At 34.5% G+C, this 134,679-nt stretch overlaps 5 protein-coding genes across 7 annotated transcripts; 3 read left to right on the top strand and 2 right to left on the bottom strand.

Moving 5' to 3' along the window:
• Positions 1 to 17,603: 17,603 nt before the first annotated feature.
• Positions 17,604 to 91,077, bottom strand: LOC128854818 (uncharacterized). 3 transcript variants are annotated; one of them, XM_054089228.1, is made up of 7 exons: positions 90,986 to 91,077; positions 72,910 to 73,516; positions 23,436 to 23,551; positions 22,595 to 23,347; positions 20,638 to 20,716; positions 20,450 to 20,555; positions 17,604 to 18,304 (listed from the first exon to the last, which is right to left on the bottom strand). In XM_054089228.1, the coding sequence occupies exons 2-7, from the start codon at positions 73,007 to 73,009 to the stop codon at positions 18,235 to 18,237; spliced, it is 1,224 nt and encodes a 407-aa protein (XP_053945203.1). In that variant the 5' UTR covers positions 73,010 to 73,516; positions 90,986 to 91,077; the 3' UTR covers positions 17,604 to 18,234. The 3 variants fall into 3 exon arrangements, with proteins under 3 accessions (XP_053945203.1, XP_053945202.1, XP_053945204.1); XM_054089227.1 differs by lacking the exon at positions 90,986 to 91,077 and adding an exon at positions 75,095 to 75,340; XM_054089229.1 differs by lacking the exon at positions 90,986 to 91,077 and adding an exon at positions 75,095 to 75,336 and having other exon boundaries at positions 72,925 to 73,516.
• Positions 91,078 to 95,741: 4,664 nt separating this feature from the next.
• Positions 95,742 to 100,021, top strand: LOC128854817 (V-type proton ATPase subunit B). Its single transcript, XM_054089226.1, has 5 exons — positions 95,742 to 95,861; positions 95,936 to 96,087; positions 97,009 to 97,514; positions 97,586 to 98,341; positions 98,427 to 100,021. The coding sequence occupies exons 2-5, from the start codon at positions 96,009 to 96,011 to the stop codon at positions 98,562 to 98,564; spliced, it is 1,479 nt and encodes a 492-aa protein (XP_053945201.1). The 5' UTR covers positions 95,742 to 95,861; positions 95,936 to 96,008; the 3' UTR covers positions 98,565 to 100,021.
• A 5,316-nt stretch (positions 100,022 to 105,337) lies between these two features.
• Positions 105,338 to 110,309, bottom strand: LOC128854816 (cell death abnormality protein 1). The gene is made up of 6 exons (XM_054089224.1): positions 110,024 to 110,309; positions 109,745 to 109,881; positions 109,523 to 109,658; positions 109,311 to 109,454; positions 105,883 to 106,161; positions 105,338 to 105,813 (listed from the first exon to the last, which is right to left on the bottom strand). The coding sequence occupies exons 1-6, from the start codon at positions 110,106 to 110,108 to the stop codon at positions 105,596 to 105,598; spliced, it is 999 nt and encodes a 332-aa protein (XP_053945199.1). The 5' UTR covers positions 110,109 to 110,309; the 3' UTR covers positions 105,338 to 105,595.
• Positions 110,310 to 116,333: 6,024 nt separating this feature from the next.
• Positions 116,334 to 118,024, top strand: LOC128854815 (histone H1-III-like). The gene is made up of 2 exons (XM_054089223.1): positions 116,334 to 117,204; positions 117,267 to 118,024. Exons 1-2 carry the CDS (start codon positions 116,491 to 116,493, stop codon positions 117,849 to 117,851), a joined length of 1,299 nt encoding a protein of 432 aa, XP_053945198.1. The 5' UTR covers positions 116,334 to 116,490; the 3' UTR covers positions 117,852 to 118,024.
• A 3,584-nt stretch (positions 118,025 to 121,608) lies between these two features.
• LOC128858624 (heterochromatin protein 1-binding protein 3-like) lies at positions 121,609 to 123,358 on the top strand. The gene is made up of 2 exons (XM_054095046.1): positions 121,609 to 122,258; positions 122,326 to 123,358. Exons 1-2 carry the CDS (start codon positions 121,785 to 121,787, stop codon positions 123,037 to 123,039), a joined length of 1,188 nt encoding a protein of 395 aa, XP_053951021.1. The 5' UTR covers positions 121,609 to 121,784; the 3' UTR covers positions 123,040 to 123,358.
• Positions 123,359 to 134,679: the final 11,321 nt, after the last annotated feature.

Raw genomic sequence — 134,679 nt, 5'->3', positions numbered from 1 at the left:
GTTTGAATTATTGCTGCTGCAGATTTTCCTTCTCTAATAAATTAAATATTTAGTTCGAATCGTAGCAGTGTTTTTTTTTGTATGAATATTTTATCGAAGTGTCTGCTAAAGCACTGATTAAGGGGACAGATACCTGTAAAATTTGGAAAAAAAAATTTTATTTTTAATAAAATGTTAATATAATCTTTTAAGAATATGTCAAAAAATTTTTAGAATGTAAATTTAAGTATTTCTTATATTATAGATCGTCAACCGTGACGACTCTATTCTTTGCGTTCGAGCGCTGGGAGAGGTTTAGTTACTTTGTATTCAAACTTTAGACGCGTTTTTCTCAAAACTATATTTTTCGAATTGGCGTACACGATAACTCGAAAACTTATTGACCGATCTCCCTGAAAATTTACACACATCTTTTATATAGTATTACTTTCTATGTGAATTTACAAGTTTTCGAAAATTTTTCGAAGGAAAAATAGTAAGAAAATTCGCCCCAAAATTCATTTTTATAAGCATTTTATTCCGCGAATTTTTTTCCATTTTTTTAATTCATATAGAAATTATGACCTTAATAAACAAAAAAAATTTTGATTTTTTGGATTCAGGTCACTAACGCCGATGCTACAATGCCCGCCGATTGAGAAGCCCAGCTGCGACCTTCCTGGAAGAATTGAGTGTACATCCGCCATTTTAAATGATTAAAATAAAAAAAATAATGTTTGTATTATTTTAATGTATAAATAAACTGTATGCCAATTTTGAAAAAAATATATTGACTTCTTCATTTTAAATAATTTTAATGAAAATCAGGGAAAATATGGCCGTTTACAGGTATCTGTCCCCTTAATTAATTTAGCCAGAATAAATGCTACTTACCATTGTTATGATAGGTAAAATTATATACTTACATATTTATAAAGAAATATCTAAAATTAGCAAAATGAAAGAAAATAAGTGTCGCAGCGGAATGTTAATACATTTTGGTAATTTGTTTAACTTATCTGCTAAGATCTTTTCGCTTAGCATTTCAAATTGTGGTGCAATTACGCTTATCAATTACTTTAAGTGACATTTTACTAGTCAGTATGCAATTGAGTGACCTTCAGACGCAAAACTTTGCGCAACTTCGATAATTTGCTTAAGCAATCGGGCCCTGTAATGTCAACAGAACTAACTAATACTTTTGCCCCATGACTTTGAAGACATGAAAAGAGAAAAAAATTGAACACTGAGTAAGCAAATGTATGAAAAACAAAATAATTTTTTTTTATGCTCATTTGAAATCTCAATCTGCTTTATTGAGACAGCCTATGGATTTTTGTTGGGTTCCTTCACAAATTTTTATTAAAAGAACTTATAAAAAATGTATGTAAATATACGAATTTGCAAACAAGCAAAAAAAAAACAACTATTCAGAAAGTGTATAATCCTGTATAGCTTATGAGGCAGGTGGATGGTGATGTAAGAGCTAACTGTTGTTGTGGTTGTCGAACGAGTTAAATAAACACACTGAAATAAAATACAATCAAGTCACAGGTACAAAACAAAAACATAAAATGCGAAAACATTGCGAAAACAAGTCCAACACAAATAAACTTTTGATAAAAATAATTGATAAAAAAATATTTTAATGGAACGTACAATGAAAGAAAAACCGCAAACAAAACCAATGGTTCTGTGTGTATTATTGGCATACAAATTTGAGCGAAAACACGAATGACGCTTTGTAAATGAATAATGCATATACTTATATATATGGACGATTGTATACAGGCACTTATTTATGTATAAATGCACACACGTCAGCAAAATATGTCCCTTAATGTGCGGGAACTTGCGAAATAAAAGGAAGCTGATAACAAGTAAGGAAGCGCTAAGTTCGATTCGGAGTGAAATTCATATATCCGCGCGTATTTTAATAAAACTTAACTTATTCTAGCTGTTCATTTTGGGAATCAACCAAAGTCAGAGGCAATAAGAATTATAGCTTTAATTAATATATTAGTTTAGCCTTAACACATACAAAGTGGGCGATATTTTTATCAGATCTCAATAATAATGTAGGTGTTTGGAAGAGGAGCTTCCTATATGTGGCCACAAATGCAGTGATGTTGTACCACAAATGGAATGCACAAAGCTTGGGACAGTCTTGTTAAGTCGATATCGGGATACACACATTTTAACAAATGTGAACGCAACGTTGCCCATTTTTCTAATATTTACTTGCGTCGTATTTCTTTACTTTTCATTCGTATAAAATTTGACGTATTTTGCTTCGTTTATTACAGAGATATCCTGTTTTTTATTCTTGGCAAATTACAATTGTATCGGCGCGGTTGTTGACCGATTTCACCCATTTTTAATACCAAGCTTCCTTAGTTAATGAGTAATATTATATGTGTACCAAGTTTCAGTGAAATATATTAATTTTTGCTTCAGCTTTTGTGCGCATGAACGGGTAGAAGACGGGCATGACTAAATCGACACGCCTTATTATTTGACCATTTTGGTATGTACTTACATACTATACATATATAGCTCACAACGGACCCATTTCGTGGTCTAAGTGGCATCGCTATCTCTACATATGCGCGATGCGGCTGCCAAATCTAACCTAACCTACATATATACTATACACTCAGCGTTAAAATAAAGTGTACGCCTCATATTAACGAGTTTTGACTGTTTTCTTATTTATTTTCTAATTTTTTTCTTATAAAACTAATATATATTACTCTTTTATAAAACTATAGTTTATATTACAACAAAAACAATATAACGTAAAGTTTCAAACCTTAACAAAATTTGTAAAAAATCGTCGAACTTCCATCAAAATTTTAAGCTTTTTAATTTTAATTTCTGGCAGAATTTCAAATATGCAGCTTTGTAGTTTAGTTTAGTGTGTAAGTGAAATCAATAGCTCAAAGCAAACAATTATTTTACTATGAAAAAGGTTCACCAGCTGTCAAGGCTTATTCATTGGTCTAACAATAATTTTTGACTAAAAAATCTAAATTAATAGATAATAGGTTGTAGCCTAGACAGACGGTGGCGTTAAACGCAATTACTTACTTAATCTGGAATTATCTCAGGAAATAAGTGCAACTAATGCGGATCATCAACTCGACTTAATTCTCATAATTTAAGCGGATTTGGGGAATTTTCGCTGGCAATATTGCCGAAAAATGAGAGTTAATATTCATTGTGTATGAAATATAATGAAGCTTTCAAACAGAAGAATAAGAAAGACTGGATGAGGTGCTAATTTGCACTAACACGTTCGAAATTTCATTAATTGTTTTGATATTTCGAAGCAGATTGAGAAATTGCAGTTTAAGATTTTTTTAATTTATTTCTTAGTATCAGGGCAGCTAGTAGAGTAGAATGGGGTAAGATAGGTCATTTTTTTTTAAGAGCTCTTGCTACGGTGTTTTTGCATTGATTTTGAAAAATAAGCAAGATTTTGAAAGGTTATTTATCTGCTAACATTTTGGTTATACTGACTTATGTTTGGCTAAATATTTTGGAAGCTGCATTCAATAAGACAAAGGGTCTTTTTTTCGATATTTTCAAAATCGGGGGGCACGATAGGTCACTATATGTGAGGGGAAAAGAACAATATACATGGCTTGGAAATTAACGTTTTAACCTTTATTTATAGAGTATGAACACTGCACATGTTATAAAAGTTAGGAATTTTTCTTTAATTCATCACGCAAGCACGTAATGTTTCGAACGGAATTTTAAATTGTTTAGAGGCTGATCGAACACTAGCGCGATCTCGGACTGCCGCGACTGCGTTTTTTACGTCCTCTTCACTTCGTTTCGGCGTTTTTCGCACATAATTACGCACCATTTTGCTGCAAAAACAATTAAAATTTATTTTATTCCATTAAAAGTAGTGACCTACAATGCCCCCAGACGGCTGACCTATAGTGCCCCCAAGCACATGTTTTATGTTAGTGTCGATATTTTTTTAAAAAACAAAAATATCAAAAAACTGACACATTATTCGTGTTCAGCATTATTTTCTACGTAAAATAAAACTCACCTGAAAAATATTTACATACATTAAATGCACTGCACCGTAGAATAAAAAAAATGCTATGTCGGAGAAAAGCTCACAAAAAACTAAACGAGGCCAGAACTAGGATAACTAATCAATGGTGACGGCCGAAATGACAGTCGCGAACGTTGTTCCCCACCACGTATTCAATTCACATAAGACGAGTGATCTCTGCAAAAACAGTGCGACGAAAACCCCACCTACCTATTGTGCCCCCATACCTATCTTACCCCATTCTACTCTACCCGTATTATTTGCCTGCGGTACATCTTTTTCTGACAAAACTATCTAATAAGTCAATCAGTTGTTCACTAATCCGCGAAGTGACCGTCTAACACACTACATTTTTAATCAAAATTATTAACGCCGCCACATCTGCTGCTATCTGCTGAGGCTCACAGCCTGTTGTGATACCCGCATGGGGAACTTGTCCTGAAATCTTTCAAACCAATGTTAACTTTTCACAAATTTTAGAAGATCTCTGATTTCCATGTCGCTGATATCGTCCATCTCATTATCTAAAGCAACAAATATAAAGGGAATCCGAGAGTAAATCTTTCGAAAATATATATGCCCTCAGTTTTAGCAAAACCTTGAGCTAAATTTTTGAAAACAAAAGCAAAAGGTAATATTTAAATAAAATAATCAATATATTCATTTAATAAGTCCCATAATATCATGCGATACTGGATCAAGTTTATGTTTCTGTAAATACTCAACTAAATACGTAAGTAAAAACGTAAAAAATTACGCGATCCAAAACTTCATTCATAATGGTGAAACGCGATTCCTTAATTAAATACAAGCAAATAACTGCTATCTTTTACAAAGCGACACCTGAAAATAATTGCAGAAATTTAGGTGAAGGCGATTTTTATCACTGACAGGAGCTTAAACGAGTCAAAAAGACTTGAGATTGATTTAGAAAATTTTAAAGCGTCTTATGTTAACGGATATTTCGAAAATTGAAAACACTCAGATACAACATTAGTAAAGATGAGGAAGAGTAATTGGCCCAGAATACTGCGCTGAGGAATAGCAGAAAATGTCCCAAAAAACAAAGATTATCAACGGCAACCACACAGTTACGACATGAAAGGTACGACTTTATCCATTAGAAAAAATTGAAGTGAAACCTAAAACTAGCCATTTGAAGATTATAACTGAGTGATTGACTTTATGAAAGGCCAGAGAAAAGCCCGTAGAGACTGCACTGACTTGGAGCCTGTCATTGAAAGCAGACGTACAAAATTCTATGAATACAACAAGATTAGCGTTACGCATCACGGCAAAATATAACTTTCATTTAATATGATTGAGGTGGCGCAAAATAAATCCCCATATCAGATGATTTCCAATTTTTGCAAATGGCCTCGTACGTCAAACAAATTTGACACTTGTGAGCTGGATAGCTACAGTATACAAACAGATAGAAAAATAATAATAATTATTATTTTTTATTTAGTAAAAAAGTTATTCGAAAAGAAGATCGGCGATTAGTTTTACGCCACTTGTATGTATTGTATATAAAATACATATATTCAAACAATTTTGATGCCGTAGACTGTTTGGAAATAGTCCTGTGATTAGCAACATTTTATTACCAGCCATGAATATAGGAGTGATGGATGTGACTTTCGACGCACCTGTAAAATCCCCCAATTCTGACAGGTTATTAAAAATTAATAAAATAAGTTGCAGAGGAGGATACATTTCTTGAAGAAATAAGATGAAAGATAATGATACGCATGCGAAGAGCTTTTCATACCCTGAATTCTATCACAAACAGTATAGATATTTAGCAAAAAATTGCCAAAAAAATATACAGCGATGGACAGAATTCTTGAAAGTCCAAAAAGTTTGATAGAGTTTTATTTGAGAGCCTCTTTTAATTACAATAAACATAAAAACACTTTAACATAAAATAAAAAGATTACGAGGAAAAAGCGAAAAAACAGCATTAACAAAAGTTTGCATACAGTAGAAAAATAGCTTAGTTTACTGTGAAAACTGATCTTAGATATTGTCGCTTTTTAGTATCTATTTAGTTGGTTCACCGTTAGTATCAACTTCATGACGTGGTATCCAAGCAGCTCTGCAGATGTTATATGCTTTTCCCAGAAACCGAGTTTTGATTTTTTAAGACTTCTTTAATTTTGTGTCAAAACTTCAAGCAATTACAGGGAAATTTGTGATATATAGAATTTAAACTAAAATAATTTAGTAAGGGGAGCTTGAAACTAGTGAGGTTTTAAGCTGATTACTGATTTTTTCTCAGAAACCGAGTGTTTTTTTTTTGCTAAAATTTAACACTTGTCCAAATTTCAAGAAAATTAGAGGAAAACTTGTGGAACAGAAAAATTTCATACAGAAAAAATTTACTATAGTAAGTATGATGTGTTTAATTGCCTTGGTGCATAGCAAAGCAGCCAATCCTTAACAATCGTTATCTTGTTTATAGATCCAACTCGTACCAAGGTTCGAATTATCCACCGAAGATTTCAAATTATGTTCCAATTAAGATTTGCATTTATAACGATGCATGTTACCTGAATGCAATGAATGCTATTCTCCAGCTGCCGCAATAGCTCCCAAACCACTACATTGACGCTACCATGCTTGACAGTTGATACTAAATTCTACGAACTAAGTGCAGTACAGGGTCCGACACTTGAAGTGTAACCAACTTTAGACCGATCGCATCAGCTGTCTGTTAGTTGGCTAAATGACAGTCCATAGTATTGTTTCCAAGAGCGCGGAATTATTTTGCCGCGAGTAATGGATTTCAAGCGTAATAATGTGATTGCATTATACTTGGCTGGAAAATCACAACCAACGATGTTCGTGAGCTCGGGCACTTGAAAGTAAATAAAGTTTTTGTTTATCGCACCATTACTCGTTACAATGACTCTCGTAGCATCTTGAAACTTCATAGAGTTGGTCTTCAGAAGACTTCAACGTCACGTGAAATGGTTCAAAACGTGAAGAAGCGACTTGAGCGAAAACCCCGACGAAGTGCCAATCAAATAGCGAAGGAACTGAAAACATCTGACCGTAGCATCCTCCGCAAACTGAAGAATGGTCTCAAATTCAAGCCTTACAAGATCCAAAATGCCCATGATCTCACACCAAAAGAGCAAAGCATCAACAAGTCAAACTTGAGAGAGCGAAGGATTTGCTTTGCTTAGCCGGAAGCGGTCAATTTCCGAACATTGTATTTTCGGACGAGAAAATTTTTCAAATTGAGCAATTCGTAAACTTCCAAAACGATAGGGTTTATTTGACCGACCGTTCAAACGAGAATTTGAGTGATCGATTGGCCACCAGGAGGCAGCATCCCCATTGGTAAGTGGCTTGGCCGCTGTAACCGCAGATGTGTGCTCTCGATTCGTTTCTGGACCGTCTCAAGGCCATAGTCAAGGTAAAAGGTGATCATGTCGAGAAAAAGTAAACTTATTCTTAATTTTGTATTATTTTCACACATTTTTTAATTTTAATTGAATAAAAGTCATTTTTTTAATTGGTTACCCTTCGAGAACCCGGACCCTGTCCTTGCTCCTCCAAATTTTTTCTCTTCCATCGCTGCCAATTATATTTAACTTTTGAATAATCTATACACAAAACTTGTTGCCAGAAATCTATAGCCTTTTCTTTATGTGTTTTAGCGAACTCCAAGCGAAGTGTATGTTTTTTTTTGTTTTTGTCAGAAATTAGAGGCTTTTTGGATCTACTGTGGAAACTGCCGCACTTGCTACATATTCGTCTAATTTCAAGCATTAACTTTTGGATTTTTGCCCACTTATTTGAAAATTAAACTCATGTCGCTTCGAAATAGTTTCCGCGGCCGCCCAGTGCGCGGTTTATCTTCAGGAGAACCAATATTTCGAATGCGTTTTTTACAATGGCCTGTACTGTAGGTCGACTCAAGTTTAAAGTTTTTGAAAGTTCACCATATGAATTTTCTAGCTGTATAATCGAATTTCTTACGCCAACTGATATTTCTTTTCGTGGAGCCATTTTTGATGTATAATTGTCCAAATCACGATTGAATATTAGTAAAGCTAAAAGGAAAGAAAGAAACGGTAATTTACCTTATCACAACATATATTAGCATACCAGTGCTCGAGCTTCGACCTTGCGTTTTTCCCCAATAACTTTGTTAGTTTGTCTTAAAAAATACCTCTTTTTAGTATATTATAATTAGAAAAAGGTTTCACGAAAATCATGCGACATTTAAATAGAGTTCCATGCGAACTTGGACTCTCCTATCTTTTTTACTCCTTCATAGAGTTACATGTTTTTTACTACTTCAATTTCACTCAGTAAAAGATGCAATGTGACAGATTAAAATGACTGAATAATTTGGCAAATAAAATAGTTTGCGGCAGACGCACCACATGTTACAGCCAAAAACAAAATAAGCATCTGCATGTAATAAAAGTATACAGTTTATACTACAACACCCTTCGAGCGTCCACAAGCCTTCCCTTCAAGCCAGCCCACTTGTAGCCCACCTACATACATACATACTTGTATGTACGTGTGGACATGGTGTGCATGGAGGTGTGTATTTACATATATCTGGCATACGCATAAAAACAGAAGCACCTGAAAAAATGTTAACGACTGATTAAATTAAAATTTTAAATTTAATTTGATGCGCATGAAAATGCTAAAAATATGCGAAGTAAATAATAAAAAGAAAATATTTACACATTAATCGTCTGCATTACTGGAAGCATGCAAATACTAATTTTCGGATACAAAAAACTCAGAGTTATTGAATGCCTTATGTGTTTCTTTTTTTTTGGGAGTTTTTGGTTGCCTACAATACTTGTGTAATAAAACATGGCAAAAACCCCCAGGCACTTGCAATGAAATGACTAACAATTGAATGAAAAGTAAAACCTATTTATTCCATATTGTCCGAAAAATTTGTGGTATAAAAAAAAATTTATTTGAATTGCAAATTAAAAAGACAAAAGCACATCAGGCAGTAATTGAATTTTTGGAATATTTACGACAATATTAAATGAAAAAACTAGGACTGAACAAAACACGTATTGAATACTGGGTAAGAAGGAATTTCTATTGCATATCTGTTATAGAAAACTAATTAAAAAAGTCGTAATACTTTATTCGTGAAAAATTGCATTCGAATTTTGGACACTATTTATGAGCCGTAATGCTTTTGAGAACTAATGATTTTTTCTCACGAATCAGCCACAAAAAATGCACTGTTAAATTCTACTGTAGGAGTCTGAGGACAGAAATTTTATTTGAAGTCGTTTTATTCTTAAAAATTTTGATAAATTAATTGCACTTTAGAGAAAAATGTTAAAACTTTATTCACATTTGGAAAAAAAATCCGACTCTCTGAACTGGTACTGTCATCGGTAAAGTTATTCTGCGGGATATCCGCTGTTATAATTATCAAACTTCGTTGTGTTAAGCAACCATTTTTGATTAGTGAATAATTATTCTACTTATATCTATGGGCTACAGTACTGGCAAATAAAGCCACCGGCCTTCAAATCATCTTATAACAAACTTTTGATTACGAAAGAGGTTCCGGTGGTCTAAAATTAAAAAAAAAATCGATTTTTTTTGCTATTTCGAAAATGTAGGCTTTTAAGAATATATTGTTAAATTATCGTTTTAGCAGGTAGAGTCAGATTCGTCACGCGGTGGCATCAATGGTCGCATTTAAATGGTCAAAACTTTAAGCTCAATTATCTCAAAACTATTTTTTTCGGCCTGGTGTTGTAAAACAAACTATTCAACCGAATAGTCCGAAATTTTAATATGTTGTTCACAATATCAATGGCTATCGCCCGTACTTGAATCGTTTATTATTATTTTGATTATTTCGTATTTCTTTGATTAAAAAACTAAAAAAAAAAACCTTAAAACCTTTTTTTTGTATTCTAGTACGGGAAATAGCTACAGTCATGGTTGGTTGGTTGCTTAAAGTGATGATTCTTCCAGAATCCAACTAGCGCTTCCACTATAGTCATACTGATTAATAATTAAACACAGTCCAGGTCCACTTTTTCGGGAGGGTCAACTTCAGCGCCATTTTTTAAATTATTAAGATTAAAGAGAATTTTCTTTGTTCATTTTTGTATGCAAAAGAAGCTAAATAAAACGCCTAAAAAATTCTTGTAAATACCCTACATTTTCAAACTAATATATATACCGTCGGCATCCCTTAAGTCTGAAAATTAACGTCAGTATGTAAACTTAACTACAAAAGTTCGATAGCATTTTCTGTCACCATTTTTAGTGTTATTAAATTGCCTAAATTGGCCGCTACTGAGTTTTTGGCAAAGTACGCAATAGTAACGTAATAAAACAGTTTTGATGTTCACCATTATTTTTGCGCAAATGGTTTAGAACTGTTTTATGGGCGATACTACGACTACTTTATCGACATTATCGACAGTTTCTCTAACATCTAAAATGCCTGAACGGGATCGATGACACCAAAATTGAACGTAACTGTTGCTGTTACAGTATTGGCATCATAAACACCATTTACATTTCAGGGGCCTGTCTTGCATTTTTGCCTTTATCAAAGAAAACCTGTAAATGTAGCGAATTTTCTCTTAGTTTACTTCTATTGTTAACACCCTGTAACTCACAACTGAATGGAACAAACAAAAAACAGCAAACTAATTTTTTAGTGTGAAATGCCACCTTGACAACGAGTATAAACTTTTACTGACATCTACTATTTCTTTTACGACAAATTGAGATAAGAGTAATACCTTTTAAAAGGTAAAATCGGGCGAAAATATAGAATATTATGTCAAAGCTGAATATTATGTATATAAAAAAAAAGTTTAACCAAACAAATTAAACCCTTGTGACGCATGCATAATTTTCGCTAAACCTCAATATCATTTGAAATTAAAGTATCTGAAAATATTAAAACATGTAAAACTATCTTCAAATCAGCTTCATTTTAGAAGTTATTATAAAGGGTCTTTGAAAAGTGACGCCTAGATGTCAGTGGTGAATAATTCCTAACTTTTTTATGTCAACTTTGTCATTTGTCAAGTGGACACATATACAATTTTACACGATAAAACGCGGTACAATTATTGAAACTTATTATGAAAATGGTCGATCATTAAGCACAACATATCGCAAAATGCGTGATCTTTTTGGTGGAAATTACCGGCCGAATGAGTCGACAACTCAAAGGCTGGGGAAAAAATTTCAAGAAACTGTATTTGTTGAAGATAGAAAAAGGACTGGCTGACCAAAACCTGGACGTTCTGCTGAGAATATTGCTGCTGCTGCTGTAGTACAAAGTGTTGCTGAACAACCTTCACCATCGAATCGATATCTCGACGTTCTCAACAATTAGGCACTCATGAATCGACTGCTGGCGGATTTTACCTGTAGACGTGAACATTTAAATCATGGTTTTTCTTCACATTTAATTGTTACTATTGTTGAATAAAAATAGTGAAACCTTAAAGAATATACATTTTTACACGTTTTAATTGAAAACAACATCTAGGCGCGACTTTTGGAAGATCCTTTATATGTGGAAAGACATGTAAAACCTTTCGAAAACTAAAATAAAAAACATTCATTCAATTTAAATTTAATGGAATGATAAAACAAAATTATATTTATAAGGAATTCAGGTTTAACTGTTTTAACTATTTATAAGAGATTGACGTTTTCTCTTCATATTCGTCAATAGGTAGTTTTCGTATAATAAACCGAAATAAAGCGAAGCGTCTCCTAATCAGACTACGCAGGCTTTTGCTCAACGTTGCTGTTTGACCTCACTGTTGTGAGGCCTAAAATAAGGCACAAGTTTATAGTTGCCATTGATTGCGCACCGTTCGATATTCCTTTTCATTGCATTATTTTAAAACAGTTGCACAGCCTACAATTTGAAATTGGAATGAGAAAATGACAATTAATTTTAAAAGGATTAGGAATTGACATTTCAGTCGCAGAGAGAAATGTCGAAATTATTTTACCTTGTTGAATGTACATTGGACTCGAGTTCGGCGCAGCTTAATTGCTTGCCAAAATAAATAACTCAAAATTTTCCACATATGCACGGAACATCTATGTATACCAATACCATCATACAGAAATTGTAAATCGTTCCATTTCTTTGGACATCATCGATATTAAATTGACGTCGTCCAATTGTCTAGTCAAATTTTCTCAGTCACGCTTGGGACTACTAGGTAATACTTGTGGCAATCACGCAAGATATTCATAGCAGTTCAAAATAGAAGCAATAAAATCAATGAATGAACTTCTGCGTAAATACTCGTAGCTGAATGAATGAGAAGGAAACTAAATAATCGAAATTTGATAGCCAATAAAATGTGAGAACGATTTGTTGATTTGTCTGCGGGCCATTTACTTAAGCGCACATTTATTGCCAGTGACCTCTATTGATATTTATTTCATTAATAAAAGCACATAGGGAGGGGAGAGCGGTGCATTAACGTGTGATACATTGATAATCAACGTGCTAAGGTATTTACATCATGGCATGACTGCTGGCGATAGTGGCCACTGACAGTTAGATAATAGGGTGACAAATCTGCCAATCATTTAATGTGTGGCCCTCCATTAAATATTCGATCGATTAATGCGCAAAGCTACTTGTACAAATGATGGTCCATAAAGAGTTTTTTAATAAATAAAAAAAATAAACAAAAATCAATGCAGAAAAATCAATCAGGCAATTTTTTTAATAAAAAAAATTTTCAAAAAAATCGATACACGACTCTGTTTTTATATGGAGAAATTATGGTATATATCATGGAAAATATTTTAAGAATTCAACGGAATCTTCTAGAAACTTTGTACTTCCAATTTATTATACCAACTAATTCAATAAGCCACAAAATTGCACATCAAAATTTCTTCTAGAAATTCTAATTAAAATAGGGATGAAAAGTTTGTGGAGGTTTTCTAATTTTTGCATAAAGTTTGAAGCTTGGATTTCTACGGGTTTTATATGATAATATTGTATATATCTTATATATATAATATAAGAATACTAAAAATATATGCAAATAAATACATAAGCAATGAACTATAATAATAAAATAATAATACATATTAATAAATATAATAAAAAAATTATCACTACTCAAAAAACAAAAAAACTGTCAAAACTACATAATGTTGATGTGCTTGTAGGTATATACCTTCTCTGTACTTCGTACTGATCGCTCCATCCGCAAACTGGGTTTTGAGGGTTGTGCAAGAGCTATCCTCCCGAGCAGGCAAGATTGGAAAGTGGGGAGAGTAGGCACGGATATAGCTACCCTTGTTTTCACTAACGGATCCAAGATGGAGTCTGAATTAGGAGCAGGTGTTTTCTTTAAATCAGCCAATATTTCAGTCTCCTTTAAACTACCGGAAACAAGTACCGTTTATCAAGTAGAGGTCTTCGCTATACTGCAAACATGCAAAATGTTAGGGCTCGCTGTTGGGAGGGAGACGTTCATATATTTTCCGATAGTCAAGCTGCGATTAAGGCCCTATCGTCGCCGTATTGCAGCTCTCTTTTGGTAAACTTCTGTAAGGAGAAACTCAAACGTCTCGAACGTGCATGAAACATTTCCCTTATCAGGAATATAGAGAGAAATGAAATTGCGATGAGGATTTCCCTTCCCTAAATTTTTTCGCAGGCAGTGGTCCACATTACGGCACGTAAGTGCTACTTGAAGTGTACCTGGGGCACTCTTGCCATCTAACCTACCTACCCACATAATAAATAAATAAATAATTGGCGCGTACACTTCTGTTAGGTGTTTGGCCGAGCTCCTGCTCCTATTTGTGGTGTGCGTCTTGATGTTGTTCCACAAATGGAGGGACCTACAGTTTCAAGCCGGCTCCGAACGGCAGATATTTTTATGAGGAGCTTTTTCATGGCAGAAATACACTTTGCCATTGCCTGCCGAGGGGCGACCGCTATTAAAAAACATGTTTTTATTAATTTGGTGTTTCACCGAGATTCGAACCAACGAGCTCTCTGTGAATTCTGAATGGTAATCACGCACCAACCCATTCGACTACGGCTGCCGCCTACCCACATAAACAAGTAATATTAGCACAAAAATAAATTTTAAAAAACTCGCACATCAACAATTCTCTATGATCTCCAAAAACATTTGGCATCACTACCCAACTATCATAAATCATTACAAATATCAAATGAATATTCATTGATGTAGGTGAATTATTAACTATAAAATTCAACCGGTAATAAAAGTTCATAAATAGAAAAATGTGGATTGATGCCTAAACATATGGTCATTAAAATAGGTAACCCCTGAATTGTTTTGTAAAAGCTATTCACGTACTAACAATGAGAAGTGTTTTCGGTTATTATCTTGCATAAAAAACCACCGAAGTGGCATATTCCCCTCTATGAATGATATCATCACTTTTAGGAGTATGCCCTTTTAAATAAATTTGGTTATGAGGGGAATAGGTCCTACTTCAAACCAAGAGAAGCGTACCAAAATCTTTAAGTGGCCGTCACTGTGCTTGGCTGTTTTTTTTTTTTGTTAAACTCGAATTTAACTCTTGTCCTTTATAACGCATCATCTCTAAATAAATTTATTTTTTTTTCATCGCTCCAAAGTATGTTATACCATTTTTTCATGACTTGTGTGCTTAAGCAAAATTTTTCTCTTTCTTAAATTTGCTAGTTGGTTGCCTCATTCTTTTTTCATATTCGTCGCTATCACTTGAACTTAAATAGAAACACAAAGTACGTTTGTAAAGCCCGTGCAAAGTGAGAGAGATGGGATTGCTTGCGCGCATCGAGATTATGTTTAGTTAGTAGCATCTCTTGGAAGAACACCGACCAAGTTTCAGCCAGATTGGTATATTTCTTTGTGTTTGCCATTCATTTGAATCGAGAAAGTCGTATTCGTAAGTCGCTTCACATGGCTCCTATTCTTCAAACTTGGCTCCCTCGGACTACTATTTGTTCACCAATTTGAAGAAATGCTTGGCGGGAAAAATATATTATTCGAACGATGGCTATATTTCTGACCTTGACAAATTCTATTATTCGGAACGGATCAACAAACTAGAACAGCGTTGGGCGAAATATATAAGAATAAATGTAGAAAAATAAAAAAGGTTTACCTCAAGCTATTAAGTAGTTTTTATTTTTGCAGAAACTTTTCAAACAACCGTACGAGGCGTTAGGTTTTGCTTAATTTAAAATTATTTTTTGACAATTCAAGATTTATTGCGAATTAAAAATGCAATCCAAAGAGCAGAGGAACTTGAAACCTCTTTTGAATTAAAAATACGTCACGATTGTCGTAACACGTAATTTTGTTGCGTACGATTGCGGATACGTAAACGGATGTGACGATTCGAGCCAGATGGCACTGACGAAGTAACAAATGTTAACAGTAGATTGACAGCCTGTTAAATTTGTCGAAGATATACCACCTTTATCGAAAAGTTCTTCAGTGAATTCAAAATACAAGTTTATTCCTCAAGTGAAATTATCGCCTTCAAAGTACTCCCCATTAACTGTAACACATTTATACTTCCTTTCTACAATACCTACTTTCGGCTGTTAAAATGCGTTCCCCGTAGTGATATTTCTACTCGACCAAACAGAAAAAAGTTGCAGGGAGCCATATCAGGTGAATTCGATGGCTGTTGGGTGGTATTTCTTTCGTTCTTGTTCAAAAGCTCATCGATAATGATGACTCTGTGCGAAGGTGCGTTATCATGATGCATAATCCACGAAATTGTTTTTCCATACATCCTATTTTTGGCGAATTGCTTCACACAAGCGTTTCATAACACCCAAATAATAGTCCTCGTTAACTTATTAATTGCCCAGAGTTCTGGAAAAAAATCGTGGTGGCACTTTACTCTCTTAAAAACTTAAATCAAATACAAATACAAAATTCTTTTGATGAAAATACAACATTTTTCTGAAAAAATGGTTTCAAGTGAATGATTGAAAGTATTGTACATCGCTGGCTACTACTTTTTCCAATCTTTCTGTTAGAACTTGTTTACCGTCGTGGTAAAACTATTCATCTTTTGAGGCTATCCACGGATCAAGCCATTTTTTGATGTCTTCATATGAATGAAACTGCTGGTCAGCTAGACCATGTGCCATCGATCGGAACAGGTGATAATCAGACGGCGCAATATCTGGAGAATATGGCGGGTGGGGTAGGATTTCCCATTTCAGTGTTTCCAGGTAGGTTTTAACGGGTTTGGCAATGTGAGGCCGAACGTTGTTATGCTGTAGAATCCCTTTTTCATGCCTCTCCGCGTATTGCGGCCGCTTCTCGCGCAGTGCTCGGCCTAATCGCATCAATTGAAGTCGATACCGATCCCCAGTGATGGTTTCGCTTGGTTTCAAAAGTTCATAATAAATAACACCAACTTGGTCCCACTAAATACATAGCATAACCTTCGCAGCGTGAATATTCGGCCGAGGCGACGACGTAGAAGCATGACCGGGCAGTCCTCATGACTTTCATTTCTTTGGATTGCTGTAATGAATCCATTTTTCATCACCCGTCCCGATGCGATGAAGAAAACCCTTCCTTTCTTGCCGCTACAGCAGTTGTTCACAGGCGAAAAAAAGACGTTCAACATCCCTTGGCTTCAGCTCATAAAGAACCCAAGTCCCCTGTTTCTAAATCATTCCAAAGCATGCCATCATTTGGAAATGGATTGGCGGGCAACACCCAATACTGAAGCAAACTCTTCTTACGTTTGACACGGATCCTCAATGAGCAATGCCTCCAATTCAGCGTCTTCGAAGGCTTTTGGCCATCCTTTACGCGGACGGTCGTCAATATTAAAATCACCGCCTTTGAAGCGACGGAACCAATCTCGGCACGTAGTTTCACTTAAAGCAGCCTCTCCATAAACTTTTTGTGGCTCTCAATGCGCTTCAGCCGCCGTTTTTTTTTTTTTTTTTTTTGAATGAAAGAGGAAAACCAACACTTCCCGTAAATGACGATTATTCGCCACAAAATCAGAAATTTTCACAAAACCAAAAATATATAATATGATACCAAACCAAAATCACTAATGTGTCGAAGCCGTTTGCTTACCATATGTCTAAGCTTAGTTTATGACGTTTAGGTTATGTTAGAATCGACTCGCAAACACTGCTGGCGGCATCTATTGACAAACAGCGGAAACTTAGTTGCGCACCTAATAAATTACAACTTATTAATTCGTTGCGCTCTATTGCTCAGAAAACGAAATATAAATTCAGCGTGAAGTTGAAGAAATCGCCCCAAATATCCTGAAGGCCTCTGCTGGACAATTTAATAAACTCCACTTGCAGTATAAATCCTTTTTCGTTACACATAATTTCAGCAGCCCATTGAACGATACAAATAATATATTAACAATGTTTTTCGTACACTTAATTTTTTTTATTATTTCATTTATGAGTACAAATGTTTGCTTTTCGTATGTATGTATTTAATACAATCTGGACAATGAGACAAAGTAGTAAGGATCAAGCAAATACCGACCGAAGTCAAAATAACACATAATATGTATGTATGTAGTTGTAATTTGACATAATATTTACGCATATGTGGTCATGAGCGTTTTAGTATCTATATAAGAAGTGCTTATGAAAGTCTAACTAAGTGAATAGGGCGTATATGGCTCGTGGAAAAAATTCACAGCCGAGCATATTTGCATATGTATAGTATACGTACATATGTATTGTATACTTTGTGTAGATGTACAAATGTGTGTATAATAAGTATTGTATTAACTAGGGTAAAATAATAATTATTAAAACGATGTGTATAAATACAAATACAAATACAATTACAATTACAAATTGTGTTTAAAATATACAAATATTTAAGGAAAAATATACTAAATAAATTAAACTTAATAGCGAAGACAAAAACAACTGTACTGCATTTTCGTCACAACATCTTTCCAAACGATGCTGGTTTCTCCACAGAAAAACATACGACATTTGCGAGCATGCCTACTGCCTCTGGCTCCGCAACGAATTTACAACTGAAGTCAGTACCAACATTTATTCACCTAAAATAGTTATGGACTAATGTATGTACGTAAGTAAGTAGTAGCTATGAGCTATAAGCTAAGTTGTTTGTTTGTGTGTGTATTTGTGATCATCAGTGCGAATTTTGGTGGCCGTAGGTTTCCCGGAATCTCTTCTGTATCAACTGGTATGCGTTGTAGACCCTAGAAATGATTTGAAAAAGATAAAAAAGCTATGCGTTAGGCAACATGGTTAAAACATTAAATATGTTGTTGATGGGAAAGGTGGAAAGGATAGTTGCGAAAGCAGCAGCAATAACACTGTGCGACAGTGAAAATATACTTTTATAGAGACCTAGTACAACTTGTAGGTATAGTAAAACTAATGGAGAAATTTCCAATACACCCCCAAAATCTCATTTTATGGCCATAAAACCGTTTTTCAGTAGGTTGATGTGAACAATCACTCCTAACTTCGCCAATTTCCATCCGATTTCGAATTTGTTTTTTTAGTTCGAAAGAACAAAAACAAGCCTTTTTGACAGTGTGTTGACAATTTTTCTCAAATGACAACTGACGAGACTGTAGACGGAAGTATTTGGAATTTTTTTATTTTTTCTCTATTTTTTCAACTTTGACATAATTTTTACGATATTAACCGATATTGAGGATTTTTTTTAGTACTCTGCTGTTATAGTAAATTTAATTTTGCGTCGAATGAGCTATATTTGACTGTAATTGAATTAAAATTAATAGAGTTGTGTGGGTTTTAAGATTTTTTCTTTTTTTTTACTACGAGATTTGGTACGCGTTTCGAAACATGAAAATGATAACAAGTGTCATTATAAACACATAATATTTATTGGAGTATTGTGCAGTGCATCACTGTACGGTATGGTACGGTACGGTACGGTGCGGAACTGGTTCCAAATTTAAAAATGCATGGGAAACGGCCCTTTGGAGTTTAGTATGGTACGGTACATTTGTCATTCTCTTTATCAGTTTTGAATACTTCTCTGTAAGAAATTCGATCATCATCATTCATCTTAAGTCGTCATCAACTAAATTCCATTGTTTAAATCGAGAAGCGAGCGTTTCAGATTGTCTTCCCGATAGAAGTAAATCACGAGAAAGATCTTGAAAGTCGGAATTTGATACAATGTGTCGTTCTGAAGACTTAGAACCAGACGGAAAGTAGTCTTCATCATCAGGTTTATTGTTATCAGTTTGATCATCATCAGCAATAAGTTGAACTTCCTTCAGTTCATGACTTGCAGTTGAGTCAATCATATCGTCCAAGACTACGGGGTTCTTAGCAGTTGCAACATCAGCATACTTTATGTGCTTTCGAGTTTTATAATGATGACCGTTTACGTCCGTTTTACAAAAATAACAATCATCTGGTTTATGATAATGCCACATCATCGGAGAATATTGAGAAATTCGACTTTTCTGGCAACGTTTTGATTTATATCTCTTGAATTTCAATGAAACAAACAATAAAACTTTGACGTTTTAATAAGGTTAAATTATAATAACAAACTTCTTTCGTTAATCAATGGACAGTGTGAACTTTGGTACACTTGGGAGCTTTTTCATATTTCTATTGAAAAAAAAATGTGCTATAATATGTCAGATATTTTCGTAAGTTCTAACCAGTTCTGGTGTATGCAGTACAGTGTACTCTTATGTATACATATACACTCCAATAAATATTACGTATCTATAATAACGCATCAAAACACGTCCTTATTCCCATTTAGCGTAAGCTATACCTACATACCAAATTAGTAAAAAAAAAAATAAAATCTTATAACTCACACAACTCTTTTAATTTTCATTCAATTACAGTCAAATATAGCTCATTTGACGCAAAATTAAATTTATTATAACAATAGGGTACTAAAAAAAATCCTCAATATCGGATAATATCGTAAAAATTATGTCAAAGTTGAAAAAATAGAGAAAAAATAAAAAAATTCCAAATACTTCCGTCTACAGTCTCGTCAGTTGTCATTTCAGAAAAAATGTCAACACACTGTCAAAAAGGCTTGTTTTTGTTCTTTCGAACTAAAGAAACAAATTCGAAATCGGACGGAAATTGGCGAAGTTAGGAGTGATTGTTCACATCAACCTACTGAAAAACGGTTTTATGGCCATAAAATGAGATTTTGGGGGTGTATTGGAAATTTCTCCTATACCATGTTTCTTAGTTTTACTATACCTACAAGTTGTGCTAGGACTCCATAAAAGTAATTATATTTAATTTTTTTTTTTTTGTCACACCGTGTAATTATTATAAATAAATACGTTTATAAAATACTTTTCTTTATATGTGTGTGTGCATACTTTTCTTTGGCCGCTTTGAAGGACTTCTTGCGTGGCTTCTTGTCGACTGTGTCTGTGCCGACTTCGTTGTTGGGCAGGTCATTTGGCGAAATCATCGTCAAGTTATCTAAATATGATATAATTTCAATTATTAATTATAATTCAATCATTCAATAGATGTATTAAGTTTTCACTTAAGAAGCACTCACCTGGATGGCAGAAGAAGGCGATGGAATGGCGGCCACGCGTGCGTATGTGTGGCTGCTCTGGCACTACAACACGATGTTGCTGCAATGAAAGAAGAAAAGGACATAGGTACGTTTTCATTATTATTGCTATTATTATTATTATTACAAATTTAGCTTTTGCAAAAAGCCTGAGATAAAAAAACAAACGAGAATGCTATGCTATACGCAAAGTATCATCAACTACATTGAAACGCATATTCTTTCTCATATGCGGCTGTGTTCGCAATAATAGCAGCGCGAAAAATAGAAAAATAGTTCATACTGTAACTTAATGTTTCTTAAATTTTCAAAATTTAAAAAATTCTGGAAATTTTCATTAAAATTGTAATTTCTGATTGTGCAATTTGATTTTTAATCATTTTTTTCGACGATGTTATGCATTTTCTTCCATATAACAAATTCTCCACATTTTCCACATTCTTCCCAATGCATTGCAATGTGAGGGAAAATACGCAAAACTTTTTTCCTACAAAAAACAATTTTTTAGCACCGTTTAAAACTCCAGTTAACTCCGGTTAAGTTCTCGTTTTCCAGTGCAGAAATGAAATAATTAAAGCGCCGCGTTATGGAGAAAAATGTAACGGATGGTCAATACTGGTAATTGAAGAAACAGACGTGTTAAACGATGATCGGTGCAGTTTTATGCAACAAGAAAAAAACAACAACCATTCAACCGAAAAAAGTTGTCCGGTATTTTAATGGCACTTTTAAGTTTCGACAGGTGATAATTAAGGAGTTTTCAGGTATTTCAGAATATGATAAATATAAAAGTTTGCCAGAGTAACCGATTAAAAAATCAATAACAAAAAAATAATCGATAACAAAAACAATCGATAATTCAAATAATAATCTATAAAAATGGTTGTTAGATTCAAAAATGTTTTGCAAAGTATTCGTTAATACATTAAATGCGTTTATTCTAAATAAATTGTCCGAAAAAAGCGCTTTTCAAATTTAAAATTGGTTAACTATCTGATTACTAAACTTGGAACATAGAAAGCTGGCACTGTCCTGAAAATTTAATAATTTTTTTGTGTGGAAGAAGGAACTCAATGTTTAAATTAATTTTTAGTGCGGAATCTGAGGTCAGTAACTTCCCATTCGTTGACGTTTTCGAATTTAAAAATTAGCTAAATTAAATTTGAGTTTTCTAATTTTAAGTTAATTTTAAGGATTAAAAACATAAAAGTATGTTTTTGAGTAAATTTTGAAGAACATCTGGGCGTGCACCACAAATAAGAGGAGGAGCTCGGCCAAACACACAAAACGGATGTAAGCGGCAATATATGTACATATGTATATACAAGTATACCTATATGTATATTTTTTTTTGAGGATTTTAGGCCTGACATGCTACAGTTTGATTAATAGAGCAAACTCAAGAGGAATATTTACTTTTCAAAAAAATGTAAAGTCCAGATTGATCGGTTGATCCTAGTACGCTTTGAATTTCTCCCTGCCTCCTCTGGCTTTTCAGCCAGCACTGCGTATACGCAATCAAACGCTTGCTGCAGTGCAGTTGCATTTAGAACTTTTGGTGAAAATCAGAAAGAGATTATGTCTCATCTATTTATTTATTTTTTTTTTTTTTTGGTAAGATTTGTTTTTTTGAGCGGGTTTTCGTCATTGCAAATTCTTAAAGGTATCCACACTTTAAATGAGAAGATAATTTTCATGTCGCAATCTAGTAGATGTCAATGTATGCATATTCACATATGTAGAATCAAATTCAAAATATTTTTTGCTTTTTAATTGATTCGTCTGTAAGCCGTATAAACTTTTTATGTTTTAAGAAATAAATCTTAAAATAAACAGTTGCATAATCTTTAACCAAACTCTAGCCGTTTTTTCGAAAGCAAATACTTAACTAAGTACAAATTTACATTATGTATCTAACTCCCTTCCTTCTACCACTTACCAATGCTGGATACCGTGCTTTCGTCCATATCGACAATATTTCGCCGCAGTTTATCAGTATGGCACCAGGTAAATGACCAACCCGTTGCCATTTCACGGTACCCGGCAATTTCACCTCAAGACCACCCTCCGAGTCCTGTGCCAACAGTGTGAATGTGCCATAATCAGTATGTGCGCCACAGCGTACTATTTCACCGTTAGGAAACTGACGTTCGGTGGTGTCCTTGTTCTCATCATTGCCATCTACTTCATTGATTTCATCACGCGGATTCGTTTCTGGCCGGAAGTCGGGCTTATCCGACAAACAACGTTGATAACTATAGATGCAACTGCCTTTGATAAAGTCATTATTCTCATCCTTATCCTCAATGATGGGTGGATAGTAGAGTAGACGCAGCGTAGACTCGTTATCATGATCACCAGACAACATGTGTGAGTGTTTCTCCAGAAAGAACGATTGCGGTATATCGAGCGAAACGGCGAGTGCCTGCAGTATGAAACGCGAGAGGGCTTTGAAATCCTGTGCCAAAGAAGATATATGCTCCGAAAATCCGGGTAATGGTTCTTCGGGTAAATTTTTTGTATTCAATGTGCAAATATTGAAAGCATGGCGTAGTTCGGGTGTTTTGCCATCGAAACGCTCCATGGCAGGACGCACATAACCGTGGTTATCATCACCGGTGCGTATGTAAGTCTCCTTCACATCGACAGGTAAATCGACGAAGTCATCAAGATGATCCCAAGCGGTCTTTAACTGAAAGTATAAAGGATAAGTAAAGTGAGTAAGATAAGTGGGCGGTGTGTTAAAGCAAAATGAATTGCAGACGGGCTTAATGCATTACCTTTTCATCGGATATGCCATGGTTTACAAGCAGACATAGCCCTTTTTCAGACAAACATTTTTGTAATTGATGCCCAACACGATTCACAACCGAACGTACTGGAGCCTCTTCGGTCCCTGCGCATGAGAAAGAAAGAAAAATACGTTTATTAGGCTTGTAAAATAAAGATAACTGCAAGTATCGATGAGTAAATTTTATGAAATTAGTTACAATTAAAAATGATTTAAAAGTAAGCGAAGCAATGTCATGTATTACTGACTAATTACAAGCAATCCAAATAAATGTGCAAGGCAATGGTGGTCAATGCGAAAGTTTACGATGGCAATTAGTATCAATTAAAATCTGTACGCTGTGTGGAGTTGGCTGGTAAAAAAAGCTAAAAATATGAAATTTATAGTCACCTACTACTATATATATTCATTTAAAAAATAAGTATACCCTAAATCTCTCGCCTCGATACCACGGACGACCAGAGGTTGCTGAACGATAATTTGCAATTAATTAATTTAGAAATTTGCATTTTCCTACTACGCGCTTCAGAAAAAAATTTTGTTTTTCCTTTTTCCAAAAACAACAAAAATACCCAGTGAACAATTTGAGTTTCATTCCAACCTAAGACTAAGTTAGGAGCTGACGAACTACTTGAAAAATCTCCAAAGCTCATTCTCAACGGTAATACAAGCGTGTCCGGCAAAATTCAAACCTAGAATTTCGTTATAAAAAAATAATTGCTGCTAAATACAAGTAGATGTATCCTGCGGCATTACGTGCTGTGCAATTTGTTAGTTTTGTGAGAAATTTAGAAAGCGTACGTTGTTTTTAGAAAATGAGTTCAGTGTATGAAAACCAATTTGAAGCAGTGTTACTATGTAAACACACTAAAGGTCCGAAATTGCCACGTGCATCTGTAGCAAAATATATCAAGAAGTCGAAGACGTTGAAAACGTGGACGACTTCCCTGAATGGGTCCCAGAAAAAACAGAAATAACTCTCCGAAGCAAGATCAGAAGATTATTGATTTGTTTGCGACAAAGCCGAACTTATCGTTGCGTGAATCCGAACCAGTTTTATGGAAGAGAGGTGTTAATGTATTCAAAGACACGATACAAGGATGTTTAAGTGCAGAAGACCTCAAATTCCGGAATACTGCTGCTTTCACACATTGAAAACGGACTTGCATGAGCTAAGACAAATTCAGAACGGAATTGGGCAAGCGCAATATTCGCCGATGAATCTTCGTTTTGTGTGAATAGTTGCATACGTCGGTCCTAGTGTACTGCTGATAATCGACAACTTCAACGAACTGTTAAGCATGCCGTCAAAGTTCATGTTTGGGCTGCTTCTCCGAAAATTTATTTGGTGAATAGAATTTACCAAAAAGCATCATTGCCATCAGCTGCGAAGATATTTGGAAGAACTAGCTATAACCTGGGTTTTACAAGAGTACATCGATCACGATTAAGGTATAATTTTTTTTGTTATTTTATTTTCATTTGCTAAAAAACAACTGTGTGTATGTAAATATCATACAAGAGATCATTGGAATGAAAGTTGTCTGCTGAGAGATAAAATTCCTCTACTTTTTGTTTATTTCTAAAATTTTTGACTTAGCTACTCTAAAAATTTTAGTAAAGGTTAAACGCTTTGTCCCCATTTTTTCAAAAATTTCACATGTTTTCTTTAACGAATGAAATTTTTTCGAAGCCAAGTGGAACAGGCCCATTCATTTCTAATTACTTCTTTTGTTGTAAAAATTCCAAGGAGTTCACTTTATCGAACGTTCGCTATATGCAGGCACAACTGAGTTTCAAATACAGAGATATGCACATAATTAATTAAAACAAAAAACTGGATATTTGTGTCGCTACACTTGAAAAAAATCTGAATAGTTAACATAACCCTAAAATTCATTCGATTAATTAAAATTATAACTTTCTACAAGATTTTAAAATTTTCACTCTTTTCTATCACTACAGAAACAAGGCATATTTAAAAAAGAAAAAAATAGTATTTTAATTATTTAATTTTATTTGCCTGATACTGTTTTATGTATGATTGCTTCATTTCAAATTGTGTCGATTTGCGTTTTGCGAGTAATAATAGTTTGTATAGACAGCCTCGGCATTAAAAAAACGGGACAATTTTTTAGTACTTTTTAATAAAATGAATACATACTTTTATATTTGCTTTAATGATCCTAGAAGGGTTAATTTGTTTCTTTGTGGTCGTAAATGGACAAATTTCCATTTTTACTAGAGCTATTCTTACTGTTTATTTATTTTTCTTTACATATTCGCAGGAGTCTATGCTGCTAATACGAGGGGTGTCTTTTATATTTCGGGATTAGAGAACAAAAACAAATTTTAATAATCGAAAATCACTTTATTGTTTTTCAAAATATTCTCCATGAAGATCTATACACTTTTGCATGCGTTTGAACCAATTGTCGAAGCACTTTTGCCACTCTGAATGAGGTACCTCCAAAACATGCATTCTGAATGCCGCAACCGCTTCTTACTATACGGCGGATGACCCATTAATTCGATGTTTTGGGTGCTCAAAAATGCAGTTGTTTGAGCCGATGTGTGAGAGCTCGCATTGTCCTGGTGAAGAGTGATCCGTCTTCGGCGATTGGTTTTCCTAATTTTTTGGAAGACAACTGGCAAACAAATGGTTGTGTACCACTCAGAATTTACTGTTCTGCGTTGTTCTAGTGGTACGGTTGCGACATGTCCAGTTTTTCCGAAAAAACAGGCGACCATTTGCTTGGAAGTGCTTCGTGCGCGAACAACTTTTGTTGGATTTGGCTCATCTTGAAACACCCATACAGTCGACTGCTGTTTACTTTCGGGCTCATACGCGTAAATCCATGATTCATCACCTATCACGATGTCATAGACGTGTTTCGAAGCCCTGCGATCGTATTTTTTGAGCATTTCCTTCGACCAATCGACACGAGCCTTTTTTTGAGCGATTGACAAATTGTGTGGGACCCAACGCGAACAGATTTTTTTGACAGTCAAATGTTTATGCAATATTGAATGTATGCTGGTCCCACTAATGACTAAGAGTGTCTCAATCTCACGATAGGTCACATGACGATCTTGCAATATCAGTTCGCGCACAGCATCAATGGTTTTCGGAACAACAACTGATTTTGGACGACCTTCACGAAATTCGTCTTGGAGTGAACTACGACCACGATTGAATTCACCATACCATCGATAAACACTGGTCCTTGATGGAGCTTCATTGCCAAAAAATGAATTAAGTTCATCCATGCAATGTTGCTGAGTTAATCCACGTCGAAAGTTGTAAAAAATAATCGCACGAAAATGTGGACGATTTAATTCCATTTTTGGACCGAGATGAATCTTTTAAGTTACTGTAAACAACACAAATAGCGCTGGTATTTCAAAACGTTCTAAGTACGTAAAAGCCAAAAAATGTCAAACTTTGCGATACAGCTGTCAGTTGCCAGATTGCAACACCAGGGTTGCCAAATCCCGAAATATAAAAGGCACCGCTCGTATTACCTCTAATATATCCCATAAAAGGTGGTAATTTGACCAACTGCGCATAAATAGTACCTCCGATGAATGAAGCATTAAGACCCTTTTATCCTTCAGTGAAATAACTACTTCTTCTTTTCTCGATCAAAAAGTGTTCCTATACGAAACAAATATTTCATACCTATTTCAAAAAGCATTAATAAATTTAAACTAATTTTTTCTTGTTTCTGGATTCTGCTTATCTAATGTAGTTGTGGCGCAAAATAAATCATCAAATTTTGTTTTTGAATAACTTTTTCAATACCAAAAATAAAACAAAAATATTTTGACTAATTTATTTTGACCTTTACGCGCCCCATTGCTTGTCTGTTTGTACACTGCCGCTGTCTAGTTCACAAGTGTCAAATATGATTAACGTACGACACCAACTGCAAAAATTATATATCGGAAAATTTATTAATATGATTGATGATGATGATTATTTTGCGCCACCTTAGTAGAAAGAATATCTCAGTAAAGTTCTAAAAGCATTCTGTATTTTTAATATTTCCATTTTGACAACTTTTAATACAAAAAAGCAATCAAAATATGTTAATAATAATTGCTGCTTAATAATGGCAAATAATATAAGCCTAAGGGCTTTCGTACACGGGTCGTGTCGTCATCGGCACTACATTATTTTCTATAGTAGCGGCGATGACGAAACGCTTACTTGTCCGCACACAATGCAACTAGTTATCGTAAAAGTACGAGTTATTGTATTATCTTCTCCACCAGAGGAGAAATAAAAGAAAAAGGGGGCACTGGGTGCATCCGTACATTAGGACTAACTCAAACAGCAGATTATTCATTGCCACAAGGGAGTTACAAGAGGATGATTACAAATTTCACTTTCGCTTACACAAATGACGATAAATTTCGCATATTTTACAGAAAGTCTAAAAATGCATTTAAGGAGCTTGTAGAAATTTTGAAACATACTATTCAAAATAAAATACCAACACTCAAAATCAAAAACAAACTACAAGATATAGGAAGTTTGTCATTGTCTGTCGAGGGACGATCGCTATTAGAAAAAAACGTTTTCTATTATTTTGATGTTTATGCACGGAAATTGGAACCTACGTTCTCTCCAGATTCCAAATGGTAGCCACACTACAAGCGTACAGGATATTTGACGACTCTGCTGCACGATAGGCGTCATGCTGCATGCTTGCTGTGACGAAGTGTACGCCTCGCGTACATTTTCTCGCATACGCTACGATGACGATACGAACCGTGTGTGACGGCCCTTACGTTTACACTACTTGATGTCTGTCTTGGGTATTATGAGCTATAAAATATACTCCGAAGAATCTGATGTACTTTCATACTTTTCATTACCTTTCGATGTTGAAAGCGTTTATGACCAGTTTTTGGTCATTTCATTAACCAGCATTCAATTTTTTTATTATATTTTTGAAAGGAATATTATTATACAATTCGATTTCTTTCTCACGTATACTTAAAACGCAATTTGCTTTGCCAATACCGCCGTTTATATTTTTATCTATGTATGTCGCTACTACAGACAGTACCATTGTATGAGTATTCTCAACTCCACACCGACTTGGATTCTAATCAATGGGAGCACGGATGTTAGCTATGAATTTGAGACCTATAAGTCGAGGAAATATTTTTGCTGCTTATTGGGTAATTATATACACACTTTTATGTACCTAGGCCTGTGTAAATAATATATTTACATTTGTGCATTTGTATTTTTCATTCATAAAACTTCAATCAGTACATGTGCAAGAGTGCGTATTGTGGATGTATGCTGGTCATCAAAAGCTGAAGTTGATTGGTGTAGGGAGCGGCGCGAGGAAATATATTATATATAAGTATGTATTGTACATATATTTTTTATGGAACTTTTGTGATAATGGGACAAATTTGTTAATTATCCGCCTAAGGGTGATTTTTAATTTAAATTTATGTGAGCAATTTTTTATGCTCACAACATTAATTTGACTTGCGATAAAATGTAAAAAATGCGCTTCATTCGCCAATGATAAATTCACCAATTCATACGCCAACCTTAAATGTTTAGGAAAATTATAATTTGCAATGTCGTCATCAAAATTTAATTTGGTTGATAGTCCGTCCGCAACATCCACAATTTATGCCATGTAGTTGGCACTTCTCTACCAACACACAAACAATTTTGACTGCCACATCAGGAAAACCAATCAAGATTAAAAAATCTTAAAGAAAATCAAGATTATAATACAAGATGGCGTAAAATTAATTAATTAATCATCCAATTTGGCTTTTGTATAACTTTTCTATTAAATAAACAAAAATTATTTTGAGTGATGGAAATCTTTATTTGGAGCTTTACGCGCTCCATTGCTTGTCTGCTTGTAAATTCCAGTTGTCAAGTGGTGGAAAATACGAATGAAACCTAGCCCGGATACGCTTAATATATTTACTGTCGGTTCGAAAATGTTAGACGGAGTAGGTGCAGGGATCTTTTGCGCAAAGCTAAGCTTCAGGCTGCCGTTCATGCTTATTAAAATCATTCTCATCGCTTATTCCAATTTGTGGGGTGCATCTAAATGAAGCGACTATGGTCGAGAGCGCCATAAATAGGGAGGTGGTCACTGCTAGCAAAAATCATAATTTTTTATTTTCCATTCATAGCATGATCAGTTATTATTATTATAGTTGTTTTTATTATTATCACAAACTAAAATCAATAATTGCACAACATGCAGCCAAGCTGACGCTTTCAAGTATAGTAATTTTAGATGTGTATCAATGGATATAAATGGGCAAATAACAATGACAAAGTGCATTTGAAACTGTGTAAATGGCACAGTAGGTTAGTAAAAGTATAATGAATAAAATATAGGGAATTAAATCGAACAAAAGGTGGCAAATATTTGCCCAAAGTTTTCCCTAGAATGTAAATATGTATATTCACAAATATGCACATACGTACATACATAAGTCACTACATACAACTTAACAAATTTTTAAGCACCAGCAGATGGCAGTGAATCAAACCATTGCCATGGAGGAAATGGAAATTGAAGTAGAGCTCAACTTTTCAAGCGAAACGAAATACTTGTTAGTCACTTAAGTATTTAAAAACTTTGAAAATGTGAATACAGTTCAATAAAAAATATAACTACTTTATTTCGAAATGGCTAAATGAGTCACCTACCAGCCCATATCATGGTGCATGTCCAATGATGCCGCTGCGATTAAGATAAATTTTTAAGCACAATTTACACATACACTTCACACAAACACTCTCAACTTAAAAAACAACCAAATACCTAACTTTGTTAGATGGTTAAATTTATAGCTTCATAGCTTTCGAGTTCGCGCGCCAGTGCGTCACTGAGCGAAGCATAAATCACCCGTTAAAAAAATTAGTGATTGATAGAGCGCAATATGGCCTAAATTGTTAAATTTTATTAAATACTAGCAACCCGCCCAGCTTCGCACGGGTATAAAATATATACCCTATGTCACTCACTGAAAAAATGATTAAAATCGATCCAGTAGTTTTGGCTTATTCATTATTGCCCGTGGCCCGCACGCGTTAAATTTGGAGTAAAACAATTCTCCTTTCTTTATAGCATGAAGATTTCCTGCTATCTTTGGGATATCTAAATTCATACCCTACATTTTTGCATATTAACTTTTTGCATTTTTACATATCTATTTATTTTATTTTTACAACAATTACTATTGTATATTACAGAATGTCTTTATATACAACGTTCATAGCCTTCTTGTCATTAGACAATACCAACATGTTTTCTCTAGAGGTTACTCTTGAAAGAGCGACATACAGTTGGTCATGTGAAAAACAGTCAACACTCAAATCTAAGCCTGCAACGTTGAAGGTTTGACCCTGAGATTTATTAATGGTCATTGCAAAAGATGTCTTTACCGGAAATTGTAAGCGTTTAAATTGGAATGGTAGATCCGATGGTATCAGAGGGATTCGGGGAATCAATACATCTTCTCCGGTACCACATCCTGTGAGTATTGTGCACTCTATTATGAAAGTTTTCAGTGATTTTACCAGCAAACGCGTGCCATTGCAAAGTTTAGGTGGACTTAGGTTTCTTAATAAAATAACAGGACAACCTATTTTCAGCTCCATTTTGTGAGGAGGGAGTCCAGACGGGTTCAACGAATTTAGAAATTCTGTAGGAAAATGAACAGCTTCTTCCAAATCGAGAACAGTATCGACCGAGTAGTATATTTTCGTCGGCGCATCAATCTTTGAAATAATCAAGTTATTTACTTTATCTACTTGTTCGTTAGTTGGTGACAGAATAGCTCTTTCTTTAAACCAAGATATTGTCTTATAACTTATGTTATCAATGTCTGGATAGACATTGTTGACTAACTCTTGGCTTTCTAGGTTAATCCTTCCCTCACTTTGTGTTAATTCTCCATTCCCAACTTTTAGCAGCATCTCTGGAAATAGCCTGTTCTCACGTGAAGATGACGAAATCCTCATATTAGTTTTAAGCTCTAATTTATTGACATACGATTAAAGGTGGGATCTTTTTAGCGAAGCATTTATTTCGTCAGCACGTGTTCCTCGAGTCACAACTGGTAGGATTTGACGGAAATCTCCTGAGAACAGAATTGTACATCCACCCATAGGTGCATTTTTGTTGCGCAAATCGCGCATTGTCCTATCCAGTGCTTCCACAGACGTCTTGTTTGACATGGTAGCTTCGTCCCAGACTATTAATGAGCAGTCACGCATCAATTTTCCTGTATTGCTCTGTCTAGAAACACTACAGACGCTGTTATCATCATCGGTGGCGATTTTCAGCGGGTGCTTCATTGTAGAGTGTGTGGTTCGGCCTCTTTCCAAAAGACTCTTTCCAAAAGAGTAGCGTCAATGCCGGATGACGCAACGGCTAACGCAATTTTTCCGGTAGATCTCAATTACTAATTACTGTTGTAATATCTTAAAAAATATTGTTTTTAATTATATGCTGTAAAGAGCCATATACATAGATCTATATGAAAACAACAATGTATTTAAGGTATTAAATTGGATAAGGATTAATGTTGTACCCATTTGTTGAAATCGCTTCGAAAATAAGCTATTAGTTGTCGTAAAAAGGAAATGACAAAAAATGTTATTGTAGAGTAAAGCCATGTCAAGTGATCCTCGAAAATTTCACTAAGTCACGGATTTTAGGGCAAGATGTCTCATTGTGTAGTCAAAGTCATGTTAGCGCTGTTCTATAAATATTTCGCACAAATTCCAATTTTAGCAATAGTTATTAACAATTAAAGTTTTAAGCAAGATTAAATTAAAAAAATAATTACTCCGAAACTACAATAGATAATGGCGTGAAATTTTGCATACCATTCAAGTATTATCTGTTCTATTTTTCAAGTGTTAATAACTCTTTTTATTGTGACAAATAGATAAATAAATAATAGCTTTTTGTAATCAGTTGCATTTTTTTATGTTTTCTTCACGCTGTTAAACAATCGGACTTACGGATAATTGTGCGGAAAACGCTTACCTTCAATAATCTGAAAATAGAATTTTGTACTTTTATTCCATTTCCGAGATATTGGCTGTTTTGTAACTTGATGCGCTCGACGGTGGCATTGCTGCCATCGGCTGATCGGTCGCGCGGTGGCTTGAGGACCGCGCAAACTGAAGCAGCGTGCACGTTTGAACATGGACAGGATTTGTATATTTCAAAACTTAATCAGAATGCTTAATATTTTATTTTTATTATGTTTGACTATCGTAAATTAATGGTACAAAAGTGCAATGGGGATTTGGTCGAGCTCCTACTCATATTTGTGATTTTGATGTTTCTCCACGAATGGAGGGACCTATAGTTTTATTCCGACTCCGACCGGTACACAGTTTTTCATGGGGGTATTTTTTATGACAAAAATACAATCGGAGGTTTGCCATTATCTGCCGTAGAGCGACCGCCTTTAGAAACAACTTTTTCTACCAGTTGCTGTAAAACAAGATGTCGGTTACGGTCACATACAGTAGAGTAAAAATAACAGCCTCTTTTGTTTCGAAAATAATCTAACTATTAACTTCGAGTTAACGAAAATCATTTGAAAATACAAAGCCAAAGACAATAAGTTTTAGTTGATGAACTTAAAAACAAGTAAGAGCTAATCTATAAATAAACATGTACATATGTATATATGTATGTAAAAATATTATAGGCGTCTTTGATTCGCCGTGCGTTAGCGAATTCACACACGGCAACTCCGGGGTTTGCAATTATTTAGTTTTTAGCCGACAACATTCTAATAGAACCAAGAATGGTAGAATAAAAGATTACGCCTTCCGAATTCGCTGCGACGTCCGAGAATATACAAAAAAAAGGAAGGCAAATTACGTGTTTGTGAAGAGGAAGAGTAGGCGAGAGCAGTAGATATTACCAAACAGAAGAAGAATGTTCCCACGACGGTCGGTTCTACGTAACCGGAATGACCCGGATTTATATTCGGCCAAGGGCTCTTACTTCAGCAGCATTCCCGTATATGTATGGGGAATGTTTATGCTGCTACATCTACAACAACAACAACCAAACAGAATAAATTTTACACACAAACACACACTTTCCTGCCACGGCGTCATCCGCATAAAAACGCAAAATAACTAATCCGTGCTTTCACAATTTAACACACGGCACTTCCTTTTCATTAGTTAGTTTAGTTTAAATGGCATAAATCACAAAATTACCTGGGCATTCAGTAAATTTTTACAAACATGTAATTTCTTCTTCTTTTGTTTGTTTTGTGCTATTAAGGAGCCTGACGTCACACTTGTCAAAATCGTGAAAAATAAAGTAACGGCTTTCAGAAATCGCCATCACATCGCCTTGTAAAAACATGAGAGCACAAAGTGTGTTGACCGAGCACAAGTGTCTCGGTGAACTTAAAGAAAGCTCGAAAAGCACTTATTTTCTATATTTGATGTTATGTAAAAAGATAAGGTACTCCAGCACTGCACAACTGCGTCAATGAGACGTCACGCACTCTCTGAAGGGATCAATCTTGTTTCTATCATTCTTGAGTTTTATGAGGTGAAGCATTATTCACTAGTGACGAATCTTGCTCGATAACGTTGTTGTTGTTTTCACAAGAAAATTGGTCGTCATGCGAGCAGAGAAATACCCAATCGACGACGCCTTATTTAAATTTATTGGTGTGTTAAACTGTGGTAAAAAACGAAGGATGCTCTTGTCCGAAAAAGAGGGAGAGCACAGAAAAATTATAACCTTTGTGAGGTGAGCAAGATTTGTGATTTTTTTCGTTTACTCACAGAGTATCATCAGAGTATTATCAAGTGACTTTGTGTTAGTGATCACAGAAAAGTGAAGTTTTCTGGCTCTGCCCCGGCAGCTCCTATTTGCATTAATTTTGTCGCAAAGTGTTACTGAAATAAATTTATTTATTACGGTAATTACTGTCATGCTTGCATTTATATTGATGCTAGTCACTGTTCAACATTTTATTGTATTGTCAAGTTCAAATTCTTACCTGTTATGGTCGAGTTTTTATTTAACTCCAACACACACATGTATATGTAAATGTAAATGCGTGTATGAATTCTCTTGTATATATTAATATGCATGCTTTTCTGTATATACACAAGTACGTACCCATGTGAATATTGCGCAGGTTAGCGTGTCGCCACCCACTACCAAAACTACCCGCGGATAGACAAAGACCATGACAATGTTGGCAATGTTAACAATGCAAAGGAAAACAATCAAACAATCGATTTCCAATGACTTTCGAAGTAATCAATGACGATTTTGTATTGTTCGTTTGTACATACATGAGTACTTTTCAGTCTATTTTTTGTGTGTGTGCTTAAGGTATTTACAACTGTTGTTAGCACACAATAAAGTTTGGCTTGGGTTTTTACTATGGCATGCGAGTTGTGTATTGAAGTGTGGCTGTTGTCGACAGTATTGTAGGAGATTTACTAATGGCAGATTTGTTTGTAAATACCAGGATTTTGTCAACGACTATCAGGTGTGATAAGCTTTCAAGTGGCGAAAGCCAACTTAAGTCAAAAACTCTTGAATTGTGATCCAAGCAGTGATTTCACATAATAATGTAAATTTTGAAAATCTTGATTAATTGTCAAAACAAAAATAGTGAGTCAGAAGAAAAAAAATTTAATTTAATTATACACAGAAGATACGTTTGTAGAAGTAATTTATTGCTTTTATATTTTTACTGGATTTGAAAATATTTACCTCGGATAAAAATTTCATTTTCTTATCTCTTGCAAATTATGTAGACTTAGCGAGTTCATTCAATTAATTTTAAAGAGAATACAATTTAGATAGAAGCCGCCTTTCCATTCTCCCTATTCGCTAACAAGTTAAGTTATAGCACGATGATATAAGACCTTTCTGGGAATTTTTTTCTGAAATACATACATAAATACATATGATGAACATAATTAAATCGACCTTTTTTTAATATATCCAGAAAAAAAATTTTTTTTTGGTTTTGTTTTTACAATAACTGGCGATTCTGTATTTTAAGAAAGTACATCGGGATTATTCTAGACCGTAAACATCGAAGGCAAGGACTCGCGGTCATCGCCCTGTATGCATTCAAAACGGCTTTAGGTAAAAGATGGGGCATAAAACCTCGCATAGTACTCTGGCTGTAAATTGCAGTGGTGGCGTCCATCCTCATCTATGGGGTCACTGTGGAAAGGATTCAGAGGGTAGCGTCCATGCTTATCACAAGAGCGCTGCCTTCTATCCTCCATTGATATCTAGCGCAAATCCTATTTAAGGCTAATCCTATTTAATAAATGTATGTCCTTGAAAAATTTCAGATTTGGGCACTCGAACATTCACGGAACTTTTCCGAGTAAATATATATGAAAATAATGTTTCCTCACGAGTCACAGAGAGATGTGAATGGGATAACTTCAATTACCAGAGTCAGTGATTATTTTCACTGACGGTTCAAGACTATATAATAGTGTTGCAAGCGGCATCTACTACTTCAAGCTGAGCTAATAGCTGTAAAGGAGGCTGCGTTGTGGGTCAGGGACTCGTTCGTCGCATCACTATCTACTCTGACATGTGGGCATGATCTTAACCTCAGGCAAGCTCTGGATCAAGTCGGTCTACATCGCTCAAGATAACAGTAGATGTACCACGGAGCCCACTTGTGAGGTAGCAAGACATATCTGACCTAGAAGGAATGAAGACAAAGCTGTTTGCCGCACTGTCTCCTAAGTTAGATTGTCTTGTTGGAATCACAATTCGAAAACGTTTTTGCTTCATGACATGTTTTCAGAGTAGTCTGTGTAGAAATGACAAACACTTGGACAGCTGGCTTCACAGTTATCACTATAGAAAGCTCTACACGTCCAAAAAAAAACATCCGTTATGAATTGCTTATTTCTTCCATTCCTTAAAGTGATAATAAGCTTATTTATTCGTTTTCCTAGTTTACTATCATGTTTGTGCTACAAAGTTTACTCAGCAGTTATTGTTGCTTATTCTTCTGATTTGAAATTGTTTGCTATCTTTTTTGCACTACATTCTCGTACATGTTTACTTGTTTAACTTTAGCGCTGTTGCTAAGTAAGTATGGGCGAAATATATACGATTTTTTTCAAGCATTTATTTGCATTGAACTATACATTACTTTCGTAAACAAATGCAGAACACGCTTATTGTTTTTCTATGTGAGTTAAAGCCATAGTTCTCCAAGACAGCTATGATTGAGAAACGTCTTTCCAGAAAAAAAGAATAAGAGGCGGAGAATTGTGCATCAGAGATGTGGGCATGCCTGAGATGTGCAATTCAAAATATTAAGTTTTCACAACATGGTATCGATCGCATCTTTCTAGGAGATATGGTGCCTTAAATTTCATAATCTATTTAAATATCAAATAGTTAATATGATACAATATGAGGAACCCATCAACTAACATTTATAAGTAAGATAGAAAATGGTACCTATTTTAATCGAACGAGGCTTTGACGACCGAGTAAAGGCGGGAAATCTTTTCTTCAGTAAGGAGGAAATTTCCACGCTTTGCCAGCCTAGATGCAAATCGGCAACCCCGAATACAGGCTCCGATGTAGAAGGCCAATTCCCTACTCATCTTAAATTAACAGATTACAGAAATTACCTTGGAGCTACGGGAAAATATATACAATAATATATACTGTCAGCGACAAAATAATTTTTATTGTCGGGTATGCAGTTTTATAGACCATTGAATTTTGGTATAATAAAATGCAAGTTTCACGAGGATCAAAAATCGCGTTAATTTTTGAAATTTGTGTTTTCTTCCATATAAAAAAATTGTGGAGTAGACGTTAAATGGAGAAAATACATAAGACCGCGTCCGATAGAAATTCTCAAAAATCAATGTGATATTTTATCTACTCTATATATAATACAATATGATACAATTATAGCAACTATATCTATTTGCATCTCATCAAGTCATTCACGTGCTTAACAAAACTAAGAGGAAGCTGAAGATATCTCTCGCCAGCTGTATGCGTAATTTGAGGCCTAAATAATAAAGTTATGTAATTTAAAATCATTTGCTTTGGAATTCTTATATATATTTGTAATGTACTCGTATAACATTTAAAAACAAGCTACATGCTAACAGTTTTTTTTTTAGTATTTTCAGCAAATTACGAGAATTGGTTAATATGGTATTATTCTTAAGCGAGGAATTTGCAAAAATGTATTGCCTTCAAATTTTCCTCCATTAGTATAAATAACAGTCATAATATTTGCTTTCTTTATTGCTTCATATTCATACATAGATTAAATTTTACACTATTGCCCATCACACAACACTCTCACCACATATATGTACACCTGGGTTCACAATAATAGCAGCACGACATTTTACAAAGTTTTGTTAACTTATTTATTGTTTATTTTATTTTATAATTAATCATCTAAAAATGCAGTCTTTCTTACAAATCATGAAAAACAGATTAATGTTAAACAATTCAATCAAAAATAATTTGAACGTATAATTTACTTACTTCATTTTAATGAAGAAAATGTACAGTTTACAGGGAAAGAATAACTGGGAATAATTTGAATCTGGTTAAACAATTCATTTCGTAAAGATTGAAGTAGTTCTTCGTGAAAGAAAAATCTATACCAATATAGTTTGAAAGCGTATTAAATTCTCTAAAAGTTCTAGAAATCGGAGCATTGGACGCATTAATTAGTTTTAGCCATCCCTAACCAGTAAATACCACGATTTCGTAAGCTTCGCGGATGAAATTGCAAATAATTTTATTTTATTGATTATTATTACTTATTAATAACTTTTATTTTATTAGTTATTGCTTATTTGTTTTTTATGAAAATATTACTTTTTTTTATTAATTCATAACTTTTATTTCATCAATTATTATTTATTTACTTTCTTATAAAAATATAAGTTACACTACGCCAAACGTTTTAATCACAACTTTTAGAGAGTTTTATAGCCTACTGAATTTTAGCATAATAAAGTACCAGTTTGAAGTGACACAAAAATCGAGTTGATTTTGGCAGTGTTGTTTTTTTTGTGCCGGCGATCTTGCGCATTTTACCCATATACAAAAACTATCAAGCAATTCTTAGACGAAAAAAGATTCATAACACAGTCAGTAAAAAAAAAAATTATAAAAAATTAACGCAAATTTTGAGCAACTTTAAACCAGCATTTTTCTAAAGGTTTTGACAAAAAAGTTTGAAATTTTTTGCAAGTCTAAGTTCTTGAAATTTTTTTACAAAGTTTGAAAATTTGAATTATATGACTTTTATTTTAGTAAAAAAAAAAAACAAATCAAAAATAAACAAACAGTCAAAACTTTGCAATATGATTCACAGCTATTATTTTGAGAACACAAGAATAGGTAGTGCCAGGTGACGCAAAATTTATCGCCCTATTAGACGTGAAACAAATGGAGCGCGAAAGGTTAAAATAAAGATTTCCATTACTTAAAATCATTGTTTTTTATTTCAAAAGTTTATCAAAAATAAGTTTAAATTAATTTAAAAAATCATGCAAATGGATGATTAATTTTGTGCCACCTTATGCATACACACATATATGAGTATATTTGTGTATTTGTATATTTATGTATCCATTCAGCTTTCTTTTAATCTGGTAGAGTGGGCGCAATGTGGCAGTTACAAGTGCTCGGGCGAACACAAAATCAACGTTCAGCGCAAACAGTTAGCAGTTATTTAATTGATAAACATATTATTTAGTAAAATATTTAAATAAACGATAATAGCGTAAAAATGGCTTTTAGAATTTTCCATTTCCACAATGTTTCGCAATGATTTTTTTAATAAATAAAAGCTACATTTTGCGATGTAAAAATTTTCATTTTGCCTAAACCGAGCGTTTACAATAAATTTCCGCTGCACACATTTACATACAAATATTCATACATAAGCGTATAGATTAGAGGAAGTAAAAAGTTCTTAGCGTTTTTCATGATTTTTTTTTGTTTTTTTGGGAAGAATATTCAATTTCTTAGCAATAGTACGAATGCTTACATGATGGCCCGACTCGACGATTTCCACGATTTGATCGAACCAGAGCGGGATTTACATCCGACGCGCAAAATTAGTCATACTTGTTTTTTTTTTCTTTTTTTTTAATAACATTTTTACTAAATAAAAAAAAATATTCTGTGTTATGGAAATCTTTATTTTGACATTTACGCGTTCCTTTGGTTTTCTCTTCGTACACTGCCGCTGTCTAATTCCTAAGTGTCAATGATTGAGGTACAACCGCATTTGTAAATATTATAAATCTTCCTTGCAGAACCGAATCGTTGGACCCACCGCTGTACTATTGCACTCGATATGGTGTTGCATCCAGAAACCAGCACACATTTTTTTATCCGGTTTCCACCTTGGCCATAATGGTACTAGTCTATGTATCGAGCTTTGCTTTTTTACCTCTATTTTGGAACGCCGTAACACACAACTGTTTTCAGCAAATTTGCTACAGGTAAATATGTACTTTTTTTCAAGCGTGATGCCACTTTCAAATCGTTGTATGCAATATACACATCGTAAGAAATGGCTTACTAGCTAACTAGCTTATCTAGCGGATAATGATATGAAATTTTTACTTTGCCTTCTTTATTAATTTGATTATTTATTTTACCAAAGAAAAATAAGAAAAATGAAAGTGATACAAGAGATTTCGAAAAATTGATTGAAGCTTGATTAAAAATATTTAGTGCAAACATATTTACACACAGGTGTGTTCGTAAAAATAGTAGTGCAAAGCTCGTAGAATTTAAAGCTTCTCTTTTCTTTTAGACCTATTCTGCCTTGCAAATTTAATCAGTGTGAATAGAATATAAAGTATAGAAAAGTAAAAAAAAAGTCCGATTGCGAAAAAAATGCGATTCATTTAAACAGTATTACATATGAACATATTATACATACGTATGTAAGTATACAAGAATTATATACGTTCCTTTGCACAACTACGTGCTATACATAGCTAAATACATATCGGTAATTTTTAAATGTCATTTTCTTTTAGTAAATGATAATAACTTTCGGTTACTGACTTCAGCTGGTCGCAGCTGCTAGTTGTAAAAATTTGACAAAAACGCCACAGCGCAAATGTATATGTATACATTTAAGTAAACAGCATAATCAGCAGTAACTGCAGAAGTAGTGGAGAAGTAAAAGAATGCTCTAAACACATACATACATACCCCCGTATAACTGCTTATACTTGTATGCATGCGCCAGCCACGGTTGTTTTGTAGAAAACTTGGTACATTACTCACTAATAACTGAGAAGTTTACAGGTATGTATGCATGTATGTATGTTTGTAGGTGTACATTTTATAAGTGTAAGTACGCGTGCGAGCACTCCGTGCATCAACCCGCCGCCCGCTCAGGCACAAAAGCCTCAATTTATACTAATCGAAGTGTATGTAAACAGAAAGCATACCTGGTCAGTTTAGTATTTTATGGCGCATGAGGTTTTTGGCAAATATTTTTTTATAATTCTACTCATAGATTGTTTTAATGATGCATAATAAAATTTCTAAATTTGTATACTATTTCGAAAATTCCCATTTCTTGTTTAACTATAAAAATTTACAAAAAAAACCAAACAAAATTTTCAATGTTCTTCAGGAAGAAGATAAAAATAAATATTATGTATTATATTAATTATCAATATTATTACAATATTATAAATATTTAGAGGTATTAATGGTAGAAGAAGTAGCAATTAACCAAAACAGATGATTAGGGGTAGGTATCAACGTGGTGTCGGAAAATATTAAGAATTTGGAATGACGTAATCAACAGTGTCTATGAGTTGCAGAGATATTTGGGCTTAAAGGAAGATAAGTTATGCTAACAATGGCTAACATACATACTCGTGAGGAAATAAGAGAAGCAAAGGCGGATTTTTTTACAAGATTTCCGATTGCCCGACGTGAAAATAATTCCGTTCGGGACTTGTCACATCATATTGCCAAGTCTCGCGTATTGATTTCGGTTTGTGGATAGACAATAACTATTGAAAAATAACTAAAGATCTATCAATTAATTAATAATTTTTCTCACATTTTTCTCTTCATACGTGAAATAGTTGGAATGCCACTCTGGCACTCCTCTCTTCACAGAGTTTAATAAAAAAATTGTTATTTTTTTATTTCAGGCTCTCTCCCGAAAAAATAAACTATTTCGCACAAACTAGTCACGAAACATTTTTTTATATTCGGAATTGATTATTTATTTTTATTTTATTTATGTCAAACATACAACTATAGGTTATTTTTACAATGATTAGTCTTACGAAAAGCTTATATATTCTAGAGAGAATTTCAGAACTAAGTCTTAATATAATACTATTTTTCTGTCGTTGATATGTTTGAGTCCCAAGCAGCGCGAATGTCTTGTTTAGGTTTTATGCCGAGAAAACCCCCGTACATTTCGAGCATTACACACAACTGACGGTGCCTTACCGATTGTTGAAGTTGCGCGTTTAGCTCAACAATACAATAAAATATTAAAAAAAAATACAATTTTTTATTGGTATACACATTTAGAGAAAACGCCGTTGTGCGTAGACCTGATAATAATTTGTTTTTTCTTTTTGGGACTGTCATCCATATCAATCATACCTTTGTTCTTCATATATTATATATAAATATTTAAATTCCTTAGTTCTTTCAGAAGCTTTTAAATATAAATAAAAGCTTATAAGTACAAAAACAAATATGTTTATTAAAAGCTTTCAAGCTTGAAGTAACTAATCATTTCCGGGACTCTTATTCATCAAATCATTATCTAATCTTTTTTACGAGTATATTTTTGTTTAATTTTCATAGATATTTAAATTCCTTCATTTTTTGAAAGCTTATAAATGTAATCAAATTCAGTAGTAACGAAAATATACTAAACATTTTGTTTACAAGCTTTCGGAACTTTAACCGACTACTAAACAATTGGCTACAATTATTGTTATTTTTTTCTTATAATGTCTTTAAATAACATATTTGTTTGGGAGAAATGTTATGCACTATTTTAGCGTAAAATTTTTACGCAAGTGGCTTAAAACTGTTTCATGTTGGATCTTTAGCTACTGGGCGATGCTACGATTATTAAAATGGTGATCTGTGATTTTATCGATATTTTCTGCAGCATCAAATATGCCATCTACCGAGAAAAGAATGGATTTCTTTTTCCCCAACATTGTAATAAAAACTTAGCAATAAACCGCTTCAGAGACAATGCAAACTTAAATTATTAATATTTTAAGAAAATTGACTTATCCAGACAAACAGTACACAGATCCGTAATCTACGACCCAAAATTAAATTTACGTGTCTCAGCAGTTTTTTATATATGTAATTTTAGGAATTTATATTTTGCCTATGATATTAGGCCTCTTCTATTCGCCATTTCCCCGCTAGCCGTTTCTGTGCTCGATTAACTTGACAACAAAGGTATCGAGTAAGCATGGCTATAGCTCATTAGACGCAGCTTACCCGCGTTGCCAAGATACATATGTATGTAGTTCATTTGCACCAGTTGCTTCATCTATTCGCCACTTGCTAACTCTTGGCGAAAAGAAGAGGCCCATTATTAATAATTTTTCTTCATATCATTCATATCGAAACATTTTACGGATATTTTTCAAATTTTCTTAATTTTTTCAAAAGCTTACAAATCTAATTAAATTCAGTAGAAACGAAAATATATTAAAAGCTTGCATAGCCTTAACTGACTAACCAATTCCTACAGTTATTATAAATATTTGTTTCTCAATCTTCATATACGTATGTATGTATATCTCAATTGCTATATACATACATATCAATACCCGCTAGTCCATACCATAGTATACACTTTATTGTTCATTTGTTGTTGCCTGATTTGCATGCAACACTCCAAACTCTACCACAATCAATTTTCTTGCATACTTTAGTATATACCCAATTGAAAATTAACTGGTAAAAGGTACCATTTAAAAACTACTAACAAAGATACTATTACTGCATCCTAAAGCTGAAAGAAGGCGCACAGTTTACAAATATGAAGTGGTAACAGTGTGGAGAATGTTTTTGCATTTACTACACACTAAAAATATTGCTCTGATATACAGATTAAGAGCGCTTGCATATTTTTCCGAAGCGCTGTCTTTTGAAACATTTAAAACTCCTTTTTTAGCGATTTAAAGTATATTTAACTTCGCAACCGGAATATCCAAAAATCTGCTAAGAGTGCTTCCCTTTATCAAGCTATTCAGTTTTAAGGAATCTTCTTAAAATTAAAGTATAAATAAAGTATATTAGTTAAATAAAGTCTAGTGTTGCTAAATTTTGAGTCAAATATTTGATTTCCATTACGCTGCTTTCAACATTCTACAATAGGTGGCTCTTTGTACCTCCCTGGAACCATAGGAAATAATAATAAACACAATGGATTCAGCTTTTCAATTTCAAATTAAAGTTTTAACATATTTCCTAGTTTCTTATGTTCACATGACTTCTTTTGTATGGAATTTCGTGGAACTGATCGTGCTTACCTGCGTACTAGTTAGTACTCGTACCATAAAAACCAATACAGATTTTTGCTGGGTACTCACTTATGCAAACACTCGTACTAAATTCTTACTTAAATGATTTATTAGCTTGAAATTTCAATTGAAATGCGCGGAATTGAAAATTAAAATTTATATGCGTCTCGTTTTTTTGTTATGTGTTATGTGCTACGTTATTGTGATTGTTGTTGTTGTTATACTGTTACTCTTATTGTTGTTTCTGCTTTAGCTAGTCACAACTCAATTAGTTCAACCACGCGTTTCCATTTTCATTTATTCAACAAGCATTGAAGAGCCAAAAAAACAGCAACTAGTGCAACAAGCTGAGTAAAAGTACATATATGTATATAATATTAAAATTTAAAAGCAATAAGAATAAACCGGAATTACGAAATAAAAAACACTTTGGCAGCATTTTTTCGGACAAATTACTTTTTGCTATAAATTGCTAATTCTAGTCTTTTGCAAATGATCAGAAACAAAAGAACACCAGGTAATTTAGGTAATTTAGCGAGTCCAATGAAAACCAAATGCATAAAATAACCTACTTGGGTTGATATAACTGATGTTGCTCCGATACTGCCATATTTTTGATGCCTTCATTCGTTAAAAGTATCGATACAACACAACTATCGCAGCGAAGTACTCGATACTTATTGATATTGAACTCATTCTAAAATGCACACAGGCAACTAGATTTGAAAATGTACCTTTAAGATCTTTCCAGTCTTCTGACGGGTTACTTTTCAGGACAGAAATTAATACTATTATATATGCAGGTGGAAAATTCGTCAAGATCTTGTCTGCCTAAGCACGAGACTTCAGTGATGTAACAAGCTCTCTAATATTGTGAACTGCTTTTGAATGAGTATTGAGATCCCTGACCTGATTACGTTTGAATCTAAGGTCCAAAGTTGCGTCAATAGCAATTGTTCTATGAAATTCTACTTCGGCAAATCATTTTTTCCGCCCCGATGTACAAGTATTCCTAAACAACTACATCATGATTCTTGAATGTATGTATGTATAAAATCAAGTAAATAGTTGATCGATCACTACCTGAGTACTTATATGCAGAACTCGAGTATTTTGTACCTTAACAAAATTTCGAGACCTTACACGTCGTTACTCGTATCGAAACAACACAAAATTTAATACACTCGTATAAGTAAATTTGATTTGAAAGCGCTTAACTAAGTGCGACCTGTTTAATATTGTTGTAAATTAAAAACAGATTCTATTGTGAATGAACATGGCCATGGAAAGTACTTGAGGAAATTCCAACTAAACATCAAAATTAATTCCATTTTATATATTTTCTTCGGACAATGGCAAAGAGCAGTAGTCAGTTGAAAAATGCATAAAAGTGGTCCAAACGTTTTATGAAAATAATCGTTCTTCAAGAAGTCCTTTTCGCACATTGAGCATTGAATGATGAGGGATACGTCTATAATCTAAATGGATACGTTAATAAGCTAAGCTTCCACATTTAGCGTACTGAAAATCCATATGTCATTCAAGTAAAAACTATGCCCCCATAACGAGGCAGATTATGTGTCGCAGATTATGTGCTGGCGGATTCATCAAATCGTACATCTTTGAAAATCGTGCCGGTAACGCTGTTACGGTGAGCTTTATTGTGATACGATAACTAACTTTTTAAGATCTGAATTAAATGACATGAACTTGAGCAATATGAGTTTCAGGTTCAACAGAACGGTCCCGCTATGCACACAGTGCATGAAAAAATAACACTTTTGTGAGCGAAATTCTCTGGACGCATTATTTCATGAAATAACGAGGCCGAAATCTTGAGGCTACCTGAAAAATTTGGTATATCCCAGTAAGCCTGAGTCGATTTCAGAACAGCAAAAGGAGATCATACGCGTTATAAATAATAAACAGCCAGAAATATTGCACAAGTTCATAGACAATTTTTAAATGCGCATGCTGTGTTGCAAGAGAAGTCGTGGTGGGCAATTAGCGGATATTGTGTTTCATACATAAATGCCATGGCCTAAAAAATGTGATGAAATAAAAAAAAACATTTCGTCAAATTTTGTTGTGTTTTATTTATAAGGGAAAATCTTCGGTCTTATTAAATTACCCTGTACATTACATGCGTTTTTTGTTTCTGTACCAACATTTCTACAAAGAAGCCGCATACGGCAGATTAGTGTATACTTAACAATGAGCAATATAGGCGGGTCGCTCTATACTCGTTAGAACTGCAGATTAGTCAGCTAAGCCATTTAATTGAAAACTGCTTACACTATTCTGTATTATAAATTTAGTAAAATTTGTAATTAATTTTGGAGAATGCGAAGAATGTTTACAAGTATTTAACGTCTTTCACGCAAAAAAAAATAATTTTCAGAAGTGTCTTGTAAGAAATTGTTTATATAATATAATACTGATCTCAATACTTTTGTAATACTAACTGATAATACTACACTCCCATATACCCATTTAAAAAATATGTATTTTCAACAAGCATTCGATCTTAAATATTGTAGTTTTCTTTGTTTGCTGTAGTGGTGAATAAACCACAAAGCGAAAGAGGCGTGGTGCAAACGTAACTGCACTGAATTTGGTTCAAGTATTCGACACTCAGCGGTGCAGACACTACTCAACAAAACAGCTGTCAGAAGTTGTCACTTATGTAAAATGTGTCTGCGAAAAGTTAAGTAGTATTCCAATAAATAATATAGTAAAAACTAAACACTGTTTCGTCAGATTCTTGATGGCGCCTTATCAAGCTGTGCGAGCGATCGTCAGCTAGTTTTGTTGAAATTTGAATGCACAACTCAAGGTTGTCATGCGTACGAACGAAGCCTTGCCTTTCAAAAGACTTTCATATGTAAATGTAAACATATATTTGTAAATATGCTCAAGTTTAAGTAATTAATGGAAACATTGATTGATATAACTGCATTCGAGGATAGAATATGTTAAAATAAGATTTACATTTAACATTAATATTTGTAGTAAAATTATGATTAAAATCATTAGAAAGTAACAGTAAAATGGTGCATATATCGGTGAGAGTTATTTACACCAAGCTTCCTCTACAATTAGTTCTTAATGCTGCTCCACACAATTGGTGCCTAAGAGAAGTCTCTTTTTATGGCAGAAGCCTCATAAGAACTCTGAGATTGTTACTCAGCACGTCATCACGATTGCACCACCGATATTTTTTTTTCCCATGTTTACAATATTTTGTTTTGTTTCTTGGCTAGTTTTTGTTTATATTCGTCAGCTCGCTTTGACGTGTTTCCATATGTTGTACATTTGTACGAAAGCTCTATTTTGTAAGGTATATTTGGAGGAAAATGATATTGCATCTCTCAGGGCAAAATATAGTGCATAACTTAGGAATCATCAGGAATATATAAATAGGGTTAGTATGGGCCACCCTATGTAATGATTTCATTCAAAAAATTCAAATAAATGAAAATAAATCAATTTTCTTCAGTATATTATTGGTTTATTCGAAAGGATAAATATTCCCATTATTTATGGAATACGATTTCCTTCATGTGACTGACTGCCATAGTTCTCCAACATCTTGGCGACGGTTTCTGCCTCTACCCCACGAAAAGCTTGGTCAATATTCTCTTTAATGGCCTTAATCGTTAATTGATTGTTCGCATAACAGCAGCCCATCACTGCTCCTACAATCGAACGGCGTAAAATCGTAGTTTCGAGGTGGCCAAATGACATTACCGAGATGGCTGATAAATCGAATAATATTCCCTAAAGATCCATTGGCTTCTCGACAATCACGAGCGGGTTCTCCGATTCCCAGATTTGACAGCTTTGTCGGAAATTTTTTTTTCGAGCAAATCTTTGTCCCTTATTTGTGCAATATTTCGCAACGTTATTCAAGCATGAAGCGTTTCGTTTTGATTTGCGGAGATGTGATACTGACCTCCTGTCAAGATTTCCAGCGGGAAAGAGCTACTACTGTCAAAATAACATATGATTAAGAAACACCGTATGGAACGCCCTGTACAACGCAAAATGGTGCCATCCCACATTATACCATTTGAGCTTGAGTAATATGAGCTAACACAGTACATTGTTATTTACGAAAAGACATTCAAACTTGACGACTGCAATGATGTGAAACTGAACAATTCTGTTATAAAATTTGTTGACACTGCCAAAAATCTAGGAATAATTTTCAATAGAACTCTATCGTGGAATAGCTGTGTACCTGAACGTCAGTTCTTCGTTTTTGCTGTTCCCCTTTGGAACGCTCTACCACAAAAGATCAAAACCATTCGAAGTACCTTGTGCTTTAAAAATTAATTTACGCATTATCTTGCCCACTAAACTGCTAATATGCACGTACATATGTATATAGGTTCTTCTAATGTTTACCATTAGGTACTTCAGGCCATGGCGTGAAACGATCTACCATGGTTAAGCAGTATTCTCGATGTCTCGGCGATATGATAATGGCTATATGAACATGGTCAAAGTGTCAGTCAGTCAGTTTGGGAATTAGCTCGTCATTTCCGATGAACAATTCCTCGACATAAGTGATGTAGTTTTATTGCGTCGGTTTTAGTTTTGTTGGGAAGGTTGTTAAGGGGATCCACTGATGATTACTATTTTGATCCGAATGGTTACCAATGGTGGTATTCAACGCCCCTTATCTCTTTATATTACAATACCTACGGAGATCATCTGCGGTGTCATAGACCAGTGCAAGTTCACTTACCAAATATTCAAAAGCCTCACTCTGTCGTAACAGATTGGATACATAAATAATTAAATGCAGTTTCTTCAACTTCCAGGCACGCTGGCTCTGACTAAGCGTTGTGTGTTAACGAACATTTTAAACTGCCTGTACGATTCGAGATTGTAATAGTAATGACTCTGCGACAAAATACTACTTATTCTCGACTAAACCGCTTCGCAAAGCCGGTTGAGGTCAAGTAAATGTTAACACTCGTTAATGCGTCGGCTATTTCGTTGCCCTCGACACCAGTGTACCAAAGTATCGCAGTATTGCACCTGCTAAGCTTAATAGTTTACGCATTTACCTGTAGGGCAGGACATTAGACTGGGTTTACAAAAAAGTTAGAAAAGTCTAGGGCTGTATTTAAAGCCTATGTTGATAAGATTTTGGCAGCATACAAATTATTTTTTCATCGTGCTAAAAACCGCAGAAATCGTTTTTTTATATTAAAACTTAATTATTTGACAACCGATTAAAAAAAAAAAAATATATTGTACATATATCACTCTTCTTGGCTTGAGGAGTTCTATATTTCGTTCCTATGTCCTTTTGAGCTAATATTATATTATTTAATTTATTTATATTAACTATTTATCAAAATTCGGTTAGAGGGCTGGTGTAATGGGAATATGTCAAATTCGCAAAACTGCAGCTGTGCGTAGTCCACTCGACGAATGATAAGTGATCCAGGGTTTAACCCTAGCATAGTCTGTAAAATATAAAAAATAAACTTGTTACCCACCGCCTACTGGATACGTCTTCTTTGTTGCAGCTCTGCAGCTCCTCTTAAGAGGGACACAATAATGGCATTAGGGAGGAAATGCTTGAAGCCATCATTCATTATTGCGATGCTCTGGCCTTTTGGCACTTGATACTTCGAGAGCGAATTTGGAAGCATTTTTCATATGAAACTAAATTTTTTAATTACTCAAACATCTCCAACTATTTGTATAATATTTGCTTGCTTCACATTTTTTAGAAAAAATAATATTTGTATTTAATTGCAAGACACTGCCCCACTTTGATTGATAGAAAATGTGAATGTACAAGAACATACAACCCAATTATTTTTTTAACTCGAACGAGACACGGCAAAACCCACTACCGCCAATTCACGCAGTTTATCTCCATGAATGAAATGTTGGCGCAACAACTGGACGAAGATCGATTGCATTTCAATTGACAGTCTAAATATTGCTGTTACTGTCAATTAGGCTGCTATTTCATAATACATACTTACATATGTCCGTACATACACACATGCCATTAAATAGTTGAACTTGAAAATGGAAACCATCAAAAAAATATGTATATACACCAGTGCAAAAATTAAATTAGCTAGAGAATTAGTAGACTTAGATTGCCATGCTTCAGGGGCACGGTGAGCAATTGATAGACCCAAGTAATCGATGGAACAAAAGCCGATGGCAATAATTGATTCTAAAAGAAAATTTCAAGTGTTTTTTCCGGCGCTGACGCAGTTGCAACTAGTAGAGTTAGTAAATATGTTTCAAATGCTGAATTTCAATAAATTTGTCATAAATGCTTTCACGTGATAATATATAAACACAAATAGATGAGTACAAAGTAGACTGGCATACAAATATAAGCAAGAGCAGTGATAATGAATTTGTCAGCAGTACTCGTAAATAATGATTAATACAATAAATAAATGGTCGGCACTTCCATTTGTTTCACCCCTTCAACTGCACTTTTTTAGCACTCAATCGCTATAAAATAGTTGTTTATTACTTACTGTTACTGTTATATTAAAATATACCACATCTGAAATTTTGTATTGGCAATGAAGCGTGGTACAAGATGGCACTGGCAGGAAGTCAAGTCATAAACTACAAAGGAATCCGATTCGTGTGAGCGCAAAACTGTGAAGGAAGTGAGCATTTGCTAGCTACATATGACAGGTCTGTAGAAGAGGGGGCTATATGTGAATGTATGTATGAACACATTTATATTTTAGTAGTGCAGTGCGCACTATTTCGTTACATAAATACAGTACGCAGTGGAATGCTATCAATATTTGATAACAGGAACAATAGAAAACTCATAATAACTGCAATTCAACTAATAATAATAAAATGTCTATTAATAGAAATGTAAAATTGTTTAGTAACCGCTTGACTTGTTGTTAACAGGCACCTCATAAAAAAAAACTCAACTAAATTAAGCGCAGAATAAATGAAGTAAAATTGATTAAACCAGTTATGCCCAGATGTTGACAGTTCACTCACAAAGATGGTTACAAAAAATATTACAAATACTTGTATACACTTTCTTGTGATTCCATGTGCATATATATGCATGTAAATATGTATATACTCGTATATGTATGTATGTACATAAGTGTCAGTTGCATTTTTATTTACATTTGTGAGATCTAAATAGGCCAGAGCCCAAGCAGAAATAGGTAAGAATTAACCCTCAAATGAAATCGCTTGTAAACTATACGGTTTAAATTTACAACTCAAAGTTTTTTTGTTGTTTTTGTTGTGGCAGTTCAGCAAGCCCTGTCAATACGATGTATGTAGTCACCGATCGTCTAACGGTAGGCCCAGGAAACATGTTGTTTCGCCAGGTTGGGCCCAGAGAGAGAGGACTGTTAGGTGAGTAGGTTTAAGAGGGGTACCTTCACATGCTGGACATAGTTATATTGAGTATGTCGGTGTCGATTCAGGATAGATAGGAGTTTAGCCAGCTACAATATTCAGAATGTAATTGAGCCAAATTACGGGGATTTCACGAGGCAGTGATGGAACTGCGTTAGCGGCATTTAGAGTTCGGTGGTTTAGAAAGGCTGTGATGGAGACTCCCGATTAATGTCGTTTAATGGCTGTCTGCAAACTGTTCAAGTTTTGTCTTGCCCTTTGCTCACACTTGCGCGACTTTCAAATATCAGCTAAATTCAGAGTTATGAGTCCTACAAGAAATTTATGATGGAAATTAGTTCACACAAAATTTTTATATTAATACACAACCAAATGCTTTCAATATTTTCGTTATGAATACTACTTTTTTTTGATACTCCACAAAAGTGCATGCGAGAGTTAAACAAATAATGCCCGAGTTGCAATTGGGTTTGTGTAGTCTAAGAACGCGCGCGTGCGCCCAGCATTGAAAATTGATACCCTTAGTAATTTCCAAGAAAAATGATCAAAAACTAAATAAATTCCCCAATTCGCTGATAAGTCGGTACTAATGGTTCACAAATTTGACAAATTAATGGTAAATGTAAGGAGGCCACACGAAAGTATTCAGTGTGGAGCACTCGGTCGGACTTCGGGCAAAATTTATGATAGCACCTAAGTTGAAATATCCAATATACTCCCCTCCCTTACAGTCCTAGACCGCGCTGCAAGAGTACGAGTAATAGTAAAACGCGAGATATTTAGTGAAATGTTAAGAAAATAAATCAAACTAATTTCATCGTTCACATCAAGTTTTATTAGTCGACTGATAGAAACTTTGCTCTGAGCATTGCCGAATACTTGCATCAACATTGACCTTCATGCAATCGGTAAAATGACTGTCACTGTTCTTGCAGCAGACTTAGCCTACAAGTAAATAGTCAGGGCAAATTCTTGTTTCGCTTCAAGTATTGTTTTTTGTCAAAGTTGTGCTCAACTGTTGAATTGAAAGAAAATTGTATGGCCAATTTACTGAGGTGTGAATGTATTGAAAAAAAAATGTAAGTGTGTTGGAAATTGAAAAACAAATTGCCTGAAATCTTGCACGTGTAAACCTTAACTTACTTGATTGAACAAACTGCATATTTGGGTGAGTTTATGTAGCGAAATGGGGCCTAACTGTAGCCTTTTCTCTTTATATGTGCTTTGGCAATGGCAGCAACAAAAACTTTTACAAGATTTTTAATTTATATCAAATCAAAATTTTAAAATGAAAAAATCGCACCCTAAAATTTAGTGTGTACGTAAAATTTGCTTACTATCAATCAATCATTTAATGATAATTTTTTTCTAGGGTTAATTTCGTTGGCATACGCGGCATTGTGAGACAATTTGTTAAATTCTATTGCATCGACTGATGTAATTGATAAGCCACTTCGTGCGTTGAAGTGCGCGAAACAAATAATTCATGTTCGTGTCGTTGATTTCAATGTTAGATTTGGGATAAAATTGAGTGCTAGACAACACTTAATAATGCTCTTATATTTTATTGTTATGAAAAATACAATTTTTTTTATCTGACAATCTATAGAAATAATTCAAATAAATTTAATTAAGCGAGCTTAAATCATCGGTTAGCCAGATCTATTTGTGAGTGATTGATACAACAAAATCAAACTTTGAAATTGCGGTCGGGTTACGGAAATGGATTTTTAAATTAACACCTACGTATGTGCAACAGGGTGTCACACCAAAACAAAGATTGCGGTTTACTCTCTTGAATTATAATACAAGATAGAGGCGAATTAATCACCCTATCGGAAGATTTATAATATTACGTCGCCTTTTTACGTCCCCTTATATGTATATAAAATTGATAAATTTAATTTATGCAGAGTGCTAGGTAACATATGAAAGTACGCCAATCGGTTTAGCAATTTTCGATTTACCGCAAAACCCAATTTCATGAAAGAATAAGGGGCGTCTTTTTTGAAGGTTTATGCAATTTATTTAAAAAGAAAAAACAATCAGAGGAAACTAGTTTCAAAATACGAAAAAAGCTTAAAAAACCCGTGCAAATCAAAGTTATTACTGTGTACCCTTTTAGAATATTTTCAATATTTTTTCATAGCAAATTTTTTTCGTTAATTTTTTCACAAAAGCCTTATAAATCAGAATTCTAAACTTTGTACAAAATTCACAAAAATTTAACTAATTTCCTTACATTACTGGGCATACAGTTTAGCTTAAATTATATTGCGAACATTGTGAAAAGATAAAGGGACTTAATTATGTGAGCCCAAGTGTAAATATTTTTGGGATTCATTTTATACGATGTCGAGAAGAGATACCAACGAATTCACATATGCCGATAAAAATTAAGCTATCGAATAGAGTTCACAAAGCCCTAGAGATCAATTCACACAACCACATTGTGCGTCTGCCGTTTGTTTAACCAAATTGGAAGACTGCTCTGATATACGAGTATATATATAAGTCTATGCAAGTATTTACATACATATGTTACAATTATGAGCTCATGGCACACTTCATTTAGCTCGGAATATTAAGTTTCAATAGAGAATTACTCTCGGAACAAGTGATCTTTGGACTAAGCAGGCCATTGGGAATTGAACGTTTCTTTCATGGACGCTCATCAAGAACTAATATTTGATCTCTATTGCGGATCTTCGAAGCAGCATATTTATTAAATTTAAAAATTTTCCATTTAAAGTCGTCTACCGTACAATACGAAAAACTGGAGGGAAAACATGGCCTGAACAGATTTCAAAGATGTAATGTGTCAACCTATTATTGGTAAACCAATCAATCATTCACTCAATTAATCAATCAAAATTAAAACAACAAAAAAACTTCAGACATTTTTAGACTTTTTGTTTTGGTTAAATTGTACTGGTAGATCATTCAAATTCATTGACAGCAAAATTATTATTTTTTAGTCAGTTCCAAAATGTTTATAATACATTTTTAATAATTGAGTATTCATACAAATTTCTCACGAAAATGTGTGGAAGTAATTATTCACTTGTGGAAATAATCATTAATTCAGACAACTTATATTTGTATGCACATTTATGCTTAGGAAGTTGTATTGTTAATTCGTTTCAGTTGACCTTTCAACTTACCAAAAAACACAAAACTCAATTGTAGTAGATATTTGGTTAAAAAACGTTAATAACGTAGGGTTATTGCACTAGAGTAAACTGGTTTAAAATGCCATCAGACACACATATAACACATATGCACAGCTATACATGAATATATGAATATACTATTAGTTTGTATGTACCTGCATAACTTATATGCAAATTAAAAACAGAAAAAAGCTTATAAATAAATAGTAGTCACACGTCAACGACATGTGATGGATGAGTGATTAACTGTTGACTAATTTAATAATTCGCAAATACATTCAAATATTAAAATTGACGCAAATTAGCGTGTGTTAAAGTATGCGGGCAATGATTTAATCGATTAAATGCGCGACAGACTATCAAATTTTACAGCCAGTGTTAAAAATATTTCAATATTGAAAATGCGTCAATTAGCAGAATGTTCGTGTTTTGTGAAAAAAAAAAAAAAAAAAATTGAATTAAAGAATCGAAAATTAAAAACAAAAAAATTAAAATAAAAACAATATTAAAACTAAAAACAAATTAAGTTAAGGAAAAATTTATGATATATTGAAAAAAAAAAACTTAATTAAAAAAAATAAAATTAAAAACATTTTAAATGGTAACCCTACATTTTCCGCGTGTGTGCCGATCGTCCAGTGACCGGTAAACACAGCTACAGTTTGGAAATTGAATGGCGAGGAGTCCAAAGAACTTTCTGAGTCCTCCGTATATTGTACTGGGGCAAAAGTGTTTTCGAAATAGCACGTGAAGAAATTGAGCTCTTCTTGAGCAAAATATTAGAATTAAACAAAAAAAAAAAATTAAAAAAAGATAGATTTAAAAACAATATTAAAATTTAAAAAAAATAGTGTTAGGGAAAAAAATGTATATTAAAAAAAATATTAAAAAAAAAATTAATAAATAAATGAAATATTTAAATAAAGAAATTTAAAATTAAAGAAATTTAAACTATAAATTAAAAGTTAAAAAAATTCAAAATAAAAATAATAAAAATATCAAATAAAAAAACAGTATTATTAAAATTAAAAGCAAAAATGAGATCTTTGTAATAGATCAAATAAATGAAAATTAAAAAAACACTAATTGAAAAAAATCATTAAAAAAAAATTAAATAAAAGAAAACTATATATTCGTTAAAATAGAAATGTAAAAAATCTTGCTTTAAATTATTCAATCAATTGCCTAAAATTATAAAATAGGATTAGATTCAATTTAAAAATAAATTTTAATTGAAAACAAAATTAAAAAAATTGTATCAAAGAAAATAAATTTAATTACAAAAAAAGATTTAATTGAAAAAAAGAAATTAAAAAAATAAAGTTGAAAAAAAAAAACAAAATTGAAATTGAACAAAAACAGATTCACTAAAACAATTTAAACAAATTAAAAAAGAAAATAAAATTAAAATATTTGAATTAAAATTCAAAAAAGAAAAAAAATTTATCAATTTAATCAAATACAATTTAAAACTAAAAAAAATGTATTGCCGAAAATAAACTAAAATTAAAAAGAAAATTAAAAAATAGTTCTAATTAAAGAAACTATGCAAATTTAAATTAAAAATATTAAATTCGTTCTTTACAAAAGAAACGTAAAAACAGTCAGTTGCTTAAACTATTCAATCAAAATTCAAACATATAATTAAAATTAAAAAAAAAAATTTTATTAAAAAACATTGAATGAAAGAAAATAAAAATGTAAATTTAAAAAAATTTTATAAAAAAAAACAAATTTAAAAAAATGAATATTAAAATAAAAATTAAAAATGGTATTTAAAAAAATGTAATTAAAAAATTGTATTAAATAAATAAACAATTTAAATAAAAAAAAAATAGAATTGAAAAAAAAATATTAGCATTAAAAATTAACAGAATTAGAGAAAAAAATGAAATCAAATTAAAATTAAAAAAAAATTTTAATTAAAGAGTATAAATTAAAAGTTATAAAAATTCAAAATAAAAAAAAAATATCAAATAAAAAAAGTATTATTAAAATTAAAAGCAAAAATGAGATCCATTCTTTGTAATAGAATGGCGCAAGTATACCATATACAGAAGTGCATGCAGCCACTGCATTCGAGCGGGTTTGTGAGTGACTACTGTTCGATCCAACCGTGAATTAACTCACCTCAACAGACATAAGTAAAACTTCGAGTACTGAAGTTTTTAGCCCAGTGAACTTTTATATAATAAATTGAAGAGGCTCAAAAATCGCGTTAATTTTTGGCATTTTTTCTTTTTTTTTTTATTTTTGGTTTTTCGTAAAACAAATTACATTCGTTATGTGGAAGAAAGTGCATTACACCACAAAAAAAGTATCAAAACAAATATTTTTAAAGATTCTGAGTAAAAGTTCGAAATTTTTTGAAAACTTGAATTTTTGAAATTTTTTTTAAAGCATGAAAATTCGATTTGTATGGTTTTTATTGCAATATAAAAAAATATAAAAAATTTAATCAAAAGTAAACGAATAGGCAAATAGTGAACACAAGAGAAGTTGGTTTTGCAAATGCTGTAGTACGTCAATGATATTTGATACTTGTAAACTAGACAGCTGCAGTATACAAACAGACAAGGAATCGAGCGCGTAAAGGTCAAAATAAAGATTTTCATCACTCTAATTAAATTTTATTTAGTAAAAACCCTCGACACTTAATAAGTCACACAACAAAAATGTTTTGATTTTAGACTATATTTTGAATATGACAATGCATTAAATGCATTCAAAGATGCCCGCTACATATCAAAAGTATGCACCTTCCACATTGGAGGGAGCTAACGGGAGAAATGTAATTCCTATATTTAATGCAGTCTTAAATATATTTAGAGTCTAAACTCTACATCAATAGCATTTTTAGGACTTGATTCTTCTACCCAGAATTCCTATACGGGTGAAATGTGCTTTCACTGCAACTTTGCTTCACTTTAGTGTTACAAAACTACTCTAGTATTTTCACTTAACTCTCCACTTAACCACTGTCACGCAGCACAGTTTCAAACTCATAAATTATCGATACATTGCAAAATTCTCAGTCAACAGAAGTTATATAGGAAGTAGACGAATGTTGTACATATTCTGTTACAAAAGTAAATAATTTTTAAATATCCCAAAGCCTTTTCATAGACTATACCAGGTGGCGGTAAAAGTAAATTGATCGCACAACAAAGCAATAAATTCCTTTATTCAACTCATTCCTATAATTGCAGAATGTAATTATCCGAATGCATTATTACCCATCGTAAAATGTTTTTTATTTGTATACAATGAGTCGTGGTTCGTTGTGCTGCGAGCACTTGAAAAGCAAAAAACACGCATCAATAAACCACAAAAATTATATTTTATATGTATAGGCTATAAAGAGCTACGCGCCACCGATCAGCTACAGACAGCCCAAGTTTATGTGGAAAAACAAATAATAAAATTTTTGCAATTTCATTCTACATTACTTAGAATTCCATCAATAAACATTGGATTTTCCATGTCTAATCAAAAAATTGATGGTATTGAAATGTGAAAAATGGATTTCGCTTTGATCGTGCGGATTTCAACCGAATTTCGTACAAGGGACGAGTACAAGTATCTATAGATGTTTTTTGGTTGGTTTTGATCTTTTGTACGTTTCAATTGATTTACTATTTTAAGCTAAAGATTTTTATTGTACATACATACGTACGTACATGAAGATGGCTCTTATGTTTTTTTCTATGGTTATTTGCCTCTTATTTCTTAGGCTTAATTGAACTGAAACGATGATAAGTTAATTGTGGATAAAACCAAAGAGAAAATAAACCGGCTGCTGCCAATCTCTCATTGGCTGAATCCTTGAATAGAATTTGAAAATTTCAAAATATCAAACCAATACAAATAAACAATACCAAATTTCAAGTAGTGGCACAACGCAACGCAAAAACGAATAAAACCGCATCTAAATAACACACAATTTATGTAAATAAACCAAATACAATTTGTATTTCAGTAAAAAAGAGAAACAGTTGCGCACTCTATAATTAGCTTAAGGAAAAAAAAGATCAAAAATCACACGAAACAATAAATAAGTATAAAAGTAATTACGTCAATTACAAAATCACTTTTGTGATTTGCTGACTCAGGTGGCTGTGGCGGACGTACTGGCAGCAATTCGAAGTGCACTTTTTTGCTGCCTTTTTATGTATTGCTATGTTAATTCTTTCGATTTTCACGATCGCGGTATTTTCGGGATATCTTTGATATATTCACGGCATTCCGGGATTAGTTCAGGGATTTATGTATATATTCATTATATGGAAACAACTTAAAACGAAAAAATTAAATCAATTTTAGAAGCTCTGCTACCATATAATAAATAATAAATAAAGGAGTTTTAAATATAATATTACTTTTTAATTATGGTGAAATTTATTGGATTAGTAAAAACCAAAGGACCGTAGGTTAATTTATATGACAAAAAAATATCGATGTAAAAAAACTGAAAAAGTGAACAAATGTATTTTGCGATTAAAAGAATTTCATATACTTTTCACTTACAAAGCAAAAAACGCGCAAAAAATTTACAATTTAAGCAGTTTGTGAATAAATACCATTCGGGGTTCGAAACCCAATGAATGAAACAACTGATAGAAAGTTTTTTCTAATAGCAGACGCTCCTCCGCACGCAATGGCTAACATCCGAGTGTAAGTATTTCTGCCACGAAAAAGCTCCTGATAAAAATGAATCTGCCCTTCGGAGGCGGTGTAAACCAATGTAGATTGGGTTAGGTAAAATGGCTGTTCATGTAAGAGTCTACTTGGACAAAGAATCAAATTCGTCCATTGTGATACCATACAGCGGACAACAGAGGAGGAAGAACAGAACAGAGGAGAAAAAGGAAGAGGGGGGGCTTTGGATTAGAGGAGGATGACGACTAAACGGTGGCTAATTATAATTGCGTTAACCGCTTCTAGCTACTGATGAAATTCACCAGGTGTGTGATATCAAAACTGCTATGTTCGCAGTTGTAGCAAACAACTGAGAGCCAAGATGTCTTAGCTCATCCTCCAGACAGCTGCTGCAGAAAGAGCTTGAAGTAAACCCAAGTCTCACTCCATAGATACCTAAAGTACAATAATCGTTAAGGACACCCAAAAAATTCCAGAGCTGCGGCTTTGTTAGCTGAGAAGTTCTCTCGAGCTTGGATCTACCCGTGGGCAGAAGGATATCGCGACTTTGCAAAGCTCATCTTTCCAGGAGCTAAGCAACTTAAAAAAACAAGAACAAAAAAAAAAAAACAAAAATCACAAAACAAAAAATTAAAATAAAAAGAATAGTAAAAAAATAATAATAAAAAAAGTGGAACTTTCAAGGCAGAGAAAGAGAGACAGACCCGAGAGAGAATGAGAGAGAGAGAGAAAGAATATATATCTAAATAAATTCACAACATTTGCAGAGAATACAAATTGACAAAATTAACCAAAAACGGAGAAGGGTCGACCGGTGTAGGTAAACGGCGGGCCCAAATCGTGGCAACAACGCGCACTACTCCGAGCGTTTATCACCCGCACAAACGCAGCCGATTCCAGGACCGCAGCAACGGCACATATTACCGCAAGGTAATACCAATAAACCCGACGCCGAAATGGATAGCACTTTATAGTACGCACAAGCACTAGCCAGGAAACGGAAATAAGCGCCAAAAAGTAGGCACCAAAAAAATTGGGACGGAAAACGCCCCAAACACCAAGGAAATATAACGCTAATAAGTAGACACCAAAAATATATTTCCTACAAGTTTGCACCAACAAACAAGCGCCAAAAGTAGGTAGTGTTATTTCTCACTAGAAATTAGCAACCGCAAGGAAAAACTCGGAAAAAATAGCCTAAAGTGTATCAAAGATATATATAAGGCATAGCTCTCTCTCTCTCCTTTTCCTCTACATTATAGCCTTTTTCTCTCTCGTGGAACGAAAATGCCCAAAAGTTGCATGGCCTTGAAACGTTACTCTCCATTCTCGCTCGTCCATCGACGCCTAAGAAGTTCCACTTCAAAAATAACAATAAGAAAAAATAATAATAATAAAAAAATTAAAAAAATAATAATTAAAAAAAAATAAAAATAAAAATTAATAAACAAAATATTGAAAAACCAAAACTAAAAAATAAAAAACTTAATAAAGAAATAAAACAAAAAAATTAAAAAGAAAAAATGTAAGAGAAAAATTAAAAACAAACCTTTAAACATGACCATATTTGCTAAAAAGTTAAAGTCAAAAAACTAGATTTTTCTGCCTCTATTTCATATGCTCCGAAAAAAAGTTATAAAATACCGAAGAACCCGAAATTCCGCGATTGACATTTCTAGTAAGTGCATAACAATGAGCATCGGCAACAACAAAAAGCAAAAAACGAAAACCAGCAGCTGGAGCTGGAACAAATATGGCAATAACAAGTTCATTGAAATATTTTACTGTTTTGCCTCAAAACCGAATGAATTTCCTGAAACAGAATACTCACTCGCATTTGCTCTGTGTGTGTTAAGTGGTGTGCGAATGCTGTTTATTATAATACCCTTTATGTGACGTGCGTTTAGTGGAATGCGAGGATATTTATTTTTGGGTATGACTCTTCTTCTTCTCTCATTAAAGTGTCATATCTTTGAAGAATTTTAGTGCAGATGTAATTCCAAATTGTTGTGGAAAAGAAAAACCAGGGCATGAAAGAATTACGCACAGAGACCATTTGCAGTTTTTAATTATCATAGAACAGAAGATATCTCAACTTGAAACCCAACATCACGTCGAACAACGCAAATTGGAAAAAGAATCAGCCAAACATCTAATAAAAAGGATATAAGGTCTTGAAAATTTCCATATTTATTCGAAAAACTAAATAGCTAAAGAATAAGCGATTGAAAACCAAAAAAAATCAGTTGCAGAATATTTTTACTGGTAAAATGTAGCTTCAAGACTTAATTGGAAAAAGGAAATATTGCATATTAATTACATAGAACTAGCAACAACTTCAATAAGAAGAGCATGGAGGCTTTGGGTAGAACACAGGGTTTTAATATCGTTTCAGCGCTCCTGGTTGAAATTGAAATTTGAATTGGTCGAGTTAAGGAACACCAAGAGATTTGATGGCTCCTAAAACACTCAGTCTAAAAAGTCCATTGTATTTAGAGCTCAGGAAAGAGGGTATATAGTCAAGGAGGAAAGGTATCAGAGAAAACGATAGGAAAGCATAGGGACAGAGACACAGGTAGTTAGTCCTGAAAGAACTTTCCAGATTTTTTGGTAAATCTGTAAATATTCTCCACTTTTAGAGAACAAATACTAATCATTCTCACGACATCGGAACCCAACCGGTATTAAATGAAACAAGAATTGAGCGTACTGAAGCTATAAAGCTGAAGGAGCTGACAGAAGATTTCTACCACTATTTTGATTAATGAAATATTCGTATGGAGTGTTCTAACGGTATACTCATAGTGAAGGTGCCAAGCTCGAGTTTTAATAGTCATGCGACGAAGTAATATTTTATCTATAGCAGCACTGTAGCATTAATGTATGTTTCAGCTCATATAAATACGAGTTTTATCTGGAAATCAAGTAATGCAATCAAGAACAAAGAACAAATAATACAAAACCCAAAAACGTCACAAAAAAATTAAAACCTGATTAATGCCTAGCGAGAATGCAAGTGACAGATTTGTAATCATAATTACTGACGTTAATTACAAACGTAAATGCATGTTGTATTTGATACCCAACCCAATAAATACATACACAGCAAAAGTATGTACGTAGGCGTTCGCAGTATGAATTGAAACGATCTCAAGTGAGAAGTAGTTGCAAACTATTCTCTTTATGCCTGGTGCAAAACGATTGCCGACTGAAGAAGTTTTGATACAGATTTCACGTCAGCAGAGCCGCTTCTGGTCCAGAGTTAATTTATATAGGGTTTGATTGAAAAGTAATGAGCCTTCCCGCGCGGAGCGTCTGCCAAGCGATCAACCGAATCGGCTGGTGGGGGAAAAATGATCGTTGGACCTTCCCCTTCCACTAGAAACCGGTGAAAGCTGTTTTAAAAGTGTGTTAGGATTTTGCAGTGGCGAATCATGCTGATCATCTTTTTCAACTCTCGAGGCATCGTCCACAAGGAGTTTGTAGCTCCAGGAAGCACTGTAAACGCGGCATTTTACAAAGAAGTGATCCTTCGGCTGAAAAACCGCGTCGCCCGGGTTCGGCCCGACCTCGTCAACAATTGGATCCTTCATCACGACAATGCGCGGGCGCACACCGCCTTCCTCTGCACCTCTGCATTGACCAAGATGGGGGTTCCGGTGCTTCCCCACCCTCCCTACAGCCAAGTCCTATTCCCTCCGGACTTTTTCTTGTTCCCGCGCCTGAAAAGAAAGCTGAAGGGGAGGCGTTTCGACTCCATCGGAGCGATCCAAAAAACTGTGACAGCCGAATTGAACGCGATTCCGGCGGATGAGTTCAAAAAATGTTTCTTGCAGTGGAAGGACCGCTACCAGCGATGTATTGACGCTCAAGGGTCCTATTTTGAAGAATATTAGTTGTATAAGCCAAAAGCTAAAAAAGCTAAAAAATTCTTACCAGCGCAAAATTAAACACCCAAGTTGGTTTTTGAATAACTTGTTTCCCAAATAGAGAAAAATGATTTTGGGTGATGCAAATCTTTATTTTGGCCGTCACGCGCTCTACTGTCCAGCTGTCTAGTTCACAAGCGATCAAATACGTAACCGGAACGACCCAGATTTTTATTCGGTCAACGACTGTCACTCCAGCAGCATTCCCCATATAGGTATGGGCAATGTTTATACTGCTACAATAACTACAACACTGGCGTACGGTGTGATTTGCAAAAATTATAAATATTCGTACGGCATGATTAATAGTGCGCCACATCAGCATAAAATTTTTATTTATTTTTAATTAAGAAAGAATAAAAGAAAACTCATAACTTGCCGAGCTAAGAGAATCGCTATTACAATTATTCCAAAAGCACAGGCCCTGACTGTCGAAAAAGCTAGACAAATGTTTACAGGTACAGATAATTGTTATTCAAAATATGTACACATTTATAAATGTAAAGGGTGCCATTGAAAACAGAGGTTTGGTGTTAAGCTGTGTGTACTCCCTAAAAATGGGCTAGGCTTTATATAGTAGGATTCTCTGTAGGGTTGTATAACATTGATACCGGATGAGTGGGCGATCTGTTAAAGGGGAGCATCACAATTGAGGTCGACCGCGCCACAGCGTCGATACGTTCAGTGACGCATGCAAAGTAAACGCCATAGAATTAGACACGTCACAAGGTTTTTTTTTGTATTTTAAATTGTATACCAAGTTTTTGTTGTTATTATTTTAATATACAGCTGTGCTAAAACATATGATATCTTCTGTTTGTTTTTGATATACTATCAGCGTTACGTGTGTGCATAACCAGTTTTTTTTCACATTCCGTTTGGGAATTTACCTATGTATGTATAGATAAAATTTCAGCGGAATCTGTGTTTAATCTGTAGTTTATTTTTGTTAGCGCTATTGTGGCTGGTTTCATTTGTTTTAAGCCAAATAAAGTAAAAGATTTATTTAATAAATTGTTGTAGATTTTTATGAGAGTAAATTCCCGTTCATTAGAAAAATGACTCAGCAAGAAAAAGCTCGCTCGGAAGCCACATTTAGCGTGGGGTTTTTTATTTTTATTTTTAATTTTTTTGATCACGTTGATAGCATGCAAACTGTATGCATAACTAATTGCAGCGATTTACTACTAAAAACATTGTGGATCAACTGTAATGTACTTTTAAAGCGTTAATTGCAGTATGATGAAAGTAAAGCACTAAAATATAATAAAACATATACACACACGCATTCAAAAAGCACTCATACATACAACAGAATAAGAGCGAAAGAGGCATAGTTGTTATAGGGAAATTAAAATTATCTGTGTATCTCTTATATAACTAAGGGTACTTTCCAAACTGGAAAACCAGTAACCTTTTGGTGTGGGATGAATATTGAATAATTTAACCAAGTATTTGCGTAACAAGATGTTTAAAAATTTATTAGCTGGTACGCAGAATTAGCAAACCTCTGTCACTAAAAAGTGCCACTTAGAAACAGCTGCCGTTTAGAGGCGGCTGAAAACTATAAGTATTTCTAAAAAACTGAATGGTGCGGATCGGCCTAAATACCTTTGAGGAATTAACACTGCATAGCATAATAACTTACTATTTATTGTTTAATTAAAGTAAAATCTTTGCCAATTTTAGCATAAAAAATAATAAAAATGTACATAACTCATACAACCTTGACTGGTTTAGGACGACGGGCTTCACCAATGTGACAGCAAATGTACAGAGAACCTCCAATTTGCGTTGTGCACATAGCGCTGTGTTCAACTAATACTCGTACTATAAGTAGTGTTCATATGGAAGAGAGTACAGCACGTGGCTATAGACATGGTGCGACAACTCCGGCACAGAGAGCAGGCAAGACGGAGATGCGACCGCCAAGAAAGTGTATAAATAAACTAGCAAACTTACTCAGAGGTGCAAATGCAGGTAAAACGGTACCATATTTAGAAACTAACTTTTTTAGATATAGATAGGAAAATGGTGGGAGGGGTACTGACCCAGATAGATGCAACATCTAACGTATTACATCAGGACAGTAACTGACCTTGAGTCTAGTGCTCAACCGCATGCCGATGTAATACTTGATGGATGAATCGGTAATTTGACGGTAGGTGGTTTAAATCGGGCCTAGATCTCACACTGATGGGGCTAGGCTTTCGCTGCTTCATTAAATATAGTAAATAAACTAAAAAAAAACTCATACTAGTTTTAAAGTTTTAACAATTTTTTATCTACTTAATATATTTTGATGCTTTTATAAAAGTATAGTGCATTCTACAACAAAAACCATAAAATTCAACTTGGTACAAAATTCGCAAAAATTTAACAAATTAAAAAAAAAGGCCAATTATTTCCAATTTAGTTTTGGTTATTCAGTTGTAAAGCCCATTCAATATTAGTGTCAGGTGGCTAACAGTTCGCGTGAATTTTTAAGCATTTTTTTTCGCTGATGATGTGCTTAGCATTTTTTTCCACATAAAATACTACCGAATATGTGCTTTATTTGGAAGAAAATTTTCCACACCATATGCAAACAAAATGTAAAAATACACTTTATTTTACCAAAATTGAATAAGCCATAAAAAAACATTAGATATTTTCTAATGATTCTGATTAAAAAGTAGAAACTTTTGATAACAATTTTTTCAAATTTATTCAATTTTTGTGAATTTCATACAAAGTTTGGAACTTTCGATTTAAAAGGTTTTTGTTATACAAATATAAATTATAAATTTTTATAATTAAAGTAATGAAAAAAAATTTTCCATGAAGAATATTTCGAGTATATTGACAAGATAAATTTATTTAATTGTGTGACCACAAGTGTACATATGAACTTATATAAAGCATTGTATTTAAATTAAATTAGTTGAAGTATTTCACACTATTTGTAGGAACATTTGTTTTTTAATGGTCTTAATTTATTAAATGCATACTTTTTAATATTTATATAATCAAAACTGTTTTCGATCGCGAGCTCTAGTTTTGGGCCTTTTCTATTTGATTTTTCTAATCTAGAACAAACAACCAAACTTATACAAGGTGGTGCAAAAATAATCACCCTACCGGAAGATTTATAATTTATGCAAATTGCGTAGTAAGTCAATCTTATTTGGCACTTTTGTACTGGACAGCTGCAGTATACAAACAGACAATCAACGAAGGCGTAAAGGTCAAAATAAAAATTTCCAGCAATCAAAAAAAAAATTATTTTGAATGACGGAAATCTTTATTTTGACCCTTACGTGCTCCATTGCTTGTCTGTTTGTATGCTGCAGCTGTCTAGCTCACAAGTGTCAAATATGATTGCCGTAGGACGATATTTGCAAATATTATAAATCTTTCCATAATTGATTAATTTTGCGCCACCTGTTGTAATATATCTATATAAGTAAAGATACACTCGTCAGAAAAATGCATACAATTTAACAAAAATTGTTTTGTCGAAAAAGCTTATTTAAATGATTTACGCCGCATGAGCTTATTTTTTGAGCATTATAAAAACACTGGTTGCTATGCTTAACATCTGAAAAATGAAATGACAAAAATGTTAAGCGTTCATACATACATGCATATGCACATATGCACTTAAATGGCTTAGCTTGGCTTAGCCTCGAATTGAGTCAAGTTCATGGAAGTACGAATACGAATACAATATGTATGCACAGAATAGGAAAAACAAAGATATGCTTTAAAATTCAAAACAAAAACTGCTTTGTATATTCGGCTTTAATGAAAAATAAACTCAATTCCTGCTAAAGCAAATTTGTTTAACAATAAACGTGGTAGAAAGAGCTCTGGGTTCATGGAGAAGTGGTTTATTGCAAAAAGTAATAATAAACACATTTTTGAGAAATATTTAAGAGCCACATTTAACCAACAAAACTCAGCAAATAACGAGACACAAATATCGATATGAATGATTGGCAAACTACTTGATAGGTTAACTAAGGAGTTTTTTCATCGCAGAAATACACTCGGAGGTTTGTCTTTAGCTGCTTGAGGGCGGCCGCTATTAGAAACAACTTTTATACCTTCAATATTTACGCAAGTCAAGTTAATCAAAAATATTGAGAACAATTTCAAAAACGGAGTTGAATTTTCGTATAATAAAGTGTATGTCTGCACCAATCCGTGCAAACACAATTTATCAGATCGGTGTTTTCTTCCAAAGTAAAAAAAAATGTCGAGCGATCGTTGCATGGAGAAAATACACAATACCGCCAATAAACAAAATTGTCAAAAATCATTGCGATTTTTGAGCTACCTTAAACTTGCACTTTATTATACCACAATTCAATGGTCTATAAAATGATTAACCGAAATTTTTCTAAACATTCTTATTAAATGAAAATGAAGAAAATTTGCTGATTTTTTTTACAATTTGCACAAAGTTGGAAACTTTAATTTTTACGGTGTTTGTAGGAAAATAAACTATCTATATTTTTTTAGAAAAATGATTAAAATTAAATAAGAAATAAATAAATTGTTAAGCGTATTACGAATGTAGTGAATGACCGCAAAATTTTAAATTTTTAATGTTTTTCTCCCAGAAGTGAGGAAAATTTTATTTATTGCCAGTGAAAAAGAATCAGTAATCGATTTCATTTGGTTTGGCTCATTTTTGTCTGAATGACAATACGCACAGTCTGCGACAAAAATATGGCACAACCAACCATGTGGGTTAAGAAAGTGCTTTTAGTTACAAGGATGAAAAATTGTTCCTTTGGGAAATAAATTTAGATTTATTCATTAAAATTTGTTTCGAAATAGGTAAGTATGTTGGTTTATTTATAAAAATTTTTTTTTATTTATTTTAATATTTTATATATTTATTATAATTTTTTTTTCAATTATTGCATTTTTTTGGAATAAAGTTTATTGGTTGAGTTATTAATTTTTCATTTATTTTACACTAATATTTTTCTATTTGCAATTATTGCACTTTCTTTTAAAAATTAATTTTTGATTTATTCATATTTTTTAATTTATTATAATTACTTATAATACTTTTAATTACATGGCTACAAAAAAAAAATATATATAAAAAAAAATTCAAAAAATTTCGAATACCAAACTACATACTTTCATTTTAACGTGTTGGTAATTCTCTTCGAAATTCTCTTCATCCAGTTCTGAAAATTAATTCAATGCAAGAACATAGAACGTCTAAAGTTTCTATGCCTCAATCTGGGCCTATTCTTCTAACATAACTCGTTACACAAAAGCCCAAGTGGAGCTCCTTAGAATCAATTGCGAACGAATTAATTTTTTGTCATGAAATTTCGTCCCATAGTTTTGGCAGAAGAGCAGAACGAAATTGTAAATTCTCTTCTTTATTTCTTCTTCGGGAGATTGATTTGCAATGGGGCAGAAACGACCTACAGCAAACAAGATGCCCTCGTTGGTGTAGTACCGGCCCTTTTCGCTGCCTAAATTCCGCCGGTTTATTGCACCACGCAAACAATTTATTTATGCCGAGTTCATTTCTATTCGAACAAAAAAAAAGGTTTTGCCATATGTAGTCACTTGTCTTTATATGTTTCTTGATTTGAAAGTGTACCTTTAATGAAATATAATAGAAAAATGAGAAGAAGATTTAAATGACCAAATAAAATAATATAATTTCAGTTTGATTATGAATGAGCAATGAAAATCTACGTGTAGTTCAACTCTTTGCCTTCGTCTTAGTTTATATATTTTTTCTTTAATTTTGAGATGTGCTGCAAGCGCAACATTTCCTGCACCTCTGTACGTTTAGAATTTTCTTTATCCTGATATTTATGAAGCTTTTTACGAACAAGTGAAGCATAGTTAGACATTTTTTTTTAAACCTATTACTAAGGTTGAGTGCTAAATTATATATTTTTATAGTTATATTTTTGTGGCAGACTGTATGTACTATATACTTGTAGTGCATACATACAATATTATAATACAATGATTTAATTATTTATTGAATTTGTTTGTTATTATTGGTACTATAGTTGCATACACGTGTGTGCACATGCTTTTTCACAACAAATTTATAATTAGAATGAAACGTGAATTCCGATGACTGATGTTAAATTCACATGAATAATAATACATACTTAAGCATATAAAAGCTGTATTGTGCATTACTAGTACACAAATCCGCTACAAATCGCCCTTGCTATTTCAATCATTATGCAATTTTGCAAAACTGAGCTTTAATTTAAGAGAAGGGCATGAGTATATGTGCATATGTATGATATGTATGTAGTCGTAGCGAAACCAGGAAAGTAAGCATCCTTATTAAATAAATGTTTTCCTGAACTGGTTAAATTTTGCACAATTGACTTTTAATGCGAATAAATTTGGCTTGAAAAAAGTAAATTTTTGAGTAGTTTCGGTTAACACAATAGAAAAGAATTTCTAAAAATAGTAGAAATGTGGGAGATACACACTAAAATTTTGATTGGGAGCAGTAAAAAATATTATATTGTTTCACTATTTATTGTGGAAAGATCTTATGAAGTCGTCCTTAACTCAAAAGTAAATAATAAATGACATTAAATTTGATTTTAAATGTATTAAGAACAACTCCAACCAAGCCTGCTAAAAGTTAGGAAAATAATATAACTTAAAAAAGTATACATATTTTTATGTTTTTGAGGCGACTTTCGACCATTGGACGGACTCTATTATAGAGATAAAGCGTTGCGCTATGTAAAATCAGCTACTTCGCTTGTGCTTTGTTTACGTGGTTTTTGGTGTTTTGTTCGAACAAAAAACAGAGAAGCCTAGAACTACAAATTTGCGCTCCATACGAAAGATGAAATTTCTAACGAACCTTCGACTAAAACAAAACAAAATAAAAAAAGATAAAAAAAGAAAAAAATTATAAAAAAAGATTAAAACAAAATATTTTAAAAATTAACAAAAAACCAAATTTATAAAGGAAAATATCTAAAAAAGATAAAAGAAAAAAATTATAAAAAAAAGATTAAAAACAAAAAATTATAAAAAAAGATTTAAAAAAAATGTATAAAAAAATTTAAAACCAATAATATTAAAAAAAATTAAAACAAAACCAAATTTACAAAAAAAAAAATAAATAAAAAAAATTGTTTAAAAAAATATTTAAAAAGAATTGTGTAAAAAAAAAAAAATTTAGGAAACGAATTTTGTATGAATAAAAAAAATTCCCACGTTTTTTGTACTTAACATACACTAACTTTGTGTGGTATCCGCATGAATGCTGCAATAAAGTTTTTTCAACAACCCTTCATAGATAATAGGTTTTGTCGTCTTCACTTCAACTCTTTGCGGTCGCATTAAATTTGGACATGGGTGTTGTACTGGTCGGAATTAATTTGCGTTGAAAGAGCGGTGATACACAATGTGCAAGATTATGAAGGAAAAACAAGATGTATTAATTCTATTAATAAATGCAGTATAAAATAAGTGTGGCTCCTTGCTGTGGTGGCTGAGAGTAGACATACGACCGAAAAGAATTAATGGTAATTTTCTCAATCTCTGATCTACATTACCTGCTCGCTTGAACTAACAATTTCGTTTTCACTAAGGTCCGATTAGCTAAATATTTTTTAAATTTTTTTTTTAATATATTACAAAATAATTCACTAAAATCCATTGCAAATACACGAAAGCTGTACAGCAGATGAGTTTTGCTTACAATTAATGTGTGTTATTTATCCTGATGTTTTGTGTGTGGCATTTGTTTATTTGTTTGTTTACTCCAAAAATTTAGTTTAAATAATGGAGGGTACAAAAAGAAATGGCGTTGGCACAGTGACACACATATGATATTAAAAATAAGAGGGAGGAGAAGCAACCATTTTTTTTGTGCTTTTTTATTGTTCTTCGATACGCCTCTGACTCTGATTCAATTTAGATGGACGGTAAAGTCCCAACAAATTTTCCCTTATTAAATATACAAATTTTCAAAAGTTCTAAAATGTTAGCAAAACAAAGATTCATTCATAATTTTCAGTACTATCAACAGTGAGAGTGGCTTTTTAAAGCCTGCAATAATTGCCCAGATTACTACCACCTTGTCATGTTCATATGCCATGGAAATGAACAGAATAGCTCAGAGATGAGCCTATGTGGACATCGCTTAGAATTTTAGAGTGCAGGCTAAAGGAACGGGAGCGCACTAAGTGTTACCTGGCAGTCGTCAGTCTTGCGGTTGTGTGTGGTAAGAGCATGGCTCTAACGCTGTGCTGTGATAATAGAGTGGCTTTAAAATACTAACAGCGCAGGATTATATTAGAAGCCGTTTGGGAATTGCGTGCTAGGCAAAGAAATAATGAGCAAATAATCCAAATTGCTGGAAGCTCTTGAGGCTCATCCAATTTTGCTTCTGAACAACTTTTTTAGTAAATAAAAAAAAGTTATGTTGAGTGATGCAAATCTTTATTTTGACCTTGTACACATTTCCAAAGAATAAAATAAAATAAAAAAACTAGGATTTTTTAATAAGGATTGCGATAATATCATAAAATATAAAAGTAAGGGTTTTTTATTCTATTTATTTTAACTCCCTGCAGAAATAATTTATATCATACATATTTCCAAAAAGAGAGTAGTACGAAAAAATAAGAATTTTTTTTCCAATCTTTTTTTTCCATCTATCACTTTTCTGAATCTAAAATCAAAATATGGTAACATTCTGCATTTTAAAATAAAAGAAGCTGTTGGGTAAATATACTAAATTTTTTCGTGAGTAGCAAGGCGAATCAGTTGAAGGTGATATCGATTCCGCAAATAGAAAAATTTGATAAGCTATTGTCAAATTTCAGCTCAAGGGAGAAAAAGAAAAGGAAATACAAATACAAATACTCCCACTTTGAACCATCAGGCACCAATCAGCCGATGAAACAAGACCACCTTGTATGGGTTCGCCTTGATGAGTAGGTATACATTTTTTTAAAATTCGTATGACTCAAAGGGAATAAAGTAATGAGAATTGTTTATAAATATGTGGTATATATATATTTTAAGGATTGCCCAATTCAAGGAGAAATAAAGGTCATAAATACGATCTATAAAGGTTGCTTTCTTCCTCTTTATGACAATGGCGGTAATTAAACTGGAAATACACATGCACCTACACCTAATATTTACTCGTATGTTTTATATGACAGGATTGCCAACGCTATTCGTTAATGCACCTAATAGCTATAATATACCTTAATGCACATCAAGTAAAACCGTCGCCGGCAACTCATAAACTCAAGCAGATTCTACTACTAAACCTTATTACATATAATCAACCTTGCCCATGCATAATTCTATGCATTCACCCATAAATCAGGCATATATATAGTATATACATACATGCATATGTACATATTTACGCAGAGATAGTTACTTTGCATTGTTATGTGCGCGGAATACATAAAATTATAAGCACTTCTATGTGGAAGTGTATAAATAGTAATTCGACCTTTATGTAAGAATACAATAATATATGTACATCCATACATGTATATACTTTCAAACGCAGTAGTTACTTACATATGCAGTAGTATGTTTAATGAGAATGCTCATAATAATTGCAAAGCAATGGCGGCAACATGCAACTACAACTACAAGCACAAGCATGCGGTTCATTAATATACTTATATAAACACATATACACATACATACATATATAACGCTTACCGCAATGAGCGAGATCAATTATCGGCACCAGACCCTTGGTCAGCAATGTATCAACTTTATCGTCATTCGCTTTTGTTTTCAACATTTTTGCCGTCTGTTCTTTTTTCTGTTTTTTATTTGGTTTGTTCTTGGTGTTACTGCGGATGCTGTAGTTGTGTGCTGCTTTTGCCTTTGCTGCTATTTCTGTGTTTACAATCACCAATTGGTACTGACACTGGCACTGTTGCTAACTTATTGCTTTGGCTATGGCTGTTTATTTACTACTCTGATAATGCCAATTGCAATGCACGCTGACGATCGTCGGTCGCTGTCGATGCGGCTCAGCGACAAAGAAGTTCTATGATTGTTTTAATAATTGTTGGCTGTTGCCTTGGAATTGTTCTACGTAGTAATAGTTTTATTGCCCAACTGCACTGCCAAGACTGTTAATCGCTGCTCTGACTATTGTAGCTGAATATGACAATGCGTTGCTTATCGCTCCTTATATTGCGTTGGTTCTTTTGGTGGGTGGAAAGATTTTATTTAAACTGTTGAATTATTGCAATATCGCTGTAGAAAATTGTTTTTTGCCGTATTTTGCCTTTGGTGATAGCTGTGAAATGACGTTGGTAGTCGAGGTCAAAAATGTTATTTATTAATGTAAACATATAAAAGATTAATGAAAAAAAACTGTTTATAAATAAACGAAGACTGCACTGTTTACGTATTTGTGGTAAATTAATTTATTCTAATTGGCAGATGATTAGTTGCTAACTAACAAATATGCTTGATTGTTACGCGCGAAAAAGTGTTGTGCCTTTTCTAAATTATATTAATATATAATATATATATTTCGGAGTCTAATCACAAAGAAAAACGTGTATTGAAGCGCTTACAGCTTTATCATGGGTTATTGTTTGGCTCTCGGTTTTTCACACTTCATTTTCCCCCCTATTGGCAACCATTTTTTACTCTATGGAATTTATAAATATACACTATGTACATACATATGTATGTACTAGACGCTAATTTTTGGAATTTTTAGATCGAAAAACGCCTGAACTTTATTCAGGAATGTCCGTTTAATCCAATTTCTGTTTTTATAAAATTTGTATGCGTACATACAGATAGTATATACATACATATGCACGTTATATTATAATAAAATATATTATATGTATATTATGTTTATGGTATTTCTATAAATCTGTATGTCAATTCCAATAGTCACTTTCCACTTCGCTAAATACTATTTTATTATTATTGAGTTTTTCGCTCTATTTATAGGTATTGTATTGTATAACACTTTATTTTATTTGATTTCACTTAATTTTTTACATTTTATTTTAATTTAATTCAATTTATTTTGAATTAATATAATTTAGTCCGACTCCATTTTACTTTTTCAGTTTATTTTATTTTTGTTTTATTGTATTTGAACGCTTTTTCATATTATTGTATTTATTTTTATTTTTTAATATATTTTCTGCTCTTTTACTTGATTTGATTTCACTTTATTTTTTTTTTTTTTTTTTTTATTCTCTTTTATTCCCTTTCATTTTATTGTATTTAATTATATTTATATGTTTTCCTTTATATTATATGCCATTTTAACGTGTTCTATTTTATTTTATTTTATTTTATTTATTTAAATTTGATTTAATTAAATCTCATTTTATTTCGCTTGGTTTTTTTAATTTTCCCCTATTCATATTATTGTATTTCTTTTTCTTTCTCTTTCTCTTTTATTTTGATCTGTTTTATTATATTTTATTATTAAAAACATTTTTTTGTATCTTATTTTATGTTTATTTATTTATTTAATTTAATTATTTTTTAATATTTTATTTTATTTTGTTTTAGATTTATATTTTATTTTTTATTGTAATTTATTTTATTTTGCTTTGATTTAATTTAATTTTACTTATTTTTTACGTTATTTTCGTTTATTTTGATTTTTTTTTTTTTTTTTTTTTTTTTTAATTTTAACTTTTTTTTTTTGTGTGTTTTATTGCATTTAATTTTATTTGAATTAATTTTTATTTAACATTATTGCATTTCTTTTCATTTTATTTTATCGTATTTCATTAAATTTAATTTAATTTTAATTTATTTCATTTTATTGTCAATCGCTTTAGCTATGCGTGTGTGCAAAGAATTTTGTTTGTTATCATAACCCTAAAAACTCAACTATTTTCATATTCATGGATCACTGCACTTTATTGACGGGTATTTTTATTGCTGTTGCCTTTGCTTCTGTTGCTCCGTTTACACGTACAACACGAGGGTTGACTTTTTGCGACTGGCACACGCTCAGCGTAAAAATTCGTGTAGTTGACAAAAATTGGCGAGTTTTTTTGTTTATAAAACATATAATGCTTTTGTTTTTATTGTTTTGCTTTCATATCACCAACGAAGAATACAACTCTCGATTAACTGCGCGTTCACAGCGTCAAACGTAATGTGGATACTAACTACATACCAGCATAAAAGATATCTCTTATATATGTACATATGTACGACTATATATTATCTGTACGTTTGCATGTATTATATTTGAGTAAGTCTGCGCCGCGGAAATTTCGGCTGATCATCACAGATTGCGATACTAACCACTATTGATAAATGAAAGCACTGACAAATTGATTGTGCGACTGAGTGAATAGGTGTTCGGAAGGTTTGTATGCATGTACCTGCTTATATACATATGTATGCACAATACAATAATATAAATATATGTATGTATGTAGCTCCCCACAAGTGATTAAACAAATTGTGCAATGAAAGCGGACGTTTTTTGTCAGCGTGTTCGGGCGTTGATTACTCGATCGAATGAACTTGTGAATGATCGCGCGACGACTAGGTGCACCGACGATTAGCAGTAATTGGGTGCGTGAAGGTGGGTTTGGTGGGGTGTGGTGCTTTGTGGGACAATTAAGCCAAATGATTTACGCGTTTATGCCGGTGACGGTCACAGCAAGTCGCTGCCGCTTTGCTTACTATTTTCATTATAAGAAGCTCAGATTTTTATTGCCTTTTTCACTCTCCACTGATTCGCACATTTAAATAAGTTCTGCTATCATCTAAGTATGTTTTATTGGGCTTTTCAATTAGAGCAATTTTCATGCTTGTCACATACCCATATTCAGTGATCAACTACACAAATAGGTAAAGGTGTCGCCCCTAGCCGTAAAATTGTACTCTTAATAATGAAATTTTTTTATACCTGTTCGCTTTTTCATTTTTTTTTTTTTAATTTCTTTTCCTTTTTGGTTTTAATTCGTTATCATTGTTATTCAATGTGGGCATACATACTTGGGTGGATAAGAATTAGAAATAAAATATTTGCTTAATCAAAAAATGGTATGAAAGAAATTGTGATGACCGCATTAGCACATTTTTACCTGTACCAAAAGCGAAATGCGGACTAAAAAGCGAGAACTTTGTAGATGCGTATAGACGAAATCATGGGAAAGAAAAGGCTAGATATTAGAAGAGAGCTTCACATGTAAACATATAATTATAGTCAAAATTGAGACCTGTGCATTCGGTAGTCGTTATGCACTAGTTCGAAACGGATGCTGAGTAGTAATCGCTTGAATGTCATCCCAGCAGCAGTTGAGCACTTGCTTTGACAAGATGTTATTTTTTTCCAAAAAATATTTCTCAACTAGTACAAACCCCTGCTGGGTAGTCATGTTAAATATAAGCAAGTCTGAAAGGCATTTTCAAAGGGCATTTTTATGAGAAAAATTTATTACTCACTCCAAATATTATTTTAAAATAGCAAAAAATCACTAACAAAAGTTAAGAGGAACATAAAAACGTAAAAAACTAATTGCTTTAGGTAATTTTTTGAAACAAAACTCCACGTATTTCTAAAATAATTCATCAGGGGCTTTACATAGCAGGTGATGGCACACAAAATTATACTTTTACTAAACTCCTTTGACTGAAAGTTAACACATCGAATCAGTAGATGTTAATTTTATTGTTTCCATGTATATCTCAATTCACTTCGTAGTTTCGGATTAAAGAAAAAAAATATGTTAAAAATGCCGTCGAAGCAACTTAACATCGGCGAGCGCAATGTGTAGTTCTTTAAAGAAATCAAAAGCTTAGTAAATGAAATATTTACCTATAAGCATTTTAAAAGCAAGATCTTCTTTATATAGAAATCTTAGGGCTATGAGTGTGATAAGAAAGAGTGACAGTGGAAGTATTCCATTGATAACACTACCCTGCATCGGTTTTGCGAATAAGATGGGACCTAGTGATCCCGAAGGGAATTTTCGCGCTAAGCACGAATCCGAGTTCAAAAATTTTCCATCACGTCAAGTTTTCAAAAAAAGGGGGTTGAAACCCCTAAAAATAGCGTATTTGACCATTTTTCAAAAATTGTGGAGCAGAACCCTGACGTACTACGATCTTCGTTATTGCCAGTAATTGAAGGTTGAACTTTGCTCTTTGAAATAAGCCCAAACCCAAATTGTTCGCATGCACCCGTAGAGTAGGGGGTGTACTTATGTCTACGGGGGTAGAGAAAAAAATGAACATAGGAACTTATCTACACCCAAGATAAGATATAATGAAAAGTGCAGTGTTCCTAAGGTATTTAGTGTCGCTGATTACAAATCTGAAGTCAAACATTCCATTTAAAAAGAAATAAAAAAAATCAAATTCATAAGTACACACCCTACTCTACTACAAATTAAAATTTGCAGGGCAGTGTAATGACTAGGCCCTATTTTGGCCCAACTTGAATTGGGAACGTTGGCATGAGCCAACGCGACACTGCTGGAGATATGAACTGCCATCAGATTTATATATGTAAAACATTAAGAAAGCATCAAATTGAATGGCGAAAAAAAGTAGGTCAACCGCAATTCCGATAGACGATTCGAATTTTCAATAAAAAGTCATAATTTCAGCTAATCTCAGATACATTGAAATGATCGATTTTATACAAATGACGTTTCAAACTGTGACTTCAATGTGAAACTATTTGAAATTTTAACCAAGGCTTTGGTTCAAGTTAAGTAGTATTGCAGTGAACAAAGAAGTATGTATACCATAATCAATGTTTTGGGTAAACATTGGATTGGATTCCTTTCCTTTCAAAGCATTATTCTGCTGGCAACTTTGTTTTCAAGCCTAACAAAGTGTCGTCTCATTACGCTAATAAAATGCAGAAATTTTTAAATAAGCAAAAAGTTTATTTTGTACCAAAAGAGGGGAAACCCCAAACTTGCGCATAAGTTGGCCAATAGAGGACTTCTTTAAAAATTTAAATTCTTTGTTATACAATACGGCCGAGACAATTCAGAATCAGCTGATTTGCTGACTAAAATTGTGTTGCCGTCTGAACAACGACTGAATAGAAGAGCGTAAGAACACGTGTGAAATGAGCGGGCACAATTCTGCTGCCGAATCCCATTTGACGTGGCAGCCGAAGTGACCAATTGCTTCTGATGTCCAAACCTTGTAATCTATCATCCTCGGGTATACAAGAACAACTGGAGAGCTAAGAATTGTGAAGAACTCAAAAAAATAATATATATATAAAATATGCAAAAATGCCGTCCAGCCGTCATTGGAATGTGCCACAATAAGTTTTCTTAATGCTCTACCACCAGCAAATACTTTTTATGTCATTCCAAATATATTTTTTCACTGTATCCTTGTTTTTTATTTTCCTTATTTAGTTTTCACTTTCTACACTTCCTGACTTGCCTGACGCCGATGCCGCAGTAGCGCTGGATTTCATCTCCTTAGGATAGGTTTTTGTGGCAGTCAGTTTAGAATAGCCAATTCACTTAGACCATTTATGTCCGTTGTGGTACCCCTGTTTAAGACGGGAATATCAGTATTTATTTATCATGGAACCATTTAGATGCTCTTATGAAGCGTGGGTTATGTTTTTCCCCCAACACCGGACAGTACCACAGCGAGCCAAAAGGAGTATATTCCTAACAATCTTGCTCTACTCCTAGCTAAAACTGGACATTCACAGAGGAAGTGTTCTACTGTTTCGTCCTCTTTCTCGTTTCTACAACTTCTGCAGTAATTATGAGAAAATACTCCTGGCTTAGAAGAGTGCTTACGTAGGCTAGCCACGACCTTGGAGATGTTCTCTCCTGAGAGGTTGAGCAATTCTCCTGACCTTTTCTTATCTATTTGCGGCCAAATTAGCCTGGTTGCAACACAAGTAGTTTCTTCTCTCCTTGACCTATTGGCCCCCCGGAGAATATTATTTTGTATTTTTAATTTGCAAGTTGCCATAGGAACTCCAATATTGCCTCTGTTTTCAAGCAGTGTAAGTTTAGCACCCTTTTTGGATCGCACATCGGCCTTGCAATTTCCTTCAATATCTCGATGTCGCGGAACCGATATAAGACTGACCTTAAAGACAGTGGGAACATTTCTTCTCCTTAAATAAATCTTTTTTGAAATCAAATAGATCTCCACATTTGATTCAAGTTGAGAAACACAATTTTTGTCATACTAGAAATCCCTTTTTGTTAAGAGTGAAGTGACTCTCATCTGACGGTACTGTTAAGAGTATCTTGCCTCTCAATCTGAGCTCAAATTGAGCTCAAGCGCAAATATCTATTGGGTGTATATCGTAAAATAGGAAGAGATGATTTAGATAGTATTCATATTAGCATCTGATATATCCGCATACGCCCATGAGTCATTACTCCAATATCTTATTTTCACACTTACCTCAACCACAACTGAGGTTTTCAATAAAACATATAAAAAATGCAACTAAATATAAGTCTAAACATCTTTTAAATTTGTACAGGGTATTTCATGCTCGAGTTTTTTTAATTGCAAATAACTATAGAGAATAAATTTGTCAAATTTATTAGCAAATGTAGTAGAGAGTCTGCAATCAATAACGGGTACTATTTTCAAAAGTTCCCTGCTCGATTACAGATGCCGCTTCTTATGATGAAATTTTCTATGACATTTAGGCGTAGTTGGGTCGGCGGTATGCAATTTCGCGAAATGTTACCTTTCGAAGTAGTTTCAATAGTTTTTGGTTGAAACACTTTTACTCTATCTTTGAAATCGTTCCACAAAAATAGTCCAAAAGTGCTAAATCGGGCGATTTTGGTAACCAAATTTGTGTATAACATCAAGAAATTATTCTTACCGAGATTTTCGACCGAACAGCAAAAAATGTGGTCAACATGTTTCAATCGTTCAATTGAAAGTTTCTGGTATTCTTTAATTCTTTAATCTCTCTCTTTTTCTTTTAGCGGAGATATTTTCAATTGTAGCGAGTTAGTCACAATTTTTTTATTCAGGGCTCTGCTGGACGACTTACTAAATTGACGAATTGACAAACTGACCTAAAATATACAATACAAAATTTTGTTAAATTGCCAATTTTCATAAATTGACCATTTTCGTAGTGAGTTTTAATCATTTAATACGGATATTCAGCGAAATCGAACGCACTTTGGTAAATTGTAGATTTTTTACTTAAGGGGTAACACCACTGTACACGCCTAAAATAAACACGATATTTAAAGATTTTTTTTGTATAGAAGGAAAGGGAAAACAATCACTCTGATTTGGGAAGTTATTACTTATATACTAAAATACAAAACTACAAAGTTTGATCGAAAAATTTTACAAAATGGCGGCATTGGAGACATTTTTGTAATGTGGTTTCTCTTGAAGGAGCTCCGCGGCACGCAGCACAGAGGGTGCAAATTTTAATCTGGAACAAAGAAACATCTTTTTTCGTAATCTAGATAAGAATAGCTAGAGAAACACGTAGGGGATTTAAAAAATATTTATTTTTGTGGAATTAGCAAGCATTTGAAGGAAAAAACTCTATTTTGGACTAAAAAAACAGCACTTAAATAATTATAACAATCGTTTAAATTAATCTATCGAAAATCCCCTACGCTCTTCTCCTAAGAAGGTTATTATACAAACGTAGTGAAAAACCTGATTAAAAATATTTAAAATTGTTTGAGTTATGCTGCGTGCCAATTTCAGAAAACGTGTTTTGAGAAAAACGCGTTTAAAGTTTGGAAATTTGGAGAAGTCGTTAGGTAGCAGTCACTAACGCTTGGTTAAAAGCTTAAAATATTTATGAAATAAACTTCGGTAACGTATAAAACTTTTTGTTCTGTATTTTAAAAGGTTCAAAGAATTTTTAAAGCTTATAAAAAAAAATCAATTTTTTGAAATTTCTACAGTGGTGTTACCCCTTAATATCCACAGAGACGCCATCGAGCTATGGCAACTGTCATAATAGCACTCTGCTCAACAAGCAACTCTCACCTGAAAGACCCTGTAGTTGTCGCATGTTTGAAAGATGGCATACGTCCGGTAGATGCACATATGTATGTATGTATGTATACCAAATTACCACAAAAAATTGCCCAATGCCATCAGTAAGAAAAATTTTACAAATTAGTGCGATGTTTAAAGCACTTCAACCCTTCTTCACTTTATTATACCAAAAGTTTCATAAACATTCTGACTAAAAACTTTAAAATTTTGATGAAAATTCTGAATTTCTGAAATTCGTATGGTTCACATGGTTCATGTTTAAGAATGAACTAAATTTTCATTGCAATCCATTAAAATTAAAAACGAAAAAAACAAAATGTCAAAATTTATAATCAAAATGGATGCCGCATTTTTTCGATGAGTGTTTGTATGTAAATAAAATTACCAGCAAAACATTTATACGAGCACGAGTATGAACGTCTAGATTTAAAAGTATCTGAATGTAAATGCATATTAGGTGTATATATGTAACAGTATTTCGCACCTGGGCGATATACAATACGACATAAAATTGGTATACTCGTACATACATATGTACATACGACGTGTTGCCAACTGTTAAGTGAAATACTATAATCTACTGAGTATTAAAAAACTAAGTCTAACGTGATAGCCATTAATGTTTTACAGTTTGTTTGTGTCAGGGAAGACGAAAACTTGTACAATAGAATGAAGGCTTGAGGAAATACTATATTATGTGTACATTTATTTGTTGGAGTTAGCAATTAAAGTTATAGCGATTACACCTTAGGCTAGACTAAAAAAATTTCTAATCTAATTACATATTGTTGTTTTGTCGATTTTTGTTTTTTTTATTGCAAATTATCGAGCACGTCCATTTTCTACGTCATCAGAATCACAAAAATTTGGTAATATGATATGCAATTCCCTCTAACTTTTCAACTGAAATCATGACTTGATCTTGTTTCTTGCCCAGCATCGAACTTAGTCAAGGCGCCGATGAATAGCTGGCACGGGAATACTGAAATACTACTGTGAAATTTATAATCGCTTTTCATACAAAAAAACTCATTTCTATCATTTAAAAAAAGGAAACGGCTGCTTAAAACTTAAAAGGACAGTAATAAAATGGTATTAGAGAGTAAAAATAAAAAAATTATAGAAATACTCGTAAATAATAATTGAAGCGATTAAGCACAAAAACCAAAATAAATTTTCATAGATACCGTAAACCGAATTTTTTGGTTCTGTTCGCAAAGCTCATAGATGGAAGTGTTGGAGAAGACGCCGAAATATTGATTCGTCGTCGTTCTCAACTTGTAGGCCTTTGTCCTTCGACCACGTGGAAAATTTTACATAAGGATTTTGGTTTACGTGCCTACAAAACGCAGCTCGTGTAAGAATTGAAGCCATTTGAAGTCAACCGAGCACAGTTTGCGTCGCAATTTTGCCAATTGCGCTTATTTAGATTTACTATTCAGATTTACTGGAAAAAGTAGTCAAAAATTGGACTGCTCGAACAGACCATATAGCTCGTAGACGCGGTGATTACAAGACCGATTTCATATTCAAAAAATAAATTCCGGGAAATTATTTTTCAGATTATAACAAAACAATTCAATCCAACATACTTCTGTTTCGTATTATTATTTTAAGTTCTCAAGTTTCAGGAAAATCAGCATTCTGACTCAGCGAAGGTTGCATTTTATGGCTAAATTCTCCAGCTGGTAAAACTGCTTTCATACTCTCCATGGAGTTAATATTACAAAGCACCAACAGAAGCGATATTTGGTCACACCTTTCTTCTCTTTCCATATTCATGCATTTCAAGCATGAGGAATAAAATAAGTTTGTTTTTATGAGAAATTACAGCAACGTTGAGGATTACGAATTTATTTGAAGGTTACCAGCTAGGAGCCAGTGAATTAACTGCTGGGATGTATATGTTTGTAGATGTATATTCCGTATCTCCATTTTTAAATTTAGTACAATTGTTTTTCATTGAAGTTCAAAAATTATGTAAATCAGTTGAGTTTTAAGGAACGAATGATGCCATTGGACTTCTTTCTTTGACAATTTTTGAAAAGAAAGGTTACCCATATCCAATGACCCGTGAAAAAACGCTAGAAGACGAAATTCAACCCGCCATTGAATTTTTTTCAAATGAGCGACGCCAGCCACGTTTCTTGTGTTAGATAAAACTCCAAATCCACATCGTTTTTATTTTTTTTTTTGCTTTATTTTTTTTCTTTTCAAAATAGACGATTTTAATGGAACAGAAAACCAATGCGAGCATATTGTTGTGCCAACAAACTCATATACAAAGTGGCGCAAAATTAATCATCCAATTTTGCATTTTAACCACGTTTACTAAATAAAAAAACAAGTATTTAGACCTTTACACGCTCAATTCCTTGTCTCTTTTTGTATACTGCAACTGCCTGGTTTACAAGTATCAAATATGATTGACGTACAACGGCATTTGCAAAAATTACAAATTCTCCGATAGCGTGATTAAATTTGCACCACCTTGTACACACATACACATGTACATGCGTGTCGTTGAGTTTACGCTTTTAACAATAACATTGCTGACGTACTCGGAGTTTTATATTTTTGAAAATCTCTGATGGCAGTCGCATTGTTTTCCGCTACGTAATGCAGTTACTCAAAAGGAAAATTTTGCGCTAAAATTTACGATAAAGCACGCTTAGTTATCTGCATATCTACAAATGTACGTATGTATGTATATATGAGCATACATATTGTATTTCCGAGATGACTAGGTGACACTTTTATGCGGTAGAATTTACATTTCTACAATGTGACTTTAAGATTTTGATTTTTACAAAACAGTTAATCAAACAGGTAAGAATATCTTTAAGTTTTTGCCAAACCAATAAGTACCTATACCTACATACATATGTACGTATGTAATACAGTCGAACTTCCATATAGTGAATTCGCACGGGACCTGAAAATCACTTCACTATATAGAAACTTCATTATAAAGAAACATTGATTTCTTACGTAATTTTATTTAAAATAATCAGTGAGTTTGGTTTGAATTACAGCCTTCCATTTTTCATTTTTAATAAAAGCTTCCAAATCATGTAGAGAGTTGAAAACATTAATCGGCACGTCACTCCTCATTTCCACAAAGGTTCTAATTACGCTAATGGATGAAGCAGCTTGTATCAATGTAGGTAATGCCTCCTCAGTTTCTGCCAATTTTTCAACGGTCAAATCGTGTTCATCGTTATCTGAAATAATATTTACATATTAAATTTTTGTTTGACTATAAAAAGATAAATGCTTACCAGGTTCAGTTGGAACTCCGCGACTTTCAAAAATGCTGTTGAGAATATCTTCTTCGGATGGGTTGTCCGAAGTCTGCACACCATTATCAACATTTACGTAGTCATCAAACGATGCTTCGATATTTGCTACTTTTTTAAATGAAGACTGTAAAGCAGCCAAATCTGATATTGAAAGAAGGTCCTCTTCAGCCCAATGCTCAAATGGAATCTGCATAGCATCTTTTGAAAATCCAGCCTTTTTAAAACAGTTGGCAATTGTTTCTGGTTTAACATAGACATTCCATACATTGCTAAGATTTCGAACTGCTTGCAGCAAGTCTATGGCCATAACAGAATTTCCCTCATCCACTTGAGTCAATATATTCGTTAAAATTCGTTTTCTGTAATGTTGTTTCATATTGTAGAGAATGCCTTGGTCCATGGGTTGCAGTAACGAAGTCATGTTGGGAGGAAAATAAGCGAGATGAATGTTTCTCAACTTGTCTCTTACATCTTTAGGGTGGGCAGTGCAGTTATCAACAAAAAACAACACCTTTCTGTTTTGATCACAAAATTTTTTGTCGAGTTTTACAATCCATTTCGTAAAAATCTCACTGGTCATCCATGATTTTTTGTTAAACTCATAATCGACACCTAAAGATTTTATTCCCTTGAAGCACCTCGGATTTTTGGCCTTTCCGATTACCAGCAATTTTAGCTTTTCTGATCCAGTCATATTGCTTCCCACCAGGACAGTTATTCTCTCCTTGCTTTGCTTCCCACCAAAGCATTTTTCATTTTTGAATGCCAGTGTTTTAGTTGGCAAGCATTTGAAAAACAAAGCAGTCTCGTCGGCATTAAAAATGTCGTTAATGTTGTAATTTTCAATTAATTTCGGTAAGACGTTCGTTACCCATTCATCACGGTTTTCTATGTTGGCGTCAGCACTTTCCCCACATAATGTCTTTTGAATAACGCCATGCCGACTTTTGAACTTGTCTAACCAACCTGTACTTGCCTCAAATTCGTGGTGTCCTAGTGCTTCTGCAAAATCTTTGGCCTTTTGCTTCAATAATGGTCCACATAAAGGGAGATTCTTACCACGTGCAACGAGTAACCATTTCAGCATTGCTTCGTCAATATCCTCAAAATGACAAGGTCGAAGTCTTTTGCGTTTGGTATTTACTGCCAAATCCTCCGCATTTTTTAAAATCACTTCCTTATTTTTTAAAATATTTGATAAAGAGCTGGGAAGAACTCCGAATTCATTGGCAATATCTTTTTTTTTTTTTTTCCTTCATTAACTTTGTTAATCATTAATAACTTTTTTTCAAGCGAAATGCTGCTTCGATGCGTCATTTTAACTTCAGTCACTGAATAAAACTGTAATAGCTCAGCTTTTTCTGTTTTAATTTTGGGATTCCCCTCATTACAGTTTGTCCACATCTAACTGTAATTTTTTGCAACAGAAAACTTTTGAAAAAATTCACTATATGGAGACAAAAACTTAGGACGCTTGAATTTCCAGCTGTAAAATTTGTTCATTATATAGAAAACTTCACTATATAGAAATTCATTATAAGGAGACAAAAATACACCGAAAGTAGAACGAAAAAGCAGTGTCTTCGAAGGAGAGCTTCATTATATGGAAGTTCACTGTAGAGAAGTTCGACTGTATATTCTAAGTATATTCGTGTGCATACGTATGTAGTATATATAATATGTACATATGCACAATAAGTAACCGCACACTTATATCTCAGACAAACTCTTACTTGCTTTAGTATGCACAGATAACAATAAAGTTGAGTAATTAACTGTCATGAAATAAGCTCGTGATCTACTACTGTATTTTTTGTATATATGGAAACGGACATATATATAATACATATATGCATATTTACATACGTGCAGGCATAAGTGTTGGAAAGTTTTGTTTTACTTGGTTTTACTTTCTTTTTAGTTCAAAACGTCTTAAAGTTCTAAGCAATACTTTGTGGTCTATAATAGTTTTGACATTTAGAGTTCGATCAAATATAGGAATATATTGCAATTATTTGTTACTCAACTAAATGCCAAGATTGATCAAGTGGTGTTAATGAAAGTTAGAGCTTAATATTTTGTGTACTCAAATCGTATGCTTGAGAAACCAGCGATGACGCGTCTTTAGCTCAATGCGCGTCTCTAGCTCATGTCTGGCGCATGAGTCCCGCTGAAGTCTATAAAGAATTCTGATAAAGAGATGGTCCCCGGATCTCCGAATTAGCGGCTATAACATCCACTGCTTCCGATTCATGAAACGCTTAAATATAAATGTTAATTTTTACATCGTCTTTCAAATGATAGTGTAGCAGCTTTTCAATAGAGCATTCAGCTATACACCGTTTATGATGTCTTATACAAGACTTTCAAAAGGATTTCTTATATTATACTCTTAAAAAATTTAGGCTGCCTTGGATTTCACTAAGCTTTTCTGAGTTGAGTTGCCTCTTACTTACTCTTCTCATCAGTCAGATTTCTGCTTCCATCTATCTATCCGTTGATCAGCAACTCGCAAGATTCTCAATTGATGCAAATCGATATTGATAACGTTTGCAATTAGAGTATCAAGAGTCGTATTTCACTGAATGCAGGCAACATTTATTCTTACCCTTCTAAACGTTGCAATACCATTACACCCTCATTGCGCGTAAATGAAATTAAAGACTTGGGTGTAATCTTTGACTCAAATTTTACTTTCGTGAATCATATTAATTTTACTATAACCAATTCATATGCCATGCTTGCTTTTAGTAGACGTGACCCATATATAGTACGCTGTAGCTTTTGTATATGACGTTCGTTCGTTCGAGGATTGAATACGTTTCTTTCATCTGGTCTCCATACTATGCATGCCATGTTGCTGGGCTGGAGAGAATCCGGAAAGTATTCTTACGCCTTGCACTGAGGAATCTACGCTTTTCAGATCGCACCGCCGTCCTTGAATCAAGATTTTTATCAATAAATTTAAAGTCTTTGCAGATTAAGAAAATAATCTTGTCATTGTATTTCGTCTTCGATATATGTACTACGTGTGTTGTTGATATCTCGTGCTCTTTGAGAATATTTTCTTCAATATTTCCAACAGGTCCCTTTGTTTTTCACAGTTTTTAATATAGGCTTTCTTAGGTCCCTTGTATCCTCGGAATGCTCCTATTCCAAAGAATCTCAAAATATCACTTCATGGATTCTTTCAGGCTCTTTTATAAGCAGGTTGATTTAAGTTATCTCTTATTCCTACTTACATCTGAAATAGATACATAATAGCCTATACGAATTGTTTACATTGTATACATTGACTAAACAAATAAGTAAATATAATTGGCGCGTACATCCTTTTGTTGGGTGTTTGGCTGCGCTCCGCCTCCCATTTGTGACAATGATGTTCTTGCACAAATAGGGTGGCCTACAGTTTTATTTCGCTTTCGGACGAGAAGTGGAATTTTAGGTATGAGGAACTTTTCATAGCAGAAATACACTCGGAGATTTGCCATTACTTGCCGAGGGCTATCGGTATTGGAAACATTTTTTTAATAATTTGGTGCTTCATGTTCGCAGTGGGCTACAAGCTTGTGTCCTTCCGCATAGTGCTCACGCACAAAATATTCGACTATGGCGGCCGCCAATTTTTATATTTCGTATATATTTCTAAAAAGTAATTGCAATGGAAATAATAGTTCGCAGAATCCGAAATTGATGTAAATATTATAAGAGCTTTTCTTACTTTGCAGTTTTGTTTTCTGTGCGGCAAATTTCCACGAATATACTTCAGTTTATTCAGGTGAAAAATCACAACGCTATTTAAGCTACAGCTAAAACTGGCTATTCGTTGTCAGCAGAAGAATTTATCAATTCGTCATTGATTCATCCACATGCAATAAATTTTGTATGGAATTGAAAATGTAGAAATCGAAATTTTTGCATCGATTTTGTTACATGTTAGTCATTGGCTGTTCATTAAATGCCATCTCGGTAAAACTTTTTAACTGGGAACATCATACAATACGTTCACATATAAGTAGATGATCTACTTTTTCATGCTTAACTCCCAATCCGTAATTAAAAAGCGTGATTTCCCATACAAAATTTCTCTCCCAAAATCTGAGATTATAAAATAATCCTAGATAATAACCATACTTTTTGGCAAACTACCCCTTGTTTTCTTTGTAATAGATCAGTATTTTTACGAGTGTAAAGAAAAACGTCAGAGTAAAAACTAAATAAAATGGATGCCGGCAAAGAAAACACGTTTGTAGACCTAATTCTAATAAAATGTTTGTTAGGTATTCTTAACTATGCATTCATATGACAGAAAAAAAGCGTGTGTCCATAAACGTGTGTCCTCTTATTACTTATTATAAAATGTAATATCGAATTTCGCATGCGCATTGCTGCCATCATTTTTGCAACCACAGTAGACGTCCTTTACGTATTTCTCCATGTTTATTATTAGCAGCCAATTGCGCAATTAAATAAAATATTTGTTCACTTTGTCTTTACTTCATATCGTTAATAATAATTAAAGGACCCAAAAACACCGAAATATTCCACCAAAATAATTTCTATGAAGAAAAACCTTTCATAACAATAATGAAAGCTGATTGTCAATTCTGCAGGTAATCTGCCGTATATGAACGGGTAGATTAATTTTGTAGATTTATTGGTAATTAATGCATATGTGAACGTACTTTTAGATTGGCAGTTGGCGATTTAGAACAGCTGATTGATGGTTTGCCTATTGACACTCAAATTGCCCTTTTGCAGTTCTTACTTGCCAATCATCTGCTTTCGGCGATTTTAAAAAATAAAATTTACCGAGAAACGAGCTTGGTGTGAATACCTCTAGCATGTCACTGAAGGTTAACATATGTATGTACATGCATACATATATACACAGATGTAAATATTACCAACAATGTCTGTTGTTATACTGTGCGGAAGCAAATCAGGTATTGCAATGCCGCATAAAATTCTCACATTGCACGTTTTGTTTATTGTGAAGCAAATTAATCACGAAACATTTAGTAATCCGTATTCCACAATATTTCACAGCAGAGTTTTAGCTGATTACTCGTCATACTTCCAGCATTCCGCAAAAATGAGGATTAAGCAATGCAGGTCTTATAAAGAATTATTAGCCGGAAATTACCAATCAAAAATTAAAAGAAATAAATGATGGCTTTAAAACAATAAAACAGCGAACGTTAGGGGCATTACACTGAGCTCGGTAAAGTTATAATGTGGGATACTTTCCTTGTTGTTGTAAAATTTGCCGAGCACCGAATAAACCAATGCCGTGCAGGCAAGCCAGATAAAGATGCTAGGCAACTCGGTATTGCAGCGAGGTCTTTAAAGAAATAACTATATTTTCTTTATTTTGAACTATTTGTTTTTTTTTTTGTTGCTCAGAGGAAATAAAATTTGCTTTATCCTCCACATTACCGAGAAAGAGAGAAAATAGTTAGTTACGATTTAGAAAGCTTATGGAGTTACTGAATACCGAATTGTAATGTTACCGAGGTCGGTATGGCAACCGCTGGTGAAGTGATCGCACTTAAGGAACGTTCACAGAATTTCAAATAAGTATTGTATTAAAAACACGATGATGGCAAAACAGGAACAATTTTCCAGAGTTGGCGGTACCACTAAGGTAATAAAATGACACGCCTCGCCACTCCACTGCACCTCTTTAATTAATTGAGGAGGGAAGTGGCAGAAGAGCGGTTGCGCTCCACTTCAATTGAAGTGTTAAAAAGTAAAAGATAACAGGGTGAAGAAAACGGCGGGCGGTATGCGGCGCTTTTGAGGGCACATGAGTAAGCGACTTTCACTGAACTGGTGCTGGAAACATACGTACATACATATGTGTATTTGTAAATACATATTTACATGTACCAGTATATAGGTATTTCCGCAACGATTTGTCACCACCACGAAACGTCTCACACAGTATGACTGCCTATCGGCTCAACCGTCAGATCCAATCACGCTACTAGCACATGATATTTGCTGGTTAAGCATTCGCAATTCCTGTCTGAAAAATAACATTGCACTTCATGTTGCAACATTGACATCCCGGTCGTTGCACAACTTTCCAGTGGGTATTGGCCAGCTGCGATTGGTGGTCAACACGCAGACGTGGCGTGCCAATTTAGCATCTGCAGCAGAAGCCGTATAGTACACAGAAATTCGGCAAATAATAAAAAAGAGCAACAACAACTTCATCTGCCTATCCGGCTGCACGCTTTGGTAATATTTTCTTTTTTCTTGCTGCTATTTTATTGCAGGTTTAAAAATAGAGTTCCAATGCTTGCAGCTTTCGCACTTATTCAATATGGTAACAATTTAAAAGTTTGCTTGGTTTTGAATTTTCGAAAGTGCATTTGTCATTCGTTTACTTGCGTCAATATTTGAATTAACCCATATTAATAAAACAAAAACGATAGAGGAAAAATAAAACTCACTTCGCTCCACAAATGCAAATAAACAAACATCGAAATTACACCAATAACAACTACGGCGGAACAACAGTATTGAAAACGAGGACTGAACCGCGACTGCGATCACTGCGACGGAACAAGATGGCAACAACTGTAGCAATGGGGATAGCGAACTGGCAATATGAACATTGGCGACACGCAATACAATGAATTCACACACACTATGAACGTTCCAACGAACAACCGAACGCACTGTACGCGTGAGAATTTTGAACTCGAAGCGGCGCACTACTCCACTCTACAACATCGTCCCCAACACTAACTCCAAAAACACAAAGCACCACATACACGAGGACGGGCAGCAGCCACAGATATTTGTTTTAACATTTTCAACGTTTCCGTCAAATTCTGCACACTTGCTATCCCAGTATTTTGTGTTTGTGCAATTGTTGCTACCCGGTATTTTTTGGCTCGGTTTGGTATTTGTTTTGTTACTATCGTAGGTGCATGTGCGATCAGTGTACAAGGTTGCATTTGCTTTTTTGAAAATTATATAAGAAATTAAAGTCGAGTGGTGCAACGTTCATGTTCAGCCTTATGGCCTCTGGTGACGCTTCAGCATGCTGTCCAGCAGGCTTATATGTGTGCGTGTCGGGTGCTTGACGCTAATATCTAAAATTTTTGATTTTCATCAAGCAAAAGCCGACAACAAGTATGTGTGACACGAAGCAAGTACGAGTGTCACCCGACACGCACACATATAAGCCTGCTGGACAAGCATGCTGGATCGTCACCAGAGGCCATTATAGGTTGTGTATTTACTATAATGAAAAAAGGATGTAAAGAGGGGATAGAGAGGTGTACCTCCATCTTAAAACTGAAAACCGGGCCTATAGTTTTTAAGTAATTTATTGTTAAAGTTGTGTAATTTAGCGAAATGCGGGTGGCCAGACATCTCAAATAAGATTGAAGTTTGTATGGAGAGACGTTTACAGGAAGTATGTTTGTAAATCTACACTATTTTTTGCTTAAGTTTCGAATTGAGACACGTTTTTGAAAATATGAGCATGGATGTTTACGGAAAAAACGTCGCAGGTGACAATTTAGAAAAAAATAATTCGGTTACTCCATCCATAGTATTCTTGCGTAGAACTTTTTTCCGCGTATATTATAATGTGCCAAACAGAGAAGTTCTCGAAGGCAAATAATTGCAAATCTATTGCTTTGGGACTTGGTGGCCGCCGTGGCTGAATGAGTTGGTGCGTGACTACCATTCGCAATTCACAGAGAGAACGTCGGTTCGAATCTCGGTGAAACACCAAAATTAAGAAAAACATATTTCTAATAGCGGTCGGCCCTCGGCAGGCAATGGTAAATCTCCAAGTGTATTTCTGCCATGAAAAAGCTCCTCATAAGAATATCTGCCGTTCGGAGTCGGCTTAAAACTGTAGGTTCCTCCATTTGTGGAACATCATCAAGACGCACACCACAAATAGGAGGAGGAGCTCGGCCAAACACCCAAAAAGGGTGTAGGCGCCAATTATATATATATATTATGTTGGTACTTATAGAGGTTATTCGTGAATCACATCCTAACATCTCCACCAAGTTCAATTAAATAAGTCATTAGGGGGCGTCCATAAATTACGTGAGATGTTTAAGGGGGGCAGGGGGTCGAGTCAAATCTCATATAATCTTACGCTGGAGAGAGGGGGGGTCTCGGCAAATATCACACAATTTGTTTTCTGATTGAAACAAAAAAAATTATACTATTTTAGTCCATTATCCAGATTGTACATGCTTAAGATTTGATCTTAAGCGTAATCGTAGTATGATTAAGATCATTCACTAATTCGTTCGAAAGAAAATAATTTCATTCATACTTCGACGTTATACATTACTACTGTCAAACCACCATATTTGTTTTATACCAAATAGCTCAATTTAATCTGAATTTGCGGTACAGTGTAGCCGTCGGTTGTTTTCGCGCCACTATGAGCCGAACGCCCTATCACTCAGGTTGACGTTTGACAATTCCGGACTTTAAAGAGCATGCCGGAAAATCATTTGCTCCATTTCTAATACGCGTACCGATTCAACCGCTGAATGCCTTCATCAGCACGCCTATTGATCTCTATTGCCCAAGTAGAGTGGCTAGATTAGAACGAAGTTGAAGGAGCACATGATTTTACTGAAAATCATATTGACATGTTGGTCCCAATAGTCCCTCTTGAAACCGCGCATGATTCTCCACGGACTGAATTAGAGTAGATATTCTTTTTTTAATCGCAGTAGTTACGATTTAAGTATTCTATTGTTAAATCTTTATTACACTTATAACTCTCAGCAATATTGATTATTAGTCTTAGTCTTAACTAGTCGTAAATAAAAGCACGAAGCATTTTTTTTTCTTTTTACAATAACAATCCAACGCGTTTACATAAAAAACCCACATTTTGAAAAATCTCACGTGAGATTGGGGGATGGGGGAGGGGGTTGAATAAAATCTCACGACATCTCACCAGGGGGGGAGGGAGGTTCAGAAAATTGAAAAAAACATCTCACGTAATTTATGGACGCCCCCTTATTCTTTGCCTAAAATCGCCCATGTCGCATTATACTAAATCCGACCTGTTTATGCTGAATGCTAAGGGTATATTTTTATTCATATAAAGCTCTTTACTTTGTTGCAACTAAATGCTTAATATTTTTTGCATTACGAATCTAAAGCTAGAAGCAACTCTGTAATCTTCGAAAAATTGGTAAATTCGAACAATATTTTGAACGCCTTGTAGTAGTCCACTGCTTCCAAAACTGGTACACGAATTTTGTCGAACTCTACACTCGAGGTTTTTAATTCCTCATATTTTGTGAAATAGAAAACTATAAGCATATATTACTTTACCGTACGTAAGATACTGTATTTGACGTATTTAACACTAACATGAAGACACATATTAATACATATAAAAGGCAAGCGTTCTACTCACCACATATCACTATAAATGTATGTATGCATGTAATTCCATTGTTTTTCAAAGCCTACCGCCTGAAAATATTTAAATGTGTTAGAAACATGGTGCGGTGTCTATATTGCTGTAACTAGAGAACCTTTTAAACCTCAATTGTACTAAAAATACATTAAGCATACATTTTTTTAGCATCCTGTACCCTTTTATCAGGTTCTTGCATCTGCTTTTCCATTTTCATAGCCACTTGGTTTTCACTTCCGATAAGAAATGAACAGTTTTAAGCAGCAAATAATAATTATTATTTTTATTTAACACGAGTTGAAAAGAAAAAAATCTTTTTGAAGTGAAACTTCTTAGGCGTCGATGGACGAGCGAGAATGAAGAATAAAATTGCAGGGCCATGCAACGTTTTGGGCATCTTCGTTCCGCGAGGGAGAAAGGATATAACGTAGAGGAAAAGGAGAGAGAAAGATATACCTTATATATATCTTAGATATACTTTAGGCTATTGTTCCCGAGTTTTTCCTTGCGGCTGCTAATTTCTAGTGAGAAAAAGCACTGCCTACTTTTTGGCGCTTGCTTGTTGGTGCAAACTTGTAGGAAATATATTTTTAGTGCTTACTTTTTGGTGTTATATTTCCTTGGTGCCTACTGTTTTGGGCGTTTTTTGGTCCCAAATTTGTTGTGTTTTTTTGTTTTTGGTGCCTACTTTTTGGCACTTATTTCCGTTTCCTGGCTAGTGCTTTTGCGTAGTATAAAGTGCTATCCATTTCGGCGTCGGATTTATTGGTATTGCCTTGCGGTAATTTGTGCCGTTGCTGTGGTCCTGTAATCGGCTGCGTTTGTGCGGGTGATAGACGCTCGGAGTAGTGCGTGTTGTTGCCGCGGTTTGTGTCCGGCGTTTACCTACACCCGTCGACCCTTCTCCGTTTTTTGTAGATTTTGTCTATTTGTAATCTCTGCAAATGTTGTGACTTTGTTTAGATATATACTCTTTCTCTCTCTCTCTCTCAGTCATTCTCTCTCGGGTCTCTTCCTTTTTCTTTGTCTGCTTTGAAAGTTTCACTTCTGTTATGTGTACTACGCTACACGCCCTTTTTTTTATACGAAGTGTTTTGTTTTATTATTTTATGATTTTTCTTAAATCTAATAGAACAAATAGAGTGAGATTTTTCGATGCATGTACGAAGCGCTTAAAGTAGTCACAAGAAAAGTCTCTGAGACTTGGAAGATTATGCTCGAGTCGTTTAATAATTTATTTCTTATAATATATTTAATGCATGAAATGTGTAAGCACGAAATAAATTCTTTAGTGAACTCTAAAAAGAATTTTATCTTATTTAAGAATCTAAGTCTCTTGTCATATTATTTTTTTACACGAATTTTTTGGGAACGTATCTATCGTATAAGAAGAGAAGTAGGTGTATATAATTTATATCAGTAGCATAGTATTCACCACATCAGTAATAAATATATATATTTCACGACGAGCAATCACTTGGGAGATTTTCTTTACTGCAGTTTGATTTGATTTAATTTAATTCAATTATTCATTGCTTTTAAAAAATGTATGACTGGTTTTTCAGTGCTGGTTTACGTATGGTGTGTGCATTTAAACCTAATTTAACTGGAGAGCATAGTTAAACCAGCCCTTAGGAGAGAAATATATTCGTTTAAAAATTTGGGGTATATTCATACGCTTAGCCAATACTACAACCATGACCAACTGTCAGTTGCATACTGTGCAACTCTGTTATTGGTCACATGACAGCACGTGACAGCTGTATATGTCACTGTGAATTTATATTTTCTACACTTCAGTGTGAATTTTTCTTCGTACTCTGTCGAGCTCATAACGTTCAGCTGACTATCCTACCAGAAAAATTATCTGGCTCCAGTAGAAGAGAAATAAATCTTATTGGGAAATTGTGCGTGTGTGAAAAAAGAAATTTGGAATTATTGTTTGAAATTGAAAATAATCGAAAACGTCTTTTGTTTTTAGCTGTATAAAAGTTTGTGTGCCAACAAACTATTTTGTGGGAGTCACGATCGGAGTGTAATAAATTTGAAATAAAATGGCTTTATCTGCAAAACAAGCTAACAGGGAACATGTCCTGGCCGTTTCCAGGGATTTCATCTCCCAGCCACGTTTGAGTGAGTAATTAAGAAAATTGAAGTAAATATGTAGTGGCGCTGACGGGGCTAGTGAAAAATTACTTATGTCCGCCATGACAGTCTGTGGAGCTGCGCGAACATCGAGGCAAAGCAGAAATGGCAAAAATCGATAAATATTCAATGGAGCTGCATTTGATGGGCGATTTTTGCCTTGCCCGAATTTTTGCAAGTGTTTGACCCATTTTTCGGGGATAGTGCAGACATTTTGGTCTAAAAAGAAGAAGTTTTCGTAGTCATGAGACCTTGTATAAACCTAGAATATTTGCCTTTTATTGAATTTTTGAAGATATTAAGCGTTTTAAGTGTAAAGTAAGTCATGTGACTTCGTTTTGCAATGACGGTAGCAATGATGGGGTGGAAAAGCACCTGACCAAACGACAATCATTGGACCAAAATTTTATTGTGGTCTATAGCGCAATATTACTCTTTAGGATATCTTCGATTGTCATATTTTTTATTTTATTTGCTTTTAATTTATTTTCTTCTACTCTATTCTTATTAAACATTTAATGATTAAACATTCAATGCTTGGGAAAATAAACATTCAATAGGTTCAAAGTTAATTTATTCTCCTGTGATTCTGCATTTGCATTTTTTTGAAAACTAAACGAAAAGTATCCATTTATGTAATTATTAAATCCACATTATCAACGTCATTTTACGCTTTTTCCCATTCTACTGTTCGTTACTGCTCAATATGCAGTCAGCTGACATTCACTAACGTTCGTAACGTCGTTAGGTTTCGCTTATCTGCTTCGATAAAAATCGGCAATTAACGTCGTTTGTATTTGTTGCCAGCAGTCTATTCATGTGGAATATCATGAGTTTAAATTAATATTATACATATCTATGATGTAAAAATTGTTTTTAAATGCATACAACTTTACTCCATATCTTTAGCTTACAAGACCGTGTCTGGTGTCAACGGTCCTCTGGTCATCTTGGACGAAGTAAAATTCCCAAAATTCGCCGAAATCGTGCAATTGCGTCTTGCTGATGGCACAATTCGTTCTGGGCAGGTGCTCGAAGTGAGCGGCTCCAAGGCTGTCGTTCAGGTGTTCGAGGGTACTTCAGGTATTGATGCTAAAAACACAATTTGTGAGTTCACCGGTGATATCCTGCGAACCCCTGTGTCTGAGGATATGTTGGGTCGTGTGTTCAATGGCTCCGGCAAGCCCATCGACAAGGGTCCCCCAATTTTGGCTGAAGATTTCTTGGATATCCAAGGTCAGCCTATCAACCCCTGGTCGCGTATCTACCCTGAGGAAATGATCCAAACCGGTATTTCGGCTATTGACGTGATGAACTCCATTGCTCGTGGTCAAAAGATTCCCATATTCTCGGCTGCTGGTTTGCCACATAACGATATCGCCGCTCAGATTTGTCGTCAAGCTGGTTTGGTCAAGGTAGAATCAACCATACAAAGAAAATAGGGAAATTTTTAAAATTATAATTTTTTTTGTGTAATATTGTGTAGGTTCCTGGTAAATCTGTTTTGGATGATCACGAAGATAACTTCGCCATTGTGTTCGCTGCTATGGGTGTAAACATGGAAACTGCTCGTTTCTTCAAACAAGATTTCGAGGAGAACGGTTCCATGGAAAACGTGTGTCTGTTCTTGAACTTGGCCAACGATCCTACCATCGAACGTATCATTACTCCACGTTTGGCTTTGACTGCTGCCGAATTCTTGGCATACCAGTGTGAAAAGCACGTGTTGGTCATTCTTACCGATATGTCCTCGTACGCTGAAGCTTTGCGTGAAGTATCGGCAGCCCGTGAAGAAGTGCCCGGTCGTCGTGGTTTCCCCGGTTACATGTACACTGATTTGGCTACCATCTATGAGCGTGCCGGGCGTGTTGAGGGTCGTAATGGTTCCATCACACAAATTCCCATTCTCACTATGCCTAACGATGATATTACCCATCCAATTCCTGATTTGACTGGATACATTACTGAGGGCCAAATTTACGTCGATCGTCAATTGCAGAACAGACAAATCTATCCACCAGTCAATGTGTTGCCATCGCTGTCACGTTTGATGAAATCTGCCATTGGTGAGGGCATGACTCGTAAAGATCATTCTGACGTCTCCAATCAACTGTACGCTTGTTACGCCATCGGCAAGGATGTGCAAGCCATGAAGGCTGTCGTCGGTGAAGAGGCGTTGACACCTGATGACTTGCTGTACTTGGAGTTCTTGACTAAATTCGAAAAGAATTTCATCTCACAAGTGAGTTAACTTTCTCATCCTTACTTTTCGATATATATTTTTTCAATACATATATATATTTACACTTGAAATTCTTCCTTCAAAGGGTAATTACGAAAACCGCACCGTCTTCGAATCGTTGGACATTGGCTGGCAGCTGCTGCGTATCTTCCCCAAGGAGATGCTTAAACGTATTCCAGCTTCGATCCTCGCTGAATTCTACCCCAGAGACTCGCGTCATTAAATTTATTACAAAACTTGTTGCTTTGCTTTTTGTTTTATTGGTTTTACTTATAAGCTGCAGTTTTAATTCAATGCGCCATCAACATACATATATTCAACATTTTTTGTTTGTATAATAAGCGCGTTGGAAAGTCGTTAAGGTCCTATCAAATATACTAAATATTTAATTGCCAGTTCATCGAAAAACCGCGGTAGTAAGTTTAATTGTAAAATGGGATAAAAATACATCTGCTTTTAACTGCAACTGAAACTAATTAATCATAGCTGGGCGAACATAGTTAGCAAAATAGGAAACAGAAAAATAAAAATGTAATAAGACGTGTTTGATGATTAATACGTCCGCTATGTGTGGCGTTACAATATTTTATTATAGTTTATGAAAGTATAAATGTGTTAGATAAATTTTATGCACTTTTTGAACGTAATTGAACATTAAATTCAAGCAAAACTCAAAATCATGTAAAGCATAAACAAACCGATAACACTCACAGTAACAATAATGTAAATAATTAAATGTTTAGGAAGGAAATCAACTATTGTTAACGCAACTAGTACGTGTTCTTTCGTGCTTCATATTCATTTTGTGTAAAATTTTGTAAATTATATCAGTGTTTCCGCTATTATTCTACATGTCGTCTACTACAAGAAAATCATTGTTTGATTTAATAAAAAAGAAAAAGAAAATTTCAGTGAAGTATTTAGAAGGCATAGATTTCACAGAATTCTATAAACCCCAGCCCATACAACCACCACCTCTACCAACAGTTGGAGTTGATGTATCGTTAGATTGTTTTCGCCGTTTTTTAGGTTTTAAGTTTGAAATCCCAGCTTATAAGCCAAGTTGCAAACATTACATGCACAACACACACACACATACATATAGAGCATTCCAACTTAAATTTATTTTTAATTAAAGAATAAAAATGTTTTATTCATGCATGTTTGTTGCTACAAGTATTAACCTCACCTCTCTGTTTTAAACCGCCTCACACGCACACAAACACAAGCCTTAGGCATGTACAGCACTTTAAGCCTTTTCAAAAAATTGGCAAACTCAGTGTCAAAAATCAACCGCTGGCGTTATTAGCCAGCAACAATTCAGCCCAAGTCAGACCGTAAACCAGTCGATTCACTTTACACCTTGTTTTCTCTTGTTTGAAGTTTTCTGCTAATCATAAATTATTTATATACATACACAAAATACAACTTGTGTATTTTCTTTGTGCAAATTGTAAAAGTTACTGAAACTAACCAAAAGTAAATGATAATTACAAATAACAATAATACTTAATAATGTTTGTTGTAAACAATAAAGTAATTAAAAGAAGGGCAAAAAATTGTAGAAAAAACTATTGAATATAAACTAAATACAATTTATGTATGTATAAAAGAAATTTTTGAAACTATATATATCAACTACAAGAATAAAGTGGGAGAAAAATGTATTACTCTGTTAAATGGATGTTTTTATTGCATTGCAGCCAAAGGCAAGTTTTGGTAATACGCGTACACATTTTGTTAAAAATATATTAAAATGAATAATTAAAAATTACATCTATTAATTTTTCACTGTGAGAAATTTCTAACTTTTCCCAACGGCCGCGGCGAGCCTCTTTACCACCTGGATGAAGGAGGTCAAACTACAGCTAAAGGTAAAAGTCGATGGCACACCAATACGGACAGTAAACAACTCCAACATTTTGGGAGTCATCTTCAATCGCAAATGATACTAAGGTCCAAAACCGCAACAAGGTCCTCAAAGTGCATGTCGCCAGTACTTGGGGGCAAAGACAAATAAATGTTGCTGGCGACATTTAAAGCGGTTGGCCGGTCGGTTCTGAATTATGCTGCGCCTGTCTGGTCACTTGGCACAAGTGATTTGCAGTGGACAAAGCTACAGACCTGTCAAAACACTGCCATAAGGTCTGCGATAGGATGTCTACTGATGTCTCCAATACAACATCTTCCTGACGAGACCCATATGCTACCTGTGAAGGAGTATAATAAACTGCTCAGCAAGCAGTTCCTGCTAGTGTGTTACCGCAGGTCTCACCCATGTAGACACGTGCTTGAGCCTGAGCCACCTCCCAGGCATGTCAGGAGGCACCTCCTTAATTACGCGGACGCGATCAAGGACAAAACAGACCGACAACTACTGGATCGGACAGTGTACAGACAAACAATCAACGAAATTCTTCGGGAGACTCTTACCACCTTCTTAAGTTCCCGAACTCCGAATGCCGTCATCGGAGTCCAACAACATCAATCATCACTCATTGCAGACGAAGAGCTCAAACTTCCCCGAGAGTCCCGCGTAACCTTGGCCCAATTACGTTCTGGATACTGTAGCAGGTTAAACTCATACTTATCCAGAATCGACCTCGACACACTAAACATATGTCCGGCATGTGAAGACATCCCGCACGACACTTACCACCTTTTCACATGTCTCATTAAACCCACTCATCTAACACCCGTCTCCCTCTGGACCCAACCTGTCGAAACAGCAAGTTTTCTGGGCCTACCATTAGATGAGCTAGACGAAGACGATCTCTGATTACACTACACTGACAGAGCAAAGTTACTGCTACAACAACAACAACAGACTCATCCCATAGACACTTGCTCAGGCACGTCAGGCGGCATCTCTTCCCCTACTCTGACGAGCTCCAAGACAAAACACATTTACAACTACTGGGCCGGACAGTATACAGACAAACACTATACGATATTCATCGGGTGACATTTACCACCTTCCTAAACTTCCGACCTCTAAATGCCGTCATGGGACTCCAACCACCACCTGTTGCAGACGAAGAGCTTCAGCTACTGTAGCAGGTTAAACTCCTACCTAACCAGAATGTCCAGCATGTGAAGGTACCCCTCTTAAACCTACTCATTTAACACAGCTCCCGCTCTGAACCCAATCTGTCGGAAACAGCACGTTTTCTGGGTCTATGAGCTAGACGAAGATGACCGGTAATTACTTAGCACTGACGGGGTTTAGTAAACTGTTACAAAAACAACAATAAGATCTTTAATTATAGCTCGATTCAAGAAGAAGACTAGACAACTCGAAATATACACCTAAAATTTTTTACCTGCTAGCGTAAAGTTTTGACTAGTTAAATTTTTTCTTCTTTATTTGATTATTCGATTTTGCGAGTCGGCGATCATACAATAATTACTTTCACATTAACATTTTTTACTACTAATAGTAATTAAATTTAATTTATATTGTTTACAATTTCTGTATAGTTTCACGATTTTTAGCCGCATTCCAAAGATCAGTTATGTTGTCAAGGCCATCCAGCTCCTGATGTTACGTAACTACGTAAGCTGCTTTCTGCTGACACATAGTTTTCCTTAAATTTTACTCTCTAGTATTAACTGTAGAAGATGATGTTATGAATTTTTCAACATGTGATCAAGGCACGCAGCTTTACGACGCTTTATTGTCTGTAGAAGATCACGATCGCGTTTAATATGACGTAAAGCTTCCATGTAAGAGACACGCTCCGTTCAGGGAATTTTTGAATTTCTTCTATACACCTGCATTTCAAGTCTGTTCATGTAAACTTCACCAACAAAAAAGTGAGTCAGTATCCAATAATACTGCTAGGTGCCGCAATTCCACATGCAAACACTGCAAAATACCTTGGCGAGCATATAAAACTTAAACGGCATGAAATCCATCTGAAGCTAATAAAAATGAAATGGCTAATTGAACGAATATCAAAGCTATCCATACCTATATAACAAAATATCTATATATAAACAAATTACAAAGCCTGTGTGGTCCTATGGCGCGCAACTATGGGGTTGCGACAGTCAAAGTAATATAAAAATACCTCAACGACTCCAGATGTTTTCAACTCACCTTGGTTCGTTGGCAATAAAGATATCCATCGTGACCTCAAGATTCCTACAGCCGCTGAAGAAATTAAAAATACAAGCAGAAGCCCACTCTTTCAGGCATTAAAGGCACGTGAATGAGGAAGCTAACAAACTCCTCAACACCTCAAGCCTAACCCGACGACTCCATTCAACCAAACCACATGATCTGGCTGATGGCTTTTAACTTAGGATTTTCATGCCAGCAACTTTCAGTGCCCAACAATCCACACCGTGTAGAAGTGTAGACCACACGTAGCACTTTATGAAACGCATTTTGTGTTTCATGTTGAAATTGTGGCAGCTGAAGATCTCCTAAAATTTGCAGAAGACGGATTTCGCCTTTTCTATTCTTGTTCATTCTATTTCATCAGCTCATGCGCCCCAGTTTTCATTGACCTAAAGGTCACCGCTCCATTGACAAAGCTACTTGTAGCTCGACATTTTTCTATCGGTCCGTCATTTACCGTTAGTGCATAAGGAGTGCCTGTAGGTTTCCTGCTGACATGCATAAATTTAGTTTTTTTCTATTTAGTCCTGATTCTTAGTCCGAATTGCTGCCCGCTATTGATGACTTTATTCAATAAAGGTTGCAAGCCAGGCGTACTGTTTGCTGAAAGTGTAGTGTGATCGGCGTTTCTGATCTTGTTTGTAATAACGCCATTGACCTTTAGGGCTTCGTGTGCGTTCCAAAGAGCTTCATGGTATATTTGGTGTATTTAGTAGATGTTAAAAAGGAGTAGCTCCTAAATTGGTTATGAGTTGGAAAAGTCATGTTTAAAAAGCATTTCGCATAGTATTGAAAAATGTCTGGCCCTGGTAAATGATATTATTCGATCGGGTGAGGATGATGGCGCGACTGACGATCTTGAGTCTGACTTGCTTTTTCTTCAAACGAAGACAATATCCTCGAATATTTTGTGTGAAAGGTTTAATATAATCAAACACATTCGCATATAAGAAAATAACATATTTTAAAATTTATTCTTTTATGTACAATATTTTAATAATTCTTTTCCCGGTAAGTAATAAATTAAAGTTATATTTTGCTATTTTAGTATATTAGTTTTTACATTTTTAACTAAATTTTGACTTAATTTATTGTTTTCTTGTTCTGAAAATTTTCGATTATTGCAACTTTTCATTTTTCTATTAGCTTATCAAACTTTGCCTGTAAAAGAGGTACTATTAATAAAATTAATATTTCCTCACTTAATATTACAAGGTGGCGCAATCAATTTTGTATTTGAGTAAATTTTTTTACTAAATAAAAGAAAAAATTATTTTGACTGATGGAAATCTTTATTTTGACTTATACGCGTTCCATTGCTTGTCTGTTTGTACTCGTATATTGCAGCTAATAAATAAATAAATAATTGGCGCGAACCTACGTACTACTGAATAGTAGTCACGCATCAACCTATTCGGCTACGGTGGCCGCCGTTTACAAGTGTCAAATATATGATTGACGTACGTCTTTAATATATATATCTTCTGAAAGGATGATTAATTTTGCGCCCCCTATTTTACTATTGCTTTTATTTATTCATTTTTGAAATAAAGAAAAATATACTCAAGAGTTCAGATGTTATTTATTGGTGAAATTAAATTTTATTGGCGAAATTTTTCCATACATCTTTAAAACTATTAATAAAATGGGTTTAGTTTTCCCCCCTTCCACTACTTTTAAAATGCATGCCATGGAAATCTATCGCTTGGTGAGTTCATACTGATATCATCTTTTATTATTACAACAGGCAAACAACTTCAATCCAACAATTTTGATTTATTTAAAATTTTCTTCGCACCAATTTCGTTACTTTGGTGGTTTGTTTGTTGGGTTGCTCCAAGCGAATTTTTTGGGTTTTTTTGAGTTTTTTCTGTTATTTTGATAATTTTCCATTTTCCCACCAGATGATGTATAGTAATTTTATTTTTTAAACAAGTACAATTTAAAACAAAAACTTAAAAAGTACCAAGACAGTGAAAATTGATGATCAATGATCAATGAAATGATTAATCAAGTTACTTTGATTGAAGGTAAAGAAAGTTGCATATCTTAATTAATTGCATGAAACTCATCTAATAATGCATGTCTTCTATTCAATCTCACAGAATTTTTACTACAAAATTATTTACTTCCTTTTTTCCCTTCACGTTTTGATATTTTACAATTTAACTTCGCACCTGCCCATTAAAAACCAACTGCCAAACAGCTGTTTGTTATTTTTCGAACTATCAATTAAATTGACAAGCTCGCAACCGCGGCGCTTCGCTACTTGGCGCTCTCGTTGGATTTACACAAACAAAATATACGTAAAGCCGCCCAGTAACGAAGCAACTAAGCATTGAGCTTGGTGTGAAGACCCGAAATGTGACACACGCGTAGAAGTTTCGCTAACATAGGAAAAGCAAATTGGCTTGATGCTGCTTGTCGCAAAGTAACTTTTTTAATAATTATTTCGTCTAAGAATTATTCACTACTGACATCTAGGCGCCACTTTTCAAATATTTTTTTTTTATTTTTAACACCCTTCAGCTCACGAATGACACTGATTTTGATTTTTTTCTTTAAATACAAATATTTGGGTTTTAAGTCAAATTCTGAAACAGAATTGGTTTTTTATGATTTAATTATATTCTCTTACACACTTACATACATACATACACTTTAGATAACAAGTAGTAGCTTAATATTACGAGTTTGCAAACAGATTTCGAATATGACCACAGAAATGTACAAAGCTTTTACAAATTGTAGCAATGAATCACCATAAAACTATCCAAATGATCCCAGCTCAATCTTCCGGCAAAATTGCTACCAAAGAGTTTAGTTTTTAAGTACAAACTTGTATTACTGCTATTAAGAAATGAGGAGGGTGAAAATTGGCCAACAATTTATGATTCATTATATTTTTTTGCTTAAGGAAAAATCTTTTTTTGATAAATTTAAATTAAACACCTTTCCCCAACCTACATAGTTACCTCAAGTCTTCACTGTGATCGTGAAAAACAAACAACAACCAAATATTATAACAATCAAGTAAGTAAATAAGTATAAACAATATAGCAAACTGAACAAAAGTTGAATTAATTTGATTTTAACTACTTATTTTTCGTTTCGTTTTTCCTAATTCCTTAAATGTGTTTTAATTTCAAAATCGCCACCGCCAACATAAACCACAAACATAATTGGCTTTTGATTACTCTGGTAGCTATGGACGTATCACAAGGTGATTCATTTTTAGCGCCAAAACGACAGACACATTCACCGCGATCACATTCCATCAACTGTTCGTCGTTGGTCAGGTTTCTAAGATGGCAATGCTTATTTTCGGTGCAGTACTGACCGATCTCTATAGGATATGCGAAAATTAACGATAGTATTTCATTTTAATTTTTCCACTCTCCGAAAGGATACTTACGTGGCAACAGTTCACATTTCATTGTGTCCGTGACTAGCGCATACTCCTCTTTACAGCGGCATTTGCCATTTTCGCAGCTTCCTCCTGGTCCCATCGGTATATGGCATTGCAATGACTCGAGGCAGGTTTCGTTGAACCTGCGTCTATCCAGACAATGTTTCGATTTGTTTGAGCTTATAAAGCCCGGCATACATACGCACTCACCAATTCCTGGTAGACAAAATCGATTTGGGCCAGAGAGCATGCATTGCCTATCATTTTGGCATTTGGGCGTAAACCCTATAGGAATAGAGATATAAATAATACTCATATATTTAGTAAGCATTTAAGGAAACGAGAGGTTCTTGAAAAGCTCCAGCGATTTTTTTGATAGTAGATAATGTGAATGACTACTTTTAATGTATACATAGGAAGGCGTTTTCAGGACAAGAAGGCGTTTCTCTACAGAAGCCAGATGTTCATAAAGCAGAAGAAAAGCTGTATATTTCAAAGCAAAAGCTGACTGAAGATACGATGATTGTCTATAAAGTCATGGTATTCAAAGGGTCTTAATTTCGGCATGGAATAATCGTCCAAAATTATGTGGACAAGCGAAACTGCGTTAAGTAAGAAACGACCCGCCCGTCCCTAATGGGACTCATTTATGTCTGGTGTTCGTTATTATTCTGCAAAGGAAATTTCATTGGGCAGTTCTTCTGCTAAAACTACATGCACGTTGGTGTTGTCCTCTAAATTAGGGGCACTACAGTTTTATGCGAATCCTTTGCATAACTTCTAATGTCCGACAAAGAACGACTCTGCTAGAAAGACATTTTTTTGGTCCAGTAAAGACCATCTCTTGGGACGGATGTCTTGTCAATTGAGAGTGACTGGAGAGTTTGTGCGTTGAACTCTCATATATATTTAGTTCGCCAGTAATTTAGCAAAAGAGTTCCACCAAAAGGTGAGGGTGAAATTGTAGATAATTTGAATTAATTTGAAATTGTCAGCTTTTTATGGAATTGCGTGGTGTTTCACTGATTTCTACTATACTTATAAATATATCAGGAAGGCAGACGTCAGTTTTATAAGCACAATTTTCCCAATTCAATACCGTAAATCAGCACCGCTTTCAGTTTTTCACTGATAAAGAACAAAATCTTTTCATAAACGAGAAACTCAATGAGTGATGGGCAAATTCGGATTTTTAACTAGCGCACCTTTTCCAACACTGAGAAATTTACAGGTTTCTTGTGTGCCTGAAAGGAAAACCGGTTATGGAAAACCTCTGTCTGTCTCTAACACTTCACATTCCGAAGATCGATCATTCATTCTGGAAGAGTTTCGTTTAAGAAGTCTCTTACTTTTAATATACTTTCGAAGTGATCCAATACATATACCATATTTATTCTTTGTAAATATGACATTTAAATCTCAAAGACTGACGAGCAATGGAGCCACATTTCTCGCTGTGTGCGTACCGTCACGGATGAAAAAGTCGAATTTCGGCGAGCCGAAAAAACAATTGGTGCGACTAGGAATGTCACGTCAATCGGTCCTACGTTACCGTTATCTGGCTTTATGAGATGTGTGAGGCTGACTCTTTAAAATGTTTTATTTGGATTTTGTACATATTTACTTATTATCCCTTCAATATACATGGGTTTTCCAATAAGAGGTGTTATTCCCGTAAAGGATCAATGGTTTCGTTCCTTGTGTAGCACGCAGCGCCGTCTTGTTGAAAATAAACGTTGACCAGATCATTACCATCCAATTTCGGCCATAAAACATCGTTAATCATCTCTCGATAGCGCAATCCATTCATCGTAACTGTTGATCCAGTTTCATTTTCAAAAAAGTAAGGTTCAAAGACTCCGACGGACCATAAACCGCACCAAACAGTCCCACGCTGAGGATAGAGAGGCTTTAATTCTTGGATTTTCTGAACCCCAGACCCGACAATTTTGCTTGTTGACGAAGCCTCCGAGGTGGAAATGGGCCTCATCGCTCAAGAAGATTTTTCGATGGAATTCCGGATCATTTACATGCATTTCAACGACCCAATCAGCAAAGACACGACGTTTTTGATGATCGGCCGGCTTGAGTTTTTGTGTTAACTGTATTTTATAAGCTTTAAGACCCAAATGGCCGCCGTAGCCGAATGGGTTGGTGCGTGATTACCATTCGGAATTCACCGAGAGGTCGTTAGTTCGAATCTCGGTGAAGGCAAAATTAATAAAAACATTTTTCTAATAGCGGTCGCCCCTCGGCAGGCAATGGCAAACCTCCGAGTGTATTTCTGCCATGAAAAAGCTCCTCATAAAAATATCTGCCGTTCGGAGTCGGCTTGAAACTGTAGGTCCCTCCATTTGTGGAACAACATCAAGACGCATACCACAAATAGGAGGAGGAGCTCGGCCAAACACCTAACAGAAGTGTACGCGCCAATTATTTATTTATTTTTTTTTTAAGACCCAAATCTTTATGCAAAATACGGTGTAATGACGTTTGTGGAATGTCTAACTCCAAAGAACGACGCGGAATGGGCAAACCTGGGGTTTCTTCAACACTTTCGGCTACAACAGCAATATTTTCAGCTGTTCTTGAGTGACCTGCACTGGTTTTATTCTTTACACCACTAACTTATCCCAACAGCTAGAATTTTTACACCAATTTCTGTATTGCGGCCCGACAAGGAGCTCCACGATGACCCAAAAATGTTCGAGTTTTACGAACCTTCTCTGCCAAATTTTCACCATTTTTTTAGTGAATTTTAATAATTTCACTGCGTTGTTTGAGCGTATATCGTTCCATTTTTATTAATGGCATAGTTTCTACTTGTCAATATCAAAAATTGACAGCTTTAAAAGTGACATCTACCGAATAGCCCCCTATTTCAAAATAACACCTGTTATTGGAAAACCCTTTAAATCTCTTTTATGGACATGCTGAGCAATGAACACGAAAATTGGTATTGCTGGCACAGAGAACATTACGAGTATTACGAAAAAAGAAAACGGCATGAGACTGGGATTTTGCAATTGATTAAGAAGCTAAGCGGAATGAGCCGTAGGATTTGTTCATAAAAGCGAGAGATACTGTATTCGAGAGAGAAGGCTTTACGCCAAACTGATGCCGATCGACGCTTAATATAGTTAATAGTCACACCTCGTGCATATGAATGTATATACAAGGTGGCACAAAATTAATCATCCTATTTTGTTTTTAAACAACTTTTTTACAAAAAAATTTAACATGGAAATAGTATAGTAATAGTATATGGAAATATTTATTTTCACCTTTACGCGCTCCATTGCTTGTTTGTTTGTGAACTGTCTGTCAAATATGACTGACGTACGATTTGCAAAAATTATAAATCTTCCGATTAATTTTTTGCCACTATGTATAAGGACAACTGCTAGTAAAACGAGTTAAATGTTTTTACTTACTAGTTCGCGAAAGACACATACGATCTTCCTGTACAAAGTTTTCCCTGCAAGTACAAATTTTCGTGTCGTTGGCACAGTGACTGAAAACAGCATAGGTCTTACATTGTGAGTCCATTTCGCAAGGCTCGCCCAATATTATTTTTGCTACAAAAATTAAATTTAATAGACTACGACTGAAATTCATATTTCGAGCTGATTGCTGTTGTACTCACTAGGAACGCATCGTCTTTTGTCCTTCGTGGAAATATAATTCACTTCGCAATAGCAGAGATTATCTGATGGTTTGCATTCGGCATGCGGCAAATTACATGGACAGTTACCACCGATTATATTGTTGGTGCGAAGAATCTGTGGAGTAAGTAAATTATTCGAATTTAAAAAAATATTTTTACATTCACTGTAGGACTCATAACAGCGTTGAAAAATCAACTCACGTTTGGACGACAGGTGGTTACCGAATGCGTTGCGTTGTTGTAACACCGACAGGCACCACCTACACAGGTAGAATTGACATCCTCCGTTTCGTAATATTGGCATTGCTCACTGTTGGTGCAAGACTTTTCCATTAGATCTTAAAAATGTTAAATGTCAAAAGAATGAAAATCAACACAAAAAAAAAAAAAAATGAAATGAAATTAATCCAAAAAAATATATCCCTATAATATTAATGAATTGATTAAAAACAGTTTTTTTTAATACTTTTTTTTTCACACCTTCGGACAGTATTGCTAAAGATAGGTTAACCACGAGCAAAAACACAAAAGCGATTAAAAATTTCGATTCGTTAAATTTCAACATTTTGCAGTTTTCACAAAACTTAAGCAGCAAATTAAATGTATATATAATATTTTGAAGTTTTCATTAGAAAATATAAAATTTATAGAACTTAAATCAGTTGTGAAAAACTGCGAATTCTTTGCTTTGGCTTAAGGCAAAAAAACAAAACAACGAAAAATAAGCTTGCCCGAGACGAGCTACGTGTCTCGTTTGGATTTTATTAGAAAGTATTAATCTTCGACAAATATTTACCGTTCATTGTAAGCCGAATATTTGTCGAAACATATACACATAATAATATACATGTGCATAGTAGGGTGGTCCTATCTAACTATCCTGATATAAGACATTTTTTTTATAAGCTTAGTGCTAATAACGATTATATAAACTGAAATTAGTATGCAGCGCTAGCATCAGCTGTCCGGAAAGTATCAACGGTTCTCAAACCTTCTGAGTAGGTCAGCGTCTTTTAGGAATCCATACATTGTTCTTATGTTTTCTGCAGATGGGTTCATAAGAAGTGAGAAGGGGTCAGTTCCAACGAAATTTTGTTGTCTTTTGGCATTGAGTCCTGGGAATAAAGCAATTATACGGAGAACGCTTGTTGAAGCATCGCGAAAGGGGCATAGGTTGTTCTGGCTGCTTTCTAGAAGATGAGCATGTATAGGTATGGTGTGCGTAATTCGCCGACGTATAACCGTGTGCTGGTTTGATCCGGTTTAGGTTGTTTCTGGTGTAATGATGGTTGTAATCGATCCAATGGAAACCTAATTTGATATGTAATTTGTGATTAATGAGGTGATTTACAATACTTCGTTCTTGATGAAGAGGGTGGATGTAACCGTGTGGATAAAAGTTGTGTATTTGGTCCGCGGAGGTATTGCGTCGATGCCAGTGTGGCTTGGTAACCACGTAAGTTTTTCTCGCTAACGACAGTGAAAGTTGTGAGTATAGCATTTGAACCGTGTGTGATAAAAAAAATATATTTTCTACTTTGGAATACGAGTAGAAGTTATACGCTATCACCAGAATAAACAAAACAACTTCCTCAATTGTTGTCGCGTATTTTCAATTCTAATGTTCTATCGGTTTACTTGTATGGATCGGAAACCTGGCTCAGGAACAATTGGATTGTTAACAAAATTCAAAGTTGGCAAATTTGATAAAGCTGAGAAAGTGGGGGTAGATTGAGCACACGCTCATCGCAAAAAACGCAAATAAAATTCGTCGTCAAACCTTAAATTGGAACTCACAAGGTGCTCACAAGGTTGGTCGTTCAAAAATATCGTGGAGGAGAACGGTTCAGAAAAGACATGGAACAAAATTAAGCTACTTGCCAAAAACACAACCAGATGGAGATGGCCCTTTACTCCGATGAGAGAAACAGGAACCGATGATTATAATGATGATGATAGCCGAGTGGCAAGAATGATAGAATGCATAGTGCTGGAAAGCGATGTTTTATTATAATTTATGCATCCATAATAGAGAACGCGGCACTTCACTTTTATTATTTCTTTTCGTATAAAAATCAAAGTATTCCCTTACTGATTCACAAACCTTGCACGCGAAAATTATAATATTTTCTTATTCTAATTTTTATCGGTACTAATTTTTTTTTTTAGTTTTAGAAAAAATGTGTGTTTGTTTTTTGGAGTTTCTCCAAAAATTTGGCATATTTTCTTTAGTACTGTACAATATATATACATATATATGTATATATATATATTATATATATAATTGGCACTTACACCATTTTTGGGTGTTTGGCCGAGCCCCTTTTCCTATTTGTGGCGTGCGTTTTGATGCTGTTTTTGAGTTTTTTTGTGGCAGAAATATACTCGGAGGTTTGTCAGAGACTTTTCTTCTTCTTTTATATTTTTTGAAAACCACCTTTTTTGAATGATAGCTGCTGCTGTTTATCGATTTAACCATTTTAAGTGGCAACCCCATTTATATTAAAAATAATTTATAACAATATTTATATAAAGAATAATTATACTGAATTTTACTGAGATGTTCCAGTTTTTGCGATGGATTTGACGGGTGAAGCCGATTACTATAGTTATTTTGAATATTGGGATATAAATATGCAAATACTTGTGCCTACATTAATACGTTCCTTTAACTTTTTACAATATTTGTAATATTTTTCAGACTACATTTTGTTTCGTAAATTTTTTATAAAAATATCGTTCAACACTATAACAAAAATATTTTAGTTAAAGTTTTAAATATTGCTAAAAATTCACAAATACTAAACAAATTTAAAAAAATCGTATCAAACTTTTAAATTTTTTAATCAGAACCTTAAGGAAACTTCTGCGCATGCAATTTTGTAGCCTATTCAATTTAAGTACAATACAATAAAATGAAAGTTTGAAGTGACTCAAAAATAGCGTTGACTTTTGATAATTTTTTTGCATACGATGTTGAGAATTTTCCACACTTAAAACCTTAAACCTTTTAATTAAATTAAATTCTTGTGAATTGCTTAAAAATTTGGTACTCTAATTTTTGAGGTTTTTTATACATTTATATTTTACAAATTTAAAAGGGTAGTGAGTTAATTATGTAAGAACAAGTGTATATATAAATATACCTATAAATATATATATACTTATATAGGTATATATTAAAAAGATACTGTGAAAATACGGTACAAATTTGAAATAGTTTTGTTTGTTTCATAAAATAAAGTGAACCACCCTAGCATATATTTCTGTGTATGCGTACGAGTACAGTTAATGCATGGGCTTTCGGAGAGGTGAAATGGTTGAAGTGCCAGTCTGGCACTCCTCAAGTAGCACTAAAGCGCCGTTTTGGTAGTTGAATAAAATAAAAAAAAAAAAAGTTTTATTATCTTTCCTTTTTGCTCTTCTAAGGCGATACAGAGCTCAAACATAGCTCCTACGCTCCTTTCATCTAAAATAAATAGGGCAGTCAAAAAATTGCCCTAAAAAATCCTAGCGCTAAAATCATCACGCTATTTAACAGATTTTCATAACATTTATTCCAATTGGAATTTTAGTTACAAACAATAATTACATTGTATACAAATTTCAAATTTTTAATTTCATATTTAAAACTTTATTTAGCAACAGAGACGCTGTTAAAAAGTATGTTATACGGCATTCAATGTGCAGGTCGCAAAAACCACCACCCATCTGTCTGAATGACTTAAGGTACAAAGATCATTAGAGCTCAAAGATTAGGCTTTGCAAAAGTATTCTGTTTGATACTCCCATTTTTGATTAGAGCTCCCAAGAAAATGAGAGTTCATAGATTATTCTCTGTATGAACTAATTGGTCTGTTATGGTCAGTTTTTCTTTCTAATAAATTACTATGTAATTCATTACTAACCACTTCCCTTAATTGTGTTTAAGTTCCACGAAATCTTTTATGGTAAGGCATTTAGTTTCGATGAAATCATGCGCCTGCATAGCCTATTCAAATAATTCCGTTGACTATGGTCCATTGTAGATTAGGTTAAAAGATGTGTTATCGAAAATTTTATTTACCACTGGTTTCGTTTGCATGCTTCGGCTATAGACGATGCGATATATTACCCATTGGTAAGGATTTTCTGTAAGTCAACCAAATTCCGTCAATTAGAGTTTTGATCTATCTGCATGCTAGATCTCCCATTAAGGTTTGTTATAGATTTTCCTTACAGGAGGAGAGAACAGAATAGAGAAAGCTCGATCTCCGGCTTAAAAAAGAAATCACGTGATGTTTTGAACTCTACCCTTTTATAAAAGGTATTTCAAGAGACACGCCTAGATGTTGTTTTAAATAAAACATGTAAAAATTTAGATTCTTCAAGTTTCACATCTAGGCGCATCTTTTCAAAGACGACTTTGTTAAGCATTTGCCGCATGGGATCCTTTAGGTAAATTGGTAAGATCTTCATATTTCCCGTCAAATCTCTCTTTATATTCATAGAGAGAAAATCATTCTCAACAATGAGTGCTGAGCACACCATTTGCTGAATTTTAATTAATTTTAAGTTCGAAATTATTCGCCCATCTTTAAGTTGCCGTACTAAAGAGTCTGGCGTGACTATTCCCACGATTCTCAGGTTAACGTTGCAGGAATTATCCGGATTTACGTGCTCCATTACTTGTCTGTTTGTATACAGCAGCAGAATAGTTCACAAGTGCCAAATATGAGAGCCATTTACAAAACTTATAAATCTTCCAATAGGATTATTAATATTGCACCATTTGTTATCAAGCGAAGCAGTGCCACTGCTGGAAACAGCAACTAGCCAATGATTACATAGAAAATCTTACAGAACAGATTTGAACTAATCACTAATTTTTACTGACTTAATTCAGTAAGTTAATCTAGGATTTCAGCAGTTAATCTAGGATTGACAAAAGCACCACTTCCATATAACAACCAGTTTTTGAATTAAAAGTTCGAGTCGAAAAATTCTGCATCGAAAAAATTTACATTAACCCACATCTCAACGATAACAGAAATGCCATATTCCGAAGGCGCACTTAACATACGAAATATCAGACTTACATCGGAGTCTCGAATCATTATCAACTAAATTTTATGGAAGTTGCAACACTTGATTTGAAAAAAAAAGGCCAAATAGCTACATTCGCAGGTTAAGTTCTCAGTTTCAAGAAATCAACTACAGATGCTCGGGGGCTTCCATTTAAAGGAAGTCCGAATTGGCATATTTTTTATAAGTCTCTAGCAGGCAATAAGTTGTTCATTAATATTAACGAGGTTTACAACATTATCGATAATATCATCTTTTGTAACCGATGGCTTAAATAATAACATGCACTGTCTTAAAAAGCGATAGTACCTCAAGCTCCTTATTGACATAATATAAAAGGTGAATTGGAAATATACTTGTAATTTAAACATTGAGTAAGTAATAACATTCTTAGTCTTATTACTTACTCAATGATTCAATTCAACTGACGGTAGAATCAGCACTCGTTGAGAAAGAGATGGTTAAGCAAAAGGAATAGGATTATTTACTGCAGTAGGAGAACACGAAATTTTGTTGTTAGCAATCACACAACTCACTGTAGCAGAAGAGCGCCAGGATGGCAAAACAGATGTGTTAACAAAAACAACTTAAGCGATACTCAAAGTGGTCGGAGAGTGAGTGATATTTATAGCAATAAAAGAGTAGCAATAGAAGACGAGTTTATGGGTTCGAAGATGCGGTCTAGATCAGACCGTTAACCGGCTCTCAGCGAACTTGAGGGAATCAATTGATTAGCTAACGCCACCGGGGCCTTGGCAGCGGTTTATTTATGAAACAACTGAGATTGTGTTGGTGGTATACGACAAAAACTAAAAAAGTATGCGCTCATATCGCTCATTGTTGTCTGAATAACGACTGATTGAACGAGTGTGTGAATATGTATGAAATTAGCGAATTGAGAGAATCGACTGCCGAGTACCCGGTGACGTGGCAGTTGAAGCTGCTCATCCTTGGATTCAACAAAATCAGTTTTTAAAACAAAAAAACTCTGAACGGGAAAAATTGAGCCGTGTTGTAATTTTTTTTGTTATTTTCTTCATAATTTTTTCATCCACCCATCCATCACCGATTATAAAATCGCTCTTATGATGGAATCTAAACTCATAGCCAAAATATCGAATGACTTAAGTCAATTTTCAGGCCAATACTCAGGGCATAGATAGCAAATATTCCTATTCAATATGAAAATCTGTACACTAAATTTAATCCTAGGACGCGCGCAAAACGCACAGTGGAATATTTTTTTGCAGAAACAACTACCACTGCGCAACTGATTTGTCATATTTTCCACAAAAATTACTTATTTTTATGCAAATACAGCAAATTAGCAGGAGTTAAAACTAAACACGTTTGGATTCTATGCGAGCAAAAACTTAGTAACATTTGCCTCTGTCATTGTCAGTTGAACTGTGAGGTAATATACTTTCACTTAGTTGACGGACTACGTCACTGAAATTGGGCTATAATGAATAACGAAAATATATATTTGAAATTTGCTGTGTAGTCTCTTTTTGTGTTTCACCTGATTTTCGTACAAGTACGCAGTAAAATATTTAGTAAATATAATATATTTACTTAAATACCAATAGGTAGGTAAGCATAACATTTTTTTATCTTAATGTTAATTTTAGGAAACCAATTAAGTTTTTTTTTCTCATTTCATTTCCTAAAAAATCTACGCATTCATTTACCCCTTTGAAGGTACGATACTTATTTACACATGCATACAAAAATAACGTCATTACATGGGTTAAAGAAACCGTTTAATTCATTACTGTATCTACAGAAAATTGAGAATTCGTCTAACTTGAATAGTCATTTCGAAATACATTAATGTGATTGTTGTCCATTTTATTGTTGAATTCAAAGTTTCTTGTAAAATTATGAAATTATTTTTCTGCCAATCACTTGAAACCTCTGATGATGAAGAGGAAGAAGCGGGCGAAGAGGAGCAAAGTGAGGAATCAGCTGAAGATGATGATGGAAAATATGGGGTCGATAGTGAAGAGGATATGCCCAGCGATGGTGTGGATGAAAATGGCAGCGGAGACAAGCTCGTTAGCGGAAGCAGTAGCAAAGCGAAGATTGAGAAAAATAATGTTGTAGATTCCATAGGCTCTCTTAAAGTCAAACCGAACAAAGCTGATGAATCGGAAAACGACTCCGACGCTTCTGTGAGTACTGATGCAGATATTTCTCTGAGAAGTGTTACTGGAAAACTGGATATTAAAGGCGGAGTAGAAGGAGTTCAAGTGAAAAAACCCAACTCCAATGCCCCTACATTATCCAGCGAAACTAAACCAGCACGTTCCACCACTGAGATGATGGTGGTTGAGGCTATTAGAAACCTAAATGAGCGTGGCGGCTCTTCGGTGTTGGCTATCAATAAATATATTAAGAGTATTTATCCACAGTTGGATGGTCCACGTACGCTAAGACTTATTAAGCAGTACATCAAGAAAGCCGTAACAAATGGGAGATTGGTGCAAGCGAAAGGTAGCGGACTGACCGGCTCATTTAAGATATCTGCTGAGATTAATCGTCTGGAACAGCGGCAGAAACGTAAAAAGCTAATGCAAAAGGCCAAGAAGGATGCGGTAAGTGGAAGCGTTTTACCGACTATTTTGATTAATTTGATTTAATGCTTAATTTTCTATAGCCTGCTAAAAAAGCCGTTAAAAAGCCGAAAACTATAAAAAAGAAAGCTGAAAATGGTGAGCCAAAACCAGCAACCGTCGAAAATACCACAAAACCAACAAAGGCAACGAAGGCAGCCAAGCCAGTGGTGAAATTAGATAACGCCGCTGAACCAACTGCAAAGCTACCAAAAGTATCAGCAACAGCGAAAAAAATGGCGAAAGCGACCGATTCAAAAAATTCGAACAAAACTGCCACCAAAGATGTGAAACCTTCAACGATAGCCAATAACCAGCCGCTGGAGAAACCCAAAGTGGCGACACAAAGTAAAAGTGCCAAAGGTATTCCAACCATCCCAATGAATTCGACAGCAGATAAGGAGGTGAAAGGATCACACACCAAATCTGCATCGGCTCCTCCTATACCCGCAGTATCAACATCATCACCAAAAGCAATGTCGAAGGGAAAAGCAGCAGCAATGCCGAAAAAGAAACCACTCGCAAAAGGTAAAACAAGCGCTGCAGAAGTCGCTGAAAATGGTGCTGGCGGTGCGGATACTGTTAAGCCCGCCAAGAAGCTGGCAGGAAAGAAAACCAAAACCAAATGAAAGCTACGTATATTGGTGGAAAAATAATTAAAAACTATATGTTGATTTTTATTATATTATATTAAATCCGTTACTTATTTCTTTAAAGATACCCATAGCAACAGCCTTTGGCTATATTTCAGTATTAGATATAAGGAAGATATCAATATATTTAAATTTAAATCCAAAACATATTTCTAAGGGCAGCATGATTCAATTATTAAAGGTTTGCTCACTAGTGACATTTGAATTTTGACACTCCCTTACAAAAGGTTGTATTTAAGAAGGTGCATAAGAAGGAAAAACATTTAATCCTTTTTGGTAAAAATGGTAGCAAAATAGTATTTTGTTACTTAAATGGAAACAAACTGCGAACGGCTGGAAAAATAAATTTTAATCAATATTTGAATGTAAATAATGGTACAAATAGAAGTTATTAGCGGAAATTGCCAAGTCTAATATTAAAACAAGAAATTATTTCACATAATCCAAGATTTTATTTTGTGAATTAATTTTTAAATTTAAAACAAATCGCGAAGTTTCGCCAATATGAAACTATTTTGTTAAAAATAAATAAATAATTGGCACGTACAATTCTGTTAGGTGTTTCGCCGAGATCCTCCTCCTAGTTGTAGCGCGCGTTCCCCAATTGGAAGGTCCTACAGTTTTAAGCCGATTTTTATGAGAAGCTCTTTCATACTGGTACTGTGCTTTTCTAAGCCTCCTCTGGACACTTCATCCATCCATAGGAAGGTGGGCTCATTGGAAACAAGTTCTGCCAACTTTTTTATAATGAGGTCTGTTGCGTCGGGACTATTCAATAATTTTCCCTGCTGTAACTCTTAAGCAAATGCCAGCAAAACATGAGTTCCGTTTAAATCCCCACATCATAAGAAATAAGGCTTTGTAAATTCTTCATCTCGATATCGGATTGCGTCAAATACTCTATCATATCCTGACTTAAGCGATATGTATTCCATGCCATACTACCATAGTCCTGAATATACCGATGAAAACTCTTGAGCGAGTTGTTGCTCGTAAGCAGTCCATTTTGAAAATGAAATGTTTTTTTTACAAATTTTACTTTTCCTCCACTTTTAGTAAAAATTTCTAGAGCTTGCAACCCAGTGTCTTGCTAAGGGAGCCGATTTGTTAAGAGGGAACGAGAAAGCTGCTTACTGAGCAAACCTTTTATTATTGAATCATGTAAGGGCAGTACATTTAAAATATGAGAGAGAAAAAGAAAATAAAAAAAATAGTAAGGATGAAGAAGTTAAGCTAATTTGGGAAAAACGAGAGGCAGATAAAAGTACTTAACAAGTGGTAACATGCGGCTTGAGTGGTTTTCAATAGGGGTACTTACTTTTTTTTTAGCAACCGTTGCCAAAGTAGTAAATATTCGCTACAAAGAGTGAGCAACCCATGGCTTAATATTTAGCAAATGAAGAACCAACAGCTGATCTTTCTTTACGGTCCCGGTTAGTGCTGCTGCGTCTTGTATGCATTCATACCCGAGTAGCGGTTACAAAAATGTTATTACTTCAGAAATTAGGTTTTTGAAATTGCAATATGTAAAATTTATAGGTGTTATTCTGTGGCCCTAGAATTAAATCTAGTATTTGTTCTGGAAATATCAAAAGTAGCGTCACTCTTAGCACAATAATTCACGATCAAATGAATAGAATATCATGAAATTTTAGCAGCTGTCGTTTTAAGGTGGGTACTAACTAAAAAAGAGGCGAATGCAATAAAACTAGTGCCATCGATGTGTTTGGCGCGCGGCTTTTCATCCCATGTGATATACCTTATATATGCATATGTATATTATTTTCGATAAATTGGCCAACTGCGGATCAGCTTTTACCCAACAGGGACCAGATCCCATAACCGGAACGGTCTTGAACGCTGCTGAGCTGCAAAGTGTTTTGTGACAAGCTCGAACAGAAAACTGTAGAACTTTCTTCTAAAACTTGGAAGAAAAGATGTTCGGTTGATGGTAGGTATTATTAAAGGACACATCCCGATTTGCCTGTCTTGATTAGTGGAGGCTGATAGCACGCAACATTTCTCTGTGAGTGGCCTGCCTCTGCTAAAACAAGGCTACAAATGTTGGGTTTCAATGTCATGAGAATGAGTAATAATCGTTCTCTCAAACTGGAGGATATTTTGAGATTAGCTAAAGAATCAGGAAAATTCTCACAGTACTAGCTATCTCTAACTCTATTCTATCCTATATCTTTCTTTCTGTTTCCCCTTCCCTTTCTTCCTTGACTATCTACCCTTTTACTTTCGTCGCTACTTTTGGTAAGTTGAAAAATAAGGAACCTTCTAATGTACTATATTTGTAGATTCGTATCCTAATATTTGCGTAATCATTGATAGGATGCGCTTTCCAGATTGACAGCTTTATGACTTCATTTTAGTTTGTGGAGCACATTGTTGGAAATTCTTTTTGGGATCACCTGAACCGACAAATTTTATCGAAAATAAAAATGAAAATGCGTGCATAAAACATTAAATTGATAGAAAAAGTTTTTTCTAATAACGGCGGAGAAATATGTTATTTTCTTCCCACGGAAGTTTTTAATGAAATCGGAGTGCAGTCCGAACGACTGAATTTATGGCTATACCCTACCGGCAAATAAGTCCAGATTTCAGAACTACTTCTTCGGTGAAAGGTCATGTGGAAAACAGGCATGATTTAATGCTCCCAAGCCTAACTGTGTTATTATTCAAGTGCTTTGTAGTATCATAATAATAATAATATTTTTTTCTTTTCCGTCTTCAGCAAAAACAAATAGGCTTTTGGTTAACGACTCGTGAGCATGCAATATTTAACTGGTCATAACAAATACACAAACTTTCTAGATTTATTTTAACACTCTGCAAGGCTCTCATCATGCCCATTCTAACGTATGGCGCAGAAGCGTAAACTATGACATCATCCGATGAAGCGAAGCTTGGAGTGTTTGAGAGAAAGTTTCTGCGGAAATTGTTTGTACCTTTGCATGTGACGACGGCAAATGCCGCAGACGCTGGAACGATGAGCTGTATGAGCTTTACGACGACATAGACATAGCGCAGTGAATAAAGATCCAGCGGCTACGTTGGCAGAGCCATGTCGCCCGAATGGATACCAACGCTGCGGCTCTGAAAGTATTCGATGCGGTACCAGCTGGTGGTAGCAGAGGAAGAGGAAGGCCTCCTCTGCGATGGAAAGATCAGGTGGAGAAGGACTTGCCTTCACGCCGGTTAGCATGAGAAAGAAGCGGTTATCGTGCCAATTACGTCACAAAGAAGAATATGGCACAATTTATCTGTTATCTATTTCACTGCCAATATTTCTCTTTCTGATAGTTGTTTTATTGACCGCCGTCTTCTGGTTTTGAGCGTTTGATTTGTGGATATCCGCTATCTCCAGGGCATGTTTCTTGAACAAGGTTTCTGGAATACTTTTTCTGACATTAATTTTTCACCACGGAAGGAGAGAGTGGATTCATTACTTCGCTTAGGCGTCAAAATATGAAGCAGTAGTGAACCCTTTTTTGGATTGCCAAATTGTCATTAGCTATTTAGCTTGCGTTATAAGCCATATATGAATATGAGCATTTGGAAGTCATTTCTTATGCCAATCGCGTTTCATCGCATATATATTTAGCTGCTAGTTCACTTACCTATTGGGACCACATTTTTTTGTTCTCTTTTTGACCCCAGCCCTTTCTATGTTGCTTCCTTGCTTGTTTGCTGACTTTCTGATTAAAATTTTCGTATTCAAAAAAATAAATTTCAAAAGCAAAATACTTCTAAATGTTGTTGTTACTCTAGTGCTATCACCTTGTATAGATTCGCCTTGCTTTGCACAACAAATTTCTGTCATCTAGTAAATTAATATTAAAGTAAATTTCGTTAATTTATATTATAAAAAAAAAAACCAAAAAAAAAAAAATCAAAAAAATGAAAAAATCTTTAAAAACAATAAACAGAACTAAAGAAATGCTGAAAAATGACCTTCGGTATTTCAAACAACGGCAAGACCAGAAGTCGGCAGCCGAATTTGTTGGATATAATAGCTCGGATTTAACATCTTGGAGTTCAAATGCGTCAATGCAATATCGGAAGTTTCATCCAGAAGCTTTGTTACTGAGGGTGTTGAAGGGTCTAAACGAGCCTAACGGCTCGTCGGTGGTGGCTATCAAGAAATATATTATCAATCACTACCCATATGTGGATGGGAAGTTTACCCTCTCTGTTATCAGGAAAATTATTAGGAGGGCAATATTCAAAGGAAAAGTTGTCCAGTCCCAGGGCTGCACTATGGATGGACTGTTCAAAATATCGGGTGGAGAAATTAGAGTCAAGCAGCGGCAAGAGCAATTTAAACATTACAAGGAATGTGTAAAACTACGAGAGCAGCAAAAATTGGAATTGGTAAGTGAATGTATGAGTATGGCCTAAATGTATGATATGTTCAGAGAGAAAACCACATGAATTACAGGAGAGAAGAATAAATGAAAGCAGAGCGAAAGGAGAAAAGAGACGAAGGCCATTCCCAACCAAACACATAAAGCAAGGAAAAGAAATCGTAAACACTAGAAAGAAAGTGCGAGCTCCACCGACTACCCAGCAAGCTAAAGCGAAGAAAAAGTTCATTCCAAAAACGTTGCTTAAAAAAGATCCAGCAGCAAAGGTTACACCAGCAAAGATTCCGCCAGCGAATGTTTCTCCAGCAAATGCTTTGCTTCCTTCAGCAGTGTTTCGATTGGGTGCAGGTTCTTCCAAGAGTTTTCTACCAAAACCACAAATAGTTGATTACGCCGATGCAGCTATAGAAACAGCGAAGGTTATCAGCTCAGAACTGCTGAAAGCTGCACTTATAAAAAACGCAGAATATACACCGTATCTTGCAATATTTGATAACAGTGATCCAAAGGGTGCCACTTGTAGTTCTATGCCGCTGAAGTGTGAGAAAACTATAAGACGACCCACCGTGCTTGTCAGCCCCTCTACAGTACAGCCCAGGGTTCTCAAATCTAACACAAAAACGACGCAGGCGTCGGATAATGTAAAGCTGAAAGAAATTAACAAAAAAGTAAACCTGGTTACTCATCTAGGTGTAAGCTTTCCATCCCCTCCTGCAGTGCCTTTCGTTAAGAAGAATATTACATCAACAAAGTTCACTGTGGCTGGAAATAATGTGCGGAGAGTCTAAAAACGCACCAGAGGAAACAAAATTACTAGAGTTGTTAGATAAATAAGCGATGTTTAAATTTTGTAAATGTAATAAAAATCGATGTATGTACATATGTATAGAGGATAGTTTCCTTAACTAGAGTTTGATTGAAGATTTGTCTTCAAATAGGGAATACATAATAATTTATATTTTTGTGAAAATTTTCTCCCCAATACATGTACATATATATTTGGTAAAGAGAGGCCCGGATAATAAGTGCTTTTGCCAACAAGACTTTTCTGCGAACACCTTTTGCCACGCTAATTGTCTGTCTGCAGATGTTGTTCTTTTGTATGAAATCGTGAGAAATTGTATATTATTAAAATAATATTATACAATACGAATAAAATTGTCAAAGGTAGCGCGGCGCCCGCATGACAACAATGCATTTCCCGAGATTTTCGAGTATACCGAGGATGAGAATGTCGGTATTATTTTAGTACCGCAAAGCTCGGTAATTACTAACACCAAACTCGTGATAATAATAAATACAATTTACAATTTACAATACAAAATGAACAATAATGCAAATTAAAATACATACCTTTCCCTCTTTGAAGTGCAAAAAATCGAAGAGGTCTTTCAATTGACGGCTAGATTCAGTAGTGAATATTTGGTAGACGGTACCTTTTTTATGTCATCTTTGAGATTTGTCAAGTAGAAATTTGTAAAATTTGACAGGATAAAACAATGCATTAAAATTAGTGAAACTTAATACGAAAATGGTGGATCTTTAAGAACAACATTTCGCAAAATTCGTAATTTTTTGGAGGAAGTAATCGTCCGAATGAGTCGACAATTCAAAGGTTGGTGAAAAAGTTTCAAGAAATTGTTTCTGTTGAGGATATAAAAATGACTAGCAGATCAAAAACTTGACGTTCTGTTAGGAACATTGCTGTAGCGCTAAGTGTTTCTGAATAACTTTCAACTTCGATATATCGACGTTTTCACTAATTATCGGCAGTTAAAAAGCGGACTTTCAATAATTTGATCCTCTTACATGCATAATAAATTATAAGAGACCTTTGTTTTTTACTAACGTTAGTGTTTTTGGGGAAGGGGACAGTTACTGATCACCATTCACTTGGGAGAAGAATCGGCCTCTTCTACATATGGTTCAAGCAGCTCACAGCTTCCGGGACTAGCCCAAGTATCCTCTAGGTAGCTGCCGAACACCCGTTTGGGAGTGAGCCAAAGTGAGAAGGCGAAGCATCCCAGGACAGCTGGTTGTGCGCTGGGTTTGGGACCCGCCACTTAAAAGTCTCCTCCAATGAAAAGATGTGCAAAGCCTCGGATGAGAACATCCTATACTGATGACGAACCCTGCAAACAAACTAAGAACTACGATTTGAGGGCATGCACTTGGATTGTCTGGTCCCTTAATGGGGAAGATGGTTCTGCCCGGCTGTCCTCGTGAGAGTAAAGGCTGACATCACTGCCATCCAAGAGATGCGATGGACGGGACAAGGAAAGAAAACCATAGGACCTTGCGACGTCAACTACAACTGCCATGTAAAGGAGCGCAAATTCGGTGTCGGATTTGTTGTGGGAGAGAGACTTCGTCGCCAAGTACTGTCGTTTACTCCGGTGGACGAGCGTCTCGCAACAATCCGCATCAAAGCCCGATTTTTTAACATATCGCTAATTTGTGTCCACGCCGCGACAGAAGAGAAGACGGTACCTTTTCGTTCTATGAGCGGCTGGAACGTTCCTTTGAGCGCTGCCCCCGCCTCGACAGAGACTGATCGACTTCGCCGGGGCCCGAAACATGGTAGTCTGCAGATAAGAAGATACATCAAGCTACCTGGCTGTCTCTTGATCGAAAAACGCGAAAGCAAATCGATTTTGTTGTGATAGATGGAAGACACGCTTCCAGTGTATTAAACGTACGTACGATCCGAGGACGCAACATCGACTCGGATCATTACCTTGTTGTAGCCAAACTGCGCACACGCCTCTATGCAGCAAAAAACGTACATCTAACTACGCAAAGAATGTTCGATATCGAAAGGCTGCAATCACAACAGACAGCCAGAAGATTCGCCACTCGACTTTTACTCCTGCTCTCAGAGAGTACTGCCCAACAAACCGGCATGCACGAGCAATGGAACAACATTTATCGTTCTTTACGTACCGCCGCCGAAAAAGAAATTGGATTCCGGCGAGCCAGAAAAAACAGTTTGTAAGACGAGGAATGTCATGCTACCGCTGAAAGAAAAGATATTGCCTATAGAGCCACGCTACGATCGGGCGTAACGCGAGCCATGTGGGATCGCTACCGAGAGCTAAGAAAGGAAGAAAGAAAGTGCGAAAGGCTGAAACAAACTATTAACCAACTGATTGGACCTTATCAGAGTGGCTTTAGACCTGGAAAGTCCACCATCGACCAACTATTAACAATCCGCGAAGTCTTGGAAAATACCCATGAAAGGAGCATCGACACACACCATCTTTTCGTCGACTTTGAAGCTGCATTCGACAGTACGAAAAGGAGTTAACTATACGCCGCGATGTCTGAATTTGGTAGCCCGCAAAACTAATACGGCTATGCAAGATGACGTTGCTCAATACCAGCAGCAGGAAAAGTATCTGAGACTCGGTAGATTTTGCTGTCGCCGTTTAATCATTTTATTTCACGCGAGCACGAAATAAATGCTAAAGTGAAATCTAAAAAGAATTTTTTAATATTAGTTTCCCCCAATTCTCTTTTTACACGTATTTTTTTGGAGCGTATCTATTGTATAAAAGAGAATTAGGACTAATTCCCCTTCCTTTTGTTTGTATATTCTCGGAGCTCGACGTTACAATATTTGCAAGGCGCAATCTCTTATTCTACCATTCTTCGTATAAGATGCCATCTTTTTCCCAAAAATATCTGTCAGGAGTTGATTTAATAACGTGCTCAATAATGCTTCGGCGGCTGTAGTTCTCATAGCGCTTGCTATTAGCTTCGCTAATACTTTCTTTATTTTCTTACTTAAGAACATTTCACCGCATGAACCAACAGTGGACTAAATTTAATTTACTTAACCTTCAATGTAGCCAATTTCCTTGTAAATCATACATTTAAATTTGTTAAGCTTGTGCCCAGTCGTACGGACCAAGTAAATAAGGGGTAAATGAATGTAGAAAAAGTATTAAATATTTAAATAGCACTAGTTGCACGAAGAACAGCAACAAACATTTAGTTAGCCGAAATCGTGCCGCATCCAAAATTGAGCGCGCGTACATGCATTAGAGCGGGTCGAAAATCAAGTTAAAAAACCCCCCTCATTTATGTTTAAAGCTAAAAAATATTTTAGACTGTCAAAATAAGTTTTTTGCTACAGTTTTCGGATTTCATACTTGTATTTCATATTTTTGTAAAGATCACGACGACGAATTATAACTGAAGCAAAAAATTTAGGTTTCAGTCGCCGTATCCGATTGGCTTCGTGTGTAACTACCATTCGCTAATGTCCGGGTTGGAACCTTCGGGCATAAAAAACTAAATGATAGGAAAAGTTTTTGTTTTTAAACCGTCACTTCACGACCGGCAATCACAAACCTCCGAGTTCACTTCAGACATGAATAGGTTTCTCATAAAAATCATCTACCGTTCGGAGTCGGCTTAAAACTATATACCACCATTTGTGGAATAACATCAAAATTGGGGCAGGACCTCAGCCAAAAATAGTTTTTTTTTTAAAACTTAATCGAACACTTCTGAAGCAAAACTTTAATGCTTTTTTGAGGTAATTAATTTTTTGAAAACAAAATAGATTTTGGTCAAACAACTCTTAGTTCACTAATGAATTCCCTAGTGAAATATGATTTCCGAGAAGAATAACACCTGAAAAGGAAATGTAGAAACGTGGAATCTTTTACAAAAATTTTATCAAATCTTTTACAAAAAATCGCACATAAAACAGCAAAGTTCTGGCAAATAAATTCGTTTCAGGGTGGACGCAAAAGCTGTTTTTTAATTTCTAGTTACTTTCTAAGTGAGCTTTCAAATAGGGAGTAACTTTTTCAAACTTTTTTTGTGTAAAGACTGTTCCTTCCTAATTCACACATATTGTTGAATGATATGGCTCAACCCTTGTTCTGACCAAATACCCGACACATTAATCTTACGGATTTACGTGCGAGTTGCACAGCAAATTTTAAAACTGTTGAGATAAAGTTTGTTCGCATATGTACGCAGAGGCATGCCGAGAAAGGATAGGAATTGTATCGCTATATAAATCGCTGCGTGAATTTCATTAGCTAATTTTGAATCCTCCAGCAATCCTCAGTTTGGCTTTAATGCACTTCATCACTGGTGGCCCAAAAAAAAAAAGAGAAATTTAGACAGGATTTTAAATAAATATGTTTCTTTGTATATTTTCGACGTAGGAATGTCTGAGTAGGTATGCACATTTACAGGCGCGCTACCAGAATTTTTTTTCGAGGGGTTTTTATAAATTTTTCTCATGGTAGAAAAATTAATAAAATTTAATAGTCGATTCATTTTTGATCAAAAACTTGCCGATAAGGATGGCATTGTGCAACGGTGCGTTATCATGGTGCAAAATCGACGAGTGGTTTTCCTACAAATTCTTTCACTTTTGGCGAATTGCTTCAAATAAACATCCCATAGCGCCCAAATAATAGCTCCTATTAACTTATCAACTGTCTGGCATTCTGGGGATCTCCACTCAGTCACTTTATGTCTGGATTGCGTGACGTACGCTTAAACCCACGTCTCATCTCCAGTAATTATACGTTTGATGCATGAAGAGTTGGTTTCAGCTTTGGGAAATATGTCTTCATGCGGTTCCGTTTTGGTATGAAATTCAGGTCCTTTACGTCCAACCTTACAGCAACATAGCGCAAACCCAAATCATTAACTGCGATGCCCTGAATGGGACCGTAAGCAATGCTCCAGTCTTCTGCTGGCTCTATGCTGGTCTTTGCTGCTATTGATCAACTTTTCTTTCGCTTCATTGATGTTTTCGATGTCGACGGCCTGCCACTATGTTCGTCATCGTCGATGGACTCACGATCCCCCTGAAGCATCCATAAATAAAAAAAAAATAAATAATTGGCGCGTACACTTCTGTTAGGTGTTTGGCCGAGCTCCTCCTCCTATTTGTGGTGAGCGTCTTGACGTTGTTCCACAAATGGAGAGACCTACAGTTTCAAGCCGACTCCGAAGGGCAGACATTTTTATGAGGAGCTTTTTCATGGCAGAAATACACTCGGAGGTTTGCCATTGCCTGCCGAGGGGCGACCGCTATTAGAAAAATGTTTTTATTAATTTTGCTTTCACCGAGATTCGAACCAATGACCTCTCTTTGTATTCCGAATAGTAATCACGCTCCAACCCATTCGGCTACGGCGGCCGCCATGCATCCATGCCACGAGTATTATTACCGAAACATTATCCCGGTTTTTCTAAAGTTTTCGCACCATTGAATCCATTTTTAACGAATAATTCAATATAAACTCGTTGTTGCAAATTCAAATCCATTTGTAAAAAATCGAAAACACGATCAGAGGTAGATTTATTCAAGACGGCATAACTTTCACAAAATGTCAAGCAATGGCGATCAAATTTTGGTTGGTTTGTTAAGCACAGACATGGCAACCCAACGAATAAAAACCGTGGACTTAGTGCGATACCTGGCGGTTGTTGTGGGAACTTTTCTGATTACGGTGGTATTTAGTCGCTTGAAAATAAGAAAATCTGTTATTTGATGTTGACTCGTCACTTGTTTTTAGGAAATGTTTCTTTCTTACGACCATGTGAGCTTAAGTCTCTCGCGACACCGTACTTAATAAATACACTCCGTCTCACTTTATTAAGTCCATTTGTTTTTATGTAATATTTCTTTTCAGAGTTGTCAAAAAAATAAAAAAATATATTTTTGCCCATAATTTAATTATGTTTTAAGAGAACTGATTGCTAAACAATCCTTTTTATCAAATGTGTAAATTGGAATTTATTTTACCTTGATAAGTCATATTTTTTGATTTTAGTGATAAAAGCCCCAGATGAAAATATTAAATTAAAAATGTTTTAGTTGTAAACTGCTATTTGTTTCATTTAATAATCTGACCACCATTCTTTACAATTACTTCAAAAATGCGATTTGGTATAGAGCCATAAAGTGAGTTAAGGAAACTTAAAGGAAACGTCACCCGTCTGCTTTAACTGCAAGAACTAATGAAATGTATTCTTATCCACTTTTTCTTTCCTTCTCGCAGACTGTTACTGGAAGAGTTGTTGGAATAGTTAATAAATTGTATGATATATTGGTACGAAGTTTATTCAAATAATGATTCTTCCCTCGAGTTTGGTGCGAGCTCTGTATTGCACCCTGACAGCACCAACAGAAAGATTCTCTATATCAAAAAAATTTTTTTTTTCATTTGCTTACATTTTAAAAAATTATTGAGACCTATTTCTATGATTTTATAAATTAATTTGCACAACTACTTATTGAAGCTGCAATGCCTTCGTCTGGCGATTTGAGTACAATATATTAGGCGTTGTATCTTTTCGGAACAGTTCGATGGATTAAATTTATTTTTGGCGTTTCATCGGACTTCATATTGGTAATTTAAAATTTTTTTTTGTAGGCGTCGATGGACGAGCGAGAATGGGGAGTAAAATTTCAAGGGCATGCAACGTTTTGGGCATTTTCGTTCCACGAGAGAGAAAAAAGATATAAGGTAGAGGAAAAGGAGAGAGAGAGAGAGCTATACCTTATATATATACAGATATATATATTTAGTGATGGACTAGTATAACTAATATAAATATATATACAACTACGTATTTATGTGTGTATAAGTGAATACTAAGTGTACAAGGAAGTGAGAAAGAAGCACATCCTTAAGCTTAGGGAGATTATTTGGGTAGTACTCGTAATCTGTATGTTAGTGTTATTCAGAATATGCAAATTTGTATTTAATTATGTATGCTTGTATGTATGTATGTATGTATGTATGTATGCATGTTCTTGCGGGTATTATACGATGGAAAATTGGGGAATTCAATTGAGTGGTGCGATTTCGAAAACTTCTAATAGAGAGTTTCTGTTTAGTTGTTGATATGTGTTTATGGATGAGTGCAAATACATTGGGGATTCTTCTTTTAATGAGTCTACATACATACATATGTGTATGTGTACATATATCGTTTGTATAAAAATAATTTCAAAGTCGATGACTACTTTATTACTACATACATATATACTTACACACCTACACGTAAGTTATACTTTAAAGCTAGAGTACCAAAACAATTGTTTATTGTCCCAATTTAAGCTTCAATACGCTCATCCGCTGCTTTTTTTGTTGTAAATTTTGTCTATTTGTATTCTCTGCAAATGTTGTGAATTTATTTAGATATATATTTTTCTCTCTCTTATTCTCTCTCGGGTCTCTGCCTCTTTCTTTGTCTACCTGGAAAGTTTCACTTCTGTTATGTGTACTACGATACACGCACTTTTTTAACTGAATACGATTAAAAATATGATTTTCTGTTTTAATTTAGTATATCATTATCATCGAGACTTGAGGTATTATCGAGAAGAGTGTTTGAAAGTCAAGAAGTAGATATATTTTTTGTTATGTTCTATTGTTTAGATTGAGAACAAGCGAATTTAATGATGGTACAATGTATATATACTTATATGTACATATATGCTATGTTATGCATTACTCGGCGCGTTGCTGCCGCAGAAGAACTAATTTTATTGAAATATTTATTTTGTTTAGTTATAATGAGCACATTTGTTGAAATTTTATGATTTATTAATGAGATTTTATTCAAGCGTGTAGAATATACAATATTTTCCAATATATTTTTTTTCTGTCTTTAGCAAAAAAATGTTCTTTAGCTATTGTAATTTATTAAGAAGGCAGGGTGGACTATCGAACTGTATTAAAATAAATATTTACAAACAAATAATTAGACCAATCATATCTTATGCTCATCCGATATGGTTCAACATTTCTTCGAGCCAAATGGAGAGACTCAGACGATTTGATCGATATATTTTAAGAATTTGTAGCGGTCTTAATCGCCAACCTTACAGAAGTGGTACTTTTCGGAAAAGAGTTTCTAATAAAAGTTTGTATGAAAAATGTAAAATATCACGCATAGACTTTTTCTTAATGAAATCGTCAGTAAGATTTGTTGATAAACTGACATTCATAGAAAATGAACTGATAAACAAATATCTGTCAAAGGCAAGGGAAATATCATTACCTCTAACAGAAAAATATTTATCACCAATATATTTAAAAATACTAAAAAATAATAATATGTTACATAAAAATAGTAAAGCAATATATTATCATAGGCATACAATACTTACAACTTCAACGATCAAAATTTAGTTTATAACATTGATCAATTTATAGCCAAATAAATTATAGAAGTTTATTATACGTTATCTCCTTTTTAAGCCCTTTTTGGGAGAATATAAATAAGTTTTAAAATTATGCCAAAGACATTCCAAATAATAATGATAACCTATTGTATAATCAAAAGAAAAATAAGTTTTAAACTCCTAGATAAATACAAATGTATGTTAGGATAATGCTAAATAATCTAATTTTATCATAACTTTGTAAACTCCTATGTTAAAATGATTTTGGGCAATAAATGAAATCAAATGAAATCAAATCAAAGCAAAAATTAATGCATTTTTTGGTTGTGGAATGAGGACATCTTTTCCTTTAGATTTTCCATTTTGAATAGTTGCCTCGATGCTGGCATAATGTGACAGTTTGTACGGCGGTACATCAGGATGATCCAAGGTATTTAAAAACTCTGTTTATAATTTACCACTTCGTCCTGGTTCTGTTCGGTGTCATCTCGTTATGGACGCTGTTAATGGATTTGTATGTAACAGAATCGACTGTAATTTTCTCTTGAATTGCGTGATTTGTTTTATTTATGTCGGTGTTTTTTTGTACTAAAAAAGCACGCTCGCAATGCCATTTATGATTTTTATAATTAATTTTATTTAATTTCCGGAAAATCTTTTGTTGAATTGTTCAATGGATGACACAATGATGCAAAAGTTCAATGGAAATAATATTGATTGTGTGGCGGCATCAGTCGGAACTTTTTTTCACCAATATTTATTATGATCAACCCACATTTCCAGGCACACAAAACTGAAATATTTGATGCCATCGTGAAGTCAATAGTTCTGTATGGATGTGAAGCATGGAACTTAACAACAGGCATGTTACTATCATGGCAATGAAAGATAATGTGGATATTCTGGCCTGATATTATAAGCAACGATGATCTTTGGGCAAACACCAGCTCACATAGAAATTATGCGTTGCAAGTGGAAATGGATCGGACACACATTGCGCAAACCACGGGATGACATCGCACGGACAGCGCTAGACTGGAATCCCCAAGGAAGCCGTAGGTGCGGGAGATCAGCCAACACATGGAGGCGACAAGTAGCAGCAGAGGCGGCAGAGCATGCCGTTCCTGGAGTCAAATTAAACATCTAGCTCTGAACAAACGAAATTATAATTTGTTTATTGAGGCCCTATGTTTCATCTAGGATCTATGGAAAAAAAAAATTTAATATTTAGTATGAGAGGTACCAAGCCTTGGTTTGTGTGTGAGGTGCCACGCCCCTTATTTTAAATTAATTTCCCTATGCCTATATCTTTCTGGCAATTGCTAGTAATTAGTTGACGAAGTTTCATTGCAATCTCATTATTCCAGTTAGTATTGGGGTTCCTTAGGTCGCCATCTATCAAACTCGTATGTCGCCACAAGGTTCTTCGTATACTACATACAGCTTCTTGCGCCTTGCGAATTCCATTCGATTTGCTATTACTTCATTATAGGTCCCTTTGTCATTAAAATTTATTTTCAACTTTTTAGTTCGATTAGCAATAAAAGCGTGTTTTTTATTTTTTTTAATTATTTTTTATTTTTAGTATATGTAGGTTTTACGAGTAATATACTATTACACAACCGCACACTAAATACTAACCTCAATGGTGGTGTGGAAACTAAAAATTCCCAATTTTTGTTTAAAAAAATACCCAATTCATGTTTCTACCGGTATTGGCAAATGTTATAAAAAATACACATTTTTCAGCGCTCTCACGAGAAAAAGAGTTTCCCATCTAGTCAACTATGTTGTGTGTTCCGAGTCGATCAGATTTTTAGACTCCAGTGAAAATTAAGCTCAAAGATTCCGTTACAGTCATTCATACATACAACCCGAGCTAATAAAAGTGTGTTAAAAAAATAAAATATTAATCCTGGCAAGGATAATGGAAAATTTATCTCACATGTCTCACACTGTACTCGTTCTTCGTGACTATTTCGCCAAAAATTCCACGCATATCGTTCCGCGACCACCGTATTCGCCTGATTTGGCTCCGTGTGACTTCTGGCTATTCCCAAAACTCAAGAGACCACTTCCGGAAATGGACTATTTGGCATGTTTCGGGGATTGGAAAAATCGTTGGCATAAGTGTATTTCATCGAGAGGGGATTGTTTTGAAGGGGATGAAATTGATTTACAAGAATAAATAAAGATTTTTCATTTTACAACCAAATTCACCTTACTTTTTGCCCACAGGTAAAAAAAGAAAATATTAATCCTGGCAATCCCAATAAGGATAATGGAAAACTTTTATCAAATTATTGCATTGTCATCGGTCCTTGATAGGTGTGCAAAATTTCAAGTCGATCAGATGTTTAGAAGCCAGTAAAAATTAAGCTCAAAGATTCCGTTACAGTCATTCATACATACAACCCGAGCTAATAAAAGTGTGTTAAAAAAATAAAATATTAATCCTGGCAAGGATAATGGAAAATTTATCTCACATGTCTCACACTGTACTCGTTCTTCGTGACTATTTCGCCAAAAATTCCACGCATATCGTTCCGCGGCCACCGTATTCGCCTGATTTGGCTCCGTGTGACTTCTGGCTATTCCCAAAACTCAAGAGACCACTTCCGGAAATGGACTATTTGGCATGTTTCGGGGATTGGAAAAATCGTTGGCATAAGTGTATTTCATCGAGAGGGGATTGTTTTGAAGGGGATGAAATTGATTTACAAGAATAAATAAAGATTTTTCATTTTACAACCAAATTCACCTTACTTTTTGCCCACAGGTAAAAAAAGAAAATATTAATCCTGGCAATCCCAATAAGGATAATGGAAAACTTTTATCAAATTATTGCATTGTCATCGGTCCTTGATAGGTGTGCAAAATTTCAAGTCGATCAGCTGTTTAGAAGCCAGTAAAAATTAAGCTCAAAGATTCCGTTACATACATACATACATACATACATACAACCCGACCTAATAAAAGTGTGTTAAAAAGGACTTCTTCTTAATTGGCGCGATAACCGCTTACGCGATTTTGGCCGAGCTTAACAAAGTGCGCCAGTCGTTTCTTTGTCGTGCTAACCGGCGCCAGTTGGACACACCAAGTGAAGCCAAGTCCTTCTCCACCTGATCTTTCCAACGCAGAGGAGGCCTTCCTCTTCCTCTGCTACCACCAGCTGGTACCGCATCGAATACTTTCAAAGCCGGAGCGTTTGTATCCATTCGGACGACATGACCCAGCCAACGAAGCCGCTGGA

This window comes from Anastrepha ludens, chromosome 2 (genome assembly GCF_028408465.1).
Source record: "Anastrepha ludens isolate Willacy chromosome 2, idAnaLude1.1, whole genome shotgun sequence".
NCBI classification, from domain to species: Eukaryota; Metazoa; Arthropoda; class Insecta; order Diptera; family Tephritidae; genus Anastrepha; species Anastrepha ludens.
Note: the sequence above shows the minus strand (reverse complement) of the source record. Positions and strands in the feature narration are given on the sequence as shown.

Bases quoted from the DNA above. Each gene is read 5' to 3' on its own strand.
- LOC128854817 (XM_054089226.1), top strand. From the start codon at position 96,009: ATGGCTTTATCTGCAAAACAAGCTAACAGGGAACATGTCCTGGCCGTT. The intron at 96,088-97,008 runs GTGAGTAATTAA...CCATATCTTTAG, and splicing joins CATCTCCCAGCCACGTTTGA to CTTACAAGACCGTGTCTGGT. The intron at 97,515-97,585 runs GTAGAATCAACC...AATATTGTGTAG, and splicing joins GTCAAGCTGGTTTGGTCAAG to GTTCCTGGTAAATCTGTTTT.
- LOC128854818 (XM_054089228.1), bottom strand. From the start codon at position 73,009: ATGTTGAAAACAAAAGCGAATGACGATAAAGTTGATACATTGCTGACC. The intron at 23,348-23,435 runs GTAATGCATTAA...TTATACTTTCAG, and splicing joins ATGGCATATCCGATGAAAAG to TTAAAGACCGCTTGGGATCA. The intron at 18,305-20,449 runs GTATGCACACAC...AATCATTTCTAG, and splicing joins TTCAAAGCGGCCAAAGAAAA to GGTCTACAACGCATACCAGT.
- LOC128854815 (XM_054089223.1), top strand. From the start codon at position 116,491: ATGAAATTATTTTTCTGCCAATCACTTGAAACCTCTGATGATGAAGAG. The intron at 117,205-117,266 runs GTAAGTGGAAGC...AATTTTCTATAG, and splicing joins AAAAGGCCAAGAAGGATGCG to CCTGCTAAAAAAGCCGTTAA.
- LOC128854816 (XM_054089224.1), bottom strand. From the start codon at position 110,108: ATGTTGAAATTTAACGAATCGAAATTTTTAATCGCTTTTGTGTTTTTG. The intron at 109,659-109,744 runs GTGAGTTGATTT...CTTACTCCACAG, and splicing joins TAACCACCTGTCGTCCAAAC to ATTCTTCGCACCAACAATAT. The intron at 105,814-105,882 runs GTAAGTATCCTT...CATATCCTATAG, and splicing joins GAAATGTGAACTGTTGCCAC to AGATCGGTCAGTACTGCACC.
- LOC128858624 (XM_054095046.1), top strand. From the start codon at position 121,785: ATGAAAAAATCTTTAAAAACAATAAACAGAACTAAAGAAATGCTGAAA. The intron at 122,259-122,325 runs GTAAGTGAATGT...CATGAATTACAG, and splicing joins AGCAGCAAAAATTGGAATTG to GAGAGAAGAATAAATGAAAG.